At 46.3% G+C, this 144,179-nt stretch overlaps 1 protein-coding gene across 3 annotated transcripts; it reads left to right on the plus strand.

Annotated features, from left to right (window-relative positions):
- The first annotated feature begins 14,331 nt into the window (after positions 1-14,331).
- Positions 14,332-91,033, plus strand: fech (ferrochelatase). 3 transcript variants are annotated; one of them, XM_072497359.1, is made up of 11 exons: positions 14,332-14,463; positions 22,366-22,483; positions 40,800-40,919; positions 42,986-43,134; positions 57,073-57,207; positions 62,946-63,052; positions 63,542-63,640; positions 65,795-65,902; positions 72,929-73,093; positions 81,512-81,571; positions 83,518-91,033. In XM_072497359.1, the coding sequence occupies exons 1-11, from the start codon at positions 14,427-14,429 to the stop codon at positions 83,650-83,652; spliced, it is 1,233 nt and encodes a 410-aa protein (XP_072353460.1). In that variant the 5' UTR covers positions 14,332-14,426; the 3' UTR covers positions 83,653-91,033. The 3 variants fall into 3 exon arrangements, with proteins under 3 accessions (XP_072353460.1, XP_072353462.1, XP_072353461.1); XM_072497361.1 differs by lacking the exon at positions 14,332-14,463 and adding an exon at positions 14,548-14,923; XM_072497360.1 differs by lacking the exon at positions 14,332-14,463 and adding an exon at positions 14,957-15,115.
- The last annotated feature ends 53,146 nt before the right edge of the window (positions 91,034-144,179 follow it).

The following is a 144,179-nucleotide window of genomic DNA, read 5'->3' on the forward strand; positions in this document are numbered from 1 at the left end:
ACTCGCGATTGAACCGTTGGCCATCGCATTAAGAAGTTCGGGGGTGGGGCAGCATGGTGGCGCAGTGGATTAGCCTTGTTGCCTCACGGCGCCGAGGTCCCAGGTTCGATCCCGGCTCTGGGTCACTGTCCATGTGGAGTTTGCACATTCTCCCCGTGTTTACGTGGGTTTCGCCCCCACAACCCAAAGATGTGCAGGCTAGGTAGATTGGCCTCGCTAAATTGGCCCTTAATGGAAAAAATGAATTGGGTACTTTAAATTTTTTTTTTTTAAGTTCAGGGGTATGAAAAGGGATAGTGCGAGGGGAGGATAGAGCAAAGGGTGTCCTTATATGCGATGACTTGTTATATGTGTCGGAACCGAGTGTGTCAATAGGGGGAATATTGGAGCTACTTCGGGTGTTTGGGTCTTTCTCGGGGTACAAATTAAATCTAGACAAAAGTGAGTATTTTGTGGTGTCTCGGCCGGGGGTGGGGAAGGGGTGGGGGGGGGGGCTGCCATTCCGTAGGGTAGGGATTCACTTTAGATACCTGGGGGTGCAGGTTGCCCGGGAGTGTGGGGGGGCTCCACTGGTACAACATTTCTAGTTTGGTGGGGAGAGTGAAAGCTGATTTGGCAAGGTGGGATGGTCTCCCTCTGTCGCTGGTGGGTCGGGTACTGGCGGTTAAAATGAACGTGTTGCTGCGATTTCTGTTTATTTTCCAATGCCGGCCGATTTTCCTGCCAAAGACATTTTTCAGAGAGATTGAGGGAATGATAACCTCGTTCATATGGGGAGGGAAGGTGGCCAGAGATAGAAAGGTGCTGCTGCAGAGGGGAAGGCAGGGGGTTTGGGTCTTCCGAACCTGATGTATTATTACTGGACGGCGAATGTGGAGAAGATGCGGAGCTGGGTCAGAGGGGTTAATTCCCAGTGGGTCACTCCACATTGGCTGTGGAGGCCAATTCACTGAGTGTCTTTAAGACAGAGATAGATAGGTTCTTGATTAATAAGTGGATCAGGGGTTATGGGGAGAAGGCAGGAGCATGGGGATGAGAAAATATCAGCCATGATTGAATGGCGGAGAAGACTCGATGGGCCGAGTGGCCTAATTCTGCTCCTATGTCTCATGGTCTTATTAGTCAGAATGGAGGAGAGTTTGTGCAGGGGCTCGGGATTGAAGGAGCTAGCAACAGCGCCGCTCCGATGGCCCCTGGGAAATACTCAGGGAGTCTGGTAATAACAGCTTCATTGAGAATTTGGAGGCAGTTTCGCCAACACTCCGGGTTGGGGGCAGGGTCAAGGGAAATGCCGATTCGGGGGAACCAGAGATTTGAGCCATGGAAGTGGGATGGAAATTTTCTGAAATGGGAGGAGAAGGTGATTAAGACACTAAAAGATTTGTTTCTTGGGGGTCGGTTTGCAGGATTGTAGGAGCTGGAGGCGTAGTATGGGCTGGAGCAGGAGGAAATGTTTAGATACATGCAGGTTCGAGATTTTGCCAGAAAGGAGATACAGAGCTTCCCGGTGGAGCTGGCCTCCACATTGCTGGAGGAGGATCTGATGACAGGGGGACTGGAGAAGGGGGTAGTGTCGATGGTTTACGGAGCTATTTTGGAAGAAGAGAAGGCACCACTGGAAGGGATCAAAGCAAAGTGGGAGGAACATTTGGGAGAGGGTATGGAGGAGGGGTTCTGGTGTGAGGTGTTCCGGAGAGTGAACGCCTCCACCTCGTGCGCAAGGTTGGGGCTGATACAGCTGAAGGTGGTATACAGAGTTCACCTCACAAGGGCGAGGATGAGCCGATTCTTTGCAAGGGGTAGAAGATGTGTGTGAACGTTGCGGGAGGGGCCCCACAAATCACGTTTATATGTTTTGGTCCTGTCCAAAACTGGAGGATTACTGGAAGGAGGTTTTTAGGGTAATCTCTAAAGTGGTGCAGGTGAAACTGACCCAGGCTCTCGGGAGGCTATATTCGGCGTGTCGGACCAGCTAGGGTTGGAACCGGGTGCGGAGGCAGATGTTGTAGCCTTCATCTCGTTGATCGCACGAAGGTGGATCCTGATGGGATGGAGAGCAACCTCTCCACCCTGTGCCCTGGCGTGGCTGGGGGGATCTGTTGGAATTCTTGACTCTTGAGAAGGTTAAGTTTGAACTGAGGGGAAGGATGGAGGGGTCCTACAATTCATGGGCATTATTCATTGTGCACTTTCAAGAACTAGATAACATCGAACATTAGTTGGGGGGGGGGGGGCGGGGGAGTTGGGAGGGTTGGGGGGAGGGTGGGCAGTGGGTGTTAATGGCGACTATGGGTGATTACTGATTCCTTTTTGTCATTTGTTTATGTTAACATGCGGGCTAATGTTTGGGGTTTGGTGGGAGGAGGGATCGTTTTTATTATAGGGATTGACATATTCATTACTGATCATTGTTTATTGTTGGTGGGTGCAAATTTGGGAGAAAATGTGAAAAAGGAGGAGAATAAAAATATATTTAAAAAAAAAAATAATTAATCCACCTTCAATGTGCTGCTATTATCATGCTAAGGCATACAGACCAGAACGTCTCAAGTTGATTTCTTGGTCCTATTAAGGTGAGCTAATCTCTTCTAGAGTTGGGGAAATTCTGGCTGAATTTCTTATCTGACTGCTGTGCAATGACCCCTGGCAGACTTATGGGGACATTGTTTGAAGATTGAGCTTCCTATGACTAGCGTCATTATTGGGTCGCTTGTCAACACACTTCAGCGAGAGTGGATGAAGGACTGATGCTTTAAATGATTTGTGGAGCCATTCTATGCAGTACGACAGTTTTGCTCCTTAAAACCTTTTAAACCCTTTCAAAAGACATCTTCAACCTCTCTTTACAACAATCTGAGGCCCCTATCTGCTTCAAGAAGACGACCATCATCCCCGTCCCCCAAAAAAGCCAAGCAGCGTACCTTAATGACTCGTCCAGCGGCTCTGACATCCATCACCATGCAGTGCTTCGAAAGGTTAGTCATGGTACGAATCAACTCCAGCCTCCCGGATTGCCTTGATCCATTACAGTTCGCCTACCGCTGCAACAGGTCCATCGCAGATGCCGTCTCCATGGCCCTGAACTCTACACTCAAACACCTAGATAACAAAGACACCTATGTCAGACTCCTATTTATCGACTACAGCCCAGCCTTCAACACCATTATTCCTACGAAACTCATCTCCAAACTCCGTGGCCTTGGCCTCGGCTCCTCCCTCTGCGACTGGATCCTGAACTTTCTAACCCACAGGCCACAATCAGTAAGGATAGGCAACAACACCTCCTCCACGATTATCCTCAACACCGGTGCTCCACAAGGCTGTGTCCTCAGCCCCCTACTATACTCCTTATACACCTATGACTGTGTGGCCAAATTCCCCTCCAACTCGATTTTCAAATTTGCTGATGACACCACAGTAGTGGGTCGGATTTCAAATAATGACGAGACAGAATACAGGAATGAGATAGAGAATCTGGTGAACTGGTGCGACGACAATAATCTCTCCCTCAACGTTATCAAAACGAAGGAGATTGTCATTGACTTCAGGAAGTGTAGTGGAGAACATGCCCCTGTCTACATCAATGGGAACGAAGTAGAAAGGGTCGAGAGCTTCAAGTTTTTAGATGTCCAGATCACCAACAACCTGTCCTGGTCCCCCCATGCTGACACTATAGTTAAGAAAGCCCACCAACGACTCTACTTTCTCAGAAGACTAAGGAAATTTGGCATGTCACCTACGACTCTCACCAACTTCTACAGATGCATAGAAAGCATTCTTTCTGGTTGTATCACAGCTTGGTATGGATCCTGCTCTGCCCAAAACCGCAGGAAACTACAAAAGGTCGTGAATGTAGCCCAATCCATCACGCAAACCAGCCTCCCATCCATTGACTCTGTCTACAATTCCCGCTGCCTCGGAAAGGCAGCCAGCATAAATAAGGACCCCCACGCACCCCGGACATACTCTCGTCCACCTTCACCCGTCAGGAAAAAGATACCAAAGTTTGAGGTCATGTACCAACCGACTCAAGAACAGCTTCTTCCCTACTGCCATCAGACTTTTGAATGGACCTACCTCATATTAAATTGATCTTTTCTCTACACATTGCTATAACTGTAACATTTTATTCTGCAGTCTCTCCTTCCTTCCCGATGTGCGGTATGCATTTTTTGTCCAGCATGCAAGAAACAATACTTTTCACTGTATACTAATACATGTGACAATAATAAATAAAATCAAAAAATAAAATCAAAACCCATCGTTTGGTTTCTGCCCTAATAGCCTCTTAATTGTCTTGGTGTAAGTTTTAAAAATCCATCCTTGGGATATGGATGTCACTGGCTAGGCCAGCATTTATTGCCCATGCCTCATTGACCTTGAGAAGGTGATGGGAACCACTGCAGTTCTTGTGATGTAGGAAGGGAGATTCTGCTTCCACTGCGTTTTAACAGAGAGCGTTCCAGAGACACTCAACCCTCTTAGAAAATAAAATTCTCTGCATCTCTGTCTTAAATGAGCAGCCTCTTATTTTTTTAAAGTGACACCTTGTTCTAGATTTTCTGACAAGAGGAAACATCTACTCCACATCCATCCTGTCAATACCACTCAGGATCTTACATATTTCGAACAAGCGTCTCTTTTAAAAAAAATAATCTTTATTGTCACAAGTAGGCTTACATTAACACTGCAATGAAGTTACTGTGAAAAGTCCCTAGTCGCCACATTCTGGCGCCTGTTCAGGTATACAGAGGGAGAATTCAGAATGCCCAATTCACCTGACAGCACATCTTTTGGGACTTGTGGGAGGAAACCAGAGCACCCGGAAGAAACCAACGCAGACACGGGGAGAACATGCAGACTCTGCACAGACACTGACCTGAGTTGGGAATTGAACCTGGGGCCCTGGCGCTGTGAAGCAACAGTGCGAAACACAGTGCTACCATGCCGCCGAGCTTAAAAATGAGTATAGAAACTCCATCAAAATGAAGAAAAGACAACATACAACAGCCGAACATACCATAAGCCAGCGAGACCGAACTTTCAAGAAGTTGCAGTAATATATCTTTATGGGAAGCATGAGCCAGAGCTTTCAGCTATGACAAGGCTACACACCGCCTGTACCTTCTACTGTAAATATGTACATATTTATGTGTTGTTAATAAAACTCACTGTTAACAGAGTCCATACTGGAAGCCTACTTCATGGTCTCCAAAGCAAGACTCTTCAGAAACAAGCTCTACACTTGTTCCACAAATATCAAAATTGTTGTCATTATTTGAAATTTGGCATTCTTGCATTTGTCCTGATGAGTGCAAGGGGCTTTTCACAGTAACTTCATTGCAGTGTTAATGTAAGCCTACTTGTGACAATAAAGATTATTATTTTTATTATTATTAAATGAAAAGACTGCCTTTCTTTTCAGCAATATTCAATATCTGTACTACCAAAAACGATAAATATTATTCCATGAAAAACTTGTGTGTTGACTCCAGAGCACTATCTCTTGCCTTATGTTATTTATTATAAGATTTATTATCCACATTTAATACACTTTTCATTGTTTCAGCGGTGGCTCAGTTGGGAGCACTCTCATCTCTGTGTTACAAGGTTCAAACTCCACTTCATGACATAAACATGAAAATTAAGGCTGACACGGCAGTGTAGTAGTGGTGGGCATGTTGGAGATGTTGGGCTGGAGTCTCCATTATTGGGACTATGTCCCCAAGCCGGCTTCAAAACGATGGAGTTTCATGCCAGGTTTGGACCACAAATTCCTAGCCCTGCAGGGGGCTACGGAACCTGGCATAGATCTAGCAGCTTTTGCTGTAGATAGAGGCCCCCCGCACTTCCGGGTCGGAGGTCAGACATGCGCCCGGCGGCGGCCTCCAGCGGCCGTGCCATGCTCCTTGGCCGACTCGGACCGCGGAGCTGGACCTGAAAAATAAACCCCCCAATAGGCCGCGCGCCCGACCCTTTCCGCCTGCACAAACATTTCCCGGCTGCCTATATGGCCCCCCGCCCTCCAATCGGCCCACCCCCGACCAGGGCAGCTGCGGACTGAGTCATCAGCCACTACACGAGTATCCAGGGAGGCTGGACCACATTAGTTCCACTCCGTCGGGACTTCGGCGGAGTGGGCGTCTGGCAATGGCCCCAGGTAGGTCCTAGGTGGCGGGGGTACGCTGCTTTTAGGAGCCCGCAGAATCGGAGAACTGGCGCCGGTCCCAATTCCGTGCAGGAAAATGGATCATCCGCCCCCGCGCAGGCAGCGATTTGGGCATCGGGGTGCGGAGAATCCAGCCCCTTGTCTTTTGGATGAGACATTAAAATTGAGACCCTGTCTGCCCTCGCAGTTGGACGTAAGGGATCCCATATCCCTGATCGAAGAAGAGCAGGGTGTCATGGCCAATGTTTATCCCTCCATCAACATAGCTAAAACAGATTACCTGTTCATTATGACAATGTGCAGGGGTATGGGAAACAGGAAGGGAACGGCACTAAGTTGTTGTGTTATGTACTCTGGGATAACACAGGATGCAGCTTTGACCAAAAGATACTCCAGACGTTGAAGTAAGATCAATGTGATTTATTGAACCATTAGCACAGTTCTCTATGAGTTTGACTCTCCTGCTAATCTTGCTATAGTAACTCAGTCTAATTAACCAGTCTGCTCTAAGCCACGTGGTGGGTGTGATGCTTCTGATCTGCCCATATCCTACTCTCTCAGTGTCGCCTGTGGAAAGAGACAGAGCATGTATGCCCTGTCCTTATATATAGGTTGTGTAATGCCCCCTTGTGATAGTGTCACCTCTGGGTGTCTTGACTGCCCATTGGTCGTGTCCTATTCTATGTGTTCATTAGAACATAAGAACATAAGAACTAGGAGCAGGAGTAGGCCATCTGGCCCCTCGAGCCTGCTCCACCATTCAATGAGATCATGGCTGATCTTTTGTGGACTCAGCTCCACTTTCCGGCCCGAACACCATAACCCTTAATCCCTTTATTCTTCAAAAAATGATCTATCTTTATCTTAAAAACATTTAATGAAGGAGCCTCTACTGCTTCACTGGGCAAGGAATTCCAGAGATTCACAACCCTTTGGGTGAAGAAGTTCCTCCTAAACTCAGTCCTAAATCTACTTCCCCTTATTTTGAGGCTATGCCCCCTAGTTCTGCTTTCACCCGCCAGTGGAAACAACCTGCCCGCATCTATCCTATCTATTCTCTTCATAATCTTATATGTTTCTATAAGATCCCCCCTCATCCTTCTAAATTCCAACGAGTACAGTCCCAGTCTACTCAACCTCTCCTTGTAATCCAACCCCTTCAGCTCTAGGATTAACCTAGTGAATCTCCTCTGCACACCCTCCAGTGCCAGTACGTCCTTTCCCAAGTAAGGAGACCAAAACTGAACACAATACTCCAGGTGTGGCCTCACTAACACCTTATACAATTGCAGCAGAACCTCCCTAGTCTTAAACTCCATCCCTCTAGCAATGAAGGACAAAATTCCATTTGCCTTCTTAATCACCTGTTGCACCTGAAAACCAACTTTTTGCGACTCATGCACTAGCACACCCAGGTCTCTCTGCACAGCAGCATGTTTTAATATTTTATCATTTAAATAATGATCCCTTTTGCTGTTATTCCTACCAAAATGGATAACCTCACATTTGTCAACATTGTATTCCATCTGCCAGACCCTAGCCCATTCACTTAGCCTATCCAAATCCCTCTGTAGACTTCCAGTATCCTCTGCACTTTTTGCTTTACCACTTATCTTAATGTCGTCTGCAAACTTGGACACATTGCCCTTGGTCCCCAACTCCAAATCATCTATGTAAATTGTGAACAGTTGTGGGCCCAACACTGATCCCTGAGGGACACCACTAGCTACTGATTGCCAACCAGGGAAACACCCATTAATCCCCACTCTTTGTTTTCTATTAATTAACCAATCCTCTATCCATGCTACTACTTTCCCCTTAATGCCATGCATCTTTATCTTATGCAACAACCTTTTGTGTGGCACCTTGTCAAAGGCTTTCTGGAAATCCAGATATACCACATCCATTGGCTCCCCGTTATCTACCGCACTGTTAATGTCCTCAAAAAATTCCACTAAATTAGTTAGGCACGACCTGCCCTTTATGAACCCATGCTGCGTCTGTCCAATGGGACAATTTCCATCCAGATGCCTCGCTATCTCTTCCTTGATGATAGATTCCAGCATCTTCCCTACTACCGAAGTTAAGCTCACTGGCCTATAATTACCCGCTTTCTGCCTACCTCCTTTTTTAAACAGTGGTGTCACGTTTGCTAATTTCCAATCCGCCGGGACCACCCCAGAGTCTAGTGAATTTTGGTGAATTATCACTAGTGCATTTGCAATTTCCCTAGCCATCTCTTTTAGCACTCTGGGATGCATTCCATCAGGTCCAGGAGACTTGTCTACCTTTAGCCCCATTAGCTTGCCCATCACTACCTCCTTGGTGATAACAATCCTCTCAAGGTCCTCACCTGCCATAGCCTCATTTACATCAGTCACTGGCATGTTATTTGTGTCTTCCACTGTGAAGACCGACCCAAAAAACCTGTTTGGTTCCTCAGCCGTTTCCTCATCTCCCATTACTAAATCTCCCTTCTCATCCTCTAAAGGACCACCAATATTTACCTTAGCCACTCTTTTTTGTTTTATGTATTTGTAGAAACTTTTACTATCTGTTTTTATATTCTGAGTTTTTATATTATGAGTTTACTCTCATAATCTATCTTACTCTTTTTTAGCTTTTTTAGTAGCTTTCTGTTGCCCCCTAAAGATTTCCCAGTCCTCTAGTTTCCCACTGATCTTTGCTACTTTGTATGTTTTTTCCTTCAATTTGATACTCTCCCTTATTTCCTTAGATATCCACGATCGATTTTCCCTCTTTTTACCGCCCTTCCTTTTTGTTGGTATAAACCTTTGCTGAGCACTGTGAAAAATCACTTGGAAGGTTCTCCACTGTTTCTCAACTGTTTCACTATAAAGTCTTTGCTCCCAGTCTACCTTAGCTAGTTCTTCTCTCATCCCCTTGTAATCTCCTTTGTTTAAGCACAAAACTCTAGTGCTTGATTTTGCCTTCTCACCCTCCATCTGTATTTTAAATTCCACCATATTGTGATCGCTCCTTCCGAGAGGATCCCTAACTATGAGATCCTGAATCAATCCTGTCTCATTACACAGGACCAGATCTAGGACCGCTTGTTCCCTCGTAGGTTCCATTACATACTGTTCTAGGAAACTATCGCGGATACATTCTATAAACTCCTCCTCAAGGCTGCCTTGACCGACCTGGTTAAACCAATCGACATCTAGATTAAAATCCCCCATGATAACTGCTGTACCATTTCTACATGCATCTGTTATTTCTTTGTTTATTGCCTGCCCCACCATAATGTTACTATTTGGTGGCCTATAGATTACTCCTATCAGTGACTTTTTCGCCTTACTATTCCTGATTTCCACCCAAATGGATTCAACCTTATCCTCCATAGCACCGATGTCATCCCTTACTGTTGCCCGGATGTCATCCTTAAATAACAGAGCTACACCACCTCCCTTACCATCCACTCCGTCCTTCCGAAAGGTTTGATACCCTCCCAGTCGTGACCATCCTTTAACCATGTTTCAGTAATGGCCACTAAATCATAGTCATTCACGATGATTTGCGCCATCAACTCATTTACCTTATTCCGAAAATTACGAGCATTCAGGTAAAGTACACTTATGTTGGCTTTTTTACCTCTGTTCTGAATCTTAACACCTCGATCAGTAACCTCTCCTAAGTTATATTTCCTCTTAACCTTTCTCCTAATTTTCCTTGTCGTCGAACCCATATCTTCCTGTAACAACCTGCCGCGTCGCTTACCATTAATGTTTTCACTTCCCGTTTTATTTCTTTTAGTATTCCTGGTCCTATTCACTGAGCTCCCCTCAGTCTCTGTACCTTGCCCTGTCGCCCTTTTTGATTTTTGACTATGGCTTCTCTGCCTTACACTTTCCCCCTTACTGCCTTTTATTTCTGTCCCTGCTTTACTACCTTCCAACTTCCTGCATCGGTTCCCATCCCCCTGCCACATTAGTTTAAACTCTCCCCAACAGCTCTAGCAAACACCCTCCCCATGGACATCGGTTCCAATCCTGCCCAGGTGCAGACCGTCCGGTTTGTACTGGTCCCACCTCCCCCAGAACAGGTTCCAATGTCCCAGGAATTTGAATCCCTCCCTCTTGCACCATCTCTCGAGCCACGTATTCATCCTCTCTATCCTGACATTCCTACTCTGACTAGCTCGTGGCACTGGTAGCAATCCTGAGATTACTACCTTTGAGGTCCTACTTTTTAGTTTAACTCCTAGCTCCCTAAATTCAGCTTGTAGGACCTCATACCGTTTTTTACCTATATCGTTGGTGCCTATGTGCACCACGACAGCTGGCTGTTCACCCTCCCCCCCCTCCCAGAATGTCCTGCAGCCGCTCCGAGCCATCCTTGACCCTTGCACCAGGGAGGCAACATACCATCCTGGAGTCTCGATTGCGTCCGCAGAACCGCCTGTCTATTCCCCTTACAATTGAGTCCCCTATTACTATAGCCCTGCCATTCTTCTTCCTGCCCAGCTGCACAGCAGAGCCAGCCACGGTGCCATGAACCTGACTGCTGCTGCCTTCCCCTGGTGAGCCATCTCCCTCAACAGTATCCAAAGCGGTATATCTGTTTTGCAGGGAGATGACCGCAGAGGACACCTGCACTGCCTTCCTACTCTTGCTCTGTCTTTTGGTCACCCATTTACTATCTCCCTCAGTACCTTTCACCTGCGGTGTGACCAACTCGCTAAACGTGCTATCCACGACGTCCTCAGCATCGCGGATGCTCCAAAGTGAGTCCATCCGCAGCTCCAGAGCCGTCAAGCGGTCTAACAGGAGCTGCAACTGGACACACTTCTTGCACGTGAAGGAGCCAGAGACAGTGGACGTGTCCCTGAGCTCCCACATCGCACACGAGGAGCATGACACGTGTCTGAGATCTCCTGCCATGTCTTAAACCTTCGTTTAACTTCAACAATTTTAATTTCCCCCCCAAAAATTTAAATAAATAAATAAACAATGAAGAAAAAAATAAATAAATATACCAATGAAAAGAAACAGAAAAACAGAAACACTACTTACCAGTCACAAAAAGCACTTCCTCCCCACCCAGCTTCGAATTCCCACCTCGATTCAAATTCCCAAACTCACTCTTAGCTGTGTCTCACTCCTGGCTCTGTCTGTCTGCATGTCATAATGTCTCTGGTGCTCCCTCTAGCGTTTACTTAGTCGTAGTGTATTTACATTAACCCCTTGTGTATTTACAGTGGTGCATATCACCACATAAGTCACGATGCCCGTTTGGAGAGCCAGTGCGGAAATGATGGGCCAAATGGCCTTTTTCTGTGCCGTAACGATTCTGTGATCCAATTGCTGTTTGTGGGAGCTTGTTGTGTGCTGCATTTCCTACACTACAGTGGTGACTACACTTCAAAAGCACTTGAAGGGCTTAGAGCCGTGCAGTGATGATGGGAGAGCAGTGTAAAAGTGCAAGTCTTTCCTTTTGACTTGCTACCTAGTATAGCTGGAAAGATGAGGGGGGAAATACAGGAGGCGGTCCTCTCTCTCCTTTCCTCCCCTCCTTCCCTGTGTGTGGTTTTGTTGGCGTACTGAGTCAGAGGGAGAGTGGGACTTGATGCCCACTCTTCTTCCGAGGTAGTATGGGCTGAAGTTAGAAACAGGAAAGGAGAGGTCACCCTGTTGGGAGTTTTTTATAGGCCTCCTAATAGTTCTAGGGATGTAGAGGAAAGGATGGCGAAGATGATTCTGGATATGAGCGAAAGTAACAGGGTAGTTATTATGGGAGACTTTAACTTTCCAAATATTGACTGGAAAAGATATAGTTTGAGTACAATAGATGGGTCGTTTTTTGTACAGTGTGTGCAGGAGGGTTTCCTGAAACAATATGTTGACAGGCCAACAAGAGGCGAGGCCACGTTGGATTTGGTTTTGGGTAATGAACCAGGCCAGGTGTTGGATTTGTAGGTAGGAGAGCACTTTGGGGACAGTGACCACAATTCGGTGACGTTTACGTTAATGATGGAAAGGGATAAGTATACACCGCAGGGCAAGAGTTATAGCTGGGGGAAGGGCAATTATGATGCCATTAGACGTGACTTGGGGGGGATAAGGTGGAGAAGTAGGCTGCAAGTGTTGGGCACACTGGATAAGTGGGGCTTGTTCAAGGATCAGCTACTGCGTGTTCTTGATAAGTATGTACCGGTCAGACAGGGAGGAAGGCGTCGAGCGAGGGAACCGTGGTTTACCAAGGAAGTGGAATCTCTTGTTAAGAGGAAGAAGGAGGCCTATGTGAAGATGAAGTGTGAAGTTTTGGTTGGGGCGATGGATAGTTACAAGGTAGCGAGGAAGGATCTAAAGAGAGAGCTAAGACGAGCAAGGAGGGGACATGAGAAGTATTTGGCAGGAAGGATCAAGGAAAACCCAAAAGCTTTCTATAGGTATGTCAGGAATAAGCGAATGACTAGGGAAAGAGTAGGACCAGTCAAGGACAGGGATGGGAAATTGTGTGTGGAGTCTGAAGAGATAGGCGAGATACTAAATGAATATTTTTCGTCAGTATTCACTCAGGAAAAAGATAATGTTGTGGAGGAGAATGCTGAGCCCCAGGCTAATAGAATAGATGGCATTGAGGTATGTAGGGAAGAGGTGTTGGCAATTCTGGACAGGCTGAAAATAGATAAGTCCCCGGGACCTGATGGGATTTATCCTAGGATTCTCTGGGAGGCCAGGGAAGAGATTGCTGGACCTTTGGCTTTGATTTATATGTCATCATTGACTACAGGAATAGTGCCAGAGGACTGGAGGACAGCAAATGTGGTCCCTTTGTTCAAAAAGGGGAGCAGAGACAACCCCGGCAACTATAGACTGGTGAGCCTCACGTCTGTAGTGGGTAAAGTCTTGGAGGGGATTATAAGAGACAAGATTTATAATCATCTAGATAGGAATAATATGATCAGGGATAGTCAGCATGGCTTTGTGAAGGGTAGGTCATGCCTCACAAACCTTATTAAGTTCTTTGAGAAGGTGACTGAACAGGTAGACGAGGGTAGAGCAGTTGATGTGGTGTATATGGATTTCAGCAAAGCGTTTGATAAGGTTCCCCACGGTAGGCTATTGCAGAAAATACGGAGGCTGGGGATTGAGGGTGATTTAGAGATGTGGATCAGAAATTGGCTAGCTGAAAGAAGACAGAGGGTGGTGGTTGATGGGAAATGTTCAGAATGGAGTACAGTCACAAGTGGAGTACCACAAGGATCTGTTCTGGGGCCGTTGCTGTTTGTCATTTTTATCAATGACCTAGAGGAAGGCGCAGAAGGGTGGGTGAGTAAATTTGCAGACGATACTAAAGTCGGTGGTGTTGTCGATAGTGTGGAAGGATGTAGCAGGTTACAGAGGGATATAGATAAGCTGCAGAGCTGGGCTGAGAGGTGGCAAATGGAGTTTAATGTAGAGAAGTGTGAGGTGATTCACTTTGGAAGGAATAACAGGAATGCGGAATATTTGGCTAATGGTAAAGTTCTTGAAAGTGTGGATGAGCAGAGGGATCTAGGTGTCCATGTACATAGATCCCTGAAAGTTGCCACCCAGGTTGATAGGGTTGTGAAGAAGGTCTATGGAGTGCTGGCCTTTATTGGTAGAGGGATTGAGTTCCGGAGTCGGGAGGTCATGTTGCAGCTGTACAGAACTCTGGTACGGCCGCATTTGGAGTATTGCGTACAGTTCTGGTCAGCGCATGAAAGGAAGGACGTGGAGGCTTTGGAGCGGGTGCAGAGGAGATTTACCAGGATGTTGCCTGGTATGGAGGGAAAATCTTATGAGGAAAGGCTGATGGACTTGAGGTTGTTTTCGTTGGAGAGAAGAAGGTTAAGAGGAGACTTAATAGAGGCATACAAAATGATCAGGGGGTTGGATAGGGTGGACAGTGAGAGCCTTCTCCCGCGGATGGATATGGCTGGCACGAGGGGACATAACTTTAAACTGAGGGGTAATAGAGGTCAGAGGTCGGTTCTTTACGCAAAGAGTAGTGAGGCCGTGGAATGCCCTACCTGCTACAGTAGTGAACTCGCCAACATTGAGGGCATTTAAAAGTTTATTGGATAAACATATGGATGATAATGGCATAGTGTAGGTTAGATGGCTTTTGTTTCGGTGCAACATCGTGGGCGGAAGGGCCTGTACTGCGCTGTATTGTTCTATGTTCTATGATGCGCGCTCAGAGCCAGGTGGAACTGAGAGCGGCGGAGTCAGCGGAGAGGCCGGGACGGAATTAAACGTTGCACAACATGGCGTTGCTGAGGGTGTCCGCCCGCCTGTGTGTGGGTGAGTTTATCGTTAAACTGATCCGTGCGTTTTTAAAACACAGCCGCGAAGAGGCAACGTGGCTGTGCGGCGGTGTTTGAGGATTGTCCGGTCGGAAAGGTCTCGTTGGCCCCGCGGCTCCAGGCCGGCAGAGTGAACCGCCCTCGGCGGCTGCTGTGCAGCTTAGATACCGAGTGAGAGGTGTTTTCATCGGCAGGGAAACCGCCCGCCGGCTCTGAATCAAACACAAACTGTCGGCTTGGTTTTCACGGGGACGGGAGGGGAGATGTGTGTCTGACCAAGAAGAAGCTCTCCTCGCCGTGACTCGGTCTCAGAGCGGGGTTGACACTCTTTCTGACAGGATCACACCTGACCCGACCCGACGTCTCAATACCCCCAGAACACGATATTTCAAAAGTACGAAGGAACAGAAAACCGGGCGGCCTAACTTTGTCAACAACGTCACGTTAGGTGGCAAAAGGTGGGATCAGAAAGTTGCGAAGAGGCACCGATGGAAGCGAGTGGGCAAAACCTGCAGCGGGTGGAGGAAGTTCAGTGTGAGAAAGGCAGTCACTTGGGACCTGAGAGATAGATCAATAAAGTTATCAAACGGACCGAAGCTGGGAGCTTCGCAAGAGCAGTGATATTTTGGATTTCATGCGGTGCACCAAGGGTGTGTTGGCCATTACCTTAACGTCTGCAATGTGGATGTTGTATTACAATTGCACAGAGTTCTGGTTGGGCCCCAACTGTAGTAGGAGTTCCTTGGAGGGGTAGAGTGCAAATTCAGCATGATTAAAGGATTTGCTTGGTAGAAACAGGGAAACTGTTTCCTCAGGTTCGCTTCCCCCCCCCCCCCAAGTCAATTAAAAATTACAAAATTGACATTCATAGATTTTTGTTTGATCTAGATATTCAGGGAAATGGAACCAAGGTGGATAAATGTTTGAAGTACAGATCACCCATTATCTAATTAAATGATGAGACAGCCAAAGGAGCTGAATTGGCTACTCTTATTCCCGCATTGTTAATGGATGGTCTTCATATCACTGCACAGATAGAGGAAATTTAATTTAATAGAATCATGGAAACTTACCACAAAAACACAGGCCACTTAGTCCCATAACCTTGCATTTTTGTCCATAACCCTTAGGTGCTTCGTCCTCAACTCCATGTCCAGCTCCTTTTTTAAAAGCATTTATGGAATCTCCTTCCAACATCTCTTCAAATAGTGTGTTCCAGTTTTCAACAACAGAATGAAAAGACTTCAGCTCATTCCCTATCTAGTTTTAGTTTTGACCTTTCCAGTTTTATTCTTTATTAAAAGTTCCTAGCCCTGCTGAGTTTTGTATAAAGGGAAACAACAGGAAATTTGTGTTCAGGTCTGCCTATGCTTTGATAGAGCAGTGTTAGCTTTCAGACAAAGCATTGTGCTCTTGGAAATTTGAAATTAGAACAGAAAATACTGGAAATACCCAGGATGTGTGGCAGCCTCTGTGATGGGAGGAACAATTTGTGTTTCAGGTCGATGACCTTTCAAATGGTTTTCTTCTCAATTTTATTTAATTGCTTTTCCAGTCTGAATTTGTGTTTGCTTCCTGGTATCGTATTTTTTGTTTTCTCCTTGACTCACTTATTGCAGCTTTTGATTTCCCCACAATGATTTGCCTGTTTACACATGAACCTGATGAACAAGATTTGCAACTGGCAAAGAAAATTAATTCTGCTTCAAAGTTCATTCTGCAATTTTATTTTATGGAATGTATTTTTAAAAGAGTAGCTGATCTTATTTGAGGGATTTTTTAAAAAAAAGTTTAACATCATTGAGACATTAAAGAGAAGCCTTGTCTGCCTGGTTGAGTATAAAATATCCCATAGCATAATTTCCAGAAAAGTAGTGAGTTGTAATGAGAAGCTAGCGTGGATCACACAACCAATGCCACCTTTTTCACTTGCTAACGAGTATGATTGTCCACCTATGAAACTCTGTGTCACTGGTCATGGGTTCTGTTTTGCCTTGGGTGGCTGGTGAGCCCTATCCTAGAACTGCATCTTTGACTGAATATTTGGAAAACATTTCTGGGAGGTGGGATTGGTTCTTTTGCTCGCGATCTTTGGCATTCCTTTCTCAGGCTCCTTTTCTGGACCTCCTCTTACTGTCAGGTGTTCTCGAAGAATTGTGTTGTGTTCCTTCACGGAAGAGAAAATGCTGGAAAATCTCAGCAGGTCTGGCAGCATCTGTAGGGAGAGAAAAGAGCTAACGTTTCGAGTCCGATGACTCTTTGTCAAAGCAGACCAGCTTTGACAAAGAGTCACCGGACTCGAAACGTTAGCTCTTTTCTCTCCCTACATATGCTGCCAGACCTGCTGAAAATTTCCAGCATTTTCTCTTTCGTTTCAGATTCCAGCATCCGCAGTAATTTGCTTTTATCTTGTGTTCCTTCAATCAGGAGGTACCTCCAGGTAGGTTTCCCCTGAGCAACGGTTTCCCAGGCGTTGCCAGCTATATTTCATTTCAGACTGTATTTGAAGTGCTTCCTTTATCCTCTAGTTCGGGAGCCTTTCTTGAGCTCGGTGAAGAAGATTTGCTTTGGCATTCGGGACTCTGGCATCCTAAGCATGTGGCTTGCCCAGTGGTGATGGTATGTGGCGACTAGGGGCTTTTCACAGTAACTTCATTGCAGTGTTACTGTAAGCCTACTTGTGACAATAAAGATTATTCTTATTTTAGATGATCAAGGACTTGAGGCTGAGAACAATTCTTCAGTATGCTTCTGCGAAGGCATCAAGCGTAGTTTGGAGATTCTCTTCCAAGAGAGCGGAGATGACAATGTCATCCGCATACGATTCACTCCATGTGATATCAAGAAACGGCTGAAGGCACTGGATACTGCAAAGGCTATGGGCCCTGACAATATCCTGGCAATAGTACTGAAGACTGGTACTCCAGAACTTGCCGCATCGCTAGCCAAGCTGTTCCAGTACAGCTACAACATTGGTATCTACCTGGCAATGTGGGAAATTGCCCAGGTGTGTCCTGTACATGAGAAACAGGACAAATCCAACCCAGCTAATTACCGTCCTATCAGTTTACTCGCCATCATCAGCAAAGCGATGGAAGGAGTCATCAACAGTGCTATCAAGCGGCACTTACTCAGCAATAACCTGCTCACGGATGCTCAGTTTGGGTACTGCCAGTGTCGCTCAGCTCTTGACCTTATTACAACCTTGGTTCAAACATGGACAAAAGAGCTGAATGCCAGAGGTGAGGTGAGAGTGACAGCCGTTGACATCAAGGCAGCATTTGACTGAGTATGGCATCAAGGAGCCATAGCTAAACTGGAGTCAATGGGACTTGAGGAAAACTCTCCATTGGTTGGAGTCATACATGGCACAAAGGAAGATGGTTGTGGTGGTTGGAGGTCAATCATCTCAGCTCCAGGACATCACTGCAGGAGTTCCTCAGGATAGTATCCTAGGCCCAACCATCTTCAGCTGCTTCATCAATGATCTCCCGTCCATCATAAGGTCAAAAGTGGGGATGTTTGTTGATGACTGCACAATTTTCAGCACCATTCATAACTCCTCAGATAATGAAGCAGTCCATGTCCAAATGCAGCAAGACCTGCATAACAAGTGGCAAGTTACATTCGCGCCTCACAAGTGTCAGGCAATGACCATCTTCCATAAGAGAGGACCTAACCATCGCCCCATGACATTCAATGGCATCACCATCACTGAATCCCCCACAATCAACATCCTGGGGGTTACCATTGGTCAGAAATTGCCATATTAATACTGTGGTTACCAGAGCGGGTCAAAGGTTAGGAATCCTATGCTAGGAAATTACCTCCGGACCACCCCCCCCCTCTCAAAGCCTGTCCACTATCTACAAGGCACAAGTCAGGGGTGTAATGGAATACTCTCCACTTGCCTGGATGAATGCAGCTCCAACAACACTCAAGAAGCTTGATACCATCCAGGACAAAGCAGCCTGCTTGATTGCTCCCCCTTCCACAAACATTCAAACCCTCCACCACCGATGAACAGTGGCAGCCATGTGTACCACCTACAAGATGCACTGCAATAACTCACCAAGGTTCCTTAGACAGCACCTTCCAAACCCATGACCACTACCATCTAGAAGGACAAGAGCAGCAGATACCTGGGATCCCCACCAGCTGGAGGTTCCCCTCCAAGTTACTCACCACCCTGACTTGGAAATATATCGCTGATCTTTGACTGTCGCTGGGGCAAGATCCTGTACACACCCCCCCCCCCCCCCCAACAGCACAGGACTGCAGCGGTTCAAGAAGGCAACTCACCACCACCTCCTGAAGGACAACTAGGGATGGGCAATAAATGCTGGCCTAACCGTCAACATCCACATCCCGTCAATGAACAAAAGGCAATACTGAGTTCTACAAAATGTCGCTTTCTTTTTGGGATTTCAAACGGTTGAGGTTGAAAACTTTTCTGTCCATCCTGTAGATGATGTCCATTCCACTGGAAAGCTTGTTCTTGACAAGGTGGAAGATGGTGGTAATGAAAATGGAAAATATCCCATAGCAAAGTTTCCAGAAAAGTAGTGAGTTCTAATGAGAAGCCAGCATGTATCACACAGCCAATTCCATAAGCCGATAACCCAACATTTATTTCACTCGGTGTTTGTGGGACTTGCTGTTTGCAAATTGGCTGCAATATTTATATATTTGAAAGTAGTTAATTATTATTTCTTAATATCATTAAAGGCACTATATATAAATACATTTTGACTCTGTTTCTCTGTTACTTTGAGTTGACCAGAGGTGTAACACAGCTTGGACCTCTTGGCCCCAGCCCTATACTAGGATAAATGTATGAACGATTATCACTAGAATGAAGTTTTGTTTTGTCATCAATCAGGAAGAACCACAATCCCTTTAAGGTTGTTTTGCTTTCCTCATGTGCCTGTCACTGACCCTCACCTAGATTTCAGTTATTTCCACTCTTGGCAGATCCTCCTTTGAAGCTTGCCAGAATTTGTCAGGATGTCATAGGCCCTTTTCCAGAAAATGAAGTGTCAGCAAAGTAAGAACCGGGAACTTACTTTGAGGTGAAAAAATTAAACAGAAGAGTGCTGAATGTCTCATTTATGTTTTCCTTACCTCTAGCCAAGACTATTCCAATGCCCTTTTGGCCAGTTTCCCATCTTCCACCCTCCATAAGACCTCGGAGCAGGAGTAGGCCACATGGCCCCTTGAGCCTGCCCCATCATTCAATAAGATTATGGCTGACCTTTTTGTGGACTCAGCTCCACTTATCTGCCCGCTCATCGTAAATCTTGATTCCTTTACTGTTCAAAAATCTATCTATCTTTTCCTTAAAAAACATTCAACATGGTAGCCTCAACTGCTTCACTGGGCAGGGAATTTACAACCCTTTGGGTGAAAAAGTTCCTCCTCTGAGGGGGGTTGGAGCACAGGGTCTCTATGTGGACGATTTGCTGCTTTATATCATGGACCCGGTGGGGGGGGGGGGGGATGACCGAAATCATGGAGGTATTAGGAGAATTTGGGCGATTTTCAGGCTATGTTAAACATGGGAAAAAGCAAGATGTTCGTGATTCAGGCACGGGTGCAGGAAAGGAGACTGAAGGAGCTACCTTTTAAAGTGGTTGGGAAGAGTTTTGGGTATCTGGGGATTCAAGTGGCCAAGAATTGGGGGCAGCTTCACAAGTTAAATTTGGGCAAAGCAGTGGATCAAATCAGATTTCTGTTGGTTGGACATGCTCCCACTGACGCTGGCGGGGAGGGTTCAGATGGTGAGGATGACTGTCCTTCCGAAACTGCTTTTCTTTTTTCAGTGTCTCCCGATCTTTGTTCCAAAGGCTTTTTTCGGAAGTATTAATGTGGCGATATCAAGGTTTATATGAGCGGGTAAAACCCTGAGAGTAAAGAGGGCACTCCTGGAACCGGCCCACGGGGAAGGGGGATTGGCTCTCCTGAGCTTTATTAACTATTACTGGGCTGGCAACATATCGATGGTCAGGAAGTGGGTAGTGGGGAAGGGGTCGGTCTTGGAGCGGATGGAGGCAGTATCCTGCAAAGGTATGAGTCCGGAGGCTTTACTAACGGCGCCCCTGCCGTTCTTGCCGGCTCGGTACTCCACAAGTCCTGTGGTGGTGGCAGCCCTGAGGGTGTGGGGGCAATGGAGGCAGCATATGAGACTGGAGGGGGGGTCAGTGTGGTCATCGATCTGTGACAATCACTGGTTTGTCCCGGGGGGGGGGGGTCTGGATGGGGGCTTTAAGGTATGGCAGCGGGCAGGGATTGAGAGATTTGGGGATCTATTCATCCAGGAGGGCTTCCCGACCTTGGACACATTAGAGGAGGCGTTTGACTTGCCGCGAGGGAATGGGTTTCGGTATCATAGAGTGCAGGACTTTATACGGAGACAGGTCCCAAGCTTTCCTCCCTCCCCCTGAGGGGACTACAGGATAAAGTGCTGTCAAAAACGGGTTGGTGGTGGGAAGATTTCGGACATATACTGGGAATTGTTAGAGTGGGAAGGGGCCCCTATCAGAGAGGTGAAGAGGAAGTGGGAAGAGGAGTTGGGAGGGGAGCTGGAAACTTAACTGTGGGGAATAAGCCTTGACAAGGGTAAATGCATCCTCGTCCTGTGCTAGACTCAGCTTGATTCAGTTCAAGGTAGTCCACAGGGCCCACATAACGGTAGCCCGGAAGAGTAGGTTCTTCGAGGAGGTGGAGGACTGATGTGGGCGGTGTGGGGGGGAGCCCGGCCAACCATGTTCATATGCTCTGAGCATGTCCGAAACTGAGGGAATTCTGTCAGGGATTTGCAGATGTTATGTCAGAAGTCCTGGAAGGTAGGGTAACTTCGAGTCCAGAATTAGCAATATTTGGGGTGTCGGAAGATCCGGGGGCAAAGTGGGGGAGGGAGGCCGATATTCTCCTCCCTGGTGGCCCGGAGACGGATCTTGCTGAGATGGAGAGACTCGGAGCCCCCGAAATCAGGAGTGTGGGTCAGCGATATTGTAGAGTTTCTCAGTCTGGAGAAAAGCAAGTTTGCTTTAAGAGGATCAATACAGGGATTCGCCCGGAGTTGGCAGCCGTTCATCGATTTCTTTAACAAAAACTGACGTCATCAGTAAGGGGGGGAAGGGAAAAAGGGGGGGGGGGAGGGGGAGGAAAATAGGAGGCATGGCTATGTCGAATAAGGACAAGGAATTTAGTATACGGGTAATTGGGGATAGGCTGGGAGAAGTGGGGTACGTGGTTTATTGTGTGTTATTTTGTGCGTCGACACGCAGTTGTTTTAGAAATGTCAATATGTTAAATTGTGAAAATTATAAATGCTTCAATAAAATATTTAAAAAAAAAAAAAGAAAAAGTTCCTCCTCAACTCAGTCCTAAATTTGCTCCCCCCTTATTTTGAGGCTATGCCCCCTAGTTCACGTTTCACCAGCCAGTGGAAACAACCTCCCTGCTTGTATCTTAACTATTCCCTTCATAATTTTATATGTATTTATAAGATCCCCCCCCATTCTTCTCGATTCCAATGAGTATTGTCCCGGTCTACTCAGTCTCTGAATTGTACTTGAATTTTAGAATGCATTTTTTTTGAGAATAAATATTTTGAGCTGTGCTTACCAAAGACCCCATGAAACTTAAAATTTGTTTTGCCCCATCAAAAGATTTAACTTTTCAGTTTTGAAGCAATTGGTGTGGTATTATATCTTTTAAGTCACTGCAGTGAGACAGATTAATATTTCCACATTCTCCATAGATAGATATGGAAAGAAATTGTAAAATTCATTTACTTGTTCAACTGTCATGCTTACAGATTGTATTTTGAGTTATTAATCAGTGAACTAAAGACACCGGTGAATGATGTGAAAAACGTATTCTGTTTCCTATGCAGTTACAAAGAACAACTCATATAAATTGTGCCCTCGCATCCCAAGACAATGGCATTCAACCTCTGCAGCAGCAACTGGACAGGTAGCTGATATGAAAGAAAAGCCTCACCTAAATGAAAGGTAAACTCAAATTATAACTGTGTAAAATTACAAATAAGTAATAGATGGGAAGGGAGGGAAATAATTGCATCTATTTCTCAATGACATCTATTGTTTGGAATATATCTGAAAACTGTTGGTCCCTTGGGTAAGAAAATTAGCTTCTTTGGGATAGTTATCTTTATAAAAGCTCCTCCAAAGCATCGCTGACTGAAATGGCGCAAGGTGACTTTTGTAAGTCCTTCTGCCTTGTTGAATACAGATATCGGATTAGGAACCTATGAAACCTCTCCTGCAGGTTGTGTGTGAAAACATGTGCTGACAAACCGAGTTAACTGCACTTGACAGAGTTGCTGACTTCCAATTGACGGCATGTGGTTTGTGTTTTCCCTCTGGTCAAGAGTGTTGCAAATAATGTGTTTTATGATGACTAACAGCAAACCTAGTGATTTGACTCACTTGGGCTAGTACACCAGGGCACTGATGATTGACCACTGAGTCAAGCTTGTGGTTTGAACCTAGAGAGAGTTAAGCTTTGCCAATGAAAACAGCGATGCTTCTACATTGAACTCCAGAATAGTCTTATCAGTTAGTCCCTTAATCAGAAAAGTGGTTAATAAAATGTGCAGATTAAAAAAAAAAAAACATCGTTGGGTATCTCCGAATGCTTGACTTTTGCATTTTGTGGTTTTAAAACTTTCTGGAGTTGAGTAAGGAGGGTAGACACTCTTATCGGGCACACAAAAACTGCATCTTTCTATGTTTCTCAGTTACTTAGAATCATAGTAGGCCATTTGGCCCATCAAGTCTGCACCGACCCTCCGAAATAGGCCCCTACCCAGGCCCTATCCCTGTAATCCCACCTAACATTTTAACACTAAGGAGCATAGCTAATTAACCTAACCTGCACATTTTTGGACTGTGGGAGGAAGCCGGAGCACCCAGAGGAAACCACAAAGACACTGAGAGAACGTGTAAAGTTCACGCAGGCAGTCACCGAGGTCGTTGTCGAACCTGGGACCCTGGTGCTGTGAGGCAGCAATGCTAACCACTGCTGGCCCACGTATTGGAGATTTAAAAAATAATCTTGCACTTGAACATGGTGAAACTTTTTTGTACAGACAAAGCAAAAACAAAAGCATCCCTGAAAAGATTGTTGAAGTATAAGATTGCCCATACTTGCACCAATTCAACAATTCATAGTCAACTGCTCCCCAAAAGTGCACCAGAGTTATTGTTTGATATTGCATACCTCAGGGTTGATTTGACAGTGATTTTTTTTTTTAAGGCTTTCACCTACCTGTTATTTTTTGTATGTTCGCTGTAATGGATGAAAAACAACATTAAAAATGAAAACAATTTCAGCTATATCAACCCAACAGTTGCTGTCTATATTATAATAAAGTCATTACTATAATTTATGCACAAATGTCATAGCAATTCAGCGATTAAACGCAGAAATTGGAAGTGTTGCTGCCAAGTTTGTGCAACTCTTCCATTATCCTCACAAAACCAGCAACTCCCTGCAGGTTCCTCTTTCGAATGCAGTTACTGCTGGGAAGTTCCTAAAATTGCAGGGTGGATAAAAAATAACCTTGCCCCAGAAAGTTAAGTCAAGCCAGTTCTAGTGTACATACATAGGGAATTAAATACAGGAGTAGGTCATTCAGTCCCTCGAGCCTGCTCCACCATTCAATAAGGTCATGATTGTAACTTCAATCCCACAATTCTGCCTACCTCCAATAATTTTTCACGCCTTTGTTAATCAAGAATCTATCTAGTTCTGCCTTAAGATTATTCAAAGTCTGTGCTTCCACCACCTTCTCAGGAAGGGAGTTCCAAAGACACTCAACCCTCAGAGAAACAAATCTCATCTCATCTGTTTTAAACAGACAACTGCTTATTTTTAAACAGTGACCCCTAATTCTAGATTCTTTCACAAGAGGAAATATCCTCTCTGCATCCACATTGTCAAGATCCCTCAGGGTCTTAAAGATTTTGATCAAGTTGCCTCTTGCCTTTAGTGAATACAGACCTAGCCTCCTTAATATTTCCTCATAAGACAGCCACCCATTCCTGGTATTCGTCTAATTAACCTTTTCTGAACTGCTCAGGCATTTACATCTTTCCTTAAATAAAGAGACCAATACTCCAGATGTAGTCTCACAGATGCTTTGTGCAAGTGAAGCATAACCTACCTACTTTTGGAATTGATTCCCCTCACAATTAGCAGTAATGTTCTATTAGCTTTCCTAATTGCTTGCTGTACTTGTAAACCAGCCTTTTGTGATTCATGTACTAGGGCACCCGAGTCCCTCTGCACCTCAGAGCTTTGCAATCTCTCACTACTTAGATAATCTTCTTTATTCTTCCTGCGAAAATGGACAATTTCAGATTTGCCCACATTATGCTCCATTTGCCATATTTTTGCCTAGTCATTTAACCTATCTATGTCCCTTTGTAGCCTCCTTACTTCCTCTTCACAATTTACTTTCCTACCTATCTTTGTGTCATCAGAAAATTTAGCAACCATTAGTCCCTTCTTCCAAGATATTTATTCAAAGTTTTTAAAGATAAAAATGTGCTTGTTCTTTTGGAGTCTTTCTCTTTCTCGACCCAATCTTTGCTGTTCAATTTATCTTTTGGTATCTGTCTTAAATTAGACTGGTGAATTCAGTGCCAAATTGTGTTCTAGTCATTGTTCCAGTCATTTTGCAATTCTTCAATCTAGTTAAGAATATACATAGTTGCTTGCCCCATTAACTCAGATTCCAAATGTCTGGAAGTGATGCTGACACTTCCAGCAACTTGTAGCCCAAGGTATTGCGTTTAAATGAGAAAGGGATGATTAAGCCAATTCTGGGACTTTTGGGGAAACTGGTGTGATCGACACAAAACCTTGGGTTTCAATTCTCCAGTGATGCTTATGGCAAGTAAAGGAATGGTATCTGATCAGGTCAGCACTCAACCTAACTTTTGCTGTGTAATTTCTCGCCCGCTGCCTCTTGCCAAAACAGCGACCCCCATTCCCCCACACAGATTAATGGTTTATTGATTAGCTCTTGGCTCTCTTTCTAGGATTTCACATGGAGACAAGCCATTGGCCTCCGGAAATAAGGGGAACATTTTTGAAGTTAAATTGAATATGCCAAATTACAGTTTATTAATAAAATTCTAGAACAGTCATTTTAGCTGTAGTTTTAGTAAATAAGTCCAATTTGTTGTAGACTTTTTTTTCCAACTTAAATGTTAACTATTTATTTCACAAGTAATGGGCAACAATATTGTTTGTTTTTAAGTATTGGAGTATTTAAGTTCACTGTGCTCCTATGCTCCCTTAATCTCTCCTTCCACAGATACCTCTTTGACTTTGCCATCTCATGCGGTCTTGGCACTCCCATCGTGTCTGTCACAGATAAGGCCATCTTTGATCGCTTTCTTATATAACTCTCTTACATTCCTTTCCCCGCCCAACCACCCTCCCTTCAGTGTCTGATCCTGGAAAAACTTGCATCCAATTTATTTGCAACTGCCCTTTCAAACTCTACACTGGTTCTTACCTGTCCAGTTGTATTAAATAATCAGCAGTGGATTTTCTGCTGCTCCTGCACCATTACCTCTCCTATCCCCCAATAACCTGTCTTTAACCCCCTCCTATTTCTCATCCAAATGCTACTACATGGCAACATCATTTTGAGAAAACTGGATCGGTTTCTACATATCTGTTGATGGAACACAGTTCTGTCTCACAGTTAGTGTTCATTCTAATTTATTTTTGAAGTGTGTGAGTGATTTATTTAAGCGTGAGCCGCCTTTTGTTTTGCACGGTTGTGCTTACAGGGGAACTTAAAGGGGCCACTGTGTGTGATGCCCGCGCAGCTTACTGGGAGCATTACTCGCGGTCAATTCCCTTGACTGTCTCTAAGTTGTAATATTTCTTATTTGAGGAGGAAAAATTCCTCTCACTAAATATTGGGAAGGCCAAGGCCAGTGCTTCCAGTCCTTGCCACAAACTCTGCTTCTTCGCAACCTACTCCGGCGATCTGCCCGGTTGAGGCTGAAACACATTACCAGTAACTTCTGTGTCATATTTGATGGGCTTAATGTGACATCCATCCACACATCTTCATCATCACTAAGATTGTGTATCTCCACCTCTAGTATTGCTTGACTCTGCCCCATCTCAACTTATCTGCTGCTTACATCCACATCATGCCTCTGTTAATTCCAGACTTGACTATTTCAAAGAACTCCTGACTGACCTCCCACTTTCTACTTTTTCTTAAGTTGAGGTAAACTGAAACCATTGCTGCTTCTATCATAAGAACTAGGAACAGGAGTAGGCCATCTGGCCCCTCGAGCCTGCTCCGCCATTTAATGAGATCATGACTGGTCTTTGTGGACTCAGCTCCACTCTCCGGCCCGAACACCATATCCCCGAATCCCTTTATTCTTTAGAAAGGTATCTATCTTTTTCTTAAAAACATTTAAAGAAGGAGCCTCAACTGCTTCACTGGGCAAGGAATTCCAGAGATTCACAACCCTTTGGGTGAAGAAGTTCCTCCTAAACTTGGTCTTAAATCTACTTCCCCTTATTTTGAGGCTATGCCCCCTAGTTCTGCTTTCTCCGACCAGTGGAAACAACCTGCCCGCATCTATCCTATCTATTCCCTTCATAATTTTATATGTTTCAATAAGATCCCCCCCGCATCCTTCTAAACTCCAATGAGTACAGTCCCAGTCTACTCAACCTCTCGTCATAATCTAATCCCCTCAACTCTGGGATCAACCTAGTGAATCTCCTCTGCACTCCCTCCAGTGCCAATATATCCTTTCTCAGGTAAGGAGACCAAAACTGAACACAATACTCCAGATGTGGCCTCACCAACACCCTATACAATTGCAGCATAACCTCCCTAGTCTTGAACTCCATCCCTCTAGCAATGAAAGACAAAACTCGATTAGCCTTCTTAATCACCTGTTGCACCTGCACACCAACTTTTTGCGACTCATGCACCAGCACACCCAGGTCCCTCTGCACAGCAGCATGTTTTAACATCTTACCGTTTAAATAATAATCCTCCCAAAATGGATAGCCTCACACTTGGCAACATTGAATTCCATCTGCCAGACCCTAGCCCATTCACCTAACCTACCCAAATCCTTCTGCATACTTCCGGTATCCTCTGCACTTTTTGCTTTACCACTCATCTTAGTGTCGTCTGCAAACTTTGATACATTGCACTTGGTCCCCAACTCCAAATCATCTATGTAAATTGTGAACAATTGCAGGCCTAACACTGATCCTTGAGGGACCCCACTAGTTACAGGTTGCCAACCAGAGAAACACCCATTTATCCCCACTCTCTGCTTTCTGTTAGTTAACCAATCCTCTACCCATGTTACCACTCTACCCTCAATGCCATGCATCTTTAGTTTATGCAGCAACCTTGTGTGGCACCTTGTCAAAAGCTTTCTGGAAATCCAGATATACCACATCCATTGACTCCCCGTTATCTACTGCACTGGTAACGTCCTCAAAAAATTCTACCAAATTAGTCAGACACGACCTACCCTTTGTGAACCCATGCTGCGTCTGCCCAATGGGACAATTTCCCTCCAGGTGCCCCGCTATTTCCTCCTTAATGATAGATTCCAGCATTTTCCCTACAACCGAAGCTAAGCTTACTGGCCTATAATTACCTGCTTTCTGCCGACCTCCTTTTTTAAACAGTGGTGTCACGTTTGCTACTTTCCAATCCTCTGGGACCACCCCAGTCTAGTGAATTTTGATAAATTATCACTAGTGCGTTTACAATTTCCCTAGCCATCTCTTTTAACACTCTGGGATGCATCCCATCAGGGCCAGGAGACTTGTCTACCTTTAGCCCCATTAGCTTGCCCAATACTGCCTCCTTAGTGATTACAATCATCTCAAGGTCCTCACCTATCATATCTTTATTTCCATCAGTCACTGGCATGTTATTTGTGTCTTCCACTGTGAAGACTGACCCAAAAAACCTGTTCAGCTCCTCAGCCATTTCCCCGTCTCCTATTATTACATCTCCCTTCTCATCTTCCAAAGGACCAAAATTTACCTTAGCCACTCTTTTTTGTCTTATATATTTGTAGAAGCTTTTACTATCTGCTTTTATGTTCTGAGCCAGTTTACTTTCATAGTCTACCTTACTCTTCTTTATAGCTTTTTTAGTAGCTTTCTGTTGTCCCCTAAAGACTTCCCAGTCCTCTAGTCTCCCACTAATTTTTGCCACTTTGTATGTTTTTTCCTTCAATTTGATACTCTCCCTCACCTCCTTAGATATCCACGGTCGATTTTTCCCTTTTCTACCGTCTTTTTTTTGTCGGTATGAACCTTTTCTGAACACTGAAAGATCGCTCGGAAGGTTCTCCACTGTTCCTCAACTGCTTCACCATGAAGTCTTTGCTCCAACTGTATTTTAAATTCCATCATATTGTGGTCGCTCCTTCCAAGAGGATCCCGAACTATGAAATCATTAATCAATCCTGCCTCATTACACAGGACCAGATCTAGGACCGCATGTTCCCTTGTAGGTTCCATTACATACTGTTCCAGGAAATTATCCCGGACACATTCTATAAACTCCTCCTCAAGGCTGCCTTTACCAACCTGGTTAAACCAATCGACATGTAGATTAAAATCCCCCATGATAACCGCTGTATCATTTCTACATGCATCCGTTATTTCTTTGCTTATTGCCTGCCCTACCATCCTGTTACTATTTGGTGGCCTATAGACTACTCCTATCAGTGACCTTTTCGCCTTACTATTCCTGATTTCCACCCAAATTGATTCAACCTTGTCCTCCATAGCACCAATATCATCCCTTACTAATGCCCGGATGCCATCCTTAAACAACAAAGCTACACCACCGCCCTTACCGTCCATTCTATCCTTTCGTTTAGTTTGATACCCTTGGATATTTAACTCCCAGTCATGACCATCCTTTAACCATGTTTCAGTAATGGCCACTAAATCATAGTCATTCACGATGATTTGCGCCATCAACTCATTCACCTTATTCCGTATACTACGAGCATTCAGGTAAAGTACACTTATGCTGTTTTTTATGTCTTTGTTATGAATCCTAACACCTTGATCAGTAACTTTTCGCAAATTATTTTTCCTCTTACCCTTTCTCCTAATTTTCCTTGTCTTTGAACCCATATCTCTACATAATAACCTGTCACGTAACCTGCTGCCTTGCTCTCCATTAACCATTATACTGTCCATAGCTTTACCTTTCCCTTCCCCCCAACTTGCTAGTTTAAAGTCCTTGTGACCAACCTATTTATCCTATTCGTTAGAACACTGGTCCCAGAATGGTTCAGGTGAAGACCGTCCCAATGGTACAGGTCCCTCCTGCCCCAGTACTGACGGCAATGCCCCATGAAATGGAATCCCTCTTTCCCGCACCACTCCTTTAGCCACGTGTTAACTTCCCTAATTTTCTCAACCCTATGCCAATTGGCACGCGGCTCGGGTAGTAATCCAGAGATTATAACCCTGGAGGACCTGTTCTTTAATTTAGTCCCTAGTGTTTGATAATCCCCAAACAGGTCCTCTTTCCTACTCTTACCTATGTTGTTAGTCCCAACGTGGACCACAACAACTGGATCCTCCCCCTCTCTCTCCAAAATCCTTTCAAGCCGATCAGAGATGTCCCTCACCCTGGCACCGGGCAGGCAACATACCATGCGGGACTCACGATCTGGCTTACAAACGATGCCATCAATCCCCCTAATTATAGAATCCCCTACAACTACCACTTGTCTTTTTGCTCCCCCCTCTTGAATGGCTTCCTGTACCACGGTGCAGAAGTCAGTCAACGCACCCTCCCTACAGCCCTCTTCCTCATCCACACAGGGAGCAAGTACCTCATACCTGTTGGACAAGGGCTGAGGCTCCTCAACTCCTAAACTCAGAATCCCCCTATCTGCCTCCCTTGCAGTCACACCACTCTGTCCCTGACCACTGTCCGAATTATCAGTACTTATTCTACCGGGTGTGACTGCCTCCTGAAACAAAGCGTCCAGGTAATTTTCCCCCTCCCTGATGTGCCGCAATGTGTGCAGCTCGGTCTCCAGCTCATCAATTCTGAGCCGAAGCTCCTCGAGCAGCCAACACTTGCTGCAGATGTGGTCACTGACGGTCTCAATGGGATCCACCAGTTCCATCATCATACAGCAACAGCACATCACCTGTCCAGCCATATTCAACTAGTTAATTAATTTAAATACATTTAAAAAAATGTTTTTTATAGAACCTCAAGGATAAACCCAAACACCAACAAAAACACAGCCCTCTCTCGCCACTCACCCGAACTCAGTCACTCACCTAAACTCAGATGCACTCTCTTCCAATCAGCACTCATCTAAACCCAGATGCACTCTGTTCCAATCAGCACTCACCTAAACTCAGATGCACTCTGTTCCAATCAGCACTCATCTAAACTCAGATGCACTCTGTTCCAATCAGCACTCACCTAAACTCAGATGCACTCTGTTCTAATCAGCACTCAGTGTCTAAAGGCACTCCTGCCACACCTTTTGTACCCTGCCTGATTTCCAATGAGCCAATAGGCCTGCTCCAGGAAGTGAAGTCTCCAATTGCCACTCGACCTGCAAACAATCACTTTTAAATATGCACTCACCTCTCCCAGCAACCCTGCAATCCTAGCTCACACCAAGAGCCATTCACCCATTACCCCAGCGCTCGATAATCTGCATTGGCTCCTGATTAAGCAACATTTTAATTTCAAGATTCTCATCCTTGTTTTTCAGATCTCTCCTTGGTCTCCCCCTCCTGATCTCTCTCTCTCTAACCTCCTCCAAATTCTCCCAAGGTACATGCCCTCCATAAATTCTAGCCTCTCAAGCAACTCTGATTTCAGTTGCCCCATCATGACTGATTGTGCCTTCAGTTGCCAAGGCTCTAAGCTCTGGAATTTCCTCTCTCCAGCTTTCCACCGTTCCACCTACCTCCTTTTCATTTTTAAGACCTGCCTTATAACTTACCTTTGGTGATCTGCCCAAATATCTCCTTATGTGACTCTGTGAAATTTTGTTTATAGCGCTCTATGAAGCACCTTGGAATGTTTTACTAAGTAAAAGGCACTAGTTAAAGGTTAAAAGATGAACTGTGAAGGCATATTGACATGGTGGCCTTACAGATGCCTGACTCTGGTAGAAGCTCAAAGTTCTAAATTATGTTCAATAGGTCTCTGGTGAACAGTTATTGAAATGTATGTGTCTTATGCCAGAGCACCTCCAGTGAGTTATTGTTTTTTATTGTTACTGTAGCAAAGCTATAAAGGAATGTGGAGCCTTGCTGCTCTTGGCCTGAGGTGATAGGCATTGGCTGTACTGCTCTTACAGTTGAAAGGGAGGGAAATTTATGAGTTGCGTTAAAATTCCCTCTGTCCATTGTATTGTATTTCACTGACAATACCTTGCACAGCACACATGTACAGAAGAAAATAATTTATGGACTGTAATTTGTAATGTGGCTTATAAGGCATTATGTTATATAGTGATCATCAGTATATTGGGGTTCTGTCAAATCATTGTTTTTTTGAATTTGTGGAAGCTAAACTGTTTAATGCTCCATTTTACGTAGCATTGCAATTTCTTCTCATCTTCAGTTTTACAAATAGACTTGCCAGCAGGGTTGAAGCCCATGTAATAAAAGGGACACTGGCAGGATGCATACAAAGATAAGTGGCAGGAAACCAGTGAACAGTTGTTTTTTCAGACTGGACAAAAATATGCAGTGGTGTTCCTCAGGGGTTAGTACTGGGACCATTGCTCGTCGTGATATATGTGAGTGAATTAGACTTGTGTGTCGAGGGCACAATTTAAGACATTGCAAATGACAAAGCTTGAAAGTATTGTGAATTATGAGGAGGATAATGATCAAACTCAAAAGGCTGAGGGAGTGGTTGCACATGTGGCAGATTAAATTTAATGCAGGGGAGTGTGAAGTAATACACTTTTCCTTTGCAGGGTGAATAAGGTGAGGGAATATGAAATAAAGGATACAATTTTTAAACTGGCTCGGGGGCAGTGAGACCTTGGGGTGTTTGTGCTCAAATCATTGAAGGAGCATGGTAGGCTGAGAAAGTAGTTGAAAGGGAATATTGAATCCTTGTCTTTACAAATAGAGGCATAGGGCGCGATTATCCAAAAAAACTTCTAAGTTAATTTGTGGTGCGTTTTTGAGGGAGTTTCCCGCCGGCTCTGCTTTTTAAAAAAAAAAAAATGTATTTTATTACAATCATGTATCAAAGTAGGTTACAGCCAATAAACACCCGGGAAACATACTTCCCAACAATCAGCTATACAGACCATACAGATTTTTCCCGTTTTTCACCCCCACCACCCTGCGAGGAACAGCTCCTCAAACACGGTCACAACCATCTCCCACCTTTTCTCAAACTCCCCTGCTGAGCCCCTTAACTCATACTTTATCTTCTCCAACTGCAGGAAGTCGTACAGGTCACCCAACCATGCAGCTACCCCCAGTGGCGATGCTGACCGCCACTCCAGCAAAATTTGCCGCCATGCAATCAGAGAGGCGAAGGCCACGATATCGGCCTTCCACCTCTCCATTAGCTCCGGCTTCTCTGAAACTCCAAATATTGCCACCAAATGGTCCAGGTCCTCCACCTCCTCCACTACCCTGGCTAAGACCGCGGACACTCCTGCCCAGAATCTTCCCAATTTTTTGCAACCCCAAAACATGTGCGTGTGATTTGCTGGCCCCCGCCCACACCTCTCACACTCATCTGCTACCACCTGAAAGAACCCACTCATTCTCGCCCGAGTCATAAGCATCCCGTGCACCACCTTAAACTGTATCAGGCTCATCCTTGCACAGGAGGAGGTCCCGTTTACTCTTCACAGTGCCTCGATCCATACTCTCCAATTGATCTCCCCTCCAAACTCCGCTTCCCATTTCTCCTTGATCTTTTCCGTCGGCTCTCCTGGTGAGTTCCCCACCGCTGTTCAATGACACTTAGTCACATTTTTGGGCCCTGGAGAATTTCTCACAGATTTAGCCCACACTTAGAATTTTTTTTTGCACTGGGGAGCTGAACTCCGAGATTGGGCCGCCATTTTGAAAGGGCACCCCGATCTCTAAGTGAGCTTGTGGGTCCCCCACATCCCCCACCCATGGGCAATGTCACCCCCCACAAAGATTGACACTACACCCCCCCCCCCCCCCCCAAGTGAGAATGCTCCACTATGTGCCCTTGGGGGACCCCCTCTTTAGGCACCCCTCCCCAAGCCCTCTTACAGCACCCCGTTCTTTCCAGGACCCCCACTGATCACCACTCCCAGAGGCCCCTACTTCCCTTCCCTGCACTCTCCCACTCTTCAACCCCCCCCCCCCCCCCCCCACCCAACCCTCATTTCATGGGCATGGCCCTATTGGCCCCTTACCCCTGGCAGTGCCACCCTAACAAGAGCATCCTTGCACTGGCAACCTGCCATCTGGGCAGTACTCCTGCCAGCTTGACAGTACCACCTGGGCAATTTGGCAGTGCCAGGGTGGCAGTGCCAAGGTGCCAGCTTTCCAGCGGGAGGGCCAGGGAGCCACCCTGCACTTACCCTGACCACCCAGGGGTCTCTGATGGCCCGGTGGACTCTTGCACGTGCCTGCCGCCTGGTCCACGCTGGGCCAGCACTGACCAGCGTCTGGCTTCAGCCTCACTGGGTAGGCCAGAGAATCGAGTGAGGCCGATGGATCCTGGCAGGTTGGTCGTAAGTAGGTTTAAGACACAGTTCTGTGAGCGTCATCGGACCCGCCTATGTCAAGCGGAGTTCCGACTCCAACGCCTCGCGGAACTTCAGAGAATCTCGTGAAGCGTGAAGTCTGTCGGGAGGTCCACTCGAGGGCTGGCCTGAGATTCTGCGGCCGCGTTGTGCTCTCGCTTGAGCACAACACAGCAAGAGCATTGCGCCCATAGAGTACAAAGCAAGAACGATATGAAGAACTGGTGAAATACTGGTTCTATCTCTTTTTTTAAAAATATATTTTATTGAAAATTTTTGGCCAACCATCACAGTACATTGTGTATCCTTTACACAGTAATATCACTATATAAATAACAATGGCCAGTTTTATAAACAAGAAATAAATAATATACAAACAAAAACAAAACTAAATGGCAACTGCCTTGTCCCAGATAAATATTCTCCAAAAATATGTTTTAACCGTCCAATATACAATTATCTATAACAACAACCTATACATCATATACTTATATACTAACATCCCTGAGAATCCCTCTGGTTCCTCCCCCCCCCTCCCTTCCCCCCCCCCCCCCCCCCCGGGTTGCTGCTGCTGTCTTCTTCTTTTCCATTCCCTCTATCTTTCTGTGAGGTATTCGACCAACGGTTGCCACCGCCTGGTGAACCCTTGAGCCGATCCCCTTAGGACGAACTTAATCCGTTCCAGCTTTATAAACCCTGCCATGTCATTTATCCAGGTCTCCACACCCGGGGGCTTGGCTTCCTTCCACATCAACAGTATCCTGCGCCGGGCTACTAGGGACGCAAAGGCCAAAAATCAGCCTCTTTCGCCTCCTGCACTCCCGGCTCTTCTGCAACCCCGAATATAGCCAACCCCCAGCTTGGTTCGACCTGGACCCCCACCACCTTCGAAAGTACCTTTGTCACCCCCACCCAAAACCCCTGTAGTGCCGGACATGACCAGAACATGTGGGTGTGATTCGTTGGGCTTCTCGAGCATCTCGCACACCTATCCTCTACTCCAAAAAATTTACTGAGCCGTGCTCCAGTCATATGCGCCCTGTGTAACACCTTAAATTGTATCAGGCTTAGCCTGGCACACGAGGACGATGAGTTTACCCTACTTAGGGCATCAGCCCACAGCCCCTCCTCAATCTCCTCCCCCAGCTCTTTTTCCAATTTCCCTTTCAGCTCATCTACCATAATCTCCCCCTCGTCCCTCATTTCCCTATATATGTCTGATACCTTACCGTCCCCCACCCATGTCTTTGAGATCACTCTATCCTGCACCTCCTGCGTCGGGAGCTGCGGGAATTCCCTCACCTGTTGCCTCGCAAAAGCCCTCAGTTGCATATACCGGAATGCATTCCCTTGGGGCAACCCATATTTTTCGGCCAGCGCTCCCAGACTTGCAAACGTCCCATCTACAAACAGATCTCTCAATTGTGTTACTCCTGCTCTTTGCCATGTTCCAAATCCCCCATCCATTCTCTCCGGAGCAAACCTATGAATATTTCTTATCGGGGACCACACCGAGGCTCCCGTCTTTCCCCTATGCCGTCTCCATTGCCCCCAAATTTTCAGAGTAGCCACCACCACCGGGCTTGTGGTGTATTTATTCGGTGAGAACGGCAACGGCGCCGTCACCATGGCTTGTAGGCAAGTCCCCCTACAGGACGCCTTCTCCAATCTCTTCCACGCCGCTCCCTCCTCTTCTCCCATCCACTTACATACCATTGAGATGTTGGCGGCCCAGTAGTACTCACTCAGGCTCAGTAGCGCCAGCCCCCCCCCCCCTATCCCTACTACGCTGCAAAAATCCCTTCCTCACTCTCGGGGTCTTCCCGGCCCACACAAAACTCATGATACTCTTCTCAATCCTTTTGAAAAAAGCCTTCGTGATCACCACCGGGAGGCACTGAAACACAAAGAGGAATCTCGGGAGGACCACCATTTTAACCGCTTGTACCCTCCCTGCCAGTGACAGGGATACCATGTCCCATCTCTTGAAGTCCTCCTCCATCTGTTCCACCAACCGCGTTAAGTTTAACCTATGCAATGTACCCCAATTCTTGGCTATCTGGATCCCCAAGTAGCGAAAGTCCCTTGTTACCTTCCTCAGCGGTAAGTCCTCTATTTCTCTGCTCTGCTCTGGATGCACCACAAACAGCTCACTTTTCCCCATGTTCAGTTTATATCCTGAAAATTCTCCAAACTCCCCAAGTATCCGCATTATCTCTGGCATCCCCTCCGCCGGCTCCGCCACATACACCAATAAATCGTCCGCGTAAAGAGATACCCGGTGTTCCTCTCCTCCCCTGAGTACTCCCCTCCACTTCCTGGAACCCCTCAATGCTATTGCCAGGGGCTCAATCGCCAGTGCAAATAATAATGGGGACAGAGGACATCCCTGCCTCGTCCCTCTATGGAGCCGAAAATACGCAGACCCCCGTCCATTCGTGACCACGCTCGCCATCGGGGCCCTATACAGCAACTGTACCCATCTAATATACTCATCTCCAAAGCCAAATCTCCTCAACACCTCCCACAAATAATCCCACTCCACTCTATCAAATGCTTTCTCGGCATCCATCGCCACCACTATCTCCGCTTCCCCCTCTGGTGGCATCATCATTACCCCTAGCAGCCTCCGTATATTCGTATTCAGCTGTCTCCCCTTCACAAACCCAGTTTGGTCCTCATGGACTACCCCCGGGACACAATCCTCTATCCTCATTGCCATTACCTTGGCCAGAATCTTGGCGTCTACATTTAGGAGGGAAATAGGTCTATAGGACCCGCATTGCAGCGGGTCTTTTTCCTTCTTTAGGAGAAGCGATATCATTGCCTCCGACATAGTCGGGGGCAGCTGTCCCCTTTCCTTCGCCTCATTAAAGGTTCTCCTCAGTATCGGGGCAAGCAAGTCCACATATTTCCTATAAAATTCGACTGGAAATCCATCCGGTCCCGGAGCCTTCCCCGCCTGCATACTCCTAATTCCTTTCACTACTTCCTCTATCTCGATCTGTGCTCCCAGTCCCACCCTCTCCTGCTCCTCCACCTTAGGAAATTCCAGCCGGTCCAGGAAGCACATCATTCTCTCCTTCCCATCCGGGGGCTGAGCTTCGTATAATCTTTTATAGAATGCCTTGAACACTCCATTCACTCTCTCCGCTCCCCGCTCTATCTCTCCTTCCTCATCCCCCACTCCCCCTATTTCCCTCGCTGCTCCCCTTTTCCTCAATTGATGGGCCAGCAACCTGCTCGCCTTCTCCCCATACTCATACTGTACACCCAGTGCCTTCCTCCACTGTGCTTCTGCAGTACCCGTTGTCAGCAAGTCAAATTCTACGTGTAACCTTTGCCTTTCCCTGTACAGTCCCTCCTCCGGTGCCTCCGCATATTGCCTGTCCACCCTCAGAAGTTCTTGCAGCAACCGCTCCCGTTCCCTACTCTCCTGCTTTCCTTTATGTGCCCTTATTGATATCAGCTCCCCTCTAACCACTGCCTTCAGCGCCTCCCAGACCACTCCCACCTGGACCTCCCCGTTATCATTGAGTTCCAAGTATTTTTCAATGCACCCCCTCACCCTTAGACACACCCCTTCATTTGCCATTAGTCCCATGTCCATTCTCCAGGGTGGACGCCCTTCTGTTTCCTCCCCAATCTCCAAGTCTACCCAATGTGGAGCGTGATCCGAAATGGCTATAGCCGTATACTCCGTCCCCCTCACCTTCGGGATCAACGCCCTTCCCAAGACAAAAAAGTCTATTCGCGAATAAACTTTGTGGACATGGGAGAAAAACGAAAACTCCTTACTCCTAGGTCTGCTAAATCTCCACGGGTCTACACCTCCCATCTGCTCCATAAAGTCTTTAAGCACCTTGGCTACAGCCGGCCTCCTTCCAGTCCTGGATCTCGACCTGTCCAGCCCTGGCTCCAGCACCGTATTAAAATCTCCCCCCATTACCAACTTTCCCACCTCTAGGTCCGGGATGCATCCTAGCATGTGCCTCATAAAATTGGCATCATCCCAGTTCGGGGCATATACGTTTACCAAGACCACCGCCTCCCCCTGTAATTTACCACTCACCATCACGTATCTGCCCCCGCTATCCGCCACTATGGTCTTTGCCTCAAACATAACCCGCTTCCCCACTAGTATTGCCACCCCCCTGTTTTTCGCATCTAGCCCCGAATGAAACACCTGCCCCACCCATCCTTTGCATAGTCTAACCTGGTCTATAAGTTTCAAGTGCGTCTCTTGTAACATAACCACGTCTGCCTTAAGTTTCTTAAGGTGTGCAAGTACTCGTGCCCTCTTTATCGGCCCGTTCAGCCCTCTCACATTCCACGTGATCAACCGGGTTGGGGGGCTTTTTCCCCCCCCCCCCTTGTCGATTAGCCATCCCCTTTTTCCAGCTCCTCACCCGGTTCCCACGCAGCTGTGTCCCCCCCAGGCGGCGCCCCCCCCGCCCACCCCACCCCATTCCGGCTCCCCCCTCTCCCCAGCAGCAGCAACCCAGTAACTCCCCCCCCCCCCCCCCCCTAGATCCCCCACTAGCGTAGTTACACCCCCCATGTTGCTCCCAGAAGTCAGCAAACTCTGGCCGACCTCGGCTTCCCCCGTGACCTCGGCTCGCACCGTGCGACGCCCCCTCCTTCCTGCTTCCCTATTCCCGCCATGATTATCATAGCGCGGGAACAAAGCCCGCGCTTCCCTTTTGGCCCCGCCCCCCCATGGTCAACGCCCCATCTCCTCCACTTCCCTTCCTCCCTCCACCACCACCTGTGGAAGAGAGAAAGGTTACCGCATCGCAGGATTAATAACATAAGACTCATCTTTCCCCCCCCTTTTTCCCCCCCTCTTCGCCCCCCATACTCGCCCCACCACTTTGTTTCAAACGTTCTTTTTTAGTAACCCGCTTATTCCGTTTTTTCTTCCACAATAAAAGTCCACGCCTCATCCGCCGTCTCAAAGTAGTGGTGCCTCCTTTGATATGTGACCCACAGTCTTGCCGGTTGTAGCATTCCAAATTTTATCTTCTTTTTGTGAAGCACCGCCTTGGCCCGATTAAAGCTCGCCCTCCTTCTCGCCACCTCCGCACTCCAGTCTTGATATACGCGTATCACTGCGTTCTCCCACCTACTGCTCCGAGTTTTCTTTGCCCATCTAAGGACCATCTATTTGTCCTTGAAACGGAGGAATCTCACCACTATGGTTCTATGAATTTCTCCTGCTCTCGGTCCTCGCGCCATCACTCGGCATGCTCCCTCCACCTCCAGCGGACCCGCCGGGGCCTCCGCTCCCATTAACGAGGGAAGCATCGTGTTCACATATGCCCCGACGTCTGCTCCTTCTACACCTTCAGGAAGACCAAGAATCCTTAAATTATTCCTCCTCGCATTATTCTCCAGCACCTCCAATCTTTCCACACATCGTTTATGGTGTGCCTCGTGCATCTCCGTCTTCACCACCAGGCCCTGTATATCGTCCTCGTTCTCGGCAGCCTTTGCCTTCACGACCCGAAGCTCCCGCTCCTGGGTCTTTTGCTCATCCTTTAGCCCTTCGATCGCCTGTAATATCGGGGCCAACAGCTCCTTCTTCATCTCCTTTTTAAGCTCTTCCACGCAGCGTTTCAAAAACTCGTGTTGTTCAGGGCCCCATATTAAACTGCCACCTTCCGATGCCATCTTGGTTTTTGCTTGCCTTCCTTGCCGCTGCTCTAAAGGATCCACCGCAATCCGGCCACTTTCCTCTCCTTTTTCCATCCGTATCCAGGGGGGATTCTCTTCTGGTTTACCGCACAGTGCTTTTAGCCGTTAAAATTGCCGTTGGGGCTCTTATTAAGAGCCCAAAAGTCCGTTCCACCGGGAGCTGCCGAAACGTGCGACTCAGCTGGTCATCGCCGCACCCGGAAGTCTACTGGTTCTATCTCAACTGGAATATAGTGTTCAATCCTGGGCACTGCACTTAGGACGTCTGTGAAGGTATTAGAAAAGGTGCAGAAAAGATTTGCAAGAATGGTTTCAGGATGAGGGACTCCAGTTCCATAGATAGATTGGATAAGCTGGGGCTGTTCTCCTTGGAGAAGAGAAGGTTGAGAAAAGACTTGACAGAGGTGTTGGAAATTATGATGGATCTGGGAACAGTGGATTTTGAGAATCTATTACCATTGGCAGAAGGATAGAGCACCCAAGAACACAGATTTAAGACGATCGCCATTTGACAATGTGAAGAATAACTTTTTTTATACAGTGAGTGGTTAGGGTCTGGAATGCACTGCCTTTAAGGGTGGCGGACACGGATTCAATTGTGGCATTCAAAAGGAAATTGGATAAGCATTTCAAGGGTAAGGATTTAAGGGAAAGAGACCGGAGAGTTGGACTCGCTAAGTTGTCCTTGCAGGGAGCTGACAGGTTTGACAGGCTGAATGGATTCTTTCTGTGCTGTAACAATTTTGCAATTATGCTTTTGAAGAAATTGCTCAGTATGTGTCCCTATTCTAAACACTTCTTCTTTGTCCTCCCATTTGATCAGGAAACCCAAGACCGGCATCCTCATGTTAAACATGGGAGGACCTGAAACTTTAGATGATGTTCATGATTTCCTACTTCGGCTTTTCACAGATAAAGATCTTATTCCACTTCCAGTTCAAAGGTAAACTCTATAGTAGCTGAATTCTGTTTGTTTTAAAGTGATCAGTTGGAACAGCAGAAGCTGCTTTTAAAGCATAGTGTGCTTCATATAAAATTATCGGATTCTTATTAAATAGATTAGATTAATTCCTACAATTATATAAACATGTATATTGGTATTGATTGCAACTTTTAATCATAATTCAGATATTTTCTCTTAGTATGCTATTCCGGGGTAGCCTGTTCATCATCGTTTTTCTCTGATTGTTTGTTCCCTGTCGCTTTCTGTCAACTTTTTTCTTCAGCCACCTAATCATCCTTGGCTCTGCATGCCGCCTGTTGCTTTCCTTCGCTCAAGAGAGTTGTGAATCTTTGGAATTCTCTACCCTGAAGGCATTGGAAGCTCAGTCATTGAGTATGTTAGAGATTGGCAGATTTCTAAATACCAATGGCGTAAAGAATATATGGATATGGTGATCCTGAGGGTGTGGAAACAATGTTTCCTATTGTGGGAGAATCTAGAACTAGGGACTACTATTTAAAAATAAGAGGTCACCCACTTAATAATAATCTTTATTAGTGTCACAAGTAGGCTTACATTAACACTGCAATGAAGTTACTGTGAAATCCCCTAGTCGCCACACTCTGGTGTCTGTTCCGGTACACAGAGGGAGAATTCGGAATGTCCAATTCACTTAATGCCGAAGACAGAGATGAGGATAATTATTTTCTGAGGATAGTGAGTCTTTGGAATTCCCTTCCTCCAAAGGCAGTGGAAGCAGAGTCTTTGAATATTTTTAAGGCAGTGGTAGATACATTATTGATAAACAAGGGGGTAAAGGGTTACTGGTGGGGGGGGGGGGGGGGGGGGGGGGGGGCTCGAGGTTACAGTCAGATCAGCCATCTTCTTATTGAATGGCGGAGTATGTTCGAGGGGCTGAATGGCCTATTTTTGGTTTGAATTTGTATGTCAGCACCTCTTTGGTCTAAGTTATAATCCCTCCAAGTTTAGTTGAGATTGACCCAAAGTTCTTGCAGTAGTGTGTATATCGGAACATGGGAGCTGGGAGAAGGAAAAGGCTATTCTGCCCTTCAAACTTGCTCTGCCATTCAATAAGGTCATGGCAAATCTGATTGTGGACTCTATTGCACTTTCCTGACTCCATTGTCAGCCAAGAATCTTATCTAACGCAGTGGGTTAGCCCTGCTGCCTCACGGCGCCGAAGTCCCAGGTTCGATCCCGGCTCTGGATCACTGTCCGTGTGGAGTTTGCACATTCTCCCCTTATTTGCGTGGGTTTCGCCCCCACAACCCAAAGATGTGCAGGGTAGGGGGATTGGCCACGCTAAATTGCTCCTTAATTGGAAAAAATGAATTGGGTACCCTAAATTTTTTTTTTTTTAAAGAATCTTACCTAACTAAGTCTAGAATAAATTCAGTGACCCAGCCGACACTGCTTTGCGGAGAAGAGAATGCCACAGCCTAACAACCCTTTGAGAGAAAGCAATTCTCCTGATCTCCATCATAAAAGGAAGACATCTTATTCTTAAACTGTCTCCCCTCATTCTAGTCTCCCCCACAAGAGGAATTATCTTCCCAGTACCCACCCTATCAAGTCTGGTTGGGATCTTATATGTTTCAATATGATCTCCTCTCATTCTTCTAAGCTCCAATGAATAAAGGCCCTCCATGTCCAACCTTGTTTCATAAGGTAGGCCCTTCATTTCAGAATGAGCTGTCTGAAGTTTCTGTGAACTGTTTCTAATGTAATTATATCCTTTTTAAAATAAAGAGACCAAAACTCTACACTATACTCCAGATCTGATTTAATGAAGGCCTGTAACAACTGCAGCAAAGCTTTCCTACTTTTATATTTTATTCCCTTTGCAGTAAACACCAAAATTCCATTTGCTTCCTAATCAGTTGCTGTACCTGTATACTCCAATCATCATGTAACTTTGTTGATGGTGAATAAGCAGTAGGGACACATGCCCAGTATTTGCTTTTATACTTTAAGAGCAAGATCCTGCAAGAGGCAATAGTGAGGAAGGAAAACAGCAACTTAATTTCTGGGATTATTTTTTTCAGCAAACTTGCTCCTTTTATTGCAAAGCGCCGTACTCCAAAGATCAGGGAACAATACCACAGAATTGGTGGAGGGTCTCCGATTAAAATGTGGACTGCCAAGCAAGGAGATGGCATGGTGAAACTGCTTGATGACTTATCTCCAGAGACGGGTATTGCTTCAGTTTATAACGTTTCACCAGCAGAAGATTATTTGTATAATACACCAATACATTGAATGTGTCTTCAATTTTAATGTATCCAGCAAACAAGGTTGTGTATTGCAGGTATTTGTTAAGAGTACCTGTTTTCTGTCATAAATACTGTTTGACATTTTAATTGCACCCCAGAAAATGGACTTGAATAAGCAAAAGTCATAAAGGACCTGTGACATTTTTTTTGTCTCATTATCTTCAGAGCTTTAAAAATTTCATCAATTTGGTAGCTCCCACTACACCATATAAGAACATAAGTAGGAGTGGAGCACATGGCCCTTTTGAGCATGCTGTGCCATTCAGTACGAGGCTGGCATTCTGCCTCAGCGCCACTTTTCTCGCCAATTTGCCAAAACTCTTCCCAGGGAGACGAAAATTCTATTTCAACCTTCGATATATTAAACAATGGAGCATCTACAACCCTCTTGGCTGGAGAATTCCAGTGGTTCACAGTCCTCTGAATGAAGAACTTCCTCCTCATCTTGGTCCTAAATGAACAACCCCTTATCATGAGTCTGTAATCCCATGTTGTAAATTCCTGGGAAACAACCTCTGTGCCTAACCTGTCAAGCCCCTTCAGAATATTGCATGTTTCAATGGGATCTTAACTCCAGAGAGCAAAGCCTAATTTACCCAACCCATGGGACAACCCTCCCTACTCAGGAATCAATTTAGTTAACCAATCCTTCCTTGAATACAGAGACCAACAGCATACAGTATTCCACAAAAACTCTTTATAATTGTACTGGACTTCTTTCTTCTTGTACTCCGATCCCCCTTTGCATTAAAGGCACACATGCAGTTGCCTTCCTAGTTCTTTGCTGGATCAGCAGGCTAACGTTCTTTGTCCCTTGAACAAGTACACTATAATCCTTCTGAAACTTTACTGCTTTTCTACTCTTAACTACCAAAGTGAATCACTTTTCACACTTGCCCACACTATGCTCCACCTTGTTGCCCATTCACTTAACCTGTCTATATCTCTTTGTGTCCTCTCCACAACTTGCATTCCCACCTAGCTTTGTATCAACAACACTGGTTCCCATTTATTTCAAGATATGATGAATTAATCTATTTTTAGTGCTTTAGTCCACCAAGTCTCTTAATGCATGTCAATACTTTACTCTTACTTGAATTAACTCTTTAACAATTCCAATAATGTTTCCAAAGATTCTATTGTAGAAAATGTTCTGTGATGCTGTTACTCCACTCATTCTCAATGGGTACCACTTGTTCTTCAATGCGATTCCTGCTACAAACATACTGAGGCAATGAGAGGCAAAGACATTTCGGGAAATTCCTCTCCAACCTCCACAGATGATTGAAGCCAGTTCAGGAGATTACTAAAAATGTATACAGATGTTAAATGATATTGAAAAGGCATGTGGTGAGAGTGACTGCCTTTGACAACAAGGCAGCATTTGACGAAGTGTGGCATCAAGGAGCCCTAGTAAAACTGGAGACGATGAGAATCAGGAGAAATCCCCTTCTGCTGGTTATAGTCATACCTGGCACAAAAGAAAATGAGTGTGGTTGTTGGAGGTCAATCTGGGATATCTCTAGGCCAACCACCTTCACCTGCTTTATTAATAACCTTTCTTCCATCATAAGGTCAGAAGCAGGGATTTTTGCTGATGACTACAAAATGTTCAGCAGCATTTGCGACTCCTCGGATAGCAATCCATGCCCAAATGCAGCAAGACCTGGACAATATCCAGGCTTGGGTTGACAAGTGGCAAGTAACGTTGCCTAGCACTTGTGTGGTTCATATGACTATCTCCAACAAGAGAGAATCTAACCATCACCCCTTTACAGTTAGTAACATTACCATCTTTGAATCCACATTATCAACATTCTGAGGGTTGCCATTTACCAGAAACTGAACTGGACCAGGCATGTAAATATTGTGGCTACAAGAACAGTTCAGAGGCTAGGAATCCTGTGGGAAGTAGCTCATCCTCTGTGGGAGGTAGCTCATCTACCTACTCCCTAAAGTCTATCCACCATCTACAATGCACAAGTCAGGAGTGTAATGGAATACTCTCCTCTTGCCTGAATGAGTGCTGTTCCAACAACACTCAAGAAACTCAACACCATCCTGGACAAAGCAGCCTGGTTGATTGGTACCCCTCCCACAAACATTCACTCCCTTCACCACTGACGAACAGTGGCAGCATTGTGTGCCATCTACAAGGTGTACTGCAGGGACTTGCCAAGGCTCCTTCATAGAAGAATCATAGAACCCCTACTGTGCAGAAGGAGGCCATTCGGCCCATCAAGTCTGCAGTGGCCCTCTGAAAAAGAACCCTAACTAGGCTCTCATCCTATCCCTGCAACCCGATAACCCCACCTAACCTACACATACCTGGACACGAAGGGGAAATTTAGCATGACCAATCCAGCTAACCTGCACATCCTTAGTTGGGGCACTGTGTAATGAGAATGGAATCATTGCCAATCTGACTGTACGAAACGACTTGGGGATGAGCGACCATAACATGATAGACCTTTTTATCAACATGGAGACTATGGTGCTGAATCTTAATAAAGGGAACTCTGAAGATATGAGGCATGAGTTGGCCTTAATAGATTGGGGAGAGTTACTTAAAGGGATGACAGTGGATAGGCAATGGCAAACATTCAAGGAATGCATGTGGGAACTACAGCAACTGTTCATTCCTGTCTGGCAGAAAAGCAAAGGGGGTAAGAGGGCTAATCCATGGCTTACAAAGGAAATTAGAAATAGTATCCGATCCAAGGAAGAGGCATACAGATTGGCCAAGAAAAATAATCGGTCTGAGGATTGGGAGCAGTTTAGAATTCGGCAAAGAAGAATGAAGGGATTGATTAAGAAGGGGAAAGTACAGTACGAAAGAAAGCTTGCAGGGAACATAAAGACTGACACTAAGTGTTTCTATAGATATGTGAAGAGAAAGAGATTGGTAAAGAGAAATGTAGGCCCCCTTCAGACAGAAACAGGGGAATGCATAATAAAGGGCAAAGAAATGGCTGAGAAATTGAATACATACTTTGGTTCTGTCTTCACAAAAGAGAACACAAATCAGATACCAGAAATGTTGGAAAACGAAAGGTTTAATGAGAGGGAAGAACTGAGGAGATCAACGTTAGTAGAAAAATGCTGCTGGTAAAATTGATGGGATTGAAGGCAGATAAATCCCCAGGGCCTGAGAATCTGCATCGCAGAGTGCTTAAGGAGGTGGCTCTGGAAATAGTGGACACATTGGTGGTCACCTTCCAGGATTCTATAGACTCTGGAACTGTCCCTGCACATTGGAGGGTGGCTCACGTCACTCCGATATTCAAAAAGGGAGGTTGTGAGAAAGCGGGGAATTATAGACCAGTAAGCCTAACATCAGTAGTGGGGAAAGTACTTGAATCCATAATCAAGGACTTTATAGCGGAACATTTGGAAGGCAGTGGCAGGATCAGTCAGAGTCAGCATGGATTTATGAAGGGAAAATCATGCTTGACAAATCTGTTGGAATTCTTTGAAGATGTAACCAGTACAGTTGACAATGGGGAGCCAGTCGATGTGGTATATTTGGACTTTCAGAAAGCATTTGACAAAGTCCCGCATAAGAGATTATTGTGTAAAATTAAAGCGCATGGGTTTGGGAGAAATGTATTGATGTGGATAGAAAACTGGTTGGCAGAGAGGAAACAAAGAGTAGGGATTAATGGGTCCTTTTCCAATTGGCAGGCAGTAACTAGTGGGGTACCACAGGGATCGGTGCTGGGACCCCAGCTATTCACAATATATATTAATGATTTGGATGAGGGAACAAAATGTAACATCTCAAAGTTTGCAGATGATACTAAGTTAGGTGGGAGGGTGAGTTGTGACGAGGATGCAGGAATCCTACAGCATTATCTGGATAGGTTGGGCGAGTGGGCAATTCAATGGCGGATGTAGTATAATTTATCCAAGTGTGATGTTATTCACTTTGGAAGCAAAAACAGGAAGGCAGATTACTACCTGAATGGTTACAAATTGGGAGAGGGGAGTGTGCAGCGGGACCTGGGTGTCCTTGTGCATCAGTCAGGTGCAGCAGGCGGTGAAGAAGGCTAATGTATGTTGGCTTCATTACAAAAGGCTTCAAGTATAGAAGCAGGGATGTGTTGCTGCAATTATACAGGACTTGGTGAGGCGACACCTGGAGTATTATGTGCAGTTTTCTTCTCTATGGAAGAATGTTCTTGCTCTCGAGGGAGTGCAGTGAAGGTTTACCTGACTGATTCCAAGGATGGCGGGACTGTCATAGGAGGAGAGCTTGACTAGGTTGGGATTGTTCTTGAGTTCAGAAGAATGAGGGGGGATCTCACAGAGACTTATAAAATTTTAACGGGACTGGACAGGGTAGATGCAGAGAAGATGTTACCAATGATGGGTGTGTCCAGAACCAGGGATCACAGTTTGAAGATTCAGGGTAAACCATTTTGGACAGATATAAGGAGACATTTCTTCACACAAAGAGTGGTGAGCCTGTGGAATTCATTACCACAGGAAGTAGTTGATGCTATAACTTTGAATATAGTCAAGAGGCAGCTGGATATAGCACTTGGGGAGAATGGGATGAAAGGCTTTGGGGAGAAAGCAGGATTAGGCTATTGAGTTGGATGATCAGCCATGATCGTGCTGAATGGTGGAGCAGGCTCGAAGGGCCAAAAGGCATTCTCCTGCTCCTATCATCTATATATCTATGTATCCTTAGGCAGCACCTTTCAAACCAATGGCCACTACCATCAAATAAAGACAAGTCACTCGCCATCTTGACCTGGAAATATATCACCATTCCTTCACTGTTGCTGGGTCAAAATCCTGCAACTCCCTAACAGCACTGTGTGTACCTACATTACATGGACTGCAGAGTTCCCCCATTCCCCATTTCTACTGTTTCTAGGTCTCATCCTCGGTCCTTTCTTTCGCTGTTTGTTTGGTGTTTGTATTATTCCTGTGGCTTTGTGATGGGCCCTCTGGTACCCATGTCGGTCCCTCTTTGGTGTTTCTTTCAGCCCCCCAACCCCAATCTGCTTTCTGTGTGATCTGGTAATTCCCCGTTCTATCAGTTGTTGGCTTCTAACAGGTTGGTGAATTGCCCCCATGCTTTAAGGAAGCCTTCCTCCGCCCCACGCATGATGTTTTTGATCTTCTCCAGGTGGAGAAATTCCGAAAGATCCACCAGCCAGTCTGCTGCTATGAGCGGTGCTGCTGATTGCCAGGCGAGCAGGATTCTCTGGGGGCGGTTAGGAGGCCAAAGGCTTTGGCCCTCTTCCCCATATGAAGTTCTGGCTGGTCCGATACCCCGAAGGCAGCCACTCCTGGGCACAGCGCCACCCTCACCTTCACAACCTTGGACATTGCCTCGGAGAAGGCTGCCCAGAACCCAGCAAGTTTGGGGCAAGCCCAGAACATGTGGGTGTGGTTGGCCGGGCCTCCCTGGCACCGTTCATATTTGTCCTCCACCTCCAGGGAGAACCTGCTCATCTGGGTTCTGGTTATGTGTGCTCGGTGCACCACTTTGCACGAGGCTTATCCTTGCGCAGGAGGAGGTGGAGCTTGCCCTGTTAAGTGCTTCGCTCCAGAGTCCTCGCCCTACGTCCGTCCCTAAGTCTTTGTTCCATCCACTGGGGAACGTGTCCTTTCTCAAAGTCAGCTGTATATATCCCAGAAGTTCCCCTTTTCCAGACTGTCTGCATCCAGTTACTCCTCCAACATTGTGTCTCCTTGCAAAGAAAGTTTTTGATTTGCAGATGTTGCCGTTCCTGACCGTTTGGTAGTTCCAGTCTCTCCGTTTTTGTTTGCACTGAGTGCTGAATTTGGTGCATTTGAGTGCGATAGTGAGAGTTTGGTGACCGAGGGAGTATAAGGCTTCATTTTTATCTAAAGTTTAGTCTTTCTTTTATTTAGTTAATTAACTTAAAAGTTGCTGTTTGGTTTAGAAGAAGGTGAATTTTCAATCCGCTTTAAACAGGCTTCTACTTGTAGGCACTTGCAGCTGGAGCTTGTTAATTAGTTAATTGGATTAGGCCAGTTTTTCAGAGGCTAGATTCACAGTATAAAAGTGATCCCCTACAGTGCAGACTTTGTTTGCACTGAGTGCTGAATTTGGTGCATTTGAGTGCGATAGTGAGAGTTTGGTGACCGAGGGAGTGAGGTGAGGAGGGAGTAAGGTGCTCCTTTCATTTTGTTTCCGACATTTCCGCAAAGAGTGCGAAGAGAGCCAGGAGTTTACAGAAAGTGTAGCTGACTGGGAGCAGAGTCGGAGGGCGGAGATCTAGTTAGTCCACACGGCAGCTATATTCTGTAAGGTAAGAGGGGATGGAGGCTAGGCCAGTTACATGCTCCTCCTGTAGGATGTGGGTGGTGAGGGATACCACCGGTGTCCCCACTGACTATACCTGCGGGAAGTGCACCCAACTTCAGCTCCTCAAAGACCGTGTTAGGGAACTGGAGCTGAAGCTGGATGAAATTCGGATCATCCGGGAGGCAGAGGGGGTGATTGAGAAGAGTTGCAGGGAGGTAACCACACCCAAGGTACAGGACAAGAATAGCTGGGTTACAGTCAGGGGGAAAAAAACCAAACAGGCAGACAGTGCAGGGATCCCTTGTGGCCATTCCCCTTCAAAACAAGTATACCGTTTTGCATGCTGTTGGGGGGGATGACCTACCGGGGGAAGGCCCTAGCGGCCAGGTCTCTGGCACTGAGTCTGGCTCTGGGGCTCAGAAGGGAAGGGGGGAGAATAGAAAAGCAATAGTTGTAGGAGATTCAATGGTTAGGGGAATAGATAGGAGATTCTGTGGTCGCGAGCGAGACTCCCGGAAGGTATGTTGCCTCCCGGGTGCCAGGGCCAGGGATGTCTCGGATCGTGTCTTCAGGATCCTTAAGGGGGAGGGGGAGCAGCCAGAAGTCGTGGTGCACATTGGTACCAACGACATAGGTAGGAAAAGGGGTGTGGAGGTAATAAACAAGTTTAGGGAGTTAGGCTGGAAGTTAAAAGCCAGGACAGACAGAGTTGTCATCTCTGGTTTGTTGCCGGTGCCACGTGATAGCGAGGCTAGGAATAGGGAGAGAGTGCAGCTGAACTCGTGGCTGCAGGAATGGTGTAGGAGGGAGGGTTTCATGTATTTGGATAATTGGAGCGCATTCTGGGGAAGGTGGGACCTGTACAAGCAGGACGGGTTGCATCTGAACCAGAGGGGCACCAATATCCTGGGAGGGAGGTTTTCTAGTACTCTTCGGGAGGATTTAAACTAATTTGGCTGGGGAATGGGAACCGGATTTGTAGTCCAGCAACTAAGGTAGCCGATATTCAGGACGCCAAAGCGTGTAATGAGGCAGTGGGGAAGGGAACACTGACAAAGGAGAGTACTTGCAGGCACGGAGATGGGTTGAAGTGTGTATACTTCAACGCAAGAAGCATCAGGAATAAGGTGGGTGAACTTAAGGCATGGATCGGTACTTGGGACTACGATGTGGTGGCCATCACGGAAACCTGGATAGAAGAGGGGCAGAAATGGTTGTTGGAGGTCCCTGGTTATAGATGTTTCAATAAGATTAGGGAGGGTGGTAAAAGAGGTGGGGGGGTGGCATTATTAATTGGAGATAGTATAACAGCTGCAGAAAGGCAGTTCGAGGAGTATCACCCTATTGAGGTAGTATGGGTTGAAGTCAGAAATAGGAAAGGAGCACTCCTTGTTAGGAGTTTTCTATAGGCCCCCCAATAGTAGCAGAGATGTGGAGGAACAGATTGGGAAACAGATTTTGGAAAGGTGCAGAAGTCATAGGGTAGTAGTCATGGGCGACTTTAACTTCCCAAATATTGAGTGGAAACTGTTTAGATCAAATAGTTTGGATGGGGTGGTGTTTGTGCAGTGTGTCCAGGAAGCTTTTCTAACACAGTATGTAGATTGTCCGACCAGAGGAGGGGCAATATTGGATTTAGTTCTTGGTAATGAACCAGGGCAAGTGATAGATTTGTTAGTGGGGGAGCATTTTGGAGATAGTGACCACAATTCTGTGACTTTCACTTTAGTAATGGAGAGGGATAGGTACGTGCAACAGGGCAAGGTTTACAATTGGGGGAAGGGTAAATATGATGTTGTCAGACAAGAATTGAAGTGCATAAGTTGGGAACATAGGCTGGCAGGGAAGGACACAAGTGAAATGTGGAACTTGTTCAAGGAACAGGTGCTACGTGTCCCTGATATGTATGTCCCTGTCAGGCAGGGAAGAGATGGTCGAGTGAGGGAACCATGGTTGACAAGAGAGGTTAAATGTCTTGTTAAGAGGAAAAAGGTGACTTATGTAAGGCTGAGGAAACAAGGTTCAGACAGAGCATTGGAGTGATACAAGATAGCCAGGAGGGAACTGAAGAAAGGGATTAGGAGAGCTAAGAGAGGGCATGAACAATCTTTGGCGGGTAGGATCAAGGAAAACCCCAAGGCCTTTTACACATATGTGAGAAATATGAGAATGACAGGAGCGAGGGTAGGTCCGATCAAGGACAGTAGCGGGAGATTGTGTATTGAGTCTGAAGAGATAGGAGAGGTCTTGAACGAGTACTTTTCTTCTGTATTTACAAATGAGAGGGACGATATTGTTGGAGAGGACAGTGTGAAACAGATTGGTAAGCTCGAGGAAATACTTGTTAAGAAGGAAGATGTGTTGGGCATTTTGAATAACTTGAGGATAGACAAGTCCCCCGGGCCTGACGGGATATATCCAAGGATTCTATGGGAAGCAAGAGATGAAATTGCAGAGCCGTTGGCAATGATCTTTTCGTCCTCACTGTCAACAGGGGTGGTACCAGGGGATTGGAGAGTGGCGAATGTCGTGCTCCTGTTCAAAAAAGGAACTAGGGATAACCCTGGGAATTACAGGCCAGTTAGTCTTACTTCGGTGGTAGGCAAAGTAATGGAAAGGGTACTGAAGGATAGGATTTCTGAGCATCTGGAAAGACACTGCTTGATTAGGGATAGTCAGCACGGATTTGTGAGGGGTAGGTCTTGCCTTACAAGTCTTATTGAATTCTTTGAGGAGGTGACCAAGCATGTGGATGAAGGTAAAGCAGTGGATGTAGTGTACATGGATTTTAGTAAGGCATTTGATAAAGTTCCCCATGGTAGGCTTATGCAGAAAGTAAGGAGGCATGGGATAGTGGGAAATGTGGCCAGTTGGATAACGAACTGGCTAACCGATAGAAGTCAGAGAGTGGTGGTGGATGGCAAATATTCAGCCTGGATCCCAGTTACCAGTGGCGTACTGCAGGGATCAGTTCTGGGTCCTCTGCTGTTTGTGATTTTCATTAATGACTTGGATGAGGGAGTTGAAGGGTGGGTCAGTAAATTTGCAGACGATACGAAGATTGGTGGAGTTGTGGATAGTAAGGAGGGCTGTTGTCGGCTGCAAAGAGACATAGATAGGATGCAGAGCTGGGCTGAGAAGTGGCAGATGGAGTTTAACCCTGAAAAGTGTGAGGTTGTCCATTTTGGAAGGACAAATATGAATGTGGAATACAGGGTTAACGGTAGAGTTCTTGGCAATGTGGAGGAGCAGAGAGATCTTGGGGTCTATGTTCATACATCTTTGAAAGTTGCCACTCAAGTGGATAGAGTTGTGAAGAAGGCCTATGGTGTGCTCGCGTTCATTAACAGAGGGATTGAATTTAAGAGCCGTGAGGTGATGATGCAGCTGTACAAAACTTTGGTAAGGCCACATTTGGAGTACTGTGTACAGTTCTGGTCGCCTCATTTTAGGAAGGATGTGGAAGCTTTGGAAAAGGTGCAAAAAGATTTACCAGGATGTTGCCTGGAAAGGAGAGTAGGTCTTACGAGGAAAGGTTGAGGGTGCTAGGCCTTTTCTCATTAGAACGGAGAAGGATGAGGGGCGACTTGATCGAGGTGGATAAGATGATCAGGGGAATAGATAGAGTAGACAGTCAGAGACTTTTTCCCCGGGTGGAACAAACCATTACAAGGGGACATAAATTTAAGGTGAAAGGTGGAAGATATAGGAGGGATATCAGAGGTAGGTTCTTTACCCAGAGAGTAGTGGGGGCATGGAATGCACTGCCTGTGTAAGTAGTTGAGTCGGAAACATTAGGGACCTTCAAGCAGCTAGTGGATAGGTACATGGATTACGGTAAAATGATATAGTGTAGATTTATTTGTTCTTAAGGGCAGCACGGTCGCATTGTGGATAGCACAATTGCTTCACAGCTCCAGGGTCCCAGGTTCGATTCCGGCTTGGGTCACTGTCTGTGAGAAGTCTGCACGTCCTCCCCGTGTCTGCGTGGGTTTCCTCCGGGTGCTCCGGTTTCCTCCCACAGTGCAAAGACGTGCGGGTTAGGTGAATTGGCCAATGATAAATTGCCCTTAATGTCCAAATTGCCCTTGGTGTTGGGTGGAGGTGTTGAGTTTGGGTAGGGTGCTCTTTCCAAGAGCCGGTGCAGACTCAAAGGGCCGAATGGCCTCCTTCTGCACTGTAAATTCAATGATAATCTATGATTAATCTAGGACAACGGTTTGGCACAACATCGTGGGCCGAAGGGCCTGTTCTGTGCTGTATTTTCTATGTTCTATGTCAGCTCATCTAAGGCCGCAAGTCTGTTCCCCGTGTAGAAGTCCCTAGCTGTCAGTGTCCCCCTGTCCTGTCGTCACCTCCTAAAGGTGGTGTTGAGCATGGCTGGTGGAAACCTTGGTTGCTGCAGATGGGGGCCATGGTGGACACCTTGGTTAGACGGAAGTGCTGCCTCATCTGGTTCCAGGTTCTTAGTGTTACTACCACCACTGGGCTGGTTGAGTGTTTTCCTGGCGAGATCAGAGTGCTGTCGTGGCGAGGGCTCGGAGGGTCGTTCCTGTGCAGGAGGACTCCTCCATCCTCACCATTCCATCTTTGTTTCCTTCACACATCCCTTTACTTTCTCAGCCTAGGCTGCCCAGTGGTAGCATCGGAAGTTCGGAAGGGCCAGGCCTCCCATTCTTCTTCTCCTTTGCAATATTGTTTTAGGGATTCTTGGATTCTCCTGTATGTCCTTTTTAACTTCCTCTGCCAGACTGGTCAGATTCCACTTGTGAATCTGTGTTCAGTCGGGGGCTATCCGGATCCCCAAGTAGCGCAATCTGTTTTGGGTTATTTTAAATGGTAGACCTTCCTGCTCTGCCCCTCTTTCTCAGGTCCACCGGGAAAATCACTTTTGCCCAGGTTGAGTTTGTAGCCCGAGAAATCTGTGAAATCTTCCAGAAGTATGCTGTTTTGTGGGTCCAAGATGTAGAGGAGCAGGTCATCTGCATAGAGTGAGACTGTGCTCTCTGCCTCCTCTTCGGATTCCCTTCCAGCCCCTCGCGTCTTGCAGGGCAATCGCCAGCAGCTCAATTACCAGGGTGACCAGGATCACCTCTGGTGTTCTCTCCCCGGATGGGGTTAGTATCGCAATCAGCAGCCATCTGATGTTTACAGTTAGCTGTCTACACTGAACAAAGCCTGTCTGGTCCTCTGCGATCACCTGAGGTACGCAATTCTCCAATCTCTTGGCCAGGACTTTTGCGAGTATTTTTGTGTCCGCATTGAACAGTGACATAGGTCTAAAAGATCCACATTCCATTGGGTCTTTGTCTTTTTTGGGTATCAGCGATATGGTTGCCTGTGTTAGAATCGAATGCAGGGTCCCCTCGCTCATGACTCTGTGAATATCTCTCGAAGGTGCGGGACGAGAGCCGACGGAAATGTTTTGTGGACGTCCGCCAGGGACCTATCTGGTCCCGGCACATTCCCCATCTCCATGGAGTTAATGCTGTCCATGACCTCTCCCAGTCCTATTGGTGCTTCCAGCTCCCGCCATCTATCGTCCCCCACGACTCACATGTCCATTTCTTTATGTTTTGATGCTTTGTACTATTGTGTAGTTTTCCACTCTTTATCTGATTTCCTTTAATGATTCAAAATATGTGTGTTTCCATTGCTTTTCTTCTGTCTATCCCATTTAATGGTATAGATTTTGAAGATTTAAATTTATTTTAATGAGGAAAATGGGCTATTTTTGTCCAACACCGAATCCAGCCAATCACAAACACCAAATGAGGATTTGTGGTCTGAAGTTTTTATCCTTCTCCCACCATGTTAACTGTTAATTATTAATACAACTCATGCTCCTTGTAATTTGCAATTAATATTTGTGGCATATATTTATTTATTGGCAACTGAGGAGTGTTACCTTGTACATGGAGCATATAAAGGTTCCTCCTATTCCATATGTATTTTTAAAAAATATATAAATTTAGAGTACCCAATTCATTTTTTCCTATTAAGGGGCAATTTAGTGTGTCCAATCCACCTACACTGCACTTCTTTGGGTTGTGGGGGTGAAGCCCACGCAAACACGGGGAGAATGTGCAAACTCCACATGGACAGTGACCCAGAGCCGGGATCGAACCTGGGACCTCGGCGCCGTGATTCCATATGTATTTTTTAATTGTGTCTGCAAATGTACAGTGAAAAATCAGCAGGAACTAAGCAGGAGGTAGCTCTAGGAATTATTGTAATTTTACAGAAAACAATTGAAGTGCCACAGTTTTGCAATCTAGTTGTTGTATGCATAGGCATACAGATTTGTTAAATGCTGTTATTCTTTCTGCTGCTCTAATCTACAGCCCAAAAGAAAAGGAAATTAACCTCCACCTTACTGCTCCAAGGATTCATTATTAGACTAAATTTGACTTATAATGTATGACTCAGTGTAAAACATCAATCGATAATTCATTGAATATTTACATCAAAGGTGTTGCATTTATGAAGAGCTTATGGAAACTGAGTGAGTGATTCTTGTCAATCTAAATATTAATGGCATGCCTTTCAAAGCAATAGCAGACCAAATATCTTTAGGACAAATCAAATTGATTAGGTGGCCCAGATTTAACTGGGTGCTTTTACACAGCACTGAATTTGGAAGACATGGGTATTCAAGTAAAAGGGGGGGAGAAATAGTGGTGTATATTGGTGTAAAAGTTTTACAAGTAGCTGCTATTATGTGGCCCCGAAATGGTTCTTTAGACCTCCAGATACAAGGCTGTTAGGTCCATTGGGTTTGCATATCTTCAGTGTATTCTATATTTTGTAATTTGTTGTTTCATTTCCGTGGCATGTTAGGTAACTTAAACTGTAAATTGTCTGACTTCAAATTCTGCGAATCAAATAAAAAAGCACGCCCTTCTCCTATCCCATCCCTCAATATTTCTTAAATCATACTGTGGTTAGGGAGATAACATGGAGAAGGGCAGTAATTCAACTGACTGTGTATTCCTGGACTGATAAGATAATGACGCAACTATTCTTGGTGGTTAGCCTGCACTACGTGTCTCAAAAAATGCAGCAATTGATTCTGTTTGAACAGCATTTGAACGTAATCTGTTTTTAATATATCAACGACTTTGGGAAAAGATGGCAACATCTTGGCGCTTTGAAAAGCTGAGATATTTCTGTGAATAAGAGGATCTTTGGAAGATTGCTGCATTTATATAACAGCTCTTAAAAAGACATCCCAAAGTAATTTGCAGAGGAAAATTAGGTCAAAGGGTTGATTTTGAGAAGGTTTAAGAGGATTGGAAAGTAGAAAGGCAGAAGGGATTAGCGAAGGAGATCCAGCGAGTAGAACCAAGGCTCTGTTGCTAATGGGGCAGAGGGAAGGCAGCCATAGTTGGCAACAAAGAATCTTGGGAGATCTATTTCTCTGGGAGGTTGCACAGAAAGACAGATGAGAGGGGGCATCTTTCAAGAGCTGGAACATGTTAGTAAAGTGCACATAGTGCAAACTTTGTTCGATTTTCCATTCCATTAGATGAAAATAATCCATAAATTACTTGTACATCTTATTTTTCAGCACCGCACAAATTTTACATTGGTTTCCGATATGTTCATCCACTAACAGAAGAAGCAGTAGAAGAAATGGAGAGAGATGGGATTGAGCGAGCAGTAGCTTTTACACAGTATCCTCAGTATAGCTGTTCTACCACAGGTACAGCAGTGTTGGTGGATAAATGGAAAACGCTGTTCACTAAAAGAGTACATGTTAAAATGTAGAGATTCTATTCTAAATGTTCTAAATGCTAACAACAGGATTTATTCTTAATTTTTGATTTCCAGCTTTTCTCACTTCCTCCGTTCCCGAAGGGCAAGACACACAAATATTTGAACCAAGTATCAGACTGTCCAGTGGCTGATATGCTCATACATAAACTTGTTCTTGCTTGATGGCCACACTGCACTTGTACAACACCACTCCAGTTTTGCAATTAGCACTATTTAGCATTGCTGGGCTTTCTTTAAACTGATGTGGCTGTGTTCAAAAGGCCATCTTCAAAAATAGCTTTCTAACTGTAATTAATGTTGGCTACCATCAAAAGATTCTATGATTGGACACGAGCTGTGTTTGAGAAGCAGATGATGTGTTCCAAATCCATTTTTAGCATTTAGTTCAATTTTTGACTTTCTTATATGTTATCATTATAAATGTTTGTCTCTTAAAGTACTGTTGTGTTATCAACCTGCATACTTGCACTTGTATGAATACCCAACTTTGCCTTAAGTTTAATTTGATGGTTGCACACCAGTTGAACCTCAATGGAATATAATCTATTTTGATTGTATACTGCTGCTTGATTTGAAGCTGCCTTGAATGTGTTCATTCTTTCACTCCCTGATCCTGTGGGAATCCAACCAGAGCCGTAAATCCAAGCGCCATCTCATTCAGATCGATATCATCAGTCGGGAAATGGACAGAAACTGGTGACCTTGGCAAACGTGACATTCTATGTCTCGAAAGTGTGTTTGTAAGTAGCATGGGACATAGGAAATAGGAGCAGGAGAAGACTGATCCATCCAGCCTATTCCACCATTCATTACAATTATGGCTGATATTCAGCATGCAACTCCTGCCAACTCTCCATAAGCCTCAATTCTGTGGCAGAGCAAGAATCTGTCTATCCTCGCTGTAAATATCGGCAACAAGGGAGCATTCACATCATTCTGGAAAAGAAAATTCCAGATTCACAACTGAGTTTTTATTTATTTGTTCATTCACTGGATGTGGACATCGCAGGCTTTATCTCCCATCCTTTGTTGTTCTTTAGAAAGGGTGGCTTCTTGAACCACTGTAGTCCGTCTGGTGTAGACAGGAAGATTGTTGTTTATTGCAAGAGGAATCTCGTATAAACGTAGGGAAGTTTTATTGCAATTGTACAGTGCTTTCGTGAAACTACATCTGGAGTACTGTCGTTGCTAACTTTTGGTTGGCTCTTAATTTGGCTCTGTTAAATCACGTTTGCTCAAGAGTCGCCAGGTATCTTTCGACACCGCTACAAGGTTCAGAACCGAATACTGATCAATGACTCGATACGCCAGTTAGTAAATTCAAAAGCAATGCTCATTTATTTACAAACAGTCAAATCTACTCATGCATAAACTCTACAAACTAAACTACCACTATTACTAAAGCCTATACTTAGCTTTGGGGGCCCACTCAGTCAGGGGAACAATGGCCGTTGCTCGGTTCTGAGTCTGCTGGGTTGAGCTGTTTACAGGGTAGCAACTAGGAGCGTCTATCTCGTAGCGTGCGTTGACTTGGGACTTACTTGGTCTGATGCAGTTGCTAGGCAGGTCTCTCTCTTCGGTGAGAGCCAAAGCCAAAGGAGGGCGTTTCACCCTTGGGGGATACCTTTTATACGGAAAAGGGCTTTGTGCGCTTTTGGGCGGGCCTTGAACTTGGCCTCAACTAATTGGGACTTTCCCAATCATCTGTATCGATTTTCCTCCAATAGAGGGGTGGTTCCCTGATCGCTGGGCGTGTCCTGGTGACTTAATCTGCGCCGGGGGGGGGTCTGCCTTAACATTGTGTATCTAAATGTTTCCCTTTTGTCCCCGGAGATGGCTCATTAGTATGTAGATTGTTTGGTACTTTCTGTCCTGTCTGAGCGTTTAAGGTTCTAATCAACAGACAGAGCTTGCACCTGCTTGTTTCTTATAGCATTGTCCAATTTTCCCTGCATTCTTTGCAGGTGTCCATTTTGTAATCGGGACGTGGCCATCCCAGATGGCTACACTGTGTACTATTTTTGTCTCTTGAATAAAATATATTTAGAAGCATTTCAGAGAAACTCACTCGCCTGATTCCTAGGATAAAGGGTTATCTTGTGCGAAAAGGTGGACAGGTTGGGCCTGTATCCATTGGAATTGAGAAGAATGAGAGGCGAATGCTGAGAGGATGTTTCCCCTTCTGGGAGAGACGAGAACTGGGGACACATTTTTAAAATGTACAGCCTCCCATTTAAGAGGGAGCTGAGGAGAATTGATTTTTCCTGATCATCATAGAATATCATAGAATTTACAGTGCAGAAGGAGGCTGTTCGGCCCATCGAGTCTGCACCGGCTCTTGGACAGAGCACCCTACCCAGGATCCACACCTCCACCCTACCCCCATAACCCAGTAACCCCAACCAACACTAAGGGCAATTTTGGACACTAAGGGCAATTTAGCATAGCCAATCCACCTAACCTGCACATCTTTGAACTGTGGGAGGAAACCGGAGCACCCGGAGGAAACCCACGCACACACGGGGAGAATGTGCAGACTCCGTACAGACAGTGACCCAAGCCGGGAATCGAACCTGGGACCCTGGAGCTGTGGAGCAATTGTGCTATCCACAATGCTGCCGTGCTGCCCCTGATGACCATTAGACTGTGGAACACACTTCCCCAGAGAGCACCAGAGAGTGTGGGTCATTGAATAATTTTAAGGCTGCGTTAGATGGAATCTTGACTGACAAGGGAGTCAAAGGTTTTAGGAGGAAGTCAGGAAAGTAGAGTTGAGACCACAATCAAATCAGCAATGATCTTCTCAAATGGTGGAGCAGGTTTGAGTTGCTGAATGGACTCCTACTGATGTGTATCTTGTCTAGATCTTGTTGCGTACAGGCAATATCTCAAGTTTAAAACTAGCATTGTGCAATCACGAGCAAACATCCCCATTTCTAACCTTCTTGATGGAGAGAAGGTCAGTGAAGCAGCAAAAGATACTTGGGCCTAGGACCTCAACCTGAGGAACTCCTGCAGCAGTGTTGTTTGCCTCCAACAACCACAGCCAGCTTCCTTTGGTGCAAGGTATGACTTCCAACGACAAAAACGTTTTCCCCCAATTGCCATTGAGTTCAATTTTGGTGGGGCACCTTTATGTTGCACTTGGTCAAATGCTGTTTTGACATCAAGGGCGATTATTTTCACTTCACTTTAGGAACTTTCAAGCGGTTATTGGATAGGCATATGGAGCACACCAGAAAGACAGGGAGTGGGATAGCTTGGTCTTGGTTATTGACGATGCTCGGCACAACATCGAGGGCCGAAGGGCCTATTCTGTGCTGTACTGTTCTAAGTTCTAAGTTTACCTTACGTACTCTTAACTGCACAGACTTCCAGTGCACTGGTGAGCAATTACATCTTAATCTTTTTTGTACCCTTTTGAAGATTGAGAACTTTGTTTCTATTAATTCTTCGAAGACACACGGTTCCTTCATATCTCTTTGAAATTTAACCAAGGGCTGCCACTGTTTGGCTTTGCAGGTGCGCACTTGTTATTCACATGTTGACATTTTTGGTTTTGCTAACTCTTCCAAATTCAAATGGAAATTGCATAGTTAAATCTACTTCAAAAAGCTTGCTTTCCTCAATCACGTCAAATATGTAACCCCTTTCCCGTGAATAACTCAAATCTTTATAGAAAGGCCAAATGTACCCATGGTTTGAACTTGCCTGTATTTTGGAAGACATACCTGTTACATTGGATTCAAGGTTTGTGGGCAAGTAGGTAACTACTTTTCATCTCTAGTATCCATACTCTTTCCCCCTCTCTCTATCCTTCACTCATTGATCGGACGGTGGCCATTTTTCTCATTCATAAACTACAAATAAACTACAAATATCGCACGATAGCACAGTGATTAGCACAGTTGTTTCACAGCGCCAGGGTCCCAGGCTCGATTCCCGACTTGAGTCACTGTATATGCAGAGTCTGCACATTCTCCCCTTGTCTGCATGGGTTTCCTCCGGTTGCTCCGGGTTCCTCCCATAAATCCCAAAAGACGTGCTGTTAGGTGAATTGGGCATTCTGAATTCTCCCTCAGTGTGCCCGAACAGGAGCTGGAATGTGGCGACTATGGAATTTTCACAGTAACTTTATTACAGTATTATTGTAAGTCTACTGATGACAATAATAAAGATTATTATTATTTAAATACCTTCCTGTATCCGGACTCTACTGAAATCAAGACTCAAAGCACAGTCTCCAAGACTTGGACTTGGAGGTCAGAGATCAGTGGAACTCTTTACTTTCCTCAGCTGTGATAATGTAAAGTGCTTCCTGTTTATTTCTTTTGTTTCTATTTATTTTCTTTTACTATTTTTGGTCTGTGGACCCATATTCAGAATGTGCCTATAAGCTGAAGACTCCAGCTGAAGCAGCCTGCTTGTCAGGACAGTGTGTTCCCAGGTTTTATGTTTGGAGAGGAGAGGCTAAGTGAATCTTAGGAACCAGTTTTGGAGCAAACCGGTTCAATTGCCAAACTGCCAACCGGTGGGACAAGGTTCTGCCTGCCAAAAGTCGGTGATTGGTTCTTGCGTGATACTTTCTTTCTGAGAGAACTTGGCAGACGTGATTCAGGAAGTAACTATTTCTGAAGGAAAGAACTGATTTATTATTCTAAAACCTGACGTGGCTGGCCCATCTTTACTGTAAACCTGAAATGGGCTAGCACAAGGCTGGTTTAGCACAAGGCTAAATCGCTGGCTTTGAAAGCAGACCAAGGCAGGCCAGCAGCACGGTTCAATTCCCGTACCAGCCTCCCCGGACAGGCGCCGGAATGTGGCGACTAGGGGCTTTTCCCAGTAACTTCATTTGAAGCCTACTTGTGACAATAAGCAATTTTCATTTCATTTCATTCAAATGATCCTGAATCTGCAGAGAAAATATACAATCTTGTCAGAGAAAACCATCTCAAGTGTAGAAGGAACAAGTACCAAAACGAAAGTCTGAACACCAGGAAGACATTAACTGGAAATCATTCCAGTGCATCAAAGATCCTTCATACTTTTATTTTACTAATATTTTCAACCATCCTTTCGCGCGCGCGTATGTGTGTGTGTGTAGTTAGAAGGGGGGGGGGGAATAAAGGTGTGTGTGTGTATATATACATTTATATATATATATAGATATATAGAATGGGGGTAGTTAGAAGGGGGGGGGACGGATAACACAGTCAGTTACATTATTCTGTCAGTTTAATTATAATGCTGTCTATAATGTATCTATATAGTGCCACAGGAATAAGGTTATTTGTGTTAATGTTACAAACCTGCTAACTGCAGTTAATTGGGCTCAGTCAAGAACCTCCGGGTATTTTAAATAAAATCTAATTTTACTTGTGTTGTGGGGCTGGAATTGACTGCGCACAAGTCCAGGGTTTTGTGCCAACATGTCATAGTCCTCGGGCTTTTGCAATGAACAGTTTGACTAATGTAATCGTAACTTCTTCTTTTACTTCATTGTCTATTTTTTATTCTTCACTGGTTACAAGGACACACTATCTCAAAAAATTTAATGCATATCTTCCATCTTAATGCAACACATCTTTTACAGTTTCAGTGGAAGATGGTGGTGAGACCTCAGAAGCGATAGTAGTTTATTTGATTATTGACTTTCTTTTGTAGGAAGTAGTTTAAATGCAATTTATCGATACTATAATGGCAAGAGCACAGCACCAAAGATGAAATGGAGTACCATTGACAGGTGGCCAACACATCCATTATTAATTCAGGTAATGTTGTTTGTGGATCAACAAGTTGCAAGATCCCTAACTTTGGTAGAGCACTCTGTGTCGTATGTTGTAGCCAGACACATGTAAATAAAACTGGTTATTGTAATGTACTTGTCTGGGGCTAAGATTGACGGAACCTTTAAATTATTTTTCTCTGCACTTGGAGTAAAATCTGGCTTCCAGCCTTGCAAAGTACCTCTTTCTAGTGCTGCAGTCTAGTTTGCAGAAATGATATTCCACCTTGTCCATTGGCCATTCCATCAGAGTTCTGCTTTTGAAATGGTGAACTTTGATCTAGCCTGCATAATAGAGCTGCTAATGTTGTGGTCTGTCAATGACAAGCGGTCTAACGATTATATCTAATTACTTTTTAGGATCACTTGCCTTGGGTGATCTCAACCTAGGATTATTTTATAATAAAATATGAATAGTTGTTAATTGCACTTGTATTCAAACATTCGAGATTAACAGATTTCATTTATCGTGCAGTGTTTTGCAGATCATATACGGCAGGAACTTGATCGATTTCCACCTGAGAAAAGGGATGATGTAGTCATTTTGTTCTCCGCTCATTCACTGCCTATGTCTGTAAGTGCCTTAGAATAATCTTGTATTTGAAAGTATAAAAATGACTAGAAGCACAGTGGTCTTTCTTCCATTCTATATGGAATTAGAGGAGTCTTTGATACACGGCCGTGTCTTTAACCTCTCAGTTCTCCAAACCTAAATCAAAATTCAAAAAAGTTATGATACAGTAGTGTAAATTGTTCCTTAACACAACCAAGGCAAAAGAACATGGATCCTGAGTTTTTACACCTCTTGCTTCCAAGTATTATTTGCCACTGGTCCATTTTGGAATTTGTGTCTGAGTTCATTATTTCACCTCCGGATCCTTGCATTTTAGAGAAGGTGTGAACATGGATTTGGCCTTCCTGAATGTCAACCTTCTCCGAATTCTTTTTTTCTTGGTGCCCACTTTATAACACTGATCAGAGCCTAGCAGAGAGAGGAATGGGTCAAGATGTGGATTACAAATGTGGCAATGCCCTCATAAGGGAAAGAAGATCTTTCATTTATATGGTGCTTTTCCCATCATTAGGACATCCCAAATAAAGTGCATCACAGCCAATGAATTACTTTTGAAGTCATTTATTATGTGGTTAAATGTGACAACCAGCTTTCCATATAAAAGCCCCATGATCATCAAAGGAATATTTAACTGTTCTGGTTGTGCTGGGTGAGGGATAACTATTGGTCAAGATAACAGGGATTAAGTATCCTCACTTCTGAAACATCATGATTTCCTCAGGATCTTCGCTATATTGGATTGTGAACACTGATTTAATTTTTTCGAAATGTCGACCTCAGAGAATTTTTTCAAGGTTTTGGGAGAAGCGTTTGGCCTTCTGAACAAAACCAAACATTTTTTGTTGTGATGACAACATGGGCGGGATTCTCTGACCCCCCCCCCCCCCCCGCCCGCCGGGTCTGAGAATCGCAGGGGGGGGGCGGCGTGAATCCCGCCCCCGCTGAATGCCGAATTCTCCGGTGCCGGGGATTTAGCGGGGACAGGAATCGCGCCGGTCGGCGGCCCCCACCCCAGCGATTCTCTGGCCCGCGCTGGGCTGAGTGGCCGTGCGTTTTTGCCGGGTCCCGCCGGCGTATGTTACGACTGTTATTTGCAGACGGGACCTGGCTCCACGAGCGGCCTCGGGTGGGGGTGGGGGGAAGATCTGGCCACGGGGGGTGCCCCCATGGTGGGCTGGCCCACGATCGGAGCCCACCGATCCACGGGCGGGCCTGTGCTGTGGGGGCATTCCATTCCTCCATGTCGGCCGGTGTAACGGTCCGCGATGGCCGGCGCGGAGATGAACCCCCCTGCGCTTGCGCTGGGATGATGCCAGCACATGCTGGCGATCCTGCGAATGCGGCAACTCGCGCCGGCCGGCGAAGGCCCTTCGGCACCGATTGGCGTGATGCCAAGCCCCTTCCGCGCCGGCCTAGCCCCTGAAGGTGCGGCCCAACACCGGAGTGGTTTACGTCACTCCTTCGCGCCGGAGTTGCCCGCCCCGCCAGTTTCCGAAGAAACCCGCCCCATGTTTGTGAACTACTTTAAATCCTAATCCATTCATATTCTATCTGGAATTGGTGCAAAGTTTTGTGCCTAGGGAAATAATGGTGTATAGTGTTTGTACTAGAACTGTGAGGATGGATGAAATTTCAGATTGGGCTGGGATCAAATATTGATTTTTTGATAATTGAATTGGCAGTAGAGAAAATAGTTTTGTAATTTGTCCTTTGGCAGTGTGAGATTTATGGGTCTTTACCAAGGATATTTTTTGTGTAAGGTTTTTAGACATTAATCCTGTGTTGGTTGTCATGTATGCAATCTTGTTATAAAGATTGTTTCTCTGCCATATGTAGAGAATAAATGTGCTTGTTATGAAGGCAAAAAGAGATGCTGAGAGTAGAATATGTTTTTCGCCCTACGTTGAAAGGTTGAGAATAAAGAGCCTATACTGTGAACAACTAGAATAAAGTAAATGGAAATTTTGTGAGGCCCATTATGACATGCTGACTGGAATGGTTTCATAATTTTTTTCCAAATATGGTGTCAATCAGGAATATTTAAAATTTAATTTGAAGGATTTGCATGTTGCTGACAAACCTAGCATTTATTGTCTGTCCTGTATGCTAAAAAACTTTTCATACTTTTTAAATTTTGCATTGTTTGCACTTCAGGTTGTGAATCGAGGTGACCCCTATCCTCAGGAAGTGGGAGCAACTGTCCAACGAGTCATGGAATCACTGAATTTCAGTAACTCATACAGGCTAGTGTGGCAGTCAAAGGTAACTTCCACTAGTCCATGCAATTATTTATCTCTTTCCAGGAAATTACATAACATGAGTGTTCTGCATTCAAACAGATTGTGACTGCCCCGTACCTCAATTATATTTATCTGTGTTTTGTTTCATATCCCTGAATAAACTAGTTTTGCATTGTACCAGATACTACTTTTGAATACTACTTTGTTCACCAGAGAAAAGGATTTTAGAAGATGATTCCTGGGCAGGGTGTGTGGGTAGTCTGGGTCACGTTGACATCAAAAAGGAGGAGGTATTGCGGCCGGGATTCTCCCGCAATCGGCAGGGCGGGCCGTATCGGCACCAAAGAGTGGCGTGAGCCACTACAGCATCAGGCCACCCGGAAGGTGTGAAATCCTCTGCACTTCTGGGGGCTAGGCCGGTGCTGGAGGGGTTGGCGCCATGCCAACCGGCGGCGAAGGGCCTCCGCCAGCCAGCACGAGTTGGCGCATGAGCAGGAGCGCCAGCGTATTCTGGCGCATGCGCAGAACTGCTGGCGTGTTTCCTGCGCATGCGCAGGGGGTTTCTTCTCTGCGCCGGACATGACGGAGCCTTACAGAGGCCGGCGCGGAGGGAAAGAGTGCCCCCACGGCACAGGCCCGCCTGCAGATCGGTGGGCCCCAATCGCGGGCCCGGCCACCGTGGGGGGCCAGATCCTCTCCCCCCACCCCTCCCGAGGACTCTGCAAGCCGCCATCCAAGCCAGGTCCCGCCGGTATGGACCTTGTCTAATCCGCCCGTTTTCGGCTAGTCCCGTTTTCGGCTAGTCCCGTCGGCCGGGGCCCAGAGAATCGTTGGGGGCCCCGGCCAACGGCCCCCGACCGGCGCGGCGCAATCCCCGCCCCCGCCCAAAATCCGGCCCGGAGAATTCGGCAGCCGAAGTCGGAGCGGCAGGGCAGGATTCACGCTGCCCCCCTGACGATTCTCCAACCCGACGGGTGGGGGTCGGAGAATCCCACCCCTTCCTGGGCAGGGTGTGTGGATAGTCTGGGTCACGATGACATCAAAAAGGAGGAGGTATTGGGTGTTTAAAAGACATTAAGGTAGATAAGTCTCCTGGGCCTGATGGGATTTACCTCAGTATACTGAAGGAAGCAATGAAGGAAATTGCTGGGGCCTTGACTGACATATTTGCATCCTTATTGGCTACAGGTGAGATCCCAGAGGACTGGGGAATAGCTAAAGTGGTACTGCTGTTTAAGAAAGGTAGCAGGGATAATCCAGGAAACTATAGGCCAGTGTGCCTCACATCGGTCGTAGGTAAATTATTGGAGAGAATTCTCAGGAACAGAATTTATACCCATTTGGAAACAAATGGACTCATCAGTGACAGACAGCATGGTTTTGTGAAGGGGAGGCTGTACCTCACTAACATGATTAGGTTTTTGAGGAAGTGACAGATGATTGATGGGAGGAGGGCAGCACAGTAGCACACGTGGCTAGCACTGTGGCTTCACAGCGCCAGGATCCCAGGTTCGATTCCCCGCTGGGTCACTGTCTGTGCGGAGTCTGCACGTTCTCCCCGTGTCTGCGTGGGTTTCCTCCCACCATCTAAAGACGAGCAGGTTGGGTGGATTGACCATGCTAAATTGCCCTTCGTGTCCAAAAAGGTTAGGACGGGTTATTGGGTGATGGGGATAGGGTGGAAGTGAGGGCTTAAGTGGGTCGTGTTGCTAACTTTTGGTTGGCTCTTAATTCGTAATTTGCTCTGTTTGTTTAACCTTTGCTCTAGAGTCGCCAGGTATCTTTATGATACCGCCACGAGGTTCAAGTTCAAGTAATGATCAATAACTCAACAGACCAATTAGTAAGATTCAAATCAAAACACATTTATTATACACAGTAAATCACTACTCATGCATAAACTCTACTTTCTAGACTATTCCTATCACTAAAAAGCCAATACTTAGCTTTGGACTGGCCCACCAGGTCAGGGGAACAAATGGCCTTTCGTTCAGGTCCTGAGTCTGCAGGATTCAAAAGCTGGTATGGACTGGTAGCTAGGAGCGCCTATCTCGTAGCGAGCGTTGACTTGAGACTTACTTGGTTGCCGGCCACTGGACAGTTCACTCTCAGGGGTTGCTTTGCGTTGCTGAGTGACCCTGTCAAGAAGGACGATTTGAACTTGGGGGCTTTAATTTATAGTCCTCAGGGGCTTCCCACCCTTCGGGGCGGACCCCGTACCTGGTTCCAAGTGATTGGACTGCGTTCCGATCACTTGGATCGATTTCTCCAATACTGGAGTAGTTCCCTGATCGCTGGGCGGTCCCTAAATGTCCGTTGGCCTTCCTTTGTCTTGGCTCCTGCTGGTGCTGAGGAGTCTTGCTTGGCTTTATTCACCTTAACTGTTGCAATTGTGCCTTGGAGTTGCTCATTACTATGCAGATGGCTGCTGGTTTCAGTGCTGTCTGGTTGTTTTGCAGGTTTCAATACACATGATTTCTGTATTTGCTAGTCTTTGCCTGTGTTGGCTGAATTTCCCTTCAGCCTTTGCGGTTCTCCATTTTAAGTTGGGAAGTGGCCAACCGAAGTGGCTACAGTCGGTGCAGACTCGATGGGCCAAATGGCCTCCTTCTGCACTGTATGTCCTATGTATCTATGTGGGGCGATGGATGTTGTTTACATGGACTTCAGTAAAGTCTTTGACAAGGTGCTCATGGCAGACTGGTACAAAAGGTGACATCACACAGGATCAAAGGTGAGGTGTCAAGATGGATACAGAACTGGCTCGGTTGCAGAAGGCAAAGGGTAGCAGTAGAAGGGTGTTTTTCTGAATGGAAGGTTGTGACTAGTGGTGTTCCACAGGTGCTGGGGCCTCTGTTGTTTGTAGTATACATAAACGATTTGCAGGAAATTGGAACTGGTCTGATTAGTAAGTTCACGGATGACACCAAGGTTGGTGGAGTGGTGGATAGTGTTGAACATTGTCAGATGACACAGCAGGACATAGCTAGGTTGGAAACTTTGGCAGAGAAATGGCAAATGGAATTTAATCCGGATAAATGTGAGGTAATGCATTTTGGCTGGTCTAATATAGAGGGGAAATATACAGTAAATGGCAAAACTCTGAGGAATATAGAAAGTCAGAGAGATCTGGGTGTATAGGTACGCAGATCTTTGAAAGTGGCAACACAAATGGACAAGGTAATCAAGGAAGCATATGGAATGCTTGCCTTTATAGGACGGGGCACCGAGTATAAAAACTGGCAAGTCATGCTGCAGTTGTAAAGAACCTTGGTATGGCCGCACTTGGAATATTGCGCACAATTCTGGTCGCCACACTACCAGAAGGATGTGGAGGCTTTGGAGAGGATGCAGAGGAAGTTTATCAGGATGTTGCCTGGTCTGGAGGGTGTTAGCTATGCGGAGAGGCTGAATAGACTCAGACTGTTTTCATTAGAACGACGGAGGTTGAGAGGCAACCTGATAGAGGTCTACAAGATTATGAGGGCATGGATAGAGTAGATAGGCAGGCACTCTTTCCCAGGATGGAGGGGTCAGTTACTAGGGGGCATAGGTTTAAGGTCCATGTAGCAAAATTTAGAGGAGATATGCAAGGCAGGTTTTTTACACATAGGATGGTGAGTGCCTGGAACGCGCTGCCAGGGGCGGTTGTGGAAGCAGATACATTAACGGCGTTCAGAAGGCATCTCAACAAATACATGGAGAGGATGGGTATATAGGAATATGGCACTCTGAAGTGCTGAGGGTTTTGACCAAGGGTGGTACCATGACCAGTACAGGCTTGAAGGGCCGAAGGGCCTGTTCCTGTGCTGTATTGTTCTTTGTTCTAATACTTCCCATTTGTATGTTAGCCAAAAACAATTCAACTAGTTTACTGTGGTCAATTTAGTTCTCATTCCTACACAGCAAGTAACATTTGCGCCACACAAGTGCCAGACAATGACCATATTCAGAAAGAGAGAATATGACCATTGCCCCATGACATTCATTTGCATTACCATCGCTAAATCCCCCACTATCAACATCCTGGGGGTTACCATTGGCCAGAAACTTAACTGGACTAGCCATATAAAAACTCTGGCTACAAGAACAGGCTAGGAATCCTGCAGTGAATAACTCACCTCCTGACTCCCCAAAGCCTGTCCATCATTTGCAAGGCACAATTCAGGAGTGTGATGAAATACTCTCCACTTTACCGAATGTGTGCAGTTCCAACAACACTCAGGAAGCTTGACATCCTCCAGGGCAAAGCAGCCTGCTTGTTTGGCACCCCATCCACAAACATTCACTCGCTCCACTACTGATGCACAATAGCAACCATGTGTACCATCTACAAGATGCACAGCAGGAACTCACCAAGGCTCCTTAGAGACCTTCCAATCTCATGAAAATGAAAAAATGAAATGAAAATTGCTTATTGTCACAAGTAGGCTTCAAATGAAGTTACTGTGAAAAGCCCCTAGTCGCCACATTCCGGTGCCTGTTCGGGGCCACTACCATCCAGAAGGTCAAGGGCAGTAGATTTTTTTAAAATTAATTCAAGGGATGTGGGCTTCGCTGGCTATGCCAACATTCATGTCCATCCCTAATTGCCCTTGAGAAGGTGATAGTCGGCTGTCTTGTGCCGCTGCAGTCCATGTAGTATTGTACATCCACAGTGGTGTTAGGGAGGGAGTTCCAGGATTTTGCTGTGAAGGAATGGCAACATGTTTCCAAGTCAGGATGATTCGTGGCTTGGATGGGAACTTCCAGGTGGTGGTGTTCCCATTTGTCTGCTGGAAGGTTAAAACCTTTGTGAGCAAACCATGTAAAATGCCTTTCGAGGGAATTACCTCAACAATTAAAATAGTAGAGACCATTGCATCGATTGATTTTGGTGGAATCCAACTGAATGCCTATCATATCACACTATATTTCAGTTTAGAGAATTTTAGGATGTACGTATTATGAGTCCTAAATCCTACACCGATAAAATAAGGCTTCACACAAGTTCCTCTGTGCTGTGTGCTTTTGGTACCTGTCCAATTCAAACTATTTTTATTTTGCCTTTTCCCAGTTGCAAGTAATTTAAAATAAATTTTAGTTGACCATGTTGTATTTGAAAAGGGTTATAATACAGAAGACACCCTGGGTCACCCGACGGAGGTTGAGGGGCGACCTGATAGAGGTCTACAAAATGATGAGGGGCATAGACAGAGTGGATAGTCAGGGGCTTTTCCCCAGTGTAGAGGGGTCAATTACTATGGGGCATAGGTTTAAGGTGTGAGGGGCAAGGTTTAGAGGAGATGTACGAGGCAAGTTTGTTTACACAGAGTGTAGTGGGTGCCTGGAACTCGCTGCCGGAGGTGGTGGTGGAAGCAGGGACGATTGTTACATTTAAGGGGCATCTTGACAAATACATGAATAGGATGGGAATAGAGGGATACGGACCCAGGAAGTGGAGAAGATATTAGTTTAGATGGGCAGCATGATCGGCACGGGCTTGTAGGGTCGAAGGGCCTGTTCCTGTGCTGTACTTTTCTTTGTTTTATTCTCTGTCACTGGCGGGTCGGGTACAGGCAGTTAAAATGAACGTGCTGCCGCGATTTCTGTTTATTTTTCAATGCCTACGATTTTCCTGCCAAAGGCTTTTTTCAGAGAGATAGAGGGAAAGATTACTTGGTTCATATGGGGAGGGAAGATGACCAGAGTTAGAAAGGTGCTGCTACAGAGGGGGACTTGTTGGAATTTTTGACTCTTGAGAAGATTAAGTTTGAACTGAGGGGAAGGATGGAGGGGTTTTACAATTCATGGGCATTATTCATCATGCACTTTCAAGACCTGGATAACATCGAACATTAGTTGAGGGGGGTGGGGAGGGGCGGGAGGGGGGGGGGGGTGTTGATGGTGACTATGGGTGACTCCCGATTCCTTTTTGTCATTTGTTTATGTGAACATGTGGGCTAACATTTGGAGTTTGGTGGGAGGATGGTATCATTGGTATTGATATCATTGGTGTTGTCATTCATCTCAAGAGGCTTGGAATATAAAAGCAGGGAAGTACTTCTGAAGCTTTATAAAGCATTAGTTAGGCCCCATTTAGAATACTGTGAGCAATTTTGGGCCCCACACCTCAGGAAGGACATACTGGCACTGGAGCGGGTCCAGCGGAGATTCACACGGATGATCCCAGGAATGGTAGGCCTAACATACGGTGAACGTCTGAGGATCCTGGGATTATATTCATTGGAGTTTAGGAGGTTGAGGGGAGATCTAATAGAAACTTACAAGATAATGAATGGCTTAGATAGGGTGGACGTAGGGAAGTTGTTTCCATTAACAGGGGAGACTAGGACCCGGGGGCACAGCCTTAGAATAAAAGGGAGTCACTTTAGAACAGAGATGAGGAGAAATTTCTTCAGCCAGAGAGTGGTGGGTCTGTGGAATTCATTGCCACAGAGGGCGGTGGAGGCCGGGACGTTGAGTGTCTTTAAGACAGAAGTTGATAAATTCTTGATTTCTCGAGGAATTAAGGGCTATGGAGAGAGAGCGGGTAAATGGAGTTGAAATCAGCCATGATTGAATGGTGGAGTGGACTCGATGGGCCGAATGGCCTTACTTCCACTCCTATGTCTTCTGGATATGGGGATTAACATATTTGTGACTGATTATTGTTGGTTGTTGGGTGTAAATTTGGGAGAAAATGTGAACAAGGAGAATAAAAAATATTTTAAAAAAAAATAATAATACAGAAGACATAAAATAAAGGTTCTATAGAGTAGCCATTAAAATTGTGACGGGAAATTGTGAGAATGTAGTATAAAATAGTATTTCATTTTGAGGTGGCATGACATGAAATGCTGACATCAAGTGACACCTACTGGCATTTGATGTTCACTGCAACTGTTGAAGATCATTTGGGTTCAGTTAGGTGTATCTGCATCTGATGGCACCATTGAGTTTATTGTCATAAACACAGCTATAGTGTAAATAACCTGAACTGATAACATTGAAGATGATGAGATGTTGCTTTCATTAATACTGTCTGTGATATTTTTCTTTAATTCAGGTTGGTCCCATGCCCTGGCTTGGCCCTTCAACGGATGACACCATCAAAGGATTGTGTGAGAGAGGCAACAAGAACTTATTGCTGGTTCCTATTGCTTTCACCAGTGACCATATTGAAACACTGCATGAGCTTGATATAGAATATGCACAAATATTAGCCAATGAGGTAAGTGCCAGGCTGTTTGTGATGGATGACGTTTATGATGGGAATTTCTTAATAAGTTGAGGAAGTTAGACATTTTTTGTTTGCAGTGGAAAGGATAGGGATGATATGCCAGGCAAGTTCTATACTGCTGTCGATTAAACTTATGTGAAATACATAAGTACTTGCAAGTGTAAATCTCAGTCATTGTAACTTACTTTTATTATAATACTTGACTGTATTCTTAGTCCCGAATACATGAACTTCGTTGGTGTCTGGTAAGGGGATGTCATTAGTTTCCTTTGCCTCCTTTGCAGTTGTCCAATGAAGTTGTTTTCTTCCTGAAAGTACACTGAAACCTTTGGATAATTAACTTTTATGACAATTGGCTGCACCAAATCTAAATTATTCCTCCACCTACCTAATGTTTTGCAGCCCTTCGTACTCTTAATTGTCAAGTCTCCTAAGCCTGATGGCCGGCATGCTAGGGTCTTAAAAGAAGTGACTGTAGAGATAGTTGATGCATTGGTTGTAATCTTCCAAAATCTCCTAGATTCTGGGAAGGTTCCAGCAGATTGGAAAACCACATATGTATCACAACTATTCAAGAAATGATGGGAACAGAGAAGGAAACTAAAGGCTATTTAGTCGAACATCTGTCCTTGGGAAATGCTAGAACCATTGTAATGGACGGAGTAGCAGTAATTGTACCAAAATCATAATACCAGTGGACAGAGTCATTATGGATTTCTGAAGGAAAATTGTGTTTGACAAATTTAGTAGAGTCCTTTGGGGATGTAAATGTAGAGGGGATAACAAGGAACCAACCAGCAGATTTCCAAAAAGCATTTGATGTAGCACCACACAAAAAATTACTGCACAAGTTAAGAGCTGTTTAGTGTTGGAGTTGAAATATTAACATGGATAGAGGATTGGCTAACTAACAGGAGATAGAGTGTCTGGATAAATGGGTAACTTTCAGGCTGACAATCTTTCTTAGTGTCACAAGTAGGCTTACTGCAATGAAGTTACTGTGAAAATCCCCTAGTCGCCACACGACAGCTGGGGTGCTGTGGGGTTCGCAGCTGGGGTCTCAACTATTTTACAACCTATATTAATGACTTGGAGAAAGGGACTGACTGACTGTATTGTAGCCAAATTTGCAGATCATACCAAGATTGGTAGGAAAGGAAGCTGTGAGGAGGTTATAAAAAGTCTGCAAAGGGGTGTAGAGAGGTTAAGTGATTGGACAAAAATTTGGCAGATTGAGCACAATGTGGGAAAATGTAAGGCTGTCTACTTTGGCAGGAAGAATAGAAAAGCAGAATATTATTTAAATAGAGCGAAATTTCAGACTGTGATGCAGAGAGTTCTGGGCGCCCTTTTACATGGATCAAAACAATTAATATGCAAATAATTAGTAAGGCAAATGAAATGCTGACCTTCAATGCAAGGGAGATGGACTATTAAAGTAGAGAATCTTTGCTCTAATTGTGCAGGGCATTGGTGATACAATGGTGATGATCTTCTGCCTTTAAGAGGGAATTAGAAGCAGTTCAGAGAAGTTTCACGAGGCTGATTCCTGTGATAGAGTTGCCTTATGAGGAAAGGGTGAATTGGAGTTTACAAGAATGCAAAAGATATTTCTCTTAGCGATGAATTCTAATTCTAGGGGGCACGGTTTAAAAATAAAGCGCTCCCCACAATGACCAAGATGATGATGAGGAATTTCTTCTCTTGGAAGATTGTTGGTCTTTGGAATTCTCTACCCCAGAGAACAGTGAAAACTGAATCATTGAATATATTCAGGAATTTTGATCGACAAGGGAATCAAAGGTCATGGAAGGGTGGTGGGGGATGGTGGGCAGGCAGGAAAGTGAAGAAAACACCCCAAATGGATCAACCATTACTTTCTTAAATGGTGGAGCACGTTCAATGGGCTGAGTGGTCCACTCCTGGTTCTTATGATCTTATTATTTAATTGTGCCCTTCGGGACCCGGATTCAATTCCAGCCTTGGGTGACAGTACGTGGAGTTTGCACTTTTTGCCCGTGTCTGCGTGGGTCAGCTCTGGGTGCTGAGGTTTTCTCCCACAAAGAACAACAAAGAACAAAGAAATGTACAGCACAGGAACAGGCCCTTCGGCCCTCCAAGCCCGTGCCGACCATGCTGCCCGACTAAACTACAATCTTCTACACTTCCTGGGTCCATATCCCTCTATTCCCATCCTATTCATGTATTTGTCAAGATGCCCCTTAAATGTCACTATCGTCCCTGCTTCCACCACCTCCTCCGGTAGTGAGTTCCAGGCACCCACTACCCTCTGCGTAAAAAACTTGCCTCGTACATCTACTCTAAACCTTGCCCTCTCACTTTAAACCTATGCCCCCGAGTAATTGACCCCTCTACCCCGGGGAAAAGCCTCTGACTATCCACTCTGTCTATGCCCCTCATAATTTTGTAGACCTCTGTCAGGTCGCCCCTCAACCTCCTTCGTTCCAGTGAGAACAAACCGAGTTTATTCAACCGCTCCTCATAGCTAATGCCCGCCATACCAGGCAACATTCTGGTAAATCTCTTCTGCACCCTCTCTAAAGCCTCCATATCCTTCTGGTAGTGTGGCGACCAGAATTGAACACTATACTCCAAGTGTGGCCTAACTAAGGTTCTATACAGCTGCAACATGACTTGCCAATTCTTATACTCAATGCCCCGGCCAATGAAGGCAAGCATGCCGTATGCCTTCTTGACTACCTTCTCCACCTGTGTTGCCCCTTTCAGTGACCTGTGGACCTGTACTCCTAGATCTCTTTGACTTTCAATACTCTTGATGGTTCTACCATTCACTGTATATTCCCTACCTGCATTAGACCTTCCAAAATGCATTACCTCACATTTGTCCGGATTAAACTCCATCCGCCATCTCTCCGCCCAAGTCTCCAAACAATCTAAATCCTGCTGTATCCTCTGACAGTCCTCATCGCTATCCGCAATTCCACCAACCTTTGTGTCGTCTGCAAATTTACTAATCAGACCAGTTACATTTTCCTTCAAATCATTTATATATACTACAAACAGCAAAGGTCCCAGCACTGATCCCTGTGGAACACCACTGGTCACAGCCCTCCAATTAGAAAAGCATCCTCCCATTGCTACTCTCTGCCTTCTATGACCTAGCCAGTTCTGTATCCACCGTGCCAGCTCACCCCTGATCCCGTGTGACTTCACCTTTTGTACAAGTCTACCATGAGGGACCTTGTCAAAGGCCTTACTGAAGTCCATATAGACAACATCCACTGCCCTACCTGCATCAATCATCTTAGTGACCTCCTCGAAAAACTCTATCAAGTTAGTGAGACACGACCTCCCTTTCACAAAACCATGCTGCCTCTCACTAATACGTCCATTTGCTTCCAAATGGGAGTAGATCCTGTCTCGAAGAATTCTCTCCAGTAATTTCCCTACCACTGAAGTAAGGCTCAACGGCCTGTAGTTCCCTGGATTATCCTTGCTACCCTTCTTAAACAGAGGAACAACATTGGCTATTCTCCAGTCCTCCGGGACATCACCTGAAGACAGTGAGGATCCAAAGATTTCTGTCAAGGCCTCAGCAATTTCCTCTCCAGCCTCCTTCAGTATTCTGGGGTAGATCCCATCAGGCCCTGGGGACTTATCTACCTTAATATTTTTTAAGACACCCAACACCTCGTCTTTTTGATCTCAATGTGACCCAGGCTATCTACACACCCTTCTCCAGACTCAACATCTACCAATTTCTTCTCTTTGGTGAATACTGATGCGAAGTATTCATTTAGTACCTCGCCCATTTCCTCTGGCTCCACACATAGATTCCCTTGCCTATCGTTCAGTGGGCCAACCCTTTCCCTGGCTACCCTCTTGCTTTTTATGTACGTGTAAAAAGCCTTGGGATTTTCCTTAACCCTATTTGCCAATGAATTTTCGTGACCCCTTCTAGCCCTCCTGACTCCTTGCTTAAGTTCCTTCCTACTTTCCTTATATTCCACGCAGGCTTCGTCTGTTCCCAGTCTTTTAGCCCTGACAAATGCCTCCTTTTTCTTTTTGACGAGGCCTACAATTTCTCTCGTCATCCAAGGTTCCCGAAAATTGCCGTATTTATCCTTCTTCCTCACAGGAACATGCCGGTCCTGAATTCCTTTCAACTGCCACTTGAAAGCCTCCCACATGTCAGATGTTGATTTGCCCTCAAACATCCGCCCCCAATCTATGTTCTTCAGTTCCCGCCTAATATTGTTATAATTAGCCTTCCCCCAATTTAGCACATTCATCCTAGAACCACTCTTATCCTTGTCCACCAGTACTTTAAAACTTACTGAATTGTGGTCACTGTTACCGAAATGCTCCCCTACTGAAACATCTACCACCTGGCCGGGCTCATTCCCCAATACCAGGTCCAGTACCGCCCCTTCCCTAGTTGGACTGTCTACATATTGTTTTAAGAAGCCCTCCTGGATGCTCCTTACAAACTCCGCCCCGTCTAAGCCCCTGGCACTAAGTGAGTCTCAGTCAATATTGGGGAAGTTGAAGTCTCCCATCACCACAACCCTGTTGTTTTTACTCTTTTCCAAAATCTGTCTACCTATCTGCTCCTCTATCTCCCACTGGCTGTTGGGAGGCCTGTAGTAAACCCCCAACATTGTGACTGCACCCTTCTTATTCCTGATCTCTACCCATATAGCCTCACTGCCCTCTGAGGTGTCCTCCCGCAGTACAGCTGTGATATTCTCTCTAACCAGTAGCGCAACTCCGCCTCACCTTTTACATCCCCCTCTATCCCGCCTGAAACATCTAAATCCTGGAACGTTTAGCTGCCAATCCTGCCCTTCCCTCAACCAGGTCTCTGTAATGGCAACAACATCATAGTTCCAAGTACTAATCCAAGCTCTAAGTTCATCTGCCTTACCCGTAATACCTCTTGCATTAAAACATATGCATTTCAGGCCACCAGACCCGCTGTGTTCAGCAACTTATCCCTGTCTGCTCTGTCTCAGAGCCCCATTGTCCCTATTCCCTAGTTCTCCCTCAATGCTCTCACCTTCTGACCTGTTGCTCCCATGCCCACCCCCCTGCCATACTAGTTTAAACCCACCCAGTCCAAAGAAGTGCAGGCTAGGTAGATTGGCCATGCTAAATTGTTCCTTAGTGTTCCAAGATGTGCAGGTTAGGTGGGGTTATGGGGACAGGGTAGGCGATTGGGCCTAGGTAGGGTGCTCTTTCAGAGGGTCGGTGCTGACTTGATGGGCTAAATGGCCTCCTCCTGCACTGTAGGGGTTCTATGGATGCAAGTTGAATTTACTGGTGAACCTTTGATGCTGTATCTGAACAATGAATGGATCCTAGTCGGGATAAGTACAATAAGTCAGTAAAAGTGACAACGCACTGTAATAAACTTAACCTGCCCTCCAGATGTAGTGTAACAAAGCTGTGCAGAGTAGAAGTGAGCCTGTACAAGAATTCCTTTTATTTGAGGAAAACTGCAGAAAGTATTTGTTTAACTCATTTTCCTTTTCTCCTCTCCATCCCCAACAAATCAGCTGTACTTGTATACAATGAATCCTTCTTGACATAAAGCAGGCAGGTGAAATATGTCTATACTTTCACATTGTTACTTTGTACCCAGTCATCTGGAGGGGAATGAAACTAGATCAAAGTAATAACTTGGCTTTGTGTTCATCTTTTCTTCCTCTGTTCATTTTGGTTAAGTACTTGGTCTTTACTGAGTAAAACCAGAGATCTGGAGCATCATTTGTGCTTGTTTTTGTGTAAGAATTTGCATATGAACATACAAATTAGGAGCGGGCATGGGCCATTGATCCCCTCGAGCCAGCTCCACCATTCAATAAGATCATGGCTGATCTGATTGTAACCTCAACCCCACATTCCTGCCTACCCCGATAACCTTTCACCCCTTGTTTTTTTTATTATTTTTTCCAATTAAGAGTCAATTTAGCGTGGCCAATCTACCTACCCTGTAAATCTTTTTGGGTTGTGGGGGTTGTAATGTTCTTGTCAGATGGCCTTATTTATTACAAGAACGCTTGTAGTTAAAGTTATGTAATAAGTCCACGGACGCAGAAGTCCCTTCACCAGAATCCCTTTCATTAACAAAACCAACAGCAGTACAGCCATGTGCACTCAGCTTGCTATCTACACTGGGAATGCAGAGGATCTGACACTCCCTGTTATATACAAAGAAGTGGTTCCCTGATTGGCCCACTAATCAGGGAACTCTTATTCCAGTTGGTCAATCTCAATGGCCTGGTCTAAGTCATTACAAGTTATAAACAATTTATTAACTTTAACTTTGGGAAAACTATATACAAAACAATGAATTGATAACAGCAAAATCATGCACAAGCAGCCTCAACAGGTGCTGGTTTAACACAGGGCTAAATCGCTGGCTTTGAAAGCAGGCCAGCAGCACGGTTCAATTCCCGTACCAGCCTCCCCGAACAGGTGCTGGAAAGTGTCGACTAGGGACTTTTCACAGTAACTTCATTTGAAGCCTACTTGTGACAATAGCGATTTTCATTTCATTTCATTTTCTTTTTTCATGCTCTCCAATCAGTCAGAGGGATCAACTGACTTTAACATTCACTTATATACTAGTGAGACTCCTAGTGGTCAGTCGGTGAATTACAACTTAACCATGATATCACAACAGGGGTGAAATGCATTCAGACAAGAGGAGAATGTGCAAACTCCACATGGATAGTGACCCGGGGCCGGGATTAAACCCGGGTCCTCGGTGCCGTGAGGCAGCAGTGCTAGCCACTGCACCACCATGCTGCCCTTTCACCCCCTTGTTAACCAAGAATCATACGCTTGCGTTAAAAATATTCAAAGACTGCTTCCACTGCCTTCTGAGGAAAAGAGTTCCAGAGACTCACGACCCTCTGAGAGAAAAGAATTTCCCTCCTCTCCGTCTTAATTGAGCGACCCTTTATTTTTAAATAATGACCCTCCTAGTTTTAAATTCCCTGACGAGAGGAAACGTCCTGTCCACATCCACCCTGTCAGTGTCCCTCAGTATCTTAAAGGTTTCAATCAAGTCGCCTCTTACTCTTCTGAACTCCAGTGTATATAAATCTCCAACTTTTGCACATAAGACAACCCACCCATTCCTGGTACGAGTCTGGTAAACCTTTTCTGAACTGCCTCTGACCTAGTCGCATCTTTCCTGAAATAAAGAGTCCAGTACTGTACACAATACTCCAGATGAGGTCTCACCAATACCCTGTACAACTGAAGCATAATCTCTCTACTTTTGTAAGCAATTCCCCTCACAATAGATGATAACATTCTATTAGTTTTCCCAATTATTGTTGTACCTATATGCTACCTTATTGTGATTCATGCACTAGGACACCCAAATCTCTCTGCACCTCCAAGCTCTGCAATCTCTCACCATTTAGCTAATAAGCTCCTTTTTTATTCTTCCTGCCAAAATGGACAATTTCACATTTGCCCACATTATACTCCATTTGCCAAATTTAACCTTAACCGGTCAATGTCCCTTTATGGTCTCCTTACATCCATTTCCCACGTTACTTCCCTTTTTTTCAATTTAAAAAAAAAAAAATTCTAATTAAGGGGCAATTTAGCGTGGCGAATCTACCTACCCTGCACATCTTTTGGGTTGTGGGAGTGAGACCAACCACGGGACACCAGACACGGGAGAATGTGCAAACTCCACATGGACTGTGGCCCAGGGCTGGGATTGAACCCTGGTCCTCGGCGCTGTGAGGCAACAGTGCTAACCGCTGCACCACCGTGCCGCTCTCAAGTTACTTTCCTATCTATCTTTGTGTCGTCAGCAAATTTTGCAGTCATCAGCCCCTTCATCCAAGTCATTTTTATAAATTGTAAAATTTGAGGCCCCAGCACTGCTATAACATCTTTAATAATGGCTTCTAACATTTTCCCTATGACAGATGTTCATGGTTTCTTATGGTTTCTTGCTTTCTGTCTCCCTCTCTTATTGAATAATTTGATGGATGACTCTTATGCTCATTGAGATGAAGAATACAGAGAATTAAATACTTCCTTCAGTGTCTCTGGACAATCACTTGTCACTTAATACAGCTGCAGTATCAAACCTCCTGTTATTGTGCCTCATTGTATCCTAACCCCAAGCTAAAAGACATGCCTCCTTACAAGCATGTAATTTTATTAAAGCCCGTGAGTGAGATTGTCGACGAATATTATGCTGGAGTCACTTTTATGCTATGGGCTTTCGGATTGAGACTGAATCAATTTCATGTGAAAATCTGAAAACCAGCAGAAAGAAAAGATTTAATCAGTCTGAGCTGAATTTGACCCCAGTAGAATTAGAACTGAATGTTTTGCTGAGATGCTTTTCGAAGTAACTAACTTTTTTGTATTCCATGATACCCATTTCAGTGTGGTGTTGAAAATATTAGGCGAGCAGAGTCACTTAATGGAAATCAACTTTTTATAAAGGTGATGTATTTTTATTCCGTATAACTTTCAAAAGCAATGTATATTAACCCTGGTGTGATTATTTTTCTGAAAGGAACACTTTTCAGATTACAGGTCCATTGTCAGTTTAAGAGGGAAAGAGTTATTTTATTCATTAATGGGATGTGGGCATTTTTTGCCCATCTGTAATTGAAGGTGGTGAACTGTTGTCTTGAACTGCTGCAGTCCAAGTGGTACCGACCCACAGTGCTTTTGGGAAGGGTGTTCCAACATATTTTCCAGTGTCTTAAACTAGCTAATCATTTTATCAAATTCAAAGCAATGCATAATTTGATCATTGCCTGAGCTACAAAGCGACTAATACCAGCAATATACTAATAATAAACCTTTGAGTATTATCCTTACTGCATCACTGGGTATCAATATTACTATAGTTTGACACTAGTGGGATTTTTTTTGCTCCGTGTTTTCTTGAAAGTTGGATAACATAAAAATAGTGGTTAGTCCGAAGTCACATTTACTGAACTATTCTTACCCTTCACTGAGCGGCCCTCTAAAATTTAATATTGATTTTGATGCATTTTTGTGCTCGTTCTCTCACCACATAATGCTCATTATTGAATAGAGGCCGAACGGACAGTCAATAAATTGGCTTTAATGAAAGACTGGAGTCAATTTGCAATCAATTCAGTTCAATCTCCCTGATATATGTGCACCTATATTTTGTTAAAGAAATCCATTACTGATAACATTTGAAATAAATTACAAAATAAGTAGATGTGACTTTGTGACATGAGTGTATATATACATATGATGTAGCTTGTCTACAATAGTGAATTAAATGAAAGAAGGACTTGTATTTGTTCGCAGTCACCAGACGTCTCAAGTGCCAATGTAGTCACTGTTGTAGTGTTAGAAATACATCAGCTTTTTGTGCTTACGCCATACAGTGAGACTTGAAGCCAGAATCTTGTGACTTGGAAGCGACTGTGCTATGAACTAAACCACAACTGACATGCTAACGAAGTTGAGATCTTGTTGAATGTTATCTCTCACTGTGTACAAAAGCAGTGCAGCATAGTAGCATTTCATTCTGCACTAAAATACATATGTAAAATGGAAATGGAGGGTACAGAATCTAGGGAACTACGCCAGTGTACTGTATCATGATTAATGTATTCCAGTAGCTCTGAAATAGATAAATTATGTGCTGTATGTTACTTGTATCTTGAGTCTTTTAGTGTGTGTAGAGGGGGTGATGGGTAAGATAGTGGTGAGAAAAATAATTGAAATTAAGTAATCGAAGATCCGATAGAACATTTTGGTCTTTTGTATACAGAATGGTTTTTGAAAAAATTAGACATGCTTACACTTTGCACTATTCTTATTTTATGGTCTCTCTTGAAGCCATACAGGAGTCTGTTCAAGAGATATCATCAGTCCTCCACTGCATCAGCTAAATTGTCATCTGTCATTAATAACGCTGAATAGCAAATGTTAGGTCACTTGCTCATGGTGCCGCAGCTGAGCTCAGTCATATCACTGGGCAAAGTTTTTGCCTGCAATTTTTGGCATCCGTACAACACAATAAAGGCTGTTCTTCAAAAGTACTTCATTGGCTATAAAGTGCTTTGGGGCATTAAACTTGTGAAAGTATAAGGTAAATTCAAGCCGTTTCTTTCCAGAAACATGTACCGATGTACAGTGAAAAGTATTTTCACTGGTGCCCTGGTTGGGAGAGATTCCCACAAACATGTGGCCTTATGGCCATGCTAAATGGGACAGATTTAAGGTTATATCTAACAGCCTAAAACTGGGATCATCAGCAGTTGAATTGTACAACCCCACAATTTATGGCTTGACACATACCTTACTTGGTAGTAAATGTGTTCTTATTGACTGATGCTAATGGTCTTTGAGTAAAAGTGCTCATTTAATTGAATTAAATACCATTTCTTTTTTTCTAGGCTCTGGCAGATTTGGTAAATACTCATTTAAAATCAGCAGAAACATCTTCCAGACAGTTGAGTCTACGTTGTCCACTCTGTGTTAATCCAATATGTAAAGAAACCAAGGCATTTTTTGCTCAGCAAAATCTCTGAAATGACACTTGTCCAAAAGTTTTCGGCTGTTCAGAAAATGGTTGATCAGATGGTCAATTTGGTTGGTTTTATTTTCTGCTGTGATATCTGAAATAGCATCTACGTTGAGTTTAAATCTCAATTTTAAGATTGTCATCACTTCTGAAGCTGCATCCTTTATTGCTTTAATAAACAGACTTTTGAAGATATTATGAATAAGTCGACCTGCACTATTCTCAAAGCATTGTGCATGGATTAGGAAGCTTAATTTCCACCAGTTCCTTAGTGTATTTTTCTTATTTGGTTCCTTCACTTTTATGAGGGTGAAGGCCTTAAATTTTGAACATGATTCACATGTACTTTAGTAGCGATTATCTTGCTTTGTTCATCCTTGGCCATGTTCATCATTACGGTATTTAGTAGGGTTTTGGTGAGTATGTAAGTGGCTGCTTCGGCTGACCTGTGCCCGCAAGATTCAGCTGAAAATATAATAAGAGACCGCAGACGATTGAGTTTTCGTCAAGTTGTTGGCTCGCGATTTCTTCTCCTTCTGCCTCTGAAATGCACTTGCTGTTGAAGGCGACCACAACATTTTACATTTGATTGCACCAGGTACTACGATACTGGGCAACTTGTCTCAGAACTTGAAGTTGATAAGCGAAACATCCAGAATGCCCTCCTTGTAGCGTTTCCTTCGACCACCAAGAGAGTGCATTCCAGACTTGAACTCTCTTTCGAGGATTTGCTTTGGTCAGCGAGTGTCAGGCATTCTGGCTATATAACCGGCCCAACTCTGTGTGACAGTCTCAGTAGTATGTGGATGTTTGGCATGCATGACATCTCACAACCTCACCTGGTAGAAATTGTTGTTTTAAGAAACCCATATTTATGGACAAAAATTCTTAACAGTCATATGCCTAGTATTTCCCAAGCCTAGTATTTCCCAAGATGGTGCTAACCCATTAATTTGCATTTTTGATTTAATCCATTTGATTCCATTCATTTAAGGCGAAGCATCTTTGAGAAACATTGGCCATTGAAAAGCAATTCTCAACAAAATGAAATGGAAACTGCTAATCAGAAATGTAATGCTAAAATCAGGTTTTAAAACTAATGAATGGGTTAAAAAGTATACCCCCACCTTCAATCGCCTGACCAGACAATCCCGATAACATCCTTTTTTGAGGGTAGCGTGAAGGTCAGACACACTCTAGATCAAGGTTTTGCGAAACCTATGTGCAAAATTACTGTTTACCAAATAAAGAATGCCCATACTTTCACTATGGCACTAAATCCAGAGATATTAAAGAACAAAGAACAATACAACACAGGAACAGGCCCTTCGGCCCTCCAAGCCTGTACCGGTCACGATACCAACCTTTGCCAAAAACCCTCAGCACTTCCTTGTGCCGTATCCCTTTATACCCATCCTATCCATGTGTTTGTCAAGATGCCTTTTGAATGGCGTTTAATGTATCTGCTTCCACATCCTCCACTGGCAACGCGTTCCAGGCACTTATAACCCTCTGCGTAAAAACCCTGCCTCGCACATCTCTAAACTTTGCCGCCTGGACCTTGAACCTATGCCCCTGGTGACTGACCTTCCACCCTGGGAAATAGTGCCAGCCCATCCGTTCTATCCATGCCCCTCATAATCTTGTAGACCTTTATCAGGTCACCCCTCAACCTCTGTCTTTCTAATGAAAACAGTCCGAGTTTATTTAGACTCTCCACATAGCTAACACCCTCCAGACCAGGCAACATCCTGTTAAACCTCCTCTGCACCCTCTCCAAAGCCTTCGCATCCTTCTGGTAGTGTGGCGACCAGAATTCTGCGCAATATTCCAGGGGTGCCTTATCAAGGTTCTATACACTGTAGCATGACTTGCCAGTTTTTATACTCGATGCCCCGTCCAATGAAGGCAAGCATTCCGTATGCTTTTTTGACTACCTTGTTTACTTCTGTTGCCACCTTCAAGGATCTGTGGACCTGCACGCCCAGATCTCTCTGACTTTCTATATTTCTAAGAGTTTTACCATTTATGGTATATTTCCCCTCTATGTTAGACCTACCAAAATGCATTACCTCACATTTATCCGGATTAAACTCCATTTGCCATTTCTCTGCCCAAGACTCCAATCTATCTATGTCCTGCTGTATCCTCTGACAATCCTCAACACTACCTGCCACTCCACCAACCTTGGTGTCATCCGCAAACTTACTAATCAGACCGGCTACATTTTCCTCAATCGTTTATGTACATGATAAACAACAGAGGCCCAAGCACTGATCCCTGTGGAACACCACTAGTCACAACCTTCCAGTCAGAAAACACCCTTCTATTGCTACCCTTTGCCTTCTGTGACCGAACCAGATCTGTATCCATCTTACCACCTCACCTCTAATCCTGTGTGACTTCACCTTTTGTACCAGTCTGCCATGAGGCACCTTGTTAAAGGCTTTACTAAAGTCCATGTAAACAACATCCACCGCCCTCCCTTAATCAATCATCTTTATCACCTCTTCAAAAAACTCGATCAAGTTAGCGAGGCACGACCTCCCCTTCACAGAACTATGCTGTCTATCGCTTATGAGTCCATTTGTTTCCAAATGGGTATAAATCCTGTCCCTGAGAATTCTCTCCAGTAATTTACCTACTACCGATGTGAGGCTCACTGACCTATAGTTTCCAGGATTATCCCTGCTACCTTTCTTAAACAGCGGTGCCACATTAGCTATTCTAATCCTCGCGGATCTCACCTGTAGCCAATGAGGATACAAAGATGTCAGTCAAGGCCCCAGCAATTTCCTCTCTTGCTTCCCTCAGTATTCTGGGGTAAATCCCATCCGGCCCAGGAGACTTATCTATCTTAATATCTTTTAAAACACCCAATACCTCCTCCTTTTCGATGTTAACATGATCCAGACTGTCCACAGGCACTACCCAAGAATCATCTTCCACAAAGTCCCTTTCTTTGTTGAATCCTAATGCAAAGTACTCATTTAGTGGACAACAGTATTGCTAGTAATTTACCAGCACAGACTGCAGCATGCGAGTTGGGATCATCCTAATTCATCCAATTTCTCTCTTATTTGCCTTATAAATTTTTGAAAATCTCTTTCTGGGAAATGTCAGGTTTTAATGTCAAGACATGCGTATTATTTTTCATTTAGGGTAATCTGTTCTCACTGCAACATGCGATTTTGCGTGCACAGAAACACGATGAATAGTTTTATATGTACATATTATTTGAAATGATGAGAGGAGCAGAATGGATGCCTTTACTGTCCTTGCACCTTGCCTATATATCCTGTGAAATTCAGCCCTTTTTTATGTGTTATACTTTGTTTATGAAACAGTGCCTCGTGTTTCTATGAAATGTAAAGGGAACAAATAAAATGGTGTAGAGTATAGCAAAATGGATAGTGGAGCTGAGTCATTCAGACTACAAAGCAGTTACTGAGATTGCAGTAATGCCAAATTAGGAAATATGCTTCTGTGCACTGGACGTACTTCATTACGATTTCACCCTGCAGAGAAACTTAGTAGAAAATGAAACGCAGCATTACACATGTATTTGGGTATTGTTTGCTGTGCAAATTCAAATAGTCAATAAGCTGGACGAGTTTAACTCTCCTTCTGGACTTGTTTTCCTCACCTATGTATTTTACATTACTTTTAACCATCAATTTACACAGTTCTGGAAAGGAGTTTTATTTGCCCATCAGTATATCCTGTGAGAGTAGTTCTTTCCTATCAGCTTTGCTTAAAGGCTGAGAATCGAAAAAAAAAAAGTTGGAATGTGAAGTTGTCTCAGACTTAACCTTGGAATTGTTTAGGTTGAGCGAATTACTTTTTCATAGATTTCATAGAATTTACAGTGCAGAAGGAGGCCATTCGGCCCATCGAGTCTGCACCGGCTCTTGGAAAGAGCACCCTACCCAAGGTCCACACCTTCACCCTATCCCCATAACCCAGTAACCCCACCCAACACTAAGGGAAATTTTGGACACTAAGGGCAATTTATCATAGCCAGTCCACCTAACCTGCACATCTTTGGACTGTGGGAGCTAACCGGAGCACCCGGAGGAAACCCACGTACACACGGGGAGGATGTGCAGACTCCGCACAGACAGTGACCCAAGCCGGAATCGAACCTGGGACCCTGGAGCTGTGAAGCAATTGTGCTATCCACAATGCTGCCATGCTGCCCCCCACAATGCTACCGTGCTGCCCGTTTAGTTTGGCATTTATTTCCCATAATTTTAAGCAAAGTTGATCATGAAATCCTACACACAGGAGGAAGCCATTTTACCTAACATGCCTGTGCTCACTGTTTGAAATCTATCCAGTTGATCCCACTCCCCTGCTCTTGCCCTACAAATGTTCTCATTTCAATTAGTTATTCTTTTGAAAATTTACTGTTCCATCTGTCTCCACCCCACTTTTAGACTGAATTTCAGATCATAACTCGCTCTGAATTTAAAATAAATCTCATCTGTCCATCTTTTTGCCAATTTCCTTAAATCAGTTTCCTCTGGCATGTCTGCAGAGGAAATGGTTACTCCATATTTACTGTATCAAAACCGTAATAATTTTGAATGCCTCAACTAAATCTTCCCCAAACCTTTTCTGATCTTGGAGAACAATCCCAACTACTCTAGTTTCACCACCAAATTGAGGTTTCTCATCCCTGGTACCATTCTATGAAATTTCTGCATCCTCTCCAAAGCCTTGACACCCATTCTAAAGTGCAGGGTCCACAACTGAACACAATACCCCAGCTGAGGCCTAACTAATGAATTATGAAAGTTTTGCATAATAGCCTTGCTTTCTTACTCTATACTTCTATTTACAAAGCCCAGGGTCCTATTAGCCCTTGATGCCTTATCAACTTATTCTGCCACGTTTTTAAAGATTTATGTATGTGAATCTCCAGGTCTCTATTCGCAGACCTTCTTGAAAATTGTACACGTTATTGTTTCTCAATCTTCCAATATTGAATCACTTCATATTTCCATCAAATTTCATGTGTCATGCAACATTCCTCCTAATTGTTCTTTTGTTGTACATGGTCAATATGAATCAGCCTTTAAAATTTTTCTTTGTGCCATTGCACACACACTAACATCAAGGGCCTGACTTGTACTCATCCTGGGGGGTAATTCCGAGTGGCTGCGCTCCTCACAACTAGCTTTATTCCTAGCTTTCTGTGCATTTCGCCTGTCTGTCCAGAACCTCTTGAAACCAGTTACTATCCTTCATTTTGTTTCACATTTTATGAGTTTGGTACCATCTTCAAACTTTTAAATTATACCTTGCATAGCCAAGTCCAGGTCATGACTACATATTGAAAAGAGTAGTGGCCCCAATACTGACTTATGGGGGGTTTCACGATCCTCCAGCCTGAAAAGCAACCATTCACCACTGCTCTTTGCTTTCTGTCTCTTCGCCATTTTCATATTCGCAATGCCACTTTAATACCTTGGGCTTCATGTTTGCTTGTGAATCTATTATGTGGCACTTGCATCAGAAAACCTTTGGAAGTTCATTTACACAGCATCAACCACATTGCCCTCATTAAATCGCCTCATTACTTTATCACAGAGTCGCATCTGTTGCAATTAATTCTTAACTTGCTCCCTTTACTCAGTTCCATGGTGCAATTTCTGATTTTAAAAGAAATAGAGCAAAGAAAATTAATCCTCATTATCAGAAGCAAATGTCAGTTTTTTACTCTTCTATAATCTTTTGGGGGGCTTCCTTAAGCAACAGTTTGTTGATTAATTAGTTTTCTAGTTAAAGGTTTTAACAATCATTTTTAGCGCCAGCTGTTTGTGTATTTTTTTTAAGAGAATTGATGATCTGTTAAAATTATAAACTATATTCCAGTTGAAAAGAATGATGTTTCATGCTCTGCATTGAACAAGTGATATCGATGCAATTTCCTGCTCATTGATATTCCTGTAATGTAACAGGTCTACAAGATATTTTCTGCTTCTGCAGAATCTGTACTGACTATCCTAAATAATTTCCAAAGTGCAGTTTATAAGCTATTTCCATTTATTGGTATGGACAGAAAAACACTGGCTTAATTTCAGTGTTTCGAAATGAACACTGGTTCAGATGGGAAAGCAAACTACATGACGACACAAGTTGAGATTGGGGTTCACTCATGCCAGTGACCACGGTGAATTAAATTGGGAGAATCTTTGTAGCGATAAAAACATTGTACAGTACTGTACTTTTATTACCTTAATGTAGCATCCCATTTCTTTCTGTAAATTGGCAAAAGTGAGTGAAACATTCGACTTGAATTCTGAAAAAGTGTAAGTGAACTTGAGGAAAAACCTTGTAACTCCTTCAGTAACGTGTTTTGTATGAAATAATTTTATTATGTTATGATACGGCTGTTAATTATGGAGCCATGAAGGTTTTTTGAGCAGGAAAATGCCTTTTCTCTGTTTAAATTTGTTTGCTTCCAGATAATTGTTTTGATGGAACGTTACACTTTTCCTCACTGGCACCTCCTCCTCTCAAAATCCAGTTCCCACAACACTGCTAACTTATGCAATGCACAGTTTAATGCATAACATAGGTTTACTGTTGTTTTTATTTATATCTGTAAACCATTATTACAAGTAACTTAGTAATATTACAGGCATCATTTGATCCACTTTTGCCATCATTGATTGAATATATTTTAAATGAAAAATACCCTTAGTTTTGAATCATTTGTTATGCTCCAGTAACACTGGAAAAAAACACCAGAATAGACTTTACAGTGGTAAGGGAAATCATATAAAATTAAAATTTCTAAAGTTATGAACCGTGGCAAGTTGTCAGTTGCCAGATGATCAAATGGCATCCTGAGATTACTGCCTCAGAATCTTTCATATTGAATAAATACCTTGTATTTCACTTTGTAATTTCCATGATTATCCTTTGTATGGCAGTTACTGGACTGGAAGTGCCACATAATCTTTAAAATAGCTATATAGAAATAATGACTGATATTAATTGTGTGCTGTGTTACCGTAGATGATTTATGACCTAAAAGTACACATTTGTTATTAACTTAAATTTCTGATACACCTCTTTTGCTGATGGTGATCGTTTATGTGAAGCTTGAAATTGAAAATGGAAAAGAACAAAATGGAGAAAATATGTTAGCCATGGTTTTAACATGAAGTGATGGAAACAAACCGTTGTAATTTGGTTTACCTGAAACCCTTGTTTTTAATGAGAATGGTGCACTTGCCAATAGTTAGCAAACGCATTGAATTATATAATGCTGTAAGCAAATCACTATTTTAATAAAATAAATTGTGTGACCGAGCTTGTGGGAAAGAATATAATCTATCTACAAAATAAAGGATACTTGTACTTTGCCAGAACAATTCACTTCAGAACATGTTTGTGATCCATACATACATATGAATTAGGAGATGTATATTTAATGGAAAAGTTTCAAAATAATCCCAGAAACAAGGTGCCTCAGTTTGTAGGATTCTTGCTTCTCCGTCATTGTTGAAAGTTCAAGTCACCATACAGGGCAACAGTACAAAACCTAAGCTGACACAAGTATATAATGAGGGTGTGCTCTGCCACATCTCCCTTAGATGGAGTTAAAAGATACCATGGCAATATTTGAAGAGAAGGGTTGTTCTCCAGGGTTTCCCAGCTGATATTTATCCAGGATATACCACAGTGTATCACCAAGGCTACTTCAACAGCACCTCCCATCCCTGTGCTCACGAGACACACTCCATCAATTCCTTATATATTTCTGAGACCCTCCCCTCCCCAACCACTGTTTTTGACATCAACTTATCCTGTAGTATCCTTAGGGTGAGGCGAGGAACGCCTGGAACCTGCCTCCGGACAAAGTCCCGTACCTGCAGGTATAGAAATCCGTTCCCACCCGGCAACTCAAACTCCTCCAGGCTCGGTGAAACCTTCCTCAATGAAGAGATCCCCAAATGTCTCAATCCCTGCCTGCTGTCACCTCCTAAAGCCCCTATCCAGCCCCCTCGGAGCGAACCGGTGATTGTCACAGATCGGTGACCACACCAATGCCCCCTCCAGTCTCATGTTCTGCCTCCATTGCCCCCACACTCTCAGGGCTGCCACTACCACAGGGCTTGTGGAGTACCGAGCTGGCAAGAACGGCAGAGGTGTCTTTAATAGAACCTCCAGACTCGTGCCCTTACAAGATGCCGCCTTCACTCACTCCCACACAGACCCTTCCCCCACTACCCAATTCCTAACCAATATATTAGCCGCCCTGTAATAATTAATAAATTTCGGAAGGGTCAAGACCCCTCCCTGCGCCCCCGTTCCAGAAGGACTTCACCCTCTGGGCTTTCCCAGCCCATATAAAACCCAAGATCGACGCGTTCATCTTCCTGAAAATGCTTTAGGGATGAAGGTTGGGAGACACTGAAACACAAACAGTAATCTCGGGAGGACTGGCAGCTTCACAGTCTGTACCCTCCCCACCAATGACAGCGCGAGCACTTCCCACCTGTGGAAGTCCTCTTTCATTTGCTCGATCGCCCTGCCCAAATTTAACTTATGGAGCTGACCCCAGTCCCTTGCCACCTGAATCCCCAAGTACCTAAAACTCTTTCCCACCACTTTCTAAAAAAAAATGTTATTCAAATTTTCACAAAATATCAACAACAAAATACAGAAAGAAAAGCACAAACCCCCATATACATAAATAATAAATTAACAACCTTCATCAACACAAAGGCAAAAATACACACCCACTCAAGAAAAACGATCCAACCCCCCCCCCCCCCCCCCCCCCCCCCCCCCGGGTTGCTGCCGCTACTGACCATCTTGTAACGTTCTGCCAGGAAGTCAAGGAACGGTTGCCACCGCCTAAAGAACCCTTGTACCGATCCCCTTAAGGCGAATTTCACCCTCTCCAACTTAATAAACCCCGCCATATCGCTGATCCAGAATTCCACGCTTGGGGGCCTCGCATCCTTCCACTGAAGAAGAATCCTTCGCCGGGCTACCAGGGACGCAAAGACCAGAATGTCGGCCTCTTTCGCCTCCTGCACTCCCGGCTCCTCTGCCACCCCAAATATTACGAGCCCACAGTCCGGCTTAACCCTGGAACTGACCACCCTCGACACCGTCCTCACTACACCCTTCCAAAAGTCCTCCAGTGCTGGGCAGGCCCAGAACATGTGGGTGGGATTTGCTGTGCTCCCTGAGCACCTAGCACACCTGTCCTCGCACCCAAAGAACCGGCTTATTCTTGCCCCGGTCATGTGAGCCCTATGCACCACCTTAAATTGTATGAGGCTGAGCCTCGCACAAGAGGAGGAAGAGTTCACCCTCCCCAGGGCATCTGCCCACAACCCCTCATCAATCTCACCCAACTCCTCCCACTTAGATCATAGAATTTACATTGCAGAAGGAGGCCATTCAGCCCATCGAGTCTGCACCAGCTCTAGGAAAGAGCACCCTACCCAAGGTCAACACCTCCACCCTATCCCCATAACCCAGTAACCCCACCCAACACTAAGGGCAATTTTGGACACTAAGGGCAATTTATCATGGCCAATCCACCTAACCTGCATATCTTTGGACTGTGGGAGGAAACCGGAGCACCGGAGGAAACTCACTCGCACACGGGAAGGATGTGCAGACTCCGCACAGACAGTGACCCAAACCGGAATCGAACCTGGGACCCTGCAGCTGTGAAGCAATTGTGCTATCCATAATGCTACCGTGCTGCCCTAACTTACCCTTTAGCTCCTCCACCGAGGCCGCCTCCTCCTCCTGCATCACCTGATATGTTGCCAAAATCCTTCCCTCTCCAACCCACACCCCCGACAGCACCCTGTCCTGGACCCCGCGTGGCGGCAGCAGTGGGAACTCCACAACCTGCCGCCGAACAAACGCCCTTACCTGCATATATCTGAAGGTGTTCCCCCGGGGGAGCCCAAATTTCTCCTCCAGCTCACCCAGGCTCGCGATCTTCCCGTCCACAAACAGGTCCCCCATCCTTCTAATGCCTACCCGATGCCAGCTCAGAAACCCTCCATCCATCCTCCCCGGGACAAACTGGTGGTTCCCCCGAATCGGGGACCACACCGAGGCCCCCACCTCCCCCTGTGACGTCTCCATTGCCCCCAAATTTTGAGGGTAGCCACCACCACCGGGCTCGTGGTGTACCTCGTTGGAGGAAGCGGCAGCAGCGCCGTCAGCATCGCGTCCAGGCTCATGCCCACACAGGATGCCATCTCCAGCCTCTTCCATGCGGCTTCATACCCCCCATCACCCACTTACGCACCATTGCCATGTTGGCGGCCCAATAATGCCCACAGAGGTTAGGCAGCGCCAACCCCCCCCCCCCCCCCCCCCGCGCCACCGTCCCTGCACCGCTCCAGGAGCACGCTTCTCACCCTCTGGGTCTTCTGCGCCCATTCAAACCCCATAACGTTCCTGTTAACCCGCCTGAAGAAGGCCCTAGGGATCAGGATGGGGAGGCATTGGAACAAGAACAAAAACCTCGGGAGCACCGTCATTTTAACTGACTGCACTCTACCCGCCAGGGAGAGTGGCAGCACGTCCCACCTCTTAAACTCCTCCTCCATCTGCTCCACCAGCCTCGTGAAGTTAAGCTTATGCAGGGCCCCCCAGCTCCTAGCCACCTGGACCCCCAGATACCTGAAACTCCTCTCCGCCCTTTTTAGCGGGAGCTCACCAATCCCCCTCTCCTGGTCCCCCGGGTGCACTACGAACAACTCGCTCTTCCCCATATTAAGCTTGTACCCGGAGAAATCTCCAAACTCCCTAAGAATCCTCATCACCTCCGTCAGTTCCCCCACCAGGTCCGCCACACATAGCAGCAAATCATACGCATAGAGCGACACCCGATGCTCCTCACCAGCCCCCTCCAGTTCCTCGACTCCCTCAACGGCATGGCCAGGGGTTCAATCACCAGCGCAAAGAGCAGGGGGGACAGGGGACAGTGTAGCCGGAAATACTCTGACCTCCTTCTGTTCGTGGCCACACTCACCACCGGGGCCTCATATAGCAGCCTCACCCACCTGACGAACTCCTCCCCGAACCCGAACCTTTTCAACACCTCCCATAGGTACCCCCATTCCACCCTATCAAAGGCCTTCTCCGCATCCATCGCCGCCACTATCTCCGCCTCCCCTTCCATCGCCGGCATCATTATAACATTCAAGAGCCTCCGTACATTGGTATTCAACTGCCTCCCTTTCACGAACCCCGTCTGATCCTCGTGTATGACCTGCGGCACACAGTCCTCCATCCTCATGGCCAAAATCTTTGCCAGTAACTTTGCGTCGACATTTAAGAGTGAGATCGGCCTGTATGACCCACACTGTAGGGGATCCTTGTCCCGCTTCAGGATCAGGGAAATCAGCGCTCCAGACATCGTCGGGGGCAGAGCCCCCCCCTTTCCTTGCCTTGTTAAAGGTCCTTACCAACAGCGGGCCCAGCAGGTCCGCATACTTCTTATAAAATTCAACCGGGAACCCATCCGGCCCCGGTGCCTTCCCCACCTGCATGTTCCCTATCCCTTTGACCAACTCCTCCAACCCAACCGGCGCCCCCAACCCCGCCACCTGCCCCTCCTCCACCCTTGGAAACCCCAGCCGGTCCAGGAAGCGACCCATCCCTCCCTCTTCCAGTGGGGGCTCAGACCGGTACAGTTCCTCGTCGAAGTCCCTGAAGACCCCATTGATACCCACCGCACTTCGCACCGTGTTCCCTCCTCCATCCCTAACTCCTCCGATCTCCCTAGCTGCCTCCCGCTTCCGAAGCTGGTGCGCCAGCATACGACTCGCCTTCTCTCCGTATTCATATACCGCCCCTGCACCTTCCTCCACTGCGCCTCCGCCTTCCTGGTGGTCAACAAATCAAACTCAGCCTGGAGGCTACGCCGCTCCCTAAGCAATCCCTCCTCCGGGGCCTCCGCGTACCTCCTGTCCACCCTCACCATCTCCCTCATCAACCTCTCCCCTCACCTTTCCCCCCTCTCCTTGTGTGCCCTAACAGCTCTCCTCTGACCACCGCCTTCAGCGCCTCCCAGACAACCCCTACTTGCACCTCCCCATTGTCATTAGCCTCCAGGTACCTCTCTATACACTTCCAGACCCGCCCGCTCACCTCCTCGTCCGCCAGCAACCCCACCTCTAGGCGCCACAGCGGGCGCTGGTCCCTCTCCTCCCCAACTCGAGGTCCACCCAGTGCGTAGCATGATCAGAAATGGCTATTGCCGAATACTCCGTATCCTCCACCCTCGGAATCAGCGCCCTACTCATGACAAAAAAGTCAATCCGGGAGTAGGCCTTGTGAACATGGGAGAAGAATGAAAATTCCCTGGCCCCTGGCCTCGCAAACCTCCATGGATCCAACCCTCCCATCTGGTCCATGAACTCCCTCAGCACCTTGGCTGCCGCCGGCCTCCTGCCCGTCCTAGACCCAGAGCGATCCATTGTCGGATCCAGCACCGTGTTGAAATTCCCCCCCATTATCAGGTCCCCTGTCTCCAGGTCCGGAATCTGGCCCAGCATGCGGCGCATGAACCCCGCATCGCCCAATTCGGTGCATATACATTGACCAACACCACCCGCTCCCCCTGCAGCTTGCCACTTACCATCACATACCTACCGCCATTGTCTGCCACAATGCTCGACGCCTCGAACGACACTCTCTTCCCCACCAAGATCGCCACCCCCCCGATTTTTTGCATCCAAACCCAAATGAAACACCTGCCCTGCCCACCCCTTTCTCAACCTTACCTGATCCGCCACCCTCAGGTGCGTTTCCTGAAGCATGGCCACATCCGCCTTCAGCCCCTTCAGGTGCGCGAACACCCGGGCCCGTTTGACCAGCCCATTCAGTCCCCTTACATTCCAGGTTATCAGCCGAATCAGGGGGCTACCCGCCCCCCTTCCTCGCCGACTAGCCATATCCCTTCCTAGGCCAGCCACGTGCCCCCGCCCCCCGCACGGCCCGTTCCCCACAGCGGACGACCCCCGCCCCAATATCCTCTACCAACTCCAGCTCGCCCTTGGCCATTCCAGCAGCAACCCAGTCTCCCCTCCCCCCCCACCCCCACCCCACCCCAGCTAGGTCCCCCCCTAGCTGCATTGCTCCCCCATTGCACTCCTCTAAGTCAGCTGACTCCTGCTGACCCCGGCCTCTCCTGCCGATCCATCGACCCCCCCCCCAGTGTGGAACTTCCCCCCCTGTCCACCAGCGGGATCTCGTCCATTCCACTCCCAGCGCGGGAGAAAAGCTCGGGAGAAGCTCCAGCCCCACACCTTCAGCCCTAAACGCGGGGAGAAAAAGCCCGTGCTTTCCACTCGCCCATCCCCGCCTCCCCTGGTGCAGCACCCTTTCCAGGCCCAGTCACACTACCCCCAACGCAGGCCTCTCCCCTCTCCCCCACCGACCATCGACCCCCCAAGCAGTCCATCCAACACACCCCCCCCCCCCCCCCCCCCCCCCCAGCCCCACGATCCCGCCTGGCGGACCTAATTAAAACAATGCCCAACCAACCCCCAAACAACAAAGAAACCCCCTCGAAACACAACCCAACAATCCCCAACCATCCCTCCAACGCGACCCCTCATCCCCGACCCTTAGTCTGAGTCCAGTTTTTCGGCCTGAACAAAGGCCCATGCCTCCTCTGGGGCCTCAAAATATTGGTGTCTATCCTTATAGGTGACCCACAGACGCGCCGGCTGCAGCATACCGAACTTCACCCGCTTCCTGTTCAGCACTGCCTTCGCCCGGTTGTAGTCGGCCCTCTTCTTCCCCACCTGCGCACTCCAATCCTGGTAGATCCGGACCACCGCGTTCTCCCACCTGCTGTTCTGCTCCCTCTTGGCCCACCTTAACACACACTCTCGATCAGCAAACCGGTGGAACCGCATCAGCACTGCCCGTAGCGGCTCGCTGGGCTTGGGCCTCCTCGCCAGCACTCGGTGGGCCCCCTCCAGCTCCAAGGGCCCCTGAAAGGCCCCCGCTCCCATCAGCGAATTCAGCATGGTGACCACGTAGGCCCCCACGTCCGATCCCTCCAGCCCCTCCGGGAGACCCAGGATCCGCAGGTTTTTCCGCATCGACCGGTTCTCCATCTCCTCGAACCTCGCCTGCCATCTCTCGAGGAGCGCCTCATGCGCCTCCACCTTCACCGCCAGGCCCAGGATCTCGTCCTCATTCTCTGAGACCTTCTGCCGGACCTCCCGGATCATCGCCCCTCGGGCCGTCTGGGTCTCCAGCAGCTTATCGATTGAAGCCTTCATTGGCTCCAGCAGCTCTGCTTTCAGTTCCTTAAAACAGCGCTGGAGAAGCTCCTGCTGCTCTTGCAGCCACTGCCTCTATGCTGCCTGGTCTCCGCCCGCCGCCATCTTGGTCCTCCTCCCTCGCACCTTTCTTTGCTTCAATGCCTTTACCAGGAGCGGCCCCAGAAACCTGGAAATTTTTCATAGAACTCAACCAGATATCCATCAGGTCACCAGGGCTTTACCCAATTGCATCGCCCCAACCTGTCTATAACCTCTCCAAGCCCAATTGGGGCTCCCAAGCCTTCCACCTACTCCTCATCTATCGGGAACTCCAGCCCCCCCCAGAATCGCTTCATACCTTCCTCCCCGGCTGGGGGTTCGGATTTGTATAATCCACTGTAAAATTCCCGAAATACATCATTTACCCCCGCCGGATCCACCACCACCTTCCCCCCTGTATCCTTTACTTTCCCAATATCTTCTCGCCACCTCCTGTCCGCCCGTTCAGCCTTCTCCTTATGGGCCTGAATTGAAATGAGTTCCCCCCTAATAACCGCCTTCAGTGCCTCACACAGCACCCCAGCCGAGATCTCACCCGTGTCATTGATCCTTATGTAACCCCGAATGGCCTCCCTCACCCGCTTGCACACCTCATCCTCCGCTAACACCCCGACATCTAACCTCCATTGCGGCCGCTGGACCTTTCTCTTGCTAACTTGCAGGTCGACCCACTGTGGGGTGTGGCCTGACACCACAATTGCTGAATATTCAGTATCCACCACCTTGGCCAGCAATGCTTTGTCCAGCACAAAGAAGTCTATCTGGGAATACACCTTATGCACATGGGAGTAGAATCAAAACTCCTTGGCCTCCCGAATCAGTCCCCATTTCTCCGTACTGGAGTTGAATGGTTCTAATTATGCAAAAAGCTGCCTTCTGACACTAGCAGACAGTTGAACAAATTTGCTTCAGGGAAAGACTTTCATATGAGGTGTGCTCTCCTGATTCTTGCAGCAGTCGGAATGCAGTCTGGTTGATCTTCGTCACCAATGTACTATCCTGAAAGACCCGTGACCACCAGGTTGATTAACGAATAGCGGTTTATTAAAGTAATAACCATGTACAGAGACAGAGAAGAGAGTAAGATGAAGAGAGACCATGTTCTAAAACTCCAAACTCCTAACTGAAAGGGAAAACCACGCTCTGCAGTCCCACTCCAACCCCCCATCCCCGGGCCCATTGCCTGCTCAGGTCACATGACACTTCTGGAACCCGCCCCCTTAAAGGGGCATGCTACCACAACCTCCCATATCTCCGGCTGCCAGGACCTGGCGAGATCTCAGATTTCCCTGGGTTTTGGGGCACCCAGGTTTCCTCTTCCTCCTGGGCCTGCTGCAGCACTAGCAGAGGTCACTGATCCTGGTGTGTCACAGAACTGCGAGCATCCAATTGGCTGACAACACTATGAGGCGGGGCCACTCGAGCCAGACATAAATCCATATATCAGAAGTCCTGCTCACACTATAAAAGGGTTGTCACCCGAAAAATAAAAATAAAAGGGGGATGAACCCAATTTACGTTGGGGTGCAGCGACCGATCCTCAGTCACGAATATTTTGGAGTCGAAATGGCTGCGGCAATCTCCTTTTAATAGTCCTAGCACTCTATATCAGGATTGTCCAAACTCAGGATCGTGACCCATGGGTCGGTGGCAGAGCAATCGGTCACAGCATTCCCGATCACTGGAAAAGCGCCCAGCGGCCCCAACCGGCTTTTAAATATGCTGGCCGCAATCGGCTTTTAGGTTGAGAGTGCCGGTTGATCCGCGTATGCGTGCCCTCTCTGGCGGACCCAGCAGTGCGCAGGCCCAGTACCCAGCAGGTCAAACTGCCTCCTCCTGATGTTGGCGTGCTGCCCCAGTACCGACCCCCCCTGATGTCAGCGTGCTTTCCCAGGACCAAACTTATTTTCAAAATGGTCTTCCCGCCAGAAGCGGCAGCAAAGAGCAGGTCACAGGTCCAGCGTACACTGATGTCACGTGGTCTGTGTTTTGGGTGCAAAATCATGAGGGAGAAATTTCTCTATTTTGTAGATGCCAGCAAGCAACAGGACTGTGGATCATTTTGTAATAAGGAAGAGAGGACCAGGGACACAAACAGGATAGGTTCTTACAATTGAAATTGCTGGAGAAAGCTTCTCAGGAGAGCCCACGGTAGGACAAAGCAGTGCTGGCGTGAGCTCTAGGATCTCTGAAGAACAACCCATTACGAAGAAGCTGAAATCGGGAACAAAGCAGCACAAAGATGATTTCTTGAGGATTAGCTTTATTAATTGCAATGCAAATCAGGATGGAAAGCCCATGTGTGTTATGTGCAGGGAAGTACTGGCAAATGAAAGTTTAAAACCCTCAAAATTTCAAAAGCATTTGAAGACTAAATGGCGAGTTTGAGACAAACGTCTTGATTTTTTTCAAAGGATGCAGCGAGAACTTAAATCATCAGCTGAAATCCATAGCAGAAATCAACATTGAACGACAAAGGAAGTGAGATTGTGAGGACCAAGCATGTTCACCTGTCGCATTAAAAGTATGCAAAAAATGGTGGGTCACAGAGTTCAGGTGGCAGGGTCGTGAAGGTTGGCTGGCATGGGTCACAAAGGTCAGCCAGTTGGTAAAAGTGGGTCCTGGGAAAATAAGTTTGAAAAACACTGCTCGATATGGTCATGAGTGGATTTGCACCTTTTCATGCTGTGTTCCAGAGGCTAGGTCTATATTGTCATTGGTCTTTTGCTCCTCTGTAGTTTTGTATCCATTCAAGGGATGCGGGCTTCGCTGGCTGGGCCAGCATTCATTGCCCATCACTAATTGCCCTTGAGAAAGTGGTGATGAACTGCCTTCTTGAACCACTGCAGTCCCTGAGGTGTAGGTACACCCGAAGTGCTGTCAGGGAGGGATGCCTAGGATTTTGACCCAGCAAGACAGTGAAAGAACTGCAATATATTTCCAAGTCAGAGTGGCTCGGAGGGGAACTTTCTTGTGGTGGTGTTCTCCTGTATCTGCTGACCTTGTCCTTCTGGATGGTACTGACCATAGGTTTGCAAGGTCTCTCAAAGAAACCTTGGTGAGTTTCCACAGTGCATCTTGTAGATGGTACACACTGCTGCTACTGTGTGTCAGTGGTGGAGAGAGTGAAAGGGGTGCCAATTAAGTGGGCAGTTTTGTCCTGGATAGTGTCAAACTTCTTGAGTGTTGTTGGAGCTGCACTCATCCAGGCAAGTGGAGAGTAATCCATTGCACTCCTGACTTGTGCCTTGTAGATTCTAGACACACTTTGAGGAGTCCAGAGGTGAGTTACTCACCACAGAATTTTGAGCCTCTGACCTACTCTTGTAGCCACCATATATATATGGCTAGTCCAGTTGAGTTTCCTGTCCATGGTAACCCCAAGGATTTTGATAATGGAGGATTCAGTGACAGTGATGCCATTGAATGGCAATGGCGGTGGTTAGATACCTCCTGTTGGAGAGAGTCAGTGCCTGGCACTTGTGAGACGTGGCTTTTACTTGCTACTGTAGCCATCTGGGATGGCCACTTACAATAAGAAACATGGACGGTCGCAAAGCATAACAGGAAAAATAGACAATGTAAGGTTCAGGCAGGCTCAGAGCCTGAATGTATATTTATGAGCGAAGAATCCAGACAGTATCGATACCCCCAGCCGATTAGCATTTTGATGGCCCATCTCCGTAAGACAAAAGACTGATACTTGAGCAACCGATACAATCCCAGACATTTTGGCGCCACTCCCTGTACCCAGGAAGCATCAAAACGGGGTCGATGACCGCTTAGGACGCGCCCGGCCATCAAGGCACCCACCCCTTTATTGGCAGTGATCGGGAGCTACCCAATTAATGGGGTCCAAACCGAAGGACCGCCCAAAAGAGCACGAAACTCCCCAAGGATAAAGAGAGAGACCACCATGCGTTCGATCTCTCTTGGACCTGGCACTCCGGCAACATCCACTTCCAAGTGCAGCACCACCAGAAGCAAGTTCAAGTTCAACGCTCGCTACCAGACGGATGAGCCTAGCTGAACAGCAGTTACTTCTCCAGACCCGATAGATCCAGATTCGAGCAAAGGCCACGGTTCCTCTGACCTAAGCTGGGTGCCTGAAGCTAAGTACAGGTTGTCATAGTTGATAGGTGTAGTTAATCTAGTAGTGTTTATGTTGCATGATTAATCTTGTGTGTAAATAAAGTAGCATTGACCTTGAACTAACTAACTGGTGTTTGGCTCTTTGATTGATATCCGGTTGAACCTTGTAGTGGTATCATTTGATACCTGGCGACTCTGAGCAATATAATATCGATATCTAAAGAAAGAAGGGCAACCTCATTGATTGCCATATTTATAGCAGGTAAAAAAGGCAACACGACTTGTCAGCCTAAGCCAGGATATTGTCCAGGTCTTGCTGCATTTGGACATGGATTGCTTCATTATCTGAATTGTCATAAATGGTGCTGATCATTGTGCAGTCATCAGAAACATTGTCACTACTTACCTTATGATGGAAGAAAGATCATTGATAAATCAGCTGAAGATGGTTGAGCCTGAAATACTCCCATGAGGAACTCCTGCAATGATGTCTTGGAACTGAGATGACTGATCTCCAACCTTCAACTATCTTCCTCAGTGCTTGGTATGACTAGGTATAACTCCAACCAGTGAAGGGTTTTCCCCTGATTCCCATTGGCTCCAGTTTTGCTCGGACTGCTTAATGCCCCACTTGACCAAAAACGACTTCAGCTGTAACTCTCACCTCACCTCTGAAATTCAGCTGTTTTGTCCCTGTTTTAACTGTAAATGAGGTGAGGACCTGACTGACCCAGGCTCAACTCAAGCAGTGTGTCGGTGAGCAGGTTATTGCGAAAGAAGCACAGCTTGATTGCACTGTTGGTGATCCCTTCCATCACTGTACTTTTTTAAAAATAAATTTAGGGTACCCAATTCATTTTTCCAATTAAGGGGCAATTTACATGGCCAATCCACCTAACCTGCACATCTTTGGGTTGTGGGGACGAAACCCACGCAAACACGGGGAGAATGTGCAAACTCCACACGGACAGTGACCCTGAGCCGGAATCGAACCTGGGACCTCAGCGCCGTGAGGCAGCAGGACTAACCCACTGCACCACCGTGCTGCCCTCCATCACCGTACTGATGATCAAGAGTAGACTAGTAGGTGGAAATTTGCTGGGTTGGATTTATTTTGCTTTTGGTGCACAGGACATATCCGGGCAATTTTCCACATTGCTGGGTAGATACCAGTGTTGTAACAATATTAGAACAGCTTGGCTAGGGGCATGGCCAGTTCTGGAGCACAAGTCTTCAGCACTACTGCTGAAATGTTGGGCTAGATTCTCTGTTTGAGAGACTAAGTGCTGACGCAGGGACTGAATCGCGAGTGTTCTACATGCATGACAATCGCGCCAGTCCCGGAGCGATTTAGGACATCCTAATTGGGCTAACACCAGCACCACGTGGAACTAGTGCAATTCCAATAAATGCAGGCATGTGAGATGATGGAGTAGGGATCGACACTGGAGAGTCTGACGAGCAGGAGCTGCATATCGGCGCTCCACTCCCCACATACCCATAAGACCATGAGACATAGAAGCAGAATTAGGCCACTCGGCCCATCGAGTCTGCTCCGCATTCAATCAGGGCTGATATTTTCTCACCCCCCATTCTCCTGACTTCTGCCCATAACCCCTGATCCCCTTATTAATCAAGAACCTATCTATCTCTGTCTTAAAGACACCCAGTGATTTGGCCTCCACAGCCTTCTGCGGCAATGAGTTCCACAGATTCACCACCCTCTGGCTGAAGAAATTTCTCCTCGTCTCTGTTTCAAATAATCGTCCCTTTAGTCTGAGATTGTGTCCTCTGGTTCTAGTTTTTCCTACAAGTGGAAACATCCTCTCCACGTCTACTCTATCCAGGCCTCACAGTATCCTGTAAGTCTCAATAAGATCCCCCCCTCATCCTTCTAAACTCCAACAAGTACAGACCCAGAGTCCTCAACCGCTCCTCATGCGACAAGCTGTTCATTCCAGGGATCATTCTTGTGAACCTCCTTTGGACTCTTTCCAAGGCCAGCACATCCTTCACTGCATAGGGGGCCCAAAACTGCACACAAAACTCCAAATGGGGTCTGACCAGAGCCGTTTACACCTCCAGAAGTACATCCCTGGTCTTGTATTCTAGCCCTCTTGACATGAATGCTAATATTGCATTTGCCTTCTTAACTGCCGACTGAACCTGCACGTTAACCTTAAGAGAATCGTGAACAAGGACTCGCGAGTCCCTTTGTGCTTCTGATTTCCTAAGCATTTCCCCATTTAGAAAATAGTCTGTGCCTAAATTCCTCCATCCAAAGTGCATAACCTCACACTTTTCCACATTGTATTTCATCTGTCGTTCATTGCCCAATCTCCTAGCCTGCCCAAACCCTTTTTCAGCCCCCCCTGCTTCCTCAATACTACCTGTCCCCCTACAGATCTTTGTATCATCTGCAAACTTAGCAACAGTGCCTTCAGATCCTTCTTCCAGATCATTAATGTATATTGTGAAAAGTTTTGGTCCCAGCACAGACCCCTGAGGTACACCACTAGTCATCGGCTGCCATCCTGAAAAAGACCCCTTTATCCCCACTCTCTGCCTTCTGCCAGTCAGCCAATCCTTTATCCATGTCAGGATCGTACCCTTAACACCATGGGCTCTTAACTTATTTAACAGTCTCCAATGCGGCACCTTGTTAAAGGCCTTCTGGAAATCTAAATAAATCATGTCCACTGGTTCTCCTTTGTCTAATTTCCTTGTTACCTCCTCAAAAAACTCTAACAGATTTGTCAGACATGACCTCCCTTTGACAAAGCCGTGCTGACTCGGTCCTATTTTACCATGCACTTCCAAGTATTCTCATCTTTAATAATGGACTCTAAAATCTTACCAATAACCGAAGTCAGGCTAACCGGCCTATAATTTCTCGTCATCTGCCTCCCTCCCTTCTTAAACAGCAGTGTTACATTAGCCACTTTCCAGTCCTCTGGGACCCTGCCTGCCTCCAGTGATTCCTGAAAGATCACCACCAATGCTTCCCCAATCTCCTCAGCTATCGCTTTTAGAACCCGGGGTGTAGTCCATACGGTCCAGGTGATTTATCCACCTTCAGACCTTTCTTTATACCCAGAACCTTCTCCTTAGTGATGGCTACTGCACTCACCTCTGCCCCCTGATTCTCCTGGAGCTCTGGCATCCCACTGGTGTCTCCCACCGTGAAGACTGATGCAAAGTAACTATTCAGTTTGTCTGCCATTTCTTTGTTTTCTATTATTACTTCTCCAACCATATTTTCCAGTGGTCCACTGTCTATTTTTGCCTCTCTCTTACCTTTTATATATTGAAAAAACTCATCTTATCTTCTTTTATATTACTAGCTAGCTTGCACTCATATTTCATCTTCTCTCGCCTTATTGCTTTTTTTGTTGTCCTCTGCTCACTTTTAAAGGATTCCCAATCCTCTGGCTTCTCACAAATTCTCGCCACTTTGTATGTTTTTTCTTTTGCTTTTATGCTGTCCTTGACTTTTCTCGACAACCATGGATGCCTTCTCCTCCCCTTAGCATGTTTTCTCCTTCTTGGGATGAATTTTTGCTGTGCCTCCCGAATAACCCCCAAAAACTCCTGCCATTGCTGTTCCATTGTCTTCCCCGCTGGGCTCCTTTTCCAATCAACTCTGGCCAGCTCCTCCCTCATGTCTTTGTAGTTGCCCTTATTTAATTGGAATACCGTTACATCTGATTGCAGCTTCTCCCTCTAAACCTGCAGGGTAAATTCTATCATATTGTGGTCACTGCTCCCTAAAGGTTCCTTCACCTTAAGTTCTCTAATCAAGTCTGCCTCATTACACATCACTAACGGGCAGCACGGTAGCATTGTGGATAGCACAATTGCTTCACAGCTCCAGGGTCCCAGGTTCGATTCTGGCTTGGGTCACAGTCTGTGCGGAGTCTGCACATCCTCCTCGTGTGTGCGTGGGTTTCCTCCGGGTGCTCCGGTTTCCTCCCACAGTCCAAAGATGTGCAGGTTAGGTGGATTGGCCATGATAAAAAAAATTGCCCTTAGTGTCCAAAATTGCCCTTAGTGTTGGGTGGAGTTACTGGGTTATGGGGATAGGGTGGAGGTGTTGACCTTGGGTAGGGTGCTCTTTCCAAGAGCTGATGCAGACTCGATGGGCCGAATGGCCTCCTTCTGCACTGTAAATTCTATGATAATCTATGATAATCTATGAAATCCAGAATTGCCTGTTCTCTAGTGGGCTCTACCGCAAGCTGCTCCAAAAAACCATCTCTCAAACATTCCACAAATTCCTCCTGGCAGATGCGGTGCATTCTAGCGAACCCGTAAATTGCTGGGTCGGGACCATTGATGATACGCTAACGGCATTTACTGTACAATTTGCATGCTCATGCCCAACGTGCGGCATGGAATGCATTCACACTGCTGTCGAGGCACCGGAGTCAACCTTTGGCTGGCGGGCGTTTCCCAATTCCGGCGTTGCTGGACAGTGAATCCAGCCAATTGTCTTTGCAGTATCCAGTGCCTTCATCCATTTCTTTATAGCAGGTGGAATGAATCAAATTGACTGAGGCCTAGCATTTGTGATGCTGGGGCCACCGGAGGAGGCCGAGATGGACCATCCACTTCTGGCTGAAGATTGTAGAAATGCTTCAGCCTTATCTTTTGCACTGATGTGCTAGGTTCCACCATCACTGAGGATGGAGATTTGTGGAGCCTTCTCCTCCGGTGAATTGTTTAATTGTCCACCACCATTCGTAGTACTGCAGAACGTAAAGCTGATCTGTTGATTGTGGGATCGCTTGGCTGTGCCTATCACTTACTGCTTATGCTGTTTGACATGCAAGTGATCCTGTGTTATAGTCCACTACAATACCACTATGCCGCTGCCTCCTAGGGGATACATTGATGATGAATGAGGTACGGTAAATTTTAAAGATTTGACTGTAGAGTCTGTAGAGTCACTGGTAAAGGATTAGTTGAAATATTTTTTGTAAGGGGAGGTTTGTGAAAAAGCATTGTCATTTTTACGCCTGACTATTATCAAATTATCAAATGCCATTCATCAGATTTAAAGAGCATTCAGAGATCAATAACCTGTGGATTCAGCTCTCATCCACTGAGTTATTTTTAGCCAGTTTCTGCAAATGTTATTAAAGCAGCCACCAAACCTTGTTGGGTTAACTGGTAATTAGCAAGATATGATCAATCAATATTTTAGGAATTCTGCACACAAGCACATTACAATATATTTTAAACATAGTTCTTTAGCTTGATTACTCTGCCTGGTTGGTGAAACTATGGTCCCTCAAGTATTTTATTGCAATGTGATTATACCTTTATTTATTTGCCTATTATGTTCCCATTTGTCATGGTAGAGAGAATTGAGATGGTGCATTCCCAAACATCACATTTGTTTAAATGTGCTCCGTGGGCGCCTTCTCGTTATCTCACCAGTGTGTTACTTACAATAGATAGCTGCTATGAATGATACTGAATTTAAACAATAAATAAAAAACCTCACCGTGAACCACCTACAGGATGTGTTATTAACTCTAAAAATGGTCACTCTTATCCGATCGACCATCTCCATCAGCCAGGTCCTCAAATATTGGAAGCAACAGAAGAAATGCCGCAAGACCATGCCAAATTGCACAGCGCAATTGTAAGAGGGGGGAAAACATCCATGGCTAAGAAAGAAAGTTAAAGATAACATAAAGGCAAAAACTAAGGCACACCATATTGTAAAGGCCAATGTCAGGCTGGAAGGGCGATAACTTTTAAAGATCAACAAAGGGTTACTAAAAAGGTAATAAAAAGAGCAAAGGTAGATTATGAAAGAAATTATGAATTAATATTTTGCCTCAGTTTTCATGGTGGAGGACACTAGCACCGTCCCAATAGTAGCAGGTAATGCAGAGGTAATAGAAAGAAAGGAACTCAGAACAATCATCATCAATAGGGAAAAAGTACTAAAGAAAAAGCTATTTGGATTGAAGGCAGAAAAGTCCCTAGGGCCTCGTGGCCTACAACCTAGAGTCTTAAAGGAAGTGACAGAGGAGACAGTGCATCCATTGGTTATAATATTCCAAAATCTTTCTTCCTCGCTAGAATATATTTCAGTTGGGAGGAATTGAACATCTCCTTAAACATCTACCATTGCTCAACAACTGCCCTACCTTTTAGTCTTCCTGCTCAATCCACAGGGCTAAATCTGCCATGATGCCTCTCTTTGATTTAACTCGAGAACGTTAGTGTGGGACTCCAGTTTCTTGCCCGCGAGCTGAATTTGAAATTTTACATGCTATGATCACTCTTCCCATGAGGATCATTAACTAGGAGGTCATTAATTAATTCCTCCTCATTACATATTACCAAATCCAGAATAGCCTACTCCCTGGTTGGTTCCAAAACATATTGCTCCAAGAAACAATCCCTAATACATTCAATGAACTCTCCCGTGTCAATTTGATTCATCCATTCTTTCTGGATATTAAAATCGCTAATGATTATTGTCATACCTTTTTTTACAGTCCTCCAATATTTCCTGGTTTATACCTTGCCCCACTGTGGAACTATTGTTTCAGGACCTATAGATTACTCCCACCAAGGATTTATTTCCTTTGCTATTTCTTATTTAGACCCAGACTGATTCTACGTCTTGATCTCCAGTGCCTATATAATTTCTCACTACATCTCTTCCTTTACTAGCAAAGCTACATGACCTCCTTATCCTTTCTATCTATCCTTCCGAAATACTGGATATTTAACTCCCAAACGAGTCTCCTTGTAACCATGTCCCAGTAATCGCCACCAAATCATACCCCTTGTCTCTACTGGCACTGTAAGAAGTCTTACAACACCAGGTTAAAATCCAACAGGTTTGTTTCAAACAAAAGCTTTCGGAGCACTGCTCCTTCCTCAGGCGAATGAAGAGGCATGTTCCAGAAACATATATATAGACAAATTCAAAGATGCAAGACAATGCTTTGAATGCAAGCATTTGCAGTTAATTAAGTGTTTACAGATCCAGAGATAGGGGTAACCCCAGGTTAAAGAGGTGTGAATTGTCTCAAGGCAGGACAGTTGGTAGGATTTCGCAAGCCCTGGCCAGATGGTGGGGATGAATGTAATGCGACATGAATCCCAGGTCCCGGTTGAGGCCACACTCATGTGTGCGGAACTTGGCTATAACTAGGCTATTTTCTGGCGCATATATCTACTGGCACTGTTAGCTCATTCATTTTTTTCCAAATGCTTTTTGCATTCAGACACAAAGCCTTTCATATTATCAAATTTCCCTACTCTTATCTGAGTTTGTTTCAATATGACATTCTGTCCCTTCCTTTTATTTTCTGGTAACAATCCACCACATCACTAACCTGCACTCCTATCTTTAACTTTGATTTTTTAATTTCGTATGCAACTGAACCCTTCCCCCCACTATTTAGTTTAAACCCCTATCTATAGCCCTAGTTATGCGATTCGCCAGGACTCTGGTCCCAGCATGATTCACCATCCCATCGGTGCAGCTCCCTCCTTCCCCAGTGCTGTTACCAATGTCCCATGAATTCAAACCCATTTCTCCCACATCAACTTTTGAGCCACACATTTACCTCTTTAATATTATTGACCCTGTGCCAATTACCTCATGGTTCAGGTAGTAATCTGGAGATTATTACCTTTTTGGTCCTGCTTTATAATTTAGCACCTAGTTGCTCATATTCCCTCAGCAGAGCCTCTATCCTTGTTTTACCTATGTCATTGGTTCCAACATGGACCAGGGCAACTGGATCTTTCCCCTCCCACTCCAACTTCCTGTGCAGGCCAGATGAGATATCCTGAACCCAGGCACCAGGTAGGCAACACAACCTTCGGGACTCTTGATCCTGGTCACAGGGACCAGTGTCTATGCCCCTAACTGTACTATCGCCAATTACGACTACAATTCTCCTTTCTCCCCCCACTTGAATGTCTCCTTGTATCACAGTTCTGTGGTAATTTTGCTCATCGTCCCCATAGTCCCGCCCTCATCCACAGAGGGAGCAAATATTTCAAACCTGATCAACCATTATGAAAAAGTATATAAATGATGAGTGATGGCTCTGAAATATTTTAAGTACTGTTTTTAGTCTGCAAGCCTATTGATGAGAAGTGCTGAAACAAATATTGCGCAATTTATTAAAAACATACATTATGCTTTAAATAAATTTGTGCTTTTGCTTCTTAGGAAAATTACAGCTATATTTGAAGTGAAACAGTTGTGTGAAATTACTGATTGGTTTTAGGTCACGCATGGGACTACAGAAACTGTTTCTGTTGAACCAGTGTAGGGCAAATCATTGAGTCAAAATATCTGTGGATAACTCTAATGGCCCCAAGACGAAAAATGGACTCTTCCACTTAGCTTGTTTGAAAAATGATCCATGCAACACAATTAGGTACTCAATTCAGCAAAGCAGTCGCTGAAAGGGTTTATTATGTCGGAAAACAATTTGACACCATCCATAATTCTAAATGCATCCTTTGTCCTTCCTGTTCATCACATGCTAATATTGTAATTATTTTTCTGCAAACTTGGATTCTGTTGCACATTCTCTTGTCCATGGTCAAAAGGAACCCTTTAATGATAATGGGCCAGAATGTTCTTGCAAAATAACGGTGAGTTTATTATTAGAATGGAAATCCTCCAGAATTCACTAGGAAAAGGAATCTCTTGAATTCTGAATCACCACAAGTGGCTAGACAACTTGAGCTGTTCCTCTATTAGGCATATGGAAATGACAGCTCACCTGCCTACTCCACTTGAATTTCAAGAGATTACTGCACTTGCGCTCTAACTTGTATTTATCAATTAATCTCTCTGGAAAATGTTAGGGCTAGCACTTAACAGTGTAAGAGCCCGGTTATGGCTAGATTTACGTTCCTGCAATGTCAACTCAATCACTCCGACCCAGAAAGGGAACAATTAAAACTGCAGAGTCTTTTTCCCATAGGTCGTATATTGTTGTTGGAAACTTCTAAATTTTAAAGTTTAGTATTGTAAGGAAAATCTTTTCTTTCTGTCTTTTTTCTCTTTCTTTCCGTCTATTTATTTTCTTATTTCCTGTGCTGTACCTGGTTTGACTCAAATTCACGTTCCTTCTCTGTTATTCCTCTGTTTCTCAATCAATCTTTAGATCTCTTTTGAGAAAGTAGATGTAAGTAAGACAAACATAGCAAAGAGGGAGAGCAGGCAGGGGGAGTTCGCTGATCTTAGTGGGTCTGGAATGCGTTTGCTTCAATGCAAGAAGTATAACAGGTAAGACGGATGAACTTAGCACTTGGATTAATGTGGGAAATTATGATAATGTTGCTATTACGGAGACATGGACAGGACTGGCAGCTTGACGTACTGGGACATCAATGTTTTAGATGACAGAGGGATCAGCAGAAAAGGTGGGGAGTTGCATTACTGGTTAGGGAATATATCACAGCTGTGATGAGGTAGGATATCTTGAAGGGATCCTGCAGTGAGGCATTATGGGTAGAGCTGACAAATAGTAAGGGTGCAATCACAATGTTGGGGTTGTACGACAGGCCTCCCAACAGCCAGCGGGATACAGAGGAACAAATATGTAGTCACATTCTGGAAAGATGTGAAAATAGCAGAGTTGGTGTGGTGGGTGATTTTAATTTCCCCCATATTGACTGGGACTCCCTTAGTAGTTCGGGTGGAGAGCAATTTGTTAGGTGGATCCAAGAGGGTTTTTTGAAATAGTATGTTTTTAAAAAATATATATTTTATTGAAATTTTTTTCCCTGAACAACATTTTTCCCGCTTACAAAACAAACGAAACGATAACAATAACAAAACAGAAATTTTTAACTTTTTAACAATAATAATAATAATAATAATACACAAGTAACAAAACCTCATTCTCAATTGACCTATATTCAACTAAACCTCCTCCCCCCCTCCCCCCCCTCCCCCTGGGTTGCTGCTGCTGGTCATCTGTCTTCCCTCTAACGTTCCCCTAGGTAGTCGAGAAATGGCTGCCACTGCCTGGTGAACCCTTGAGCCGATCCCCTCAGGGCAAACTTTATCTGCTCCAGTTTAATAAACCCCGCCATATCGTTTACCCAGGCCTCCAGTCCGGGGGGGTTTCGCCTCCTTCCACATGAGTAGGATCCTGCGCCGGGCTACGAGGGACGCAAAGGCCACGACACCGGCCTCTTTCGCCTCCTGCACTCCCGGCTCTTCCGCAACTCCAAATATAGCTAACCCCCAGCTAGGTTTGACCCGGGCATTCACCACCTGCGAGATCACTCCCGTCACTCCCTTCCAATATCCTTCCAGTGCCGGGCACGCCCAAAACATATGTGCGTGGTTTGCCGGGCTCCCGCCACACCTCCCACATCTGTTCTCCACTCCAAAAAACCTGCTCAATCTTGCCCCCGTTATGTGTGCTCTATGTAGCACCTTAAATTGAATCAGGCTAAGCCTGGCGCATGAGGAAGAGGAGTTTACCCTGCTTAGGGCATCAGCCCACATACCCTCCTCTATCTCCTCCCCTAATTCTTCTTCCCACTTTCCTTTTAGTTCGCCCACCGACTCCTCCCCCTCTTCCCTCATTTCTCTGTAAATCTCTGACACCCTGCCCTCTCCGACCCACACCCCTGAAAGCACCCTGTCCTGTATCCCCTGTGTCGGGAGCCGTGGAAATTCCCTCACCTGTTGTCTAGTAAACGCCCTCACCTGCATATATCTCAAGAAATTTCCCCGGGGTAACTTATACTTTTCCTCCAATGCTCCCAAACTCGCAAAAGTCCCATCTATGAATAAATCTCCCACCTTCCTAATTCCCAACTGGTACCAACTCTGAAATCCTCCATCCATTCTTCCTGGGGCGAACCTATGGTTGTTCCTGATAGGGGATCCCACCAGGGCTCCCCGCACCCCTCTCTGTCGCCTCCACTGTCCCCATATGTTCAGTGTTGCCGCCACCACCGGGTTCGTGGTGTACTTTTTAGGTGAGAGCGGTAGCGGTGCCGTCACCAGCGCCTCTAGACTCGTCCCTTTACAGGACCTTCTCTCCAGCCTTTTCCACGCCGCTCCCTCACCCTCCATCATCCATCTACGTATCATTGCCACATTGGCGGCCCAATAATAATCTCCCAAGTTCGGTAGTGCCAGTCCTCCTCTGTCCCTACTGCGCTGAAGGAACCCTCTCCTTACTCTCGGAACTTTCCCTGCCCACACGAAGCTCGTGATGCTCCTGTCTATTTTATTAAAAAAGGTCCTGGTGATTAAAATAGGGAGACATTGGAATACAAATAAGAACCTCGGGAGGACCATCATCTTAATTGCTTGCACCCTGCCCGCCAACGATAAAGGCTGCATGTCCCACCTTCATAGATTATCATAGAATTTACAGTGCAGAAGGAGGCCATTCGGCCCATCGAGTCTGCACCGGCTCTTGGAAAGAGCACCTACCCAAGGTCAACACCTCCACCCTATCCCCATAACCCAGCAACCCCACCCAACACTAAGGACAATTTTGGACACTAAGGACAATTTGTCATGACCAATCCACCTAACCAGCACATCTTTGGACTGTGGGAGGAAACCGGAGCACCCGGAGGAAACCCACGCACACACGGGGAGGATGTGCAGACTCCGCACAGACAGTGACCCAAGCCGGAATCGAACCTGGGACCCTGGAGCTGTGAAGCAATTGTGCTATCCACAATGCTACCGTGCTGCCCCTAAAGCCCCACCTCTTAAAGTCCTCCTCCATTTGTTCCACCAGCCGTGTCAGATTAAGTCTGTGCAAGGTTCCCCAGCTCCTAGCGATCTGGATCCCCAGGTATCGGAAGTTTCTTTCCACTTTCCTCAGCGGTAAGCCTTCTATCTCTCTACTCTGGTCCCCTGGATGTATCACAAATAATTCACTCTTCCCCATGTTTAACCTATACCCCGAAAATTCCCCGAACCTCCTCAGAATTCGCATAACCTCTATCATCCCCCCGCTGGGTCCGACACGTATAACAATAGGTCATCCGCGTATAACGAGACTCGGTGTTCTTCTCCCCCTCTAGTCACCCCTCTCCATTTCCTGGAGTCTCTCAACGCCATGGCCAGAGGTTCGATTGCCAGCGCAAACAACAATGGAGACAGCGGGCATCCCTGTCTTGTTCCCCTATATAATCGGAAATACTCCGATCTATGTCGACCTGTAACTACGCTTGCCGTTGGTGCCCCATAAAGTAGCTTAACCCAGCGAATAAACCCGTTCCCAAACCCAAACCTCCTTAACACTTCCCATAAATACTCCCACTCCACCCTATCAAATGCCTTCTCTGCGTCCATTGCCGCCGCTATCTCTGCCTCCCCCTCCACTGAGGGCATCATTATCACCCCTAATAGTCGTCGCACGTTAACATTCAGTTGTCTCCCTTTTACGAACCCAGTCTGGTCTTCATGCACCACCCCCGGGACACAGTCCTCTATCCTCGATGCCAGCACCTTTGCCAGCAATTTGGCGTCCACGTTCAATGGTGAAATAGGTCTATAGGACCCGCACTGCAACGGATCTTTGTCCCTCTTCAAAATTAGCGATATCGTCGCCTCCGACATCGTCGGGGGTAGAGTCCCCCCTTCCCTGGCCTCATTGAACGTCCTCGCCAACAACGGGGCCAACAAGTCCACATATTTTCTGTAGTATTCCACCGGGAACCTGTCCGGCCCCGGGGCCTTCCCTGCTTTCATGCTTCCCAGTCCCTTAATAACCTCATCCACCTCAATCGGCGCCCCAGGCCTTCCACCTCCTGCTCCTCCACTTTCGGGAACCTCAATTGGTCCAGGAACTGCCGCATCCCCTCCTCTCCCTCTGGGGGCTGAGACCTATACAGTTCCTCATAAAAGGTCTTGAACACCTCGTTTATCTTTCCTGCCCTTCGCTCAGTGTCTCCCCTTTCATCCCTAATTCCTCCTATCTCCCTCGCTGCTGCCCTCTTTCGCAGTTGGTGCGCCAACAGGCGACTAGCCTTTTCCCCATATTCATACCTCCTCCCCTGTGCATTCCTCCACAGCACCTCCGCCTTTCTGGTGGTCAGAAGGTCAAACTCGGTCTGGAGTCGTCTCCTCTCCCTGTACAGCTCTTCCTCCGGGGTCTCTGCAAATTCCCTGTCCACCCTTAAAATCTCCCCCAGTAGTCTATCCCTTTCCTTGGCCTCTGTTTTCCTTTTGTAGGCCCCAATAGAAATCAGCTCTCCTCTGACCACCGCTTTTAATGCTTCCCAGACCACTCCCACAGGGACCTCGCCGTCGTCATTGACCTCCAGGTATCTCTCAATACACCCCCTCACTCTTGCACACACTCCCTCATCCGCCATCAGTCCCACATCTAATCGCCAGAGTGTTCTCTGCTCCCTGTCCTCTCCTACTTCCAGGTCCACCCAATGTGGGGCATGGTCCGAAACCGCTATGGCTGAGTATTCAGCTTCTTCCACCCTAGAGATCAACGACCTTCCTAAAACAAAAAAATCTATCCGGGAGTACACTTTATGGACATGGGAGAAGAAGGAATACTCCCTAGCCCTATGTCTAAGAAATCGCCATGGATCCACTCCCCCCATTTGGTCCATAAACCCCTTAAGTACCTTGGCCGCTGCCGGCCTTCTTCCGGTCCTTGAGCTGGATCTATCTAGCCCTGGGTCCAGCACCGTGTTGAAGTCCCCTCCTAAAATCAAATTTCCTGCCTCCAGTTCCGGAATACGCCCCAGCATCTGTCTCATGAACCCCGCATCATCCCAATTTGGGGCATACACATTAACCAACATGGCCTCCATTCCCTCCAGCCTAATACTCACCATTACATATCTACCTCCACTGTCTGCTACGATGTTCTTTGCTTCAAATGCTACCCGTTTCCCCACCAAAATGGCCACCCCTCTGTTCTTTGCGTCCAGTCCTGAGTGGAACACCTGTCCCACCCATCCTTTCCTTAGCCTAACTTGGTCCGCCACCTTTAGGTGCGTCTCTTGGAGCATAGCCACGTCTGCCCTTAGTCCTTTCAAATGCGCGAGCGCTCGGGCCCTTTTTATCGGTCCATTCAGGCCTCTCACGTTCCACGTGATCAGCCTCACTGGGGGGCTACCTGCCCCCCTCCCGTGTCGACTAGCCATTACCTTCTCTAGGCCAGTCCCATATCCCGCATCCGTGCTCCCGCTCGCTCCCCCAGCGTCGCACTCCGCCCCCGACCACCCACTCTTTAGCCATTTCCTTTTGGATTTCCGCAGCAGCAACCCAGTTGTCCCCTCCCCCCCCCCCCTCCCCCCCCCCCCCCCGCTAGATCCCTATCTAGCTTGATTGCTCCCCCCATATCACTTCCGTAAGTCAGCTGACTTCAACTGACCCCGGCTACTCCTGCTCACTCCTCGGCCCCCCCGGTGTGAGGGAACTCCCATCCGCCTTGTGCCTGTTTTCCCGCCTTATTCTTTCTGGCGCGGGAACATCCCTTTACCTAACCCGCCTCTTATGGCGCAGCTCCCTTTCCCCTCCCCCTCCCCTTCCCTATTCTTCGACTATGTCCCGCCTTTCCCCCCTCACCAGCGCCCACATTTCCCCAGTGTTCCCCCCCTTTCCTGTTTACTTCTCGGTTCACTTTCACCATAACATTAACAAAAACAATAACAATAACAATTCCCTGCAGCATCAGTCCCTCAGTTCCGGTCCAGTTTCTCTTCATTGATGAAGGACCATGCTTCCTCCGCCGTCTCAAAATAATAGTGTCTCTCCTGATACGTGACCCATAGTCTTGCCGGCTGCAGCATCCCAAATTTCACCTTCCTTTTGTGCAAAACCTCTTTGGCTCGGTTAAAGCTCGCCCTCCTTCTCGCCACCTCCGCACTCCAGTCCTGGTATATCCTTACCACAGCATTCTCCCATCTGCTACTCCGCACCTTTTTAGCCCATCTCAGGACCTCTTCTCTGTCCTTAAGGCGGTAGAATCGCACGATTATCGCCCTCGGTGGTTCTCCCGCTTTTGGTCTTCTCGCCGGGATCCAATTTGCCCATTCCACCTCCATGGGGCCCGCAGGGGCCTCAGCACCCATCAGTGAGCTCAGCATCTTACTTGCGTACGCTCCACAGTCCACTCCTTCCACGCCCTCAGGGAGACCTAGTAACCTAAGGTTCTTCCTTCGCGCTCCGTTTTCAAGGGCCTCAATCCTGTCAGCACACTTTTTATGAAGTGCCTCGTGCGTCTGAGTTTTAACCGCCAGGCCTAGGACCTCGTCCTCAATACCTGATACCTTCTGCTCCATCACGCGAAGCTCAGTCTCCTGGGCCTTTAAAGTCTCTTTAAGCCCCTCAATTGCCTGTAACATCGGGGTCATTACCTCCTTCTTCAGCAGATCCACGCACCGTCTCACAACCTCATCCTGCTCAGGCCCCCATGTCACCTGCGATGCCTCCGCCGCCATTTTGTTCCACTCCCTCTGACCTTCTGGTTGCAGATTCTTCGGGCTGCAGCCGCCGCCGCCGGTTTTTCCTCCGTCGTTCGGGGGTGGGACTCCCTTCCCACGCACCTCCCACCGGGTTTTTCGGCCGGCAAAGTCCCCGTTGGGGCTCTTAAAAGAGCCCGAAGGTCCGTCGGAGCTGGAGCCGTCGAAACGTGCGGCTAGCTCATCCTTGCCGCAACCGGAAGTCCCTTGAAATAGTATGTTGATAGTCCAACCAGGGAGGGGGCCTTACTGGACCTAGTATTGGGGATTGAGCCCGGCCAGGTGACCAAAGTTTCAGTAGGACAACATTTTGGAAATCGTGATCATAATTCCATAGGTTTTCGAATACTCATGGATAAGGACAAGAGTGGTCCTCGTGTGAGGCTGCTAAATTGGGGGAAAGCTAACTACAACAGAATTCAGCTAGAGCTGGAGAATGTGGATTGGGAGCAGCTGTTTGAGAGTAAATCCACATTTGATCTGTGGGAGTCTTTTAAAGACCAGTTGATTAGAGTGCAGGGCAGGCCTGTCCCTGTGAAAATTAAGAACAGAAATGGCAGGATGAAGGAACCAAGGATGACAGGGGAAATTGTGAAACTAGTCAAAAAGAAAAAAGAAGCATACAACAGATCTAGGCAACTAAAAACAGATGAAGCAATTGAAGAATATAGGGAGCGTAGGAACAAACTCAAACGGTGAGTTAGGAAGGCTAAAAGAGGCCATGAAATGTCATTAGCAAGCAGGGTCAAGGAAAATGCCAAGGCCTTTTATACATATATAAGGAGCAAGAGGGTAGCTAGGGAAAGAGTAGGCCCACTCAAGGACAAAGGAGTGAAGTTATGCGTAGAGTCAGAGGAGGTGGGTGAGATCCTTAATGGGTACTTTGCATTGATACTCACCAAGGAGAGGGATATGACGGATGTTGAGGTTAGGGATGGGTGTGTGAGTACTCTAGGACATGTAAGCATAATGAAGGAGGAAGTGTTGACTATCTTAAACTTCATTAAGTAGACAAGTACCCTGGGCCAGATGGGATATATCCCAGGTTACTGTGGGAGGCAAGAGAGGAAATAGCTGGGGCCTTAACAGATTTCTTTGCATCATCTTTGACCCCAGGCGAGCTTCCAGAGGACTGAAGAATAGCTAATGTTGTCCCTTTGTTGAAGAGGGGGAAGCAGGGATAATCCAGGTAATTATAGGCCGGTGAGCCTGACATCAGTGATGGGGAAGCTGTTGGAGAAGATATTGAGGGACAGGATTATTCACATTTGGAAGCAAATGGACTTGTTAATGATAGGCAATATGGTTTTGTGCAGGGAAGGTCATATCTTACCAACTTGATAGAGTTTTTTGAGGAGGTGACAAAATTAATTGATGAGGGGAAGGCTGTGGATGTCAGATGCATGGACTATAGTAAGGTCTTTGACAAGGTCCCTCATGGCAGACTGGTGCAAAGGTAAAGTCGCATGGGATTCGGGGTGTGCTAGCTAGATGGATAAAGAACTGGCTTGGCAAAAGCAGACAGAGAGTTACAGTGGAAGGGAGTTTTTCAGAATGGAGATCTGTAAATAGTGGTGTTCCACAACCGCTGTTGTTTGTAATATATATAAATGATCTGGAGGAAAATGTAGATGGTCTGATCAGGAAGTTTGCAGATGACACCAAGATTGGTGGCATAGTGGATAGTGAAGTAGGTTAAAAGATTGCAACAGGATCTTGATCAATTGGGCCAATGGGCTGATGAATGGCAGATGGAGTTTAATTTGGATAAATGTGAAGTAATGCCTTTTGGTGTAATCAGGGCAGGACCTACTCAGTTAATGGTAGGGAGTTGGGGTGAGTTACAGAACAAAGAGATCGAGGGGTACAGGTTCATAACTCCTTGAAGATGGAGTTACAGGTGGACAGGGTGGTGAAGAAGGCATTCAGCATGCTAGGTTTTATTGGTCAGAATATTGAATACAGGAGTTCGGATGTCTTGTTGAAGTTGTACAAGACATTGGTAAGACCACACATGGAATACTGTGTTTAGTTCTGGTCACCCTATTACAGGAAAGATATTGTTAAACTAGAAAGAGCGCAGAAGAGATTTTCGAGGATGCTACCAGGATTTGATAGTCTGAATTATAAGGAGAGGCTGGATAGGCTGGGACTTTTTTCCCTGGGGCTTAGGAGGCTTTGGACTGATTTTAGAGAGGTCTATAAAATAATGAAGAGCATAGATAGTCAACATATTTTCCCAAAGGTCGAGGATGCTAGAAATAGAGGGCATAGGCTTACGGCGAGAGGAGAGAGGGGAAATTTCTTCACACAAAGGGTGGTGAGCATCTGGAACGAGCTGCCAGACGCAGTGGTAGAGGCGGGTACAATTTGTCCTTCAAAAAGCAGTTAGACAGTTACATGGGCAGGGTGGGTATAGAGGGATATGGGCCAAATGCGGGAAAGTGGGACTAGCTTAATGATAGAAACTGGGCGGAATGGACAAGCTGGGCCGAAAGGCCTGTTTCCATGCTGTAAACATCTATGACTACATGACTCTAAGATGCATTTTGGAAGATCAAATTCAGATGTGAATTATACAGTAAATGGCAGAACCATTAGGAGCACTGACATACAGAGGGATCTGGGCATTCAGGTCCATAGTTCCATGAAAGTGGCAATGCTGGTGGATAAGGTAGTCAAGAAGGCATAAGGCCTGCTTGCCTTCATTGGCTGGAGCATTGAGTACAAGAATTGGTAGGTCATTTTACAGTTGTATAAAATTTTAGTTAGGCCATATTTGGAATATTGCGTGCAGTTCTGGTCGCCACACTACCAGAAAGATTTGGACACTTTGGAGAGAGTGCAAAGAAGGTTTACCAGGGTGTTGCCTGGTCTGGAGGGTGTTAGCTATGAAGAAAGGTTGAATAAACTCTGATTGTTTTCATTTGAAAGAGGGAGGCTGAGGGAGACGTGATTGAGGTCTACAAAATTACGAGGGATATAGACAGGGTGAATAGTCAGAAGCATTTTCACAGGGTTGATGCACGATCAATTGCACAAAGACTAAAGTTGGGTACAACTGTGGCTTTATTACAGTCAGATGCGTGGCCTCCTGCTGCAGCTGGCAAAATGGCAGGGCACTGGAGGTCATGCATATTTATACAGTTGTCCCTGTGCGGAGCCAGCCGGCAGGAGCTACCGGCGAACCTGTAGTGCAGGTCCTACCTTACATCTCCTATTACAGTGGTTCACCACATTCACCCCCTGTTAAAAATGAGTCCGGCGGGGCTGACGTGAAACTATATACAATTAGTGCAATTATGTACAGTGGTAGGGAAAGAAAAGTCCATGTTGACGGTCCGGAGTCCGTCAAAGGTTCAGCCGGTCCGGTGCTTTGGTGCTTCGTTGGGAGCGGCGTAATGGTGGCGGCGAAGTCAGTGCTGGCAGTGGTGGAGGTGGCACTGATGGCGGTGGTGGTGGTGCTGATGCTGGCCAGTCATCGGGGAACTCTGGCAGCGTGCAGAAGTCCTCATCGTCCTCTTGTGCGGAAAAGGGGGGGGGGTGGGTGTGGTCTGGTGGGGTCAAAATTGGCGGCGCGGTGGGAGGTGAGGAGGGGCGCATTGGTGGGGGTGTGTGTGTTGGGGTGGAACCTGACGGTGTCAGGTCCCTGAGTGAGACAGTATCTTGGCGGCCGTCGGGGAACTCAACTTAGGCATATTGAGGGCTGGCGTGGAGCAGGTGAACCCTGTCCACCAAGGGGTCCGTCTTGTGGAGTCGGACGTGCCTATGGAGAAGGACCGGTCCTGGAGCAGCAAGCCAAGTCGGGAGCGACACACCGGATGTGGACTTCCTAGGAAAGGTTAAAACACGTCCATGGGGTGTGTTATTAGTGGCGGTGCACAATAGTGACCGGATGGAGTGCAGAGCGTCAGGGAGGACCTCCTGCCAGCGAGAGGCTGAGAGGTTCCTGGACCGTAGGGCCAGCTGGGCAGCCCTCCAACCGTCCCATTCTCCCGTTCTACTTGCCCATTTCCCCGGGGGTTGTAGCTGGTCGTCCTGCTGGAGGCTATACCCCTGCTGAGCAGGAACTGACGCAGCTCATCGCTCATGAATGAGGATCCCCTGTCACTGTGGATGTAGGCGGGGAAACCGAACAGAACCAAGATGGTGCTGAGGACCTTGATGACGGTGGCAGATATCATATCAGGGCATGGGATGGCGAAGGGGTATCTGGAGTACTCATCGACCACACTGAGAATGTACGTGTTATGGTTGGTGGAGGGGAGGGGCCCTTTGAAATCCATGCTGAGGCGTTCAAAGGGGCGGGAAGCCTTCACCAGGCGCACACGGTCTGGCTGGTAGAAGTGCGGCTTGCACTCCGCACAGACCTGGCAATCCTTGGTGATCGTCCTTACTTCCTCGACGGAGTAGGGCAGGTTGCGAGCTTTGACCAGATGGTACAATCGAGTGATCTCCGGGTGACAAAGGCTGTCGTGTAGGGCCCGGAGTTGGTCCACTTGTGCGCTGGCACATGTACCTCGGGAGAGGGCGTCTGGGGGCTCGCTGAGTTTACCGGGGCGATACAAGATCTCGTAATTATAGGTGGAGAGCTCGATTCTCCACCGCAAGATTTTATCATTTTTGATCTTGCCCCGCAGTGTGTTATCGAACATGAAGGCTACCGACCGTTGGTCCATTAGGAGAGTAAATCTCTTACTGGCCAGGTAATGCCTCCAATGTCGCACAGCTTCAACGATAGCTTGGACCTCCTTTTCGACGGATGTGTGTCGAATGTCAGAGGCTTGAAGGGTGCGGAAAAAGAATGCCACGGCTCTGCCTGCCTGGTTTAGTGTGGCGGCAAGGGCGATGTCAGAAGCATCGCCTTCTATTTGGAAAGGCAGTGACTTGTCCACTGCACGCATCCCGGCCTTGGCGATGTCTGCTCTGATGCGGGCGAAAGCGTGTTGTGCCTCGGCCGCGAGGGGGAATTGGGTGGACTGGATGAGTGGGCGGGCCTTGTCCGCATAGTTTGGGACCCACTGAGCGTAGTAGAAAAAGAACCCCAGGCAGCGTTTGAGGGCCTTGGGGCAGTGGGGGAGGGGAAAGTTCCATGAGGGGGCGCATGCGGTTGGGGTCGGGCCCGAGAAGTCCGTTTTGGACTATATAGACGAAAATGGCTAACCGGGTCGTGCTGAACACACACTTCTCTTTGTTGTAGGTCGGGTTGAGAAGGGTGGCAGTGCGGAGGAATTTATCGAGGTTGGCATCGTGGTCCTGCTAGTCATGGCCGCAGATGGTGACATTATCTAAGTACGGAAAGGTGCCCCACAAACCGTACCGGTCGACCATTCGGTCCATCTCTCTTTGGCAGAACGAGACCCCATTTGTGACACCGAAAGGGACCCTAAGGAAGTGGTAGAGGCGACCGTCCGCCTCGAAGGCTGTGTATGGCCGGTCTGACTTCCAGATGGGGAGCTGGTGGTAGGTGGATTTCAGGTCAATTTTTGAGAAGACCCGGTACTGCACAATCTGATTGACCATATCAGATATGCGTGGGAGGGGGTACGCGTCGAGCTGCGTGTACCGATTGATGGTCTGGCTGTAGTCCATGACCATCCTGTGTTTCTCCCCAGTTTTAACCACTACCACTTGGGCTCTCCAGGGGCTGTTGCTGGCCTCGATAATACCCTCTTTAAGCAGCCGTTGGACTTCGGACCTGATGAAGGTCATTTCCTGGGTGCTGTACCGTCTGCTCCTAGTGGCAACGGGCTTGCAATCCGCAGTTAGATTGGCAAAAAGGGAGGGGGGATCGACCTTGAAGGACGCGAGTCCACAAATGGTAAGGGGGGTAAGGGCCCGCCGAATTTGAGGGTGAGGCTCTGGAGGTTGCACTGGAAGTCCAGGCCCAACAAGAGTGCAGCGCAGACATTAGGAAGGACGTAGAGGCAGAAGTTACTAAATTCTACTCCCTGGACCGTGAGGGTGACTATAAAAGCCTCGGATTGGGACGGAGTGGGATCCAGATGCTAGGGAGATCCTTTGATTGGCAGGGTGGACCGCGAGGGAGCAGCGCCTTACCGTATCTGGGTGAACAAAACATTCGGTGCTCCCGGAGTCCAGCAGGCACGCGTTCGCGTGGCCGTTGATTTTAACCGTCGTCGACACGGTGGCCAGGTTGTGAGGGTGAGATTGGTCCAGCGTCATCGAAGCGAGCTGCGGGTAGCCATCGGATGCTTCGGGTGACAAGCGTGTGCGGTTCCGATGTCGGGATGTCCGGAGACCCAGTGGGGGACAAGATGGCGGCGCCCATGGTGCGCACATTGCGGGGTTGGGACAAGATGGCGGCGCCCATGGTGCGCACATTGCGGGGTCGAGACAAGATGGCGGCGCCCATGGGGCGCACTTGGCCTAAGGGGGACAAGATGGCGGCTCCCATTGGTCGCACATGGACACTGGAGGAGAAGATGGCGGCTCCCATTGTGCGTCTGGCGTGGGGGAGGGGGCGATAGCGGGCGCGATCGCAGCGACTGTGCGGGCCTGGCACACAGCCGCGAAGTGGCCCTTTTTACTGCAGGCTTTACAAACTGCAGTGCGAGCCGGGCGGTGTTGGCGGGGGAGCTTCTGCTGACCGCAGAAGTAGCAGCGGGGACCCCCGGGGTGCGCGGATCGGCATGCGGCGCAGGCATATTGGGAAGGCAGTGCCCCGGCTGAGGCGGTCATCGGCGGGGTCCAGGAGGGGTAGGAAGGAGTAGAAGGGTGGGCAGCGCAGCGGGAGAGGTACGATTGTACGTTACGGGATGTGACCGTCATGGAAAGCGCCAAGGTTTTTGTCTCCGCCAGTTCGAGTGTGGCCCCTTCCAGTAATCGTTCTCAGATGCGGTCCGACGCAATCCCCGTCACGAAGGCATCGTGCATGAGGAGATTCGCGTGTTCGGCGGCCGTGACGGCCTGACAGTCACAGTCCCGGACGAGTGGAATTAGGGCCCGCCAGAAGTCTTCGATGGACTCACCAGGTAGTTGCGAGCGGGTGGTGAGTACATGCCGGCGAAGAGTGTGTTTGCCTTCTGCGCTTGGTGTTCCTTAAGGAGTTCCATTGCTTTTGTGTAATTCGTGGCATCTTGGATCAACGGGAACACGCTGGAGCTCAGTCTGGAGTACAGGACGTTTATCTTCTGAGCCTCCGTTGGCTCGAGGTCCGCAGCCTTGACGTAGGCCTCAAAACATGCTAGCCAGTGAGTAAAGTCTTTCCTGGCGTCGGGCGAGTGAGGATCCAGCTGCAGGCGATCGGGCTTAATTCTGATACCCATTCTGTGGAAAATCTGACTGTAATAAATTGATGCACGATTAATCGCACAAAGACTAAAGTTGGGTACAACTGTGGCTTTATTACAGTCAGATGCGTGGCCTCCTGCTGCAGCTGGCGAAATGGCAGGGCACTGGAGGTCATGCATATTTCTACAGTTCTCCGTGGGCGGAACCAGCCAGCAGGAGCTACCGGCGAACCTGTAGTGCAGGTCCTACCTTACATCTCCAATTACAGTGGTTCACCACAAGGGTGTGAGACGCAATTGTAAGGGGGCACAGGTTCAAGGTGAGAGGGGAAAGTTTAAGCGTGATGTGCGGGGAAATTGTTTCAAGCAGATGGTAGTGGGTGCCTGGAACGCATTACCAGTGGAAGTGGTGGAGGCAGGCATGATAGCAACATTTAAAATGTATCTTGATGGACACATGAACGAGGGGGAATGGAGCGATACAGATCACTTGGGCAATAAGTAGTAAATCTAAATAAAAAATCTGGATTGGTGCAGGTTTGGTGGGCTGAAGGGCCTGTTCCTGTCCTGTAATGTTCTTTGTTCTTTGTTTGTTCTTAGATCATTGGTCCCATTATTCACTAAGGTTCTAGATCTGCTCTTAGTCCTGGCCTCTTCATCAGTTTGCATTTGCAACAGTTTGTTGGACATTGCTGGGGGGCACGGTAGCACAGTGGTTAGCACAGTTGCTTCACAGCTCCAGGGTCCCAGGTTCGATTCCTCGCTGGGTCACTGTCTGTGCGGAGTTTGCACTTTCTTCCCGTGACTGCGTGGGTTTCCTCCGGGTGTTCCGGTTTCCTCCCACAGTCCAAAGATGTGCAGGTTAGGTGGATTGGCCATGCAAACTTGTCCTTAGTGTCCAAAAAGGTTAGGTGGAGTTGCTGGGATAGGGTGGAGGTGTGGGCTTGGGTAGGGTGCTCTTTCCAAGGGCCAGTGCAGACTCGATCGGATAAATTTTAGTTAGGCCATATTTGGAATATTGCGTGCAGTTCTGATTGCCACACTACCAGAAGGATTTGGACGCTTTGGAGAGAGTGCAAAGAAAGTTTACCAGGATATTGCCTGGTCTGGAGGGTGTTAGCTATGAGGAAAGGTTGAATAAACTCAGATTGTTTTCGTTGGTCAGTTTCCTTGGTCAGTGAACATAACTCCTGATCATTAGGGATATAGGATCCATTTATCGGATCCATTTATAGGAGAGACGTGTGATGATTTAACCAGGAGTTACAGTGAGTAATCAAATGAGACAAAAGTCAAAGAACAAAAATGAGCCCATCTGATTGTTGCACTACTTGGTGTAAGGTTAAATGACACAGGCCACAGTGAGTTCACCTCTGGTCCCTGGTCTCTGTTGAGTTCGGCGAACGGTAGCAACTGGTCCTATTATTTTCCTACTTGCAATGGATAAGGTTTCCTGATCCAGATCACAGCGCTATGACCTCTGCTGACGGGTGCACGTGAGTGAATGGTAGACATGGGCTGTGATTCTTTCTCGCACATTGCGTTGGCTCATAGGTGGTTGAATTTTTGAATGAGCTGTCAGAGAACTATATTTCAGAATGATTCAGGATGCCAAAAAAGGAGGGAAAGAAAGAACAGAACTGGGGTTCGACAAAAGATATTGCCATCATTTTGGTTCGTGATGACACCAAGAGCGTGGGTTCAATTCCCGTACCGGCTGAGGTGATTCATGATGACCTCGACTTCTCAACCTGGCCACTCACCTGAGCAGTGGTGACCCTCAGGTTCAATCACCACCAATCAACTCTCTCTCTCAAAAAGGCTGAGGGCAGCCTATAGTCCAGTAGGATGTTGGTGAATTTCATTTCATTCACTCAATGTTAGAATCACATAATCAAAAGAACAAGAGGAGACCATTGGTCCATTATGTCTGACCCAATTCTTTGAAAGAACTATTCAACTAGTCCCCTTCCCATAACGTGCAAAATTTACCCCTTCCAGAGAAATCATTTGTGCCTTTCAGTGTCTGAATGACAAGCTTTTAACTAAGGTCTATTATTTTGTGAATATAATCTTTTATCATAATGTAGCTTTTGTCAAATGTTACAAACTGATTAATTACATTACACCAGCACAATTCCGAGATGTTTGCTAATCTGTTCATAACTTTGTGCTGATCTAAAATACTGTAGAATGGGTTTGGGAAATCTCAAACTGCTCCCAGCGGGTATAGATATGCAACATAAAATAATAATAATCTTTATTATTATCACAAGTAGGCTTACATTAACACTGCAATGAAGTTACTGTGAAAATCCCCTAGTCGCCACACTCCGGCGCCTGTTCGGGTACACTGAGGGAGAATTCAGAATGTCCAATTCACCCAACAGCATATCTTTCGGGACTTGCGGGAGGAAATCAGAGCACACGGAGGAAATCCACGCAGACACGGGGGGAACGTGCAGACTCCGCGCAGACAGTGACCCAGGTCTGCACTCCTGAACAGGCGCCGTAGTGCGATGACTAGGCGCTTTTCACAGTAACTTCATTGCAGTGATAATGTAAGCCTACTTGTGCCAATAAAGATTATTATTATTAAGATTATTATTATTTGGGGGGGGTAAGGTGGCCAGGGTTACGAGGGTATTCTTGCAGAGACGGTGACAGCCCAGAGGGGAGGGGTCTAGACCTCCCAAACATACTGTACTATTACTGGGCGGCAAATGTGGAGAAGGTGCAGGGCTGGGTTAAGGAGGGGGAGACCCAATAGGTGAAGATGCAGGAGGGTTTGTGAGGGGGTCAGGATTGCGGATGCTGGAAACGGCACCCTCCCAATGGCACCGGGTAGGTATTCAGTGAGTCCGGTGGTGGTGGCCATTTTGAAGATCGGAGGCAATTCAGGCAACATTTTAAGCTGTGGACCTGGTCAAGGGGGTGCTGATTTGGGGGATTTATGGGTTTGAGCCGGGGACGATGGATGTGAGGTTTCGGAGATGAGATGGGAGGGGGATTAAGGAAATGAAGGATCTGTTGCTTGGGGGACGATTCACGAGCTTGGAGGAGTTGGGAGAGAACTTCGGGTTGGTCCTGGGAGAAGGGTTTAGATTCGTGCAGGTTTGAGATTTTGCAAGGAAGGTCTTCCCGACTTTCCCGATAGCACCGGCTTCCTCATTGCTGGAGGCGGTATTGTCAGTGGGGGGGTTGGAGAAGGGGGTTGTGTCGGCGATCTACGGGAGGATCCTGGAGGAGGATAGGGTGCTCATGGAAGGGTTAAGGTGAAGTGGGAAGAAGTGCTGGGGGGTGCGATAGAAGGGGGACTGTGGTGTGAGGCGCTATGAAGGGTGAACGCCTCTACCTCATGCGCGAGGCTGATACAATTGTAGGTTGTGTATTGGGCACACCTCACAAAATCAAAGCTGACCCGGCTGTTTGAAGGGATTGGAGGATGTCTGTGAGTGATGGGGGAGAGATCCTGCAAATCATGTGCATATGTTTTGATCCTGCACAAAGTTGGAAAGGTAATAGCGGGAAATATTTAGCATTATCCTGGTCAGCTAGAAGCCATTTTCGGGGTGTTGGACCGGCCCAAGTTGCAGGTGGGTGTGGGAGCAGGCATGTTAGCCTTTTGCCTCGTTGATCGCTCAGAGGCAAGTCCTGTCGGGGTGGAGGTCTACTTCTCCGCTATGCCACAGCGTGGTGGGGGACCTGATGGAGTTTATGATCCTGGAGTAGGTGAAGTGTGAGCTGAGGGGGGTAAAGGAGGGCTTCTGCAATTCTTGAGGTGTGTTTATTGTGCACTTTCGGGAGTTGGTTGCCGTTAAATGCTAAGGCGGGGGGGGGGGGGGGGGGGGAGTGGCGGGTTTCGCTTTTGTTTCAAGAGTCTATGTTTTAGGTTTTATATTGCTGGGGCTGTTCTGTTTTTGTTTTCTTTCTTTGTATGGCGAGAATTATGAAAATTATGGCGAATAAAATAAAATATAAGGAGATTTAATCTGCTGATAGGCAGATTATACCTGATTTGGACAGTAATACTGCTGAAAGTAGAACGAAGAATAAGATTTGACTCAAGTGCTATATTTTCAATGAGAGGTATCGTGTTGTCATTCAATTTGCAACACTCAAAATGTAAAAATGGCTACTCCAACTTATAGTGGTGGGCTCATGCCGACCTCATTTCCATTCTGAATAGATGGAATCTACCGGTCAAAACGACTTCATCATGCGGCTGCAATAGGAAATACAAAGGTAATTTTTTATAAAGGATAATAATGGTAATTATAAGCAGCAATATATTGTTCCAATAGAAATGATCTTGTCTTTTTTTAAAATAAATATTCGAGTACTCCATTTTTTTTCCCCAATTAAGGGGCAATTTAGTGTGGCCAATCCAGCTACCCTGTATATCTTTAGGTTGTGGGGTGAGACCCACGCAGACATGGAGAGAATGTGCAGACTCCACATGGACAGTGACCCAGGGCCGGGATCGAACCCGGATCCTTGACACCATGAGGCATCAGTGCTAACCACTGAGCCACCGTGTTAATCACATTCTTGCCAAGCAGTATTTATAGATTTTGGAAAATAAAACAGCACTTATTACAGTTCATTCTTTGTCTGTTTATAATTAGGTATATTTAATAGTTCACACTAGTATCTTTTTTTATTTATTCATCCTTGGGATGTGTGCATTTCAGGCAAGGTCAGTAATTATTGCCCATCCCTACTTGCACTTGCAAAGTAAGAAGTCTTACAACACCAGGTTAAAGTCCAACAGGTTTGTTTTGAATCGCTATCTTTCGGAGCACAGCTCCTTCCTCAGGTGAATGAAGAGGTGGGTTCCAGAAACATATATATATAGACAAAGTCAATGGTGCAAGACTATACTTTGAATGCGAGTCTTGCAGGTAATTAAGTCTTTACAGGTCCAGACGGAGCAACTGGAGAGAGGGATAATCACAGGTTAAAGAGGTGTGAATTGTCTCAAGCCAGGACAGTTGGTTGGATTTTGCAAGCCCAGGTCAGATGGTTGGGGGTGAATGTAATGCACCATGAATCAAGGTTCCGGTTGAGGCCGAACGCATGTGTGCGGAACTTGGCTATAAGTTTCTGCTCGGTGATTCTGCATTGTTGCGCATCCTGAAGGCCGCCTTGGAGAACGCTTACCTGAAGATCAGAGGCTGAATGCCCTTGACTGCTGAAGTGTTCCCCGACTGGAAGGGAACATTCCTAACTGCCAATTGTCACATGACATCTGTTCATCCGTTGTTGCAGCGTCTGCATGGTCTCGCCAATGTACCACGCTTCAGGACATCCATTTCTGCAGCGTATGAGGTAGACAATGTTGGCCGAGTCGCACGAGTATGTACCACGTACCTGGTGGGTGGTGTTCTCACGTGTAATGGTGGTACCCATGTCGCTGATCTGGCACGTCTTGCAGAGATTGCCATGGCAGGGTTGTGTGGTGTCGTGGTCGCTGTTCTGAAGGCTGGGTAGTTTGCTGCAAACAATGGTCTGTTTGAGGCTGCGCGGTTGTTTGAAGGCAAGTAGTGGGGGTGTGGAGTTGACCTTGGCAAGATGTTCGTCTTCATCGATAACGTGTTGAAGGCCGCAAAGAAGATGTCATAGTTTCTCCGCTCCGGGGAAGTACTGGACAACAAAGGGTACTCTGTTTGTTGTGTCCCGTGTTTGTCTTCTGAGGAGGTCAGTGCGTTTTTTTGCTGTGGTGCATTGGAACTGTCGATTGATGAGTCGAGCGCTGTATCCCGTTTGTACGAGGGTATCATTCAGTATCTCTAGATATCTGTTAGGCTCCTCCTCATCTGAGCAGATCCTGTGTATAAGGAGGGCTTGTCCATTGGGGATGGCTTCTTTAATGTGTTTAGGATGGAAGCTGGAGAAGCTTGCAGTAAAGCGAAGTGGTGTGGGTACACCCAGAACTGTTAGACAGAAAGTTCCAGAATTTATACCCAATGACAATGAAGGAATGGTGATATAGTCCACGTCAGGATGGTGAGTGATGTGTAGGGGAACTTGCCAGATGTTGGTATTCCCATTTGTCTGCTGCCCTACTAGCTGGTTGTGGTCAGAAGATTGGAAGATGAGCCTTGGTGAGTTGCTGCAGTGCATCCTGTCGATGTACAGATTGCTGGCTTTGAAAGCAGACCAAGACAGGCCATCAGCACGGTTCAATTCCCGTAACAGCCTCTCCGAACAGGCGCCGGAATGTGGCGACTAGGGGCTTTTCACAGTAACTTCATTTGAAGTCTACTTGTGACAATAAGCGATTTTCATTTCATTTAATTTCATTTTCATTTCATGATACACAGTGCTGCCACTGTGCATTCGTGGTGGAGCGGGTGAATGTTTAAGGTGGTGGATGAGGAGACGACCAAGAATTGTCTTAAGTGCTTTCAACCTCTCAAGTGTTTTTGGAACTGCACTCATTCAGACAAAAACTTGTGACTTGTAGGTGGTGGACAGGCTTTGGGGAGCCAGTAGGTGAGTTACTCACCACAGAAGTCCTAGCCTCTGACCTGTTCATGTAACCTCAGTATTTACATGGCTAGTCCAATTCAGTTCCTGGTCAATGGTAACCCCCAGGAACTTGGCAGTGGGGGATTTGGCGATGGTAATGCCATCGAATATCAAGGGAGATGGTTAGATTCTCTCTTGTTGAAGATGGTTATTGACTGGGACATGCGTGGCACGAATGTTATTTACCACTTGTCAGCCCAAGCCTGAAGGTCTTGTTGCATATGGTGACGGGCTGCTTCGATTTATGAGGAGGTGTTGAACATTGTGCAATTATCAGTGAGCAACCCCCTTCTGACTTTATGATGGAGGGAAGGTCATTGATGAAAGAATTAAAGATGGCTGGACCTCAGACACCACCCTGAGAAACTACTGCAGAAATGTCCTAGGGCTGAGCTGATTTGCCTCCAAAGACTGGAGCCATCTTCTTTTGTGCTTGGTCAGACTCCAAGCAATGAACACTAATTTAGTAAAAGTTCCTCATGCCACAATCAGTCAAATGCTGCCTTGGTGTCAACCATACCTCTTGAATTCAGCCATTTTGTCCATGCTTGGAAGGCTTCCAGAAGGACTGGAGCTGAGAGGCCCTGATAGAATCTAAACTGGGCACCGGTAGATAGGTTGTTGCTGAGTAAGTATCACTTGTAAGTCTCGATCACAAGTTCCAACACTAAGCTGATGATTAACGGTAGTCTGATTGGACAGCAATTGGCCAGATTGTATTTGTCTTACCTTTTGTGGGTTGGATTTAGCTGCACATTTTTCCACATTGTAGCTGCACTAAGCTGTACAACTTGGCTTAGGCACAGCAAGCTCTGGAGCACAAGTTGGGATGTTATCAGGGACCATAGCATTTGTTGTATTCAGTGCCTTCAGCTACTTCTTGATATCATGTGGAGGAGTGATTTGATTGGTTTGAATTGGCATCTATGAGCATGGGGACATTAGGTGGAGACCGAGATAGATCATCCATTCAGTACTTGGATTCGATTGGATTGGATTTGTTTATTGTCATGTGTACTGAGGTACAGTGAAAAGTATTTTTCTGAGAGCCGCTCAAAAAGATCATATAGTACATGAAAAGAAAATAATACATGAAAAGAAAAGAAAAGAAAAAGAAAATACATAAAAGGGCAACAGAAGGTCCACAATGTAATACATAGACACCGGCATCGAGTGAAGCATACAGGTGTGTACTAAGCAGTTCAGTCCATAAGAGAATCGTTTAGGAGTCTGGTAACCACGGGGAAGAAACTGTTTTTGAATCTGTTTGTGCGTGTTCTCAGACTTTTATATCTCCTGCCCGATGGAAGAAGTTGGAAGAATGAGTAAATCGGGTGGGAGGGATCTTTGATTATGCTGCCCGCTTTCCCCAGGCAGCAGGAGGTGTAGATGGAGTCAATGGATGGGAGGCAGGTTCGCTTGATGCACTGGGCTGTGTTCACCACTCTCTGAAGTTTCTTGCGCAATTGCCATACTAGGTTGTGATGCAGCCAGATAGGATGTTTTCTATGGTGCATTTGTAAAGGTTGGTAAGAGTCAGTGTGAATACGCCGAATTTCCTTTGTTTCCTGAGGAGGTATATAGGTGCTGTTGTGCTTTCTTGGTGGTAGCGTCAACTTGGGTGGACCAGGACAGATGTTCAGGCTTCTAGCTAAAGATGGTTGGAAATGCTTCAGCTTTTGCTTTTGCAGTGGCATGCTGAACTCCCCATCATCGAAGATGGGAATGTTTTTTGGAGCCTCCTCATTTGGTTAGATGAATGGTCATGAACAATTAAACATGACTTCCGGTGACGGCGGGAGGGAGACAGCCGCACACTGGAAGGCTCCCGCTCGGGAATAGAAATTTCGGGGTTTTAACGCCCAGTCCCGGGGGCAACGGAGGCTGAAAAAGCTGTAAGAAAGCACAGGGAGGAGAAATGTCCAAGTTTGGGAAAAAAACGACCGTGGAAAAGGGGATTAATGAAAGTCTGCCGGTGAGTGGAAAAGTCAGCGCAGGAACTGTAAGGAAAGCGGAGGCTGGGGCACCAAGGGAGGCCGCATTGCTCACAGCAGAAGAAATGACCAAGGTGATGGCTGTGGAACTTGAAAAACAGTTCACAAAGCACATGGAAGCGATGAAGAAGGAGATGGGCGTGGTATTGAAAGTGCTAGTGGAGGAGATAATTGCGCCGGTGAGGGCGACGGTATCAAGCGCAACGGCGGAGGTGCGGGAGCAAGCTGAGACACTGAAGTAAGTGGAAGAGGCATTATCGCAGTACAGTGATCAACTTCCCCCCAACCTCAGTTCTTGGTTGGTGGGGAAGGAGTAGCGGAAGGTGTTAGAGACCAACAAGGGTCTGCGAGCCAAAATGGAAGACCTGGAAAACAGATCCAGGTGGCAGAATCTGAGGATTGTGGGTCTGCCCGAAGGGGTGGAAGGCCCGAGGCCGATGGAGTATTTTGCCACGATGTTGGCGAAGCTATTGGAGGAGGGGGATGATCCCTCTCGATATGGATCGGGCTCATCGGTCATGGAGGCCTATACCAAAGGCGAGTGAGCTGCCAAGAGTAGTAACTGTGTGTTTCCGTAGGTATAGCATGAAGGAGAAGGTCCTGTGCTGGGCAAAGCAGAAGCGGGGGGTGCTGTGGGCTGGAGCTGGTATACCAGGACTTTACGGTGGAGCTGGCGAGGAGGCGGGCTGCCAACAGCCGGGTGAAGAAGGCACTGTACATCAGCAAGGTGCAGTGTGGCATAGTATATTCAGCTAAGTTGAGGGTGACCTACAAATCCAAGGACTTTTATTTTGGGACAGCGGAAGCGGCGGAGGAGTTTACGAAGGCAGAAGGACTGTGGCAGAATTGAGAAATGGGACTGAGAGCGGGTCGTGTACCGATGTAGCCTCATGTAACTTTATTTTTTCACAGCGTGTTGGTGTATGTACTAAATGAGTCGACGCTGTATATTTGGACAAGGGAAGAGTTGGGACTTTCATTTGCAATGATGGTTCTTTGGGACTTGGGTGTGTATGCTGGGGTTGTGTGCTAAAGGGGATTTCTTGGTTTTCCTGGGACCGGGCAAGGGGGAAGGAGACCTGGCCGGGGCCTCCACGCTGGCCAGTTTAAGCCGGCCAGTGAACGGGAGTGAGGTGGGGGTAGGAGCTGTGGCCATTGGAGCCTGGTAGAACAGGTTTCGGTGAGTCTAGCCAGGGTGAAAAGATGGGCGAAGGAACCGAGGTTGGGGGGAGGAGTTTACAAGAGGAAGTGGAGGGGAGGAGTCTAGGGAGTGGGGGGGGGGGGGGGGTCTACAATTCATGGGTGTCGTTCATGGTGCTCTTTCGGCGATTGGATGATGTTGAATATTAGGGGGGTTTGAGGAGTGGACTATATATGTCAATGGTGACTATAGGCGATTCCTGGTTCCTTTTTCTTCTTTCCTTTTTTTTCCACCTTGGGAGGGTTTGTTTTATTTGATGCTTATATTGTCAGGTGGGCTGTTGTTTGGGGGGTGGTGGGAGGATGGGATCGTTGTTGTTAATAAGGGGATTGACATTGTATTCGTTACCGTTTACTGTTTGTTGGTGGGGTGTAAATTCTGAAGAAAATGTGAAAATGGAGAATAAAAATATTTTTTAATAAAAAAATGAACAATTAAACATTACTGGGTGTGACAGAGCTGCAGAGGGGGCTGGTTTAGCACAGTGGGCTAAACAGCTGGCTTGTAATGCAGAAGAAGGCAACAGCGCGGGTTCGATTCCTGTACCGGCCTCCCCGAACAGGAACCAGAATGTGGCGACTAGGGGCTTTTCACAGTAACTTCATTGAAGCCTACTTGTGACAATAATCGATTATTATTATTATTATTATTATTAATAGCGGGTAACTTCCTCAGAGTAGCAATCAGTGGCCATTTGCCACTCTGAAACGACTTACCTGCACTTGAAAGGAAAGCTGATGCGAAGCACATCCCAAGCTCCAGCAACAAAGTGCAAAAGGAGCAGTGCAAAGGAGGACACGCCCACTTTTTACTGCACTAGCTGCTGTAAAGCAGGTGAGTTTAAAAGGCCCATTGAAAGGGAGAAGATGATTTTCTAAGGTAAGTGAATGGATCTAGTCATCGCGGGGGTGGGGTGTCATCCAGTTCGGGAAGTCTTGTTCGGGTCAAGAGGGAGAGGGATGGAGTCTCCCAGGGGATGGAGAGATGGAAGGATCTGGACATTGGGAGGCGGGGCGTGAAGGGATTCGGACATGATTCAGGTTGGAGCTTTCAGTTGAATTGGGGTGGTGTCTTTTGCGTTGGGGGGTCTTGGGTTGGGCGAGGGGGGTGTTAGGGGTGTACTGGGCGGGGCTCGGTCTGAGAGTTTGAAATAGTTACTCTGAAGTTAGAAGTGCTCTTTCCATCTAACTCTTTCAGAGTAACTACTTTTGTAAAACTGGCAGAACCATCCAAAGTTAATCATTGAAATTGCTTTGTTGGTTATTTCCCAGTCCAGCGCAATTGTCCCGAGGACGTTAGCAGCTCTGGCCCATTGCCGAGTAAATCCTTACGTAAGAACTTCCAAAAGGGATTTCCCAGTGTGGCATTGGGGTGCACCCCAGAATGCGACATTGGGATCTAGGAGGTTATGGCCCAGTAAGATCTGATCCACTGGTTGTGGGATTGCTTAGCTTTGTCTATCGCACTGCACCACATTGCACAAATGGAACTTGACCAGCTTGGTGGACCAGAAGAGGTGGGATGTTCTCCACATTCCTTGGCAAGGAGACTGCAGACCATAAAAATTAACATTCTCCAGAGGTTTTTGTTTGTGTTTCAGTCCCTCCTGATATTCCTCCCCAAAGCGTTTTTTCCTGAGGGTGAATAGGTTAATCTTGGCTTACCTGTGGGCAGGTCAGACGCCCAGGATCTGGAGAGCCTGCCTGCAGAGGGGATGGCAGGTGGGGGGGCTGTCGTTACCAAATTTACTGCATTATTACTGGGCGGTGAACGTGAAAACGGTGGGGGGGGTTGAGTGGGTGCAAATGGAGGAGGCCTCCTGCGAGGGTGCGTGTTTAAAGGCGGTGGTTACAGCCTCTCTCCCGTTCTCCCCAGCAAGGTATACAGCAAATCCGGGTGGCATCCCTTAAAATTTGGAACCAGCCAAGGTGGCACTTTGGGTTGGGGGCATGTCGGTACAGTCACCAATTTGTGGAAATCATAGGTTTGAGCTGGAGGGGATAGACGCAACTTACAGGAGTTGAAGTAAGGAGGGGTTTTAGAGGGTTTGGGATTTGTTTGTGGAGGGGCAATTTCACAAGGATGGCGGAATTGAAGGAGAAGTATCAGCTCCCAAGCGGGAGTAAATTCCGTCACATGCAGAGCGGAACTTTGTACAAAAAATGTTTCCTTCGTTCCCTTAGCTGCCGATCCATCCACTGTTAGATAGACTGTCATCAAGCAATGATCTGGGGAAGCGGAGGTTCTCGGGCATATATGGGTGGCCGCTGGAGACGGGGAAGGCGTCATTAGAAGAGATAAAAGGGAGGAGGAGCTTGGAGAGGCAATCGGGGACGGGACTGGAGAGAAATATTGTATCGGGTGAACTCAACCACCTCCTGTGATCGGATGAGCCTGATATAATCTAAACTGGTTCACAGGGCTCATATGACTCATGCACGTATGAGGCAGGTTCTTCCTGGAGGTGGAGTATAGGTGTGAGAGATTGCAATGGGACCGGCGAATCACATACACATGTTTTGGTTCTGCCCAAAATTGGTTGAGTTTTGGATGTCGTTATTTGAGACATTGCCGAAGATCATAGGGGCGAGGGTGAAGCTGTGGCCTTTGGTGGCAATCTTTGGTATGTCGGAGCAGCCAGAGCTGCTGGAGTCGAAGGGGGCGATGTTGTGGGCTTCGCCTCAATGATTACCCGGCGACGAATCTGATGTGCCATCAATTAACACGAGACGAGTAGTGAATGAAACTGTGGCTTTAATATGCTAAACAGAAAGCCTCCTGGCCACTGATCCCGAACTGGGGCAGGGCCGGAGGTCATCCACCTTTATACTGAGCCCTAGGGGAGGCGGAGCCATCAGGCAGTGGTTTATCACAATACATGTAGTACAGTAACAGTTTACCACAATACATATAATACACTAACAGTGGTTTACCACATTCACCCCCTGTTAAAAAAAGAGTCCAGCGGGGGTGAAGTGGACTTAAAGGTTGAGTCTGTCGGGGGCTTTGACCTTCCGCCGTGATCGCCTCAGTCCCGGCTGTGGTGTGGGCACTGGTGTCGAGACCTGCACGTCCGGGAGTGTGTTGTCTTCTTCTTCGCCCGGTAGTTGAGTCGGTGGATGGGGGGTGGAGTAGGGGCGGGGGTGGTGGTGATGGTTGCCGGTGGACCTGCGAGTGCCAAATCTTGAAGTAGCCGGGCAGTGGTGGAGGGAGACGGTGTAGGGTCGGGGGTGGTGGTGATGGTCGCTGGGGAACCTGCTGGTGCCAAATCCCGGAGGGAGACTGTGTCCTGCTGCCCGTCATGATGTGCCACGTAGGCATATTGTGGGTTGGCATGGAGGAGCAGGACCTTCTCGATGAGGGGATCCAATTCATGACCCCTCGCATGCTTCCGGAGGAGGACAGGCCCTGGGACTGTCAACCAGGACGGGAGCGAGACCCCTGAGGTGGACTTCCTAGGGAAGGCAAACAAACGTTCGTGAGGGGTCTCATTGGTGGCAGTGCACAGGAGCGACCTGGTGGAGTGGAGCGCATTGGGAAGGACCTCCTGCCAGCGGGAGACTGGGAGACTTCTAGATCGTAGGGCCAGAAGGACGGCCTTCGAGACCGTCGCATTCTCCCTCTCCACCTGTCCATTTCCCCGGGGGTTGTAGCTGGTCGTCCTGCTTGAGGCGATGCCCTTGCTAAGCAGGAACTGACGCAACTTGTCGTTCATGAAGGAGGAACCCCGATCGTTAAGTAATGGATTAAGAGATATTCCAATTAGTTGTCTCATTTATGTTAAGTATCCATTAATTGACACTGATATGTAAAGGGGCTTCAGGTGGCCTCTGTCAGGTGATGTATAGTTAGAGTTTTGGACAAAGGCTGTTGGAATTAAATAAATGTGTGTTTGTGAAAAAGAACAGAACTTTAGACTCTTCATATCACAGCAACTAGAACGTCTAACAATTGGTAGCAGAGGATGGTTGCTGTGTAAATGTGAAGGGTTGAAAGATACAACTTTTCCAGATCAAACCAAGGAGTGAGTGAGAAAAGAAAAACAAAAAGGGTTATATGGTTGAACCGAGGATAAAGATGGCTGGATATGACTATCCTCCCTTATTTTCTGAAAGGGAATCGTACGACCAATGGAGAAGTGCAGTAGTTATGTGGACTAAGGTAACTGCTTTGGGAAAGAGAAAACAAGGTATGGCATTGGCTCTTTCTCTACCTTATGACAGTAAAATCCGAAACAAAGTGCTTTCTGAGCTGGAATTGGAAGAGTTAGACTCAGAAGAAGGTCTGGAGACCTTATTACATTATATGGATAAGATTTATAAGAAAGATGACTTGTTAAGTGCGTATGAAGCATGGTCGGATTTTGATAAGTTCCGGAAAATGGAGGATATCTCCATGGAAGACTATATAATGGAATTTGGCAGACTATATAGAACGGATTAGAACAGGGAAGGATGAGGGGCGACTTGATAGAGGTTTATAAGATGATCAGGGGAATAGATAGAGTAGACAGTCAGAGACTTTTCCCCTGGGTGGGACAAACCATTACAAGGGGACATAAATTTAAGGTGAAAGGTGGAAGATATAGGAGGGATATCAGAGGTAGGTTCTTTTCCCAGAGAGTAGTGGGGGCATGGAATGCACTGCCTGTGGAAGTAGTTGAGTCGGAAACATTAGGGACCTTCAAGCAGCTATTGGTTAGGTACATGGATTACGGTAAAATTATATAGTGTAGATTTATTTGTTCTTAAGGGCAGCACGGTATCATTGTGGATAGCACAATTGCTTCACAACTCCAGGGTCCCAGGTTCGATTCTGGCTTGGATCACTGTCTGTGCGGAGTCTGCACATCCTCCCCGTGTGTGCGTGGGTTTCCTCCGACTTCTCCGTTTTCCTCCCACAGTCCAAAGATGTGCAGGTTAGGTGGATTGGCCATGATAAATTGCCCTTAGTGTCCAAAAATGCCCTTGGTGTTGGGTGGAGGTGTTGAGTTTGGGTAGGGTGCTCTTTCCAAGAGCCGGTGCAGACTCAAAGGGCCGAATGGCCTCCTTCTGCACTGTAAATTCAATGATAATCTATGATTAATTTAGGACAAAGATTCGGCACAAAATCGTGGGCCGAAGGGCCTGTTCTGTGCTGTATTTTCTATGTTCTATGTTCTATATAAAAGGCTGCAGAAACACAACCTGGAATTTCCACAGTCTGTGTTGGCCTTTAAATTACTTGAGTGTGCTAGAGTGAGCAACATGGATAGGCTCCTAGTTTTGACAGGAGTTCAGTTTACTGATAAGGATACCTTGTTCGAACAGATGACAAAAGCTTTACAAAAGTTTCTGGGGAAACATTCGATTCTGATGGCTCTGATGACCCAAATAGGTCAGCCTGCAATAAGGCAGAATATGGAAGATACACTACTAACAGGATGGCAAAATCGTATGGCTACGAACAGGGCTCAAGACTATAGAAGAAGACCGAGACAAGGAAATTATGAAGACAGAAACCCAGTTAGAACCTACAATAGGAAGATGAACCCCAGAAATGCACGGGGCATGATAAATTGATGTTTTCGATGTGACTCTCAATACCATTATGCTTTCAACTGTCCAACTCGTTATGATAGAGTGTTTGAAGCGACACATGCCACGGAAGAGTCAGAAGAGGAAAAAGATAGTGACCAGAAAGAAGGCATTGTCCTATTGACAAGCAGTTTTACACCAGTAATGAGGGTGTTGGTTGCAGAATCCTTCAACTGTGCTGTATTGGACAGTGGCTGCACATCTACTGTGTGTGGAATTGACTGGTTAAAATGTTACCTGGACTCTTTGAATGCTGAAAATCGTAACAAGGTTAAGGAATCTGAAAGTTCCACAAGTTTCAGGTTTGGGGATGATAATCTCTGAAGTCACTGAAAAGAGTGGTGATCCCTTGCAATATTGCGGGAGTGAATCATTTCATTAGCACGGATGTTGTATCAAGTGAGATACCTTTGCTTCTGAGCAGACCGTCGATGAAGAAAGCACACATGAAACTGGATATGGAACATGATAAGGCAACAGTTTTTGGAAAGACGGTGGACTTACAATTTACACAGTCGGGACACTATTGTATTCCATTACTGACAAATAATATTTCAAGTAGAGTGGTTAAGGATGTGTTAATGGCAGTTGAAAATGGGACTTTAGCTGATAAAAAGCTTGTGGTATTAAAACTGCATAGGCAAATTACACATCCGTCTCCTCGGAGGCTGAGACATTTATTAAAGGATGCAGGGGTAAGGGATGACGACTGTACTAAACTGATAGAATAGGTTAGTGACCACTGAAGTTTGCAGGAAGTACAGAAGGACACCCTACCTTTGGCCAGGGATTTTAACAACATTGTGGCCATGGACCTTAAGATCTGGGATAATGCAAATAATATATTTATTTTGCATTTTGTAGATTTAGCAACCAGATTTAGTCAATCAACGATTATACGAAGTAAAGAAAAGAGAGTCATTCTGGATCAAATCATGGAAAAATGGATAGGGACAGGAATGGGTCCACCGGCAAAATTCCTTACGGACAACGGGGGAGAATTTGCTAATGATGAGTTTGTGTGAAAACATGAATATCAGAGTTATGAATACGGCTGCAGAAAGCCCATTTAGTAATGGTGTCTGTGAAAGAAATCATGCTGTCATCGATGACATGCTTCGGAAAATTTTGGCAGATCGACCAAATTGCAGGCTAAATTCAGCTTTAGCATGGGCAGTACATGCAAATAATTCATTGCAGATGGTTGGGGGCTATAGTCCTTATCAATTAGTGTTTGGTAGAAATCCTAAAATTCTGTCCATTTTGGATGACCAGCCTCCAGCTTGAGAGGGGACTACAATTAGCTCTGGTTTTGCTGAACATTTAAATGCATTACATAGCAGTAGAAAAGCTTTTTTGGAAGCAGAAGTCTCTGAAAGAATTCACAGAGCTTCAAGATATAACGTACGGCCATCAGATGCCGTTTTGCAGCAAGGAGGCATGGTATACTATAAGAGAGACAATTCTAATGAATGGAAAGACCCAGGGCAGATCATAGGCATAGATGGCAAAACAATTATTTTGCAACATGGTAATCAAACTGTTAGGGTACATTCATCAAGGATAATGGGTACAGATTACAAATTTTCAAATTTAGACAGAGCATACAGACATGACAAGGAACCAGAGTCATTTGGTATGCATGTGTTACAGAACTATGAGGACCAATTAACTGATATAGACAGGGTTTCTGTGGAGGAACACAACACTTCTGATGAATTAGAACAGGCAATTTTTCCGAAAGGGCAACTGCCAAAAGTTGGTACAAAAGTGACATACTTGCCTGAAGGGTCTAGTCAATGGAAGGATGCAACTGTTATTAGTAGAGCAGGGAAGGCCACTGGAAAGGAGTCAAGACAATGGATTGGGAAAACAAAGTTCAAAAATGGAGGGCACAGAAACACAGTGCCAGTTCAGATAGTACATCGGATTGTGAACAGGTCCGCAGGAAAAGGTCGAGAACTATTGAAAGGACATCCCACAGCAGAAGGGAAAGATCAAGCAGTATCAGTACAGAATGAGATACCAGGCGGGAGAGGGGACGTAGGTTATCAAGATCTCGGAACATGAATACTACGAATACTAATAGGAGTAGAAGCCCACATGCACGTGAGATTTTGGTGGCTTCAAATAAATTAGATGAAAAAGTTACCAAAGAAGCTAAACAGCAAGAATTGCATAGTTGGAGTGAATTTGGGGTATACACGGAAGTACCGGATAGGGGACAAAGAGCTCTATCCCACAGATGGATTTGCACGGAAAAGGTTCCCGGATGGAACTTATAAGGCAAACGCCAGGCTTGTGGCAAGGTGATTTGAAGAAAACTTAGAAGATCAGGATTTAAGGGTAGATTCACCTACAGCAGGAAAGGTTATTTTAAAGATCTTCTTGGCTCTATTAGCCACAAAGGCATGTGAATGCAAATCTATAGATATAAAAGCTACCTTTTTGCAGGGGCATCAGCTCCAGAGAGACATTTTTCTCCGTCCTCCTAAAGAAGCAGCTAACACAGAAGGGGTACTCTGGAATTTGAACAATGTGTATATGGATTAAATGATGCATCTAGAGTCTGGTATTTTTCGGTAAGGTCAGTTTTGTTAAAGTTAGGCTGTTGCCAGTTGAAAGCAGATCCTGCAATGTTTTACTGGCACTATAAAGGAAATCTTTCTGGCATTTTTATGATGCATGTCGATGATTTTTTTGTGGGGTGGGACTAGTGATTTTGAAGCTATTGTAATCTCAGGCTTGAGGAAAGAATTCAGGTTGGAAGTCAGACTTCCGGTGCATTTAAATATATTGGACTGGAAATTGGACAGACTAAGTTAGGGGCAACTTTACGACAGCAATCTTATTTGGAAAGCATCAGCCCAATAGCAATTAATCGTGGCCAAGTTACACAAAAAGATGCAATGGTTTCAAAGATAGAAAAAGAGCAACAGCGAAGTTTAATTGGGCAACTGAACTGGTTAGGTAGACAGACTAGACCGGACGTGAGTTTTGATGTTTTAGAGTTGAGTACAAAAATGAATGATCCCAAAGTGGAAGACATAATAAGAGCAAATAAAGCGTTGGCCAAACTAAAAATGGAGTAGTATGTTTTGAAATTCCCGGTTTTAGGTGACCTTCGGCACTTGAAACTCATAGTTTATAGTGATGCGTCCTACATAAATTTATGTGATGGGGTTTCAAGCACAGGAGGTTTTATAATTTTCCTTTTGAGGAACAATGGTAAATGTTGCCCGCTTGTGTGGGAAACAAAGAAAATAAGGAGAGTAGTAAAAAGCACTTTGGCTGCTGAGACGTTAAGCCTTGTAGAGGAAGTGGATATGACCTTTTATATAAGTATGATATTGACAAATTTTGCGATTAGGGAATTTGGGTAATATACCTATTGACCATCACATTGACAATAAATCCCTGTGGGAAAATGTGCACTCTACAAAAAGTGTCAATGAAAAGAGGTTACGGATAGACATCGCAAGTTTGAAGCAGATGTTGGACAGAGGGGAAATAACAAAAATTAAATGGGTCGACAGGAGCTATTGTAATCTCAGGCTTGAGGAAAGAATTCAGGTTGGAAGTCAGGCTTCCGGTGCATTTAAATATCAGACTGTTTTACGAAAAGAGGGGCGAGTTCACAGAAACTTTTGGATATTGTTAATGAAGGGCGTTTGTTTCTGTGACTGTATCCATTAATTGACACTGATATGTAAAGGGGCTTCAGATAGCCTCTGTCAGGTGATGTATAGTTAGAGTTTTGTGCAAAGGCTGTTGGAATGAAATAAAGGTGTGTTTGTGAAAAAGGAACAGAACTTTAGACTCTTCATATCACAGCAACTAAAACGTCTAACACCGATCGCTATGGATGTAGGTGGGGAAACCGAATAAGGTGAAGAGACTGTGCAGGGCCTTGATGACGGTGGCAGAGGTCATGTCAGGGCATGGGATGGCAAAGAGGAATCGTGAGTACTCGTCAACAACTTTGAGGAAGTACACGTTACGGTCAGTGGAGGGGAGGGGCCCGTTGAAGTCGATGCTGAGGCGCTCAAAGGGGCGGGAGGCCTTTAC

The sequence above is a fragment of the Scyliorhinus torazame genome, chromosome 3, assembly GCF_047496885.1.
Source record: "Scyliorhinus torazame isolate Kashiwa2021f chromosome 3, sScyTor2.1, whole genome shotgun sequence".
Taxonomy (NCBI): Eukaryota; Metazoa; Chordata; class Chondrichthyes; order Carcharhiniformes; family Scyliorhinidae; genus Scyliorhinus; species Scyliorhinus torazame.

Bases quoted from the DNA above. Each gene is read 5' to 3' on its own strand.
- fech (XM_072497359.1), top strand. From the start codon at position 14,427: ATGGCGTTGCTGAGGGTGTCCGCCCGCCTGTGTGTGG. The intron at 22,484-40,799 runs GTAAACTCAAAT...CCATTTGATCAG, and splicing joins AAGCCTCACCTAAATGAAAG to GAAACCCAAGACCGGCATCC. The intron at 43,135-57,072 runs GTATTGCTTCAG...CTTATTTTTCAG, and splicing joins TGACTTATCTCCAGAGACGG to CACCGCACAAATTTTACATT.